We start from the raw sequence: 144,179 nt of genomic DNA, 5'->3' as shown, positions 1-144,179 counted from the left end.
ATTTTGACTACTAGAAAGAAGAAAATTGTGGTGACATTTTGATTTACTTGTTAACAAATAAAATTTGCCTGAAGATCAGAGGACAGAGCCAGCCACTAGATTAAACAGAGAGGTCCTTTCAGCTGAGGAGTTGGAGGAACTGAGTCAGAGGATTCATGGAGTTGGCAAAGTAAGAAGTGGTTGTAACTTGTTCTTTGTCTCTCTGATCTTTCAGCATTTACCCCAATATCTGCCTCTGGGTTTTTGTCATAAGACATTTAGGATTTGAGCAACATCTGGTGCCCAAAGTGGGACAGAAATTCACGATAAAGCCACTGGCACAAGCTGGAGCTATACATGGCTAGAGTCTCCACCTGATCTGGGCCGGAGTCCCTACCCTGCTGGCTAAGTTTTTGTTGCAGCCTCTCTGCAGTAAACTCCATAGGCTTTTTTTTCTTCTCACATTTACCTGTTCAGACAGCTGACTCCACAGTTACAGGCGTGAACCCAAGCTCAGGCCCAGGATCAGGCACAAGCTCAGGCTCAGGCTCAGGCTGCAAATAGACTGGAATTAGCCACTTTCAAAGTTCTCCCACGTAGACAGTTGACTTTTTAGTTTCTTCCCTCTGGCTTTCACTGGATCTCCTCCTTGGACTGCTCCCATACTAGGTAGCAGTCTCACTTCACTGTCATCTGAATCATCATTGTCAGAAGATTTGGGGAGTCAACTGGGAATTCTTAAAGGGAGGAATTAGTTAAGAGGTTTTTTTCCACATTGAAAAATAGGAAACATTATTTCAACAGAAAGGGTTAGGACTCTGTATAATTAATTACATGATGCATGGTTTGAAAATGGAACAAATAAATAAGAGGATAATTAATGTATATGGGATTTATGTAATGTCAATTATAAGTATTATTTGTTTGATCATGCTTTATCATTTAAAAAGTTGATTAAGGGGGGCTGGAGAAATGGCTCAGTGGTTAAGGGCACTGGCTGCTCTTCCAGAGGTCCTGAGTTCAATTCCCAGAAACCACACAACCATCCTTAATGAGATCTGGTACCCTTTTCTGGCCAGTAGGCAAACATGCAGGCAGAACACTGTATACATAATAAATATATAAATCATTTTAAAAAGTTGGTTAATATGAATGCCAAGGTAAAAATCTTAGAAAAACTTATTAGAACAGATCATAGACATATTCAGATCTAGACAGAGGAAATTAAAGAACCAATCTCAACATTGCATTATAAGGCTACAGAGAAACAGCCTAAGGCTTTCAAACAGCCAACTTTAATTTATCCAGTAACCCTACAGGAAATACTAAATGATAGATATCCCCAAGACTGTATAAGCTAATTGGACCCCGTGAAAATGTTAGATTTGAGAAGATTCAAAGAAGCTATAGTCTCATATGGCATCCATTCATCATTTATGAAGCAGATGTTAAACTTGTGGTCAACTTGTAATAGAATTATCCCTCAAGACTGGAGAGATTTGGTTACAGCAGTTTTGGAGGCTGGTCCCCAATTACAATGGAGGAACTGGTGGAAGGATGAGGCTAAGATCACTGAACAATGGAGTAGGGTTAGAGGTCTTGAAATATCTCAAGAACAACTTATTGGAGAAGGTGATTATACTGTTATGTGAAGATAATCTTTATATGATGGCCACAAAATAGCTTTATGCTGCATGGCAGCCGTGTATGGTTGGGACAGAACTGAAGAAGTAGGAAAGTAAATTGAGTCATTTACTAAAGTTATACAGGACCCAAAAGAAACTTTCACTGATTTCTTACAAAGATTGACTTTAGCAATGAATACAATGATACCAAATTCAGAAGCTAGACAAAAACTGAATCTCTGGTTTTTGAAAATTCCAATGCACAATGTAAAAGGGTAATTAGGCCATTAAAGACAAGATCAGCAACTTTGGAGAAATGGATCCAAGATACAATCAATATTGAATCTCATGACCAAGATAATGCGTATACAGGAGAGATGATTCCCAGAGGCTTGAAGAAAAATAGTAACGTCAAATGTTTCAATTGCAGTAAACAAGGTCACCTTCTAAAAAGGGACTGTAAACAAGGTGTTCCTAGAAACAATATTTTTTCAAGGAATAATTCCAACAGAATTGCCCTCCCTTCTTGAGTATGCAGAAGGTGTGGCAAAGGCAGACATTGGACTAACAAATGTAGATCAACAGGACAATCAAGGTAAACTTTTGCCATCACTAAAGGCCTTGAGGGGCTTTTAGCAGTTCCCCATGTCAAATTCTATTGAGATCTTTCTGGTCATCATGGAGGAAACTCCTTCCCAGAGCAATTAAAGAACCTAATACTTATTGTTAAAAAAAATATTCCTCTGTATGATGGAAGAGTTTAGGAAAATAAAACAAAAATTTCAGGAGAAACCATAAAGCAAATATGATAAAGATTAGATCTGGAACCTCCTCAAAGGTAGGGTGGGGAAGGGTTTTGTTTTTGTCTTTTCAGGAAAATAAAAACAACCATCTTGAAGAACTTAAAGATCTTTGGACAAATAATCATCCAAAGAAGGAAGAACTACCCAGAAAATATTAACAAAAAAAGGAATAATCTGATCTAATTTGACCTTTGAAGTCTCCAAAAAAGATTATGGGGCCCCACAATGATTTCACATGGACTGATAATGCCACTAAGATGAAAACACCACCTAAAGTTCAGCATTGAACTACAAACTGCTCAGGACAAATTAAGAGGTGGCTAGCTGAGATGATACTGCCTCCAAGTCCAAAGACTACTCTAGCCAGGACTTGAGACAAGCCCTGCACTTTCCCATTATGCAGAGACTAGACAAATGATACAATTACCTGTCTCAGGACTTGACAATTAACCCAAAAATTTTCTTTTCAGAATCCCCTAACGATGACTTTACATCAGACAGCAGGAAGTAAATTTAAGACCATGACGCCCACATGCCCAAGAGGTGAGGTGGGTGGTTTTTTGTCATTCAATGAGTTATGGATATTTGTCACTGTATTGGTGGTTGATTACAACTTGTTATTGGTAGTGGTCAGGAAAAAAGCTAAACAAAGAGATTAGATTGAGGGTTCTTGTTTGAAAAAAAAGAAAAAGAAAAAAAGGGACCCAGATATGATAAAAGGTAGATTAATGAATCTACTCTGAAAAAAAGGAGAGAATATGGATATGATAATATAAAAAGGTAGATTATTGAATATACTTTTAAAAAGCAACTACCAGTTTTAAATATTTTACACTGGATTGGATTTTTGTATATTGTATACAAATTTCATATGTTGATACAAAGTTTAGAGTAATTTTCTTGGAAAATACTGTACATATATTTCTAATCTTGTTCAAGGTATTGTACCCATCGAGTTCATTTAACAATGTAATGTAAATTTCTAGTCCTTGAAAATTATTATTACCAACTATTTAGGATAATAAAGAAATGCAGGTTAGTTGTTAGTCACTCATTACAATGAAACTAGTTAGGTTAGGTATGTTTTCAAGGTCAAGGAGATAAATTTTAGATAGACAGGTCATCCAGGTCATCTTCAAATACTTCAGAGATCTGCAAAATATGGCATTTAAGATGTTATAATAACATGTTCTTTTTTTTATAACAATGAGACATCTCTGCTCCTGGCAGCACCAATCTACTTCAGAGAGGATGATGAGCATTGAAGAAACTCCATATGGCATTTACTTTCTTTGTGGCAAAAGTTAGCCACTGGGCAAGAAAATGCCCTTGCCTTGACTTCTGCCAGTATGCTGTCCAAAATGGACAAGCAGGACAGAAGAAAGGATTGGCGATCTTTGTCAAGACAAGTTTGTAGCTAGAGTTTTCCTGCCTGGCCCACAGTCAGGACAAATCTCTCTCACCTGCCAGTCCCACAGCCGCTCAGACCCAATCAAGTAAACACAGAGACTTATATTGGTTACAAACTGTACGGCCATGGCAGGCTTCTTGCTAACTGTTCTTATAGCTTAAATTAATCCATTTCTATTAATCTATACCTTGCCACGTGGCTCGTGGCTTACCGGGATCTTCACATGCTGTTTGTCATGGCGGCGGCTGGCAGTGTCTCTTACTCAGCCTTCCACTTCCCAGGTTTTTTCTCCTCTTTGTCCTGCCTATATTTCCTGCCTGGCCACTGGCAGGACCTCTAGAAGAGTAGTCAGTGCTCTTAACCTCTGAGCCATCTCTCCAGTCCGGTGGCTCAGATTTTTAATCCCTGTACTCTGAAGGCAGAGGCACCCAAGTTAGAATAGTCTACCTAGTGAGTTAGAGCAAAGGGAGGGCTTCGTAAAGAGACACTGTCTGAAAAGGTAAGAAATACAGAAAAATAAAATGAACAATTTATTGCTGGGCAGAGTGGTGCACACTTTTAATCCTAGCACTCAAGAGGCAGAGGTAGGTGGGTCTCTGTTTGGTCAAGGCCTGCCTGGTCTACAACATGAGTTCCAAGACATCCAGGGCTGTGACACAGAGAAACCCTGTCTTGGAAAACCAAAAAAGGCATTTTATTTAAAATATAAAGTGCATACAACTGATGTAGAGAACATGGAGCCTTGCCCAGATTAAACTGGAGAAGGAAAGTTAAAACACACAGTTTATCACTTCAATGGAATGAGGTGGGAAGCTGCTTTTCCTGGAAAGCTAGGAATGATGTTTTACAACCCAGTGATCCTTTGCTGTCTCAAGAGACACGCTTTGCCTTATCTTGTACTGTGCTTAAATATGACTAATGCAAAATGATCTGGGCCAGACTTTAGAAGTCCTAGTCCCTCATCAATTGCAATAAAATTGAGCCGAGTTTCATTCATGTCTCTTCATGGATCATGTTTCCCTGCCTGCCCTAAAGCTTGCAGAGGAATCAGCACAGCTGGTGCCACAACATGGGACATGTGACCCTCAGAGAAGGTAATAAAAGTATTTTGTAAATCAAAATTAGTGGAAACTCGTACCCAAGGGGCTGCAAACATGAGAGTAAAAATTATATGGATTCTTTGCAGTACTTTGAGATAAAGCATTTTGTAAAATTATTAAAATATTTGTTCAGATTTAAAGAAAATATTCAAAGCAGAAAATATAACTTAATATGCATAACCCAAGAAAAGGGAGATAAAGTCCATGTTAATTATTTTACAAGCTGGAGTATGTATTGTTTTCAATTTCTCAGAAAATAAGAGGGAATTTTTCAGCCACATATCTTGACAGGTCACTTGGTGGGAGGAATCAAAGTATACTACAGCCACTCAAGCTTCCCAATGGTCACAGTGCCATGTTGGAGCTTTTACCCACATGGGTTATCTTGCAAGAACTCAAAGCCCTCCAGCCTGCAGCTTTCAGGTGCTGGGGATGTCTTTCTGTATGCTGTGAATGTGTGTTGCTCTGATTTGGTTGATAAACAAAACGCTGATTGGCCAGTAGCCAGGCAGGAAGTATAGTATAGGTGGGATAAGCAGAGAGAATTCTGGGAACAGGAAGGCTGAGTCAGGAGTCGCCAGCTAGACACAGAGGAAGTAAGATGTCAAGGCAGAACTGAGAAAAGTTACCAAGCCACATGGCTAAACATAAATAAGAATTACGGGTTAATTAAAGTGTAAGAGCTAGTCAATAGTTAGCCTGAGTTAATGGCCGAGCAGTTTTCATTAATATAAACCTCTGTGTGTTTACTTGGGTCCAAACACAGATCTGTGGGTGCCTGGCAGGACCAGGAAAACATCAGCTACGTTGAGGGCTGCCAGGCTCTGGTGGAGCAGCATGACTTGCAAGGAATGACCTATGGAACTCCAACACCACCACGAGCTAGCTTGGCTGCCTCAGAACTTTTTTTTTTTAGTTGCTTGATTTTTGTTTAAATGTTTGTTTTTTCCTCACAGTGGAAATAATTCAATGTTAAAGGTCTTTTTATGGGAAATATATTTTTGGTTTTCCCTCATAGTAGAACTCTTTATCAATGGTCCATTCAGAGGAGAAAAAATTTAAAGAAGCACAAATTATAGTACAGACACTATTGCAATCAGGGTATACAGCACTAAGCCAATGGTGTTTGAATTTCTAGAGGTATTATTCATATATTACATGGAGGATGTTATCTTTTCCTGATCATCTAATTTATGTTTAAGTGCTTAACTTCCATGGTAAGAGCAAAAATTTAAAATTTTGCGGTCATATTACTAGGAATACTCTTATCTGAGATTTGTCTCTGTTCTTTAAGTTGCTTTCTGAAAGTTCTCAGTTAAATTCTACAAAATCGTTACATCTAAAACAGAGCAGGCTATTAATTTATCAAATAATAAAGTTGCTAAAGAGGTAACTCAAAATAATCCATTACTGATAAATAGCCTATAAGAATCACTGTGCTCCTAGACAAAAGGCAGGTGAATTATTTGTTTCACACTGATAACTGATGGGTACATTAACACATTATTTGGTTTCTATATATAATTATATAAAATTTTTCCTCTTAAGATTTTTAACGATACCTCATGCTTATTGTCTAAAATTATATTTAAAAATCTTGTAGATTTAGGATTTTTAATTCTTAAAGATATTGATTTTAGTGCTTTTATAGATGACTCTTTAAAGGAGCAAGAAAACATATATTCTACATTCAAATTTTTCATGTTCTTCAAAGAATGTACCCATTCCAAGTGATATAGTACAAAATGATAAGCCATATTTTCTTGGGTTGAATATAACTTTCTTCTTGTGTTAAAAATCTGTGAAAAATTTATATAATTGCATGGTTTCATTCACTGTAACATACTCTCGTCTTAGGTTGAAAATTTATGAGTTTTCCTACTTTTAACATCAATACAATGCTTTGGAGTGAGACTGTATATTTAGGCACTTCTCAGTACTTCAAAATAATCTTCAAGCATGTTTTTGGGGATTTCTAAGCTAACATAAACATGGACACTGTGTCCAATTCAGTTATTCTAAGACTCACAGTTTCATGACATGTACAAATGGACTGACCCATGTCATTAAGCTGAAAATGAGTCCTTTGTAACTCCTAATTGAATAATGTTTCATGATGAACTTAAGGATATCTACAATATTAGCATTGTTTAAATGATATAACAAAAAGAACTGAAATTAAATATATTCCATGTGGTTTGTAGGATGGAATTTTAAGGTACAGTACAACAGAACACAATTATGTGTATTATGGTCTCATGGGGAGCCTTGTTTTGAGGGTCAAGGTTGGAATTTGGCTGAATTATTTGGAACTTCAGAGCCATGTAGGGACACAGCCCAGTATGGATGATGTCTCTCCCTGATACAGTTTGTAACTGTATTTTCATTCCTCTTGTAGTCTTCTACCTCAGTCCTCCAGAAATTCAAGGAAGAGATCATCCTTTCTTAGGCTCCCAAAGTCTCTACATTCTATTTGTGTGGAGCACTTTTGAAAAGTTAACCAAGTGCTATTATGGCTGTAAGCCTGAGGCAGTGAGCACAATCAGTCTTACCTACTTCACTGACTCAAATGTTTTCTCTCTAATATCTATTTTCTATTGTATATCAAGTTTGGAGGAACAGTTAAGCACATGATTTATGAGACAGTTTTCCTGGGGAGATGCAACATACATATGCATCTACTCACCACAACAGGGAACTAAAAGAAAGCCAAGTCAAACTTGTTGAATCAATGAGATTTATTGCAGTTACTTCGAGGAATATAGGGAAGCAGTTGCTTACTGGAGCACAGGGGACTCAAACACAGTCGTTATCATGAAGCTCCAAACGAGCATGGGATACAGCATATGAATATAGGACACCTGGAACACACTGAACACCTGCAGGCATATCTACAAGTAAAAGAGCATCATATCTTGATAGATCATTTTATCAAACCCTCTTCAAGCTGTATGATCTGTCTGAGTTTCTTGAGTTAAGCATACTGAATCCTGTCAGTTTCAGAGATTTCTTGAAGCTATTTGAAGGTGTATATTTCATGCTTTAGTCAGCTCCCTTCCAAGAGGGATCGCTTCAATCTCCAGTAAACTGCTACATAACAGTACATTCTACAGGTTTCTGTGTTTTATATTCATATTGAAGTATTGAACGTTTCACAGTTTAAAAAGAAAACATTTTCAGAATTTCCCTCAGTATAAACTCTTGATGTATTCTAAGATTTGAAAGTTATTTAAAAGCTTTCACATTTCTCATGCTCACAATTATTCTGTAGCGTGAAGCCTTAAGTATTACTAAGGCAGAATATGAATGAATATGCCACATTATTTCCTATGGAAACTTTTCTCCCCTATATGACTTTTCAGAGGTTTTCCATAGATGTGAGAGGCAGTAAAGGCTTTCCCTCATATATTACATTGTAAAGATTCTCTCTTGTATGAATTCTTTGATATGTTCTCAGGGTGATTTGTGGGCAAAGATTTCTTGCATTGACTATGTTTGTAATGTTGCTCTTCTGTATGAATACTCTAATGTCATCTAAGAGATGAGTACATTTTTAGGATTTCTCTCCCGTATGAATTCTCTGATGAGTTATAAGAGTGCTTTTCTGGTTAAAGGATTTGTCACATTCACTACATTTATAAGGTTTGTCTCCTGCATGAATTTTCTGATGTCTTCTGAGATCTGAGCAAGTGATAAAGGATTTGTCACATTCACTACATTTATAAGGTTTGTCTCCTGTATGAATTCTCTGATGTCTTCTAAGAATTGAGGAAGTGATAAAGGATTTGTCACATTTACTACACTTGAAAGGTTTCTCTCCTGTATGAATTCTCTGATGAGTTCTAAGATCTGAGCAAGTGATAAAGGTTTTGTCACATTCACTACATTTGTAAGGTTTTTCCCCTGTATGAATTCTCTGATGTCTTCTAAGAACTGAGCAGCTGATAAAAGATTTGTCGCATTCACCACATTTGAAAGGTTTGTCTCCAGTATGACGTCTCTGGTATCTTCTACGAACTGAGCAACTGATAAAGGATTTGTCACATTCACTACATTTGTAAGGTTTTTCTCGTATATGGATTCTCAGATGACTTCGGAGATGGCCTTTCTGTGTAAAGGATTTGTCACATTCACTACATTTATAAGGTTTCTCTCTGGTATGAATTCTCTGATGTCTTCTAAGATCTGAGCAAGTGATAAAGGATTTGTCACACTCACTACATTTGTAAGGTGCCTCTCCTGTATGAATTCTCTGATGTCTTCTAAGAACTGAGCAACTGATAAAAGATTTGTTGCATTCACCACATTTGAAACGTTTGTCTCCAGTATTACTTCTTTTACATCTTCTAAAAACTGAGCAATTGATAACAGACTTGTCACATTTACTACATTTGTAAGGTTTTTCTCGTCTATGAGTTCTCTGATGACTTCTGAGATGGCTTTGCTGTGTAAAGCATTTGTCACACTCACTACATTTGTACGGTTTCTCTCTGGTATGAATTCTCTGATGTCTTCTAAGATCTGAGCAACTGATAAAGGATTTGTCACATTCAATACATTTGTAAGGTGTCTCTCCTGTATGAATTCTCTGATGTCTTCTTAGAACCGAGCAAGTGATAAAGGATTTGTCACATTCACTACATTTGTAAGGTTTCTCTCCTGTATGAATTCTCTGATGAGTTCTAAGATCTGAGCAACTGATAAAGGATTTGTCACAATCACTACATTTGTAAGGTTTCACTCCTGTATGAATTCTCTGATGTCTTTTAAGAACTGAGCAATTGATAAAGGATTTGTCGCATTCACCACATTTGTAAGGATTATCTCTGCTATTTCTCTGATGAGTTCTAATATGTGAGGCAATGGTAGAGGATTTGTTAAATTCACTACAATTGTGAGGTTTCTCTCCTGTATGAAATCTCTGATGTTTTCTAAGATCTGAAGAACTGACAGAGGATTTGTCACATTCACTATATTTGGAAGTGTGCTCAACAGAATGCACCCTGGAATGTCTTTTAAATTCTGACGTATGGTAAGAGCACTTAGGACACTCTGTACATTTGTTGTTTTTTTCTCCATAATGGAACTTGCAATGAACTTTGTGTTTCTGTTTAGTATTTTCTCTATGATGACTACTAAGCCTTGAGTCTATCTTGAAGCATTTTCCATACTTCTGGCTTAGGTGTGGTTTCTTTCCACTACTGGTTCTTCCCAGGATGAGTTTATGTTTAGAGTCAGAAGATTTATCATGCTCTGTATTTTTGTTTTCTATCTTTTCTGCCTGGACACTTTGATTTTGACTAATGATGAAACACAAATTTAAACAGTTTAAACAGCCTACACCTTTGCAAGGTTCTTCTGCAGGGCTTCCATTTTTATGTCTGTTTACATTTAATGACTCAACGGAGGAATCTCCGTGGTTACCAAATATGTACTTGTTGAAGATTCCTGTGCTATCGCTAGTTTTGCCAGGCTCATTACAAGGCTTTGCTTGGGTACACACATGCTGATGAACAGTATGCTTTGATCTTTCATCCAAGACATTCTCATATTTATAACATATGCAGTGGTTTCCTGGAAAATTAGCACAATTAGGGAAAACATGAATTAATGCATGAATAAGAGATTTCATAACTGATCTGCCTTAAAATTTCTCTAACATAAAAATTAACAATTCTGAAACATAAGAGCTCTCGCCAGAGGTCTTTTCTGTCTTATTAAAAGGATACTCAGAAGAACCTCCACTCTGATCTATTATCAAACCACAAGGACCAACAGTGCCCTTCACGTTCTTATCTAAACTGTGTACCTTGCAGAAGATAGGAAAAATAGGTTAAGCAATAATTAGGAGCTCCCTGAAGCAACATACGAATACTGTTTGTTTATTTTCTTGCACAGGTTTTTGAGACTGAGTCAAACTGGGCAGCTTTGCTCAGCTAGGAACTCAAACTCATTATTTAACCCAGGTTGTAATGGAACTCAACATACCCTCTTCCTTCAGCATCCCTACTTCTAGGATTAAAATCATCCAAATAAACCAAACAAAAAACTATGCTCACTAGCCACAGCTTTTTATTTATTTATTTAAACCTTCTAAACTTGAAAAATCAGAAATAGATCAATAGTTTAATTCAACAGTAAAGTCAAAATATTCCAATTATTGTGTGTACTGCAATATATTTCCATGATCTGGATATTCAATTTTCTTTGCACTTTGAAATTTTCTTTAAAAACTAGAGAGGGGGGGCTGGAGAGATCACATAGAATATAGCATTGATTATGCTTCTAGGGAAAATAAGTGTAAGGTAAGCACCATGAAAAAGTTATATGGATAACCAGAATTTCCTTATTTCTGGGAGTGTCCAGACAGTTCAGAGAGATTATATATAAACAAAGTAGGTAAATAAAAAGGATGTATCAGGAATTCTAGAGAAGAACATTCTTACCTACAAAGACTAGATTGTTGTAATTCTCCAACATTACATCTATGTACAATGCCCTCTGAGCACAATCTAGGCATTCCCATTCTTCCTTCGAGAGGTCCACAGTCACATCCCTGAATGATAACAGAGTCTGCAAAGGGAAATTAAATATATACCATGTGCTGCTGGACAAAAATGCATTCCTAGGTAATAGAGCCTAAAGAATTAAAAGACACTCCGGTGACACAGATGAGGCATGGTATTTGTGCAAAGTTTTCTAGCAGGGCTGCAGAAATGTGTTAGATATTAATCACTGCTGCTCTTCCATAGACAATGTAGTGAATGACTTACTATATTGCTAACATTCTCAAGGTCTCTCTCCTTTATGAATTTTCTGACATTTTCTAAGATGTAAAAGATTTGCCATAATCACTGCAATTGAATATGGTTCCTGGTGTTTAGATAATGAAATGACTTTTACAGTCATTGAAAATGCATCCTTGTAGCACTATACAACAGATTTTAACCCCAATTCCATGGGAACCCATGTTTGCTTCTGAACACTACAGACAGGAGGCTTACATAGCACACAGTCATATGTTTAGGTAAGTATACCCACATACATAAAATAACACTGACATTTAATTATAATAAAAAATACTTGCTAAAATAGTCATTGTCTGTATTGTACTTTCTATCTCTATGAAAGGAAGATGACATAATAGGCTCATAGTTAGCAAACTTTTAGGGAATAAAAACCCTTGTGAGGTCTACATGCAGAAACTTACCTTTGTGAGGTATGTGTTAATATCAAGTAGGATCCCTGGGTCAACCCCAGATGGTCAAGTTTTAATGAGCAAAACTGAACTGTGCTTCCAAATTCTACAAATGTCAGACCTTGCTAAACTATGGACAATGGATTGATCCTATTTGTAGCTGGGCCACACCATACTATATTCTAACATGTTCAATTGAGATCCTGATACCTGGATGCAGTTCTTCACCCTTTCTAAAACAAAGATAAAGAGTATGGAATGCAGAGTTCATGTATGAATTAAAATCAGTGTTTTCTTTGAATAGTGAGTGGAACATCTGCACATACAGCAAAGGTACCAAACAACAGTTTCAAATGCTTTGTGCAGTTATTTTATGAAATTATTTTCACAACCATTAAGTAAATAGAAAAATCAGCAATAGACAGAATTAATATTTTGTAAATTTTTCTACAAGTTAACTCAACAGTAGAGATAATAACAATTTCATGAATACCATATGGTGTTTCACTACAGAATAGATAGAAATATATGTGAAATTAAATGGTATATGGGACAATGCATTCAGATGAAGTAGAAACATTTTCTCTGAAACAAATATATTACGATTTCTGAGAATGCACTAATTCTTCATTAATTTTGAACATATTATTATCATGAGATTGACTCAATTGAAAAAAAATCTTTTCATTTCAACTCCATTCTTTTCTTCAGTATTTGAGCTCAGACATTTAACAGGATTTTAGGTTATAGTTAAGTGTCATTTATAATTCTTCCTTCATTTCTCAAAAAAAAAAAAAATAGAAGATGCAAGGTTATATACTATCTGTGTCTCAAATATACAACAGGATTGTAAACCTTGGCATTAGAGAAATGGCTCAGAGGTAAAAGCACTTGCTCTTCCTGCAGAGAAATCTAATTTAACTTTCTCTACACATATAGCTGCTCATTACATTGTCTGACTCCAGTACCAAGGCTTTGATACCAAGCTCAGGGATCAATGTTCATAATGCATCATGCTGTGTGCATAAAATCATGCAGAAGAACACTCATATACTTTAATAAAATGTAATTGTAAAAAGAGAAAGGGAAACCTGCCCATCACCACAACTCTTCAGAATCTCTCCCTATGTAATATATAGCTTCAGGGACAGGAAAACAGGGTAGAGGGAGCCTTACACCTCCAAAATGAGAGTAAAGTGATTAATTGGGACAAAATTGATGGCTTATGCACAGCACCAATTTAATTCTCTCCAGAAAATTCTTATGAATATGTTCCACAAGATGTAATATAAATTGGAGACATTGGTGCTTATGCCCTTCTGAAAAATAAATCAAAAGAGAAAGAGAAAATAATCATTGGTTTATTGACGACTTACAACTGAGAAAAATGGTATGATCAGGAGTTCTCTGATGAATAGATTTCCATTGGCCACACTCCCATCATTACTGTGTAATATTAGATGTCACAGATACTACTATACTACAATCTGCATTTGCTCATACACATATCAGTTTTATGGCAAAAGCAAGACACTTATTCAGTCCAACATCTGTACTCTATAGAGTGCTGATATATTTACTATTGGGATTCAAGACATGAATCTCTTCTAATTTTCCTTAAATTGCTCCATGATGTCACTGAAAAAGCTTATACATTTGCATGTCCACATTCATAAGCCTGCTTCTGGAAACCCAATCATCACAAAAATACAATCTATGTGGAACATGAGAACTTCCTTCTACACTAATATAAAAGGAAACAAGTCCATCTTATGTAGATACTGGCCATCAATATGTTTCTTTGACGATCATTTGCAATAGATTCTCTTAAAGAATTGCAGGTCTTAAGTCTATGGAAATTTATGCCCTTGAAGTAAAACATGGAATGAAAATATAATTAGAAAGGCTATGCTAAGTAGGTGATGGATCTATTGACTTACTCTTGACTATCAGAGAAGAAAAAGAAGACAAATCATAGAAAATAAACACTTCAGATAATATTACCAGAGGCAGAGAATTAAAATCTTGAATAGTTTCAGAAGAAAACCAAATTTCAAAGAAATGAAAACATGACACTGACCTCGGAAGCGTCTACTAGAGAAGCATTCATTCTTCTTGTTGCTCTTCTCCGAGTTTCTATGTCTGGAATTGTTGTTGAAATTTCACATCAACGTGTAAAAACTACAAAGCTAAAATTAATACAATTCTGTTATGAGCAATACCAAACTGCATAAAAAGAACCCCAAATCAAAATGATACTAGAAAGTTTTTCAACATTCCTATAGACATGTGAGCACAGGAGGATGTATTTAGAGTTGAGAAAGAAAGTAATTATGAACCTAATCTTTGCATCCAGAAACATTGGCTCCTAAACTGCATGGAGAAGAAAAGACACATAAAGAAGTTTCTGAAATAACAAAGGTCATCCACTGAAGAAACATTGCAAATCATAATTAGAGGCAAAGTATTGAAGACTACTAGGGTCTAACCTCTAAAAGTCTTTTCCCCAGTGTTCCTGAAGCAAGGCTACCAGTGAATGGAATTAATCTGAGGGAATGAATCTAAGTACACTGAGCTCTTTAGTCCATTCATTTTATTCTTGAAAGACAAAATTCTATCTACACAGCTTCAATTCTGTTCTCATACTTAGCTCCTCTCTGTCCCTTCTCCTGTCCTCTCATAGTTCTAACTAAGTTCTTTCCACCTTATTCTCATCTTCGTTCCTTTCCTTCCTCTCTCCATCAACCATCTGCATATCCCTACAATCACCAATCCTCTGCCTCTGCCACTCTCTGGTCTGGCAGGGCAAGTGTACTTGGTTGCTAGGTTACCTGTATCATAGCTTGAATGCGCCTGATATGTAACGACCCCTTTTGTTCTTGGTATATTGTTCCAGGGGAAGTCTAGAGGTGCCACTTGGGCTGTGAGAAAAGTGAGGGTCTGAGACTAATTTGCACAACAAAGCTATGTACCTAATGTCAACCAAGCCTATGGGGTGTCTCTGTATGGATATTTACCTTAATTCTGGAGACTAGCAGGTGGTCAGGAATACTTATACTGTCTGCCATTTGTCCTTGGATGTTTGATAGGTATCTCTTATAAAGTGCTTTTGTCCAAAGCTGGCCCTGGCCTTGGATGGTTGCTAAAAGAGGTAATTGCAGAAGGCAGACATTTGATTCTAATGCTAAAAATCCAGGAAGCAGGAAGCCTTGCCCATGTGACTGTTATCCAAATACCTTAATTGTATATGCCCAAAGATTGATCACTCCACACTGTTTAGAAGTTCTTAGGAAAAAGAATCAATTGGGGAAGCTATAATAACACACATGAAATTCATACCAGAAAAGAGCTGATATATTGAAAAGCCAAAATAACACCAATACTCCGTGAGCCCATGGCTTCCTCTGGAAAAATTCTTTACTCTTGCACGTTATAACTTTGCCATAGTCAGCTGAATTCCTACTGCATTTTCTGCGGCTCATAGCAGCAAAGTATAAACAGAAAAAAACTAGAGTGAAATTGGCCAGGAAATACAGCAAATAAAGCATTTTACATAAAAAAATAAATGGATAGAGGAGAGCTGGGGAGTATTAAACTATTTCCAACCAGCAAACTACCCTTTCTAACAAGAGGGAAGAAAATTAATACTAGTAATTTTACCAACAAGAATATTAAAAAAAGAAATACACATAATGAAAGCCGTAAGAGAGAATCCCAGTAGAAACTGAAATGTCATACAACAAACTTGAACAGATTTTGTGATAAACCCCTTAAAAAAAAAGGGAAGAAATGGAACATGAATCAACACAGTAAACAGCAGGTGTGTCACACTGAGACCAAGAGTACAAGTGCAGAGAAAAGATAAACAGCATTAGCAGGAAAACCATAAGGAGAGGAAGAAGCATACATTCCCCAGTCTTATTGAATCCAGGGTCGTAAGAGTGAGCTACAGAAGTCTGAATAACAGAAACAAATTAAGGAGACTTAGACTGGATAAGTGCTTTATGTATTATTGAGAAGTGCAAAACTAACAAAAGAAAATCACTACCTTTCCTATGTACTAATAATAACAATTTGGAAATAAATTTAGAATTTTAAGCCATTCAGGTAGCTTTCAAAATATATAGGAATAATGCTATGTAATCATGAATTCACTTATATGAAGAAATTTTTAAGGCACTCAGAAAAAAAATAAGCAAAAAATAATAGTTCACAAAGAAATGGACTTTCATGCACACTGACTGATGAATGGAATGGTGTAAATGAATTTGTTGCAACTCTGTGGGTTTGGTCCCAGGATCTGGCACCAAAATGTGAGTTTTGCAACTCTGGGGAAAGATGTCCTGACTACCTTGGAGTCGGGCAACACCTTGAGCTGCTCAGAACAGCTCTGGTGGCTGGAGCTGTAAAGAGGCAGCCCAACCCTGGAGGGTGAGATATTCCGGACACCTCAAGTCGCTCAAGACAGCTCTACCCTGGAGGTATCCCACATACCTGGAGCTGCTTAGGACAGCTCTGCCAGCTGGAGCGGTGAAGAGGTAGCCCAACCCTGGAGGGGAAGTTTTTCTGACTGCCTGGGGAAGTCAGGCCTGGAACTGCTTCAGCAGGAAAGGGTATCCTGACGGTTTGGGAAAGTCAGGCCTGGAGCTGCCAGGAGCTCTGCAGGCAAGGGTATCCTAACTGTTCGGGAAAAGTCAGGCTATATACCTGGTGTGATGGGGTATGGTCTCCTCGAAGGATATAGCTATCCTGCTCCTCTACTGGAGAGCCACTACAGCTGAGCTTTGCTCAGCCCCCACTTAAGGGGGCTTCCTATCAGAGCTCTGCTTCTCCCACCTAAGAAACTGCAGAAATGTAGCAATCTCCTCTGGCTCCAGAGAAAAGTGTTACTTTTTCAGCTCTCTCTTGCTCTGTCCACTAAGGGATGTCTCAGCAAGGTTCTTCTCTGAGTCAATGAATGAAGGTCTTCACACCCAAAACTCTTCTGAGAAAGAGATTTGGGAAGGAGGAGTCCAGGAGAGTAGCTGCCTCTACCAGGGTGGAGAGAACAGCTCACAACTGACCAGGCAGAACAGTTTACAGATGATGTCTTTGGGGTGGAGTCAACCAGTGATTGGTTATTTTTTTTTTCTGCCCAGGGATTGGTCAGTTTTGTGGGCTAGGGACAGAGATGGTCCTGATTTCAGGGCCAAACTTGTTTCTGGGTTCTGGGTTTGGGGATAAAGTGTTCATTTCTCTGGCTCAAGTCCCAAACCCAGGCTGTGTTTTTTTCTCCGGTCCTGGACCCCAGGGCCAGGATTCTATTGTTCTGCTCTGTGATTGGTTGGTTTCACAAGTCAGTTGTCCAGGGGCAGAGATGGCTCTGATTTGAGCCAAACTATGTTTCTTTCACTGGCCTTATCTGAGCCATCTTTCCCTAGTTCTTGGCTCCAGGGTCAGGGTGGGTTTCTTTATCCAGCCCCTTTTCCCTACAAATGGTGCAATCAGCAGAATTGATGTAATCCCATAAGGCAAATACTGAAATTTTCTTCAAGAGTATGGAAATGGTTACAGGAAAATCACAAATATAAAAATTAACTTTAAGAAAGAATACTCTAGTGGTATCACAGGACCTGACCCCATATCATGATACAGAGGTACAAGGACAAAGACAGAATGTTCCTACCATGAAGTATGTAGAAAATTGAATAGAACAGTGATATAATATAAGCCAAATACATCAAAGACAAGCCCAGGAAAAGAGAGTCTTTTGAAAATTCTCTGCTTGGAAAAAAGATTATCTATGTGCAGACAACTGATATTAGAGCCATATCTCTCACCATACATAACAATCAACACAAACTAGTTCAAGGACCTTCCTGAAAAACTTTAAATACTAAAAGAGATAGAGGAAAACCTGATTTAAAAACTTAATGATTCAGATATATTCAAACAGTGAATGAATGATTCCAGGAATACAAAAATTAACCAGGAAAAATGAAAAAGAGATTTCATGGAGTACAAAGCTCCAAACGCCTGAAAACTACATGAAGACTGCATAGTAGCTAAGGAAGTTCAGTAAATATTTAGGTTTTCTTCACACAAGGGGCTAACACTACAAAAAGAGCTGCTTATTGTAAATATATGAAGTCCAAACCGTCTACACAGAGAACCTTGGGATAGGAACAAGAGCTCTAAATGAGTTAAGAATAGAGAAAATAATAGGTAATGGAGGATTGGCAGTGGTTGTGTCTCAGAAGGTTAGTTAAAAATACTTGCCCTTGTGAATGAGGCTTACAGGAGGAAGAGCCCCAAAACCATGATGCAACCTTAAGGGTAGAGATCATTAGAAATGAACAACTCAGAATTGTCTTAGTCATAGAAGAGTATAGTTTTTAATGACAGCATCTCAAAGCTCATAGCTCAGGAAAAAAAAAAAATGCTTCCATGGTGATACAGGGCAGGGGAAGACTGTTGGTTCTCCAGATTTTTTTTTTTTTTAAAAATCATCTCTAATATGAACTCACAGTCACAACCCCAGATCAGTCACATCCTGATAAAAGGTTTGAGGTGTTCTAAGATTTTATATCATTGCACATCAGCATTTCTATGTAGTAGAAAACACTTAAAATGTGATATGTGACCCTTTGGTCACATTTCATTTCATTCTACCTGGCAGATACAGTACATTATTTACCATATGTGTCATGTGGTCTTGGAGAACAGGTACATTTTCTATCCACCAAATATGTTTTTTTCTCAATATTATAAACTTGTCATCAGATCGAGTTATAGCCATTCCCATCAGTGTCTAAGAAGGCTTCACACTGTTTCTTTAAGTAAAATGTATCATTCCTTTCAATGTGGATATATTTTATAACTGCCTGCAAACATTTGTGTAAGAATAGTGACCACTCAGAACCCATGTGAATGCACTTATAGGTAGAATATTACAATTCAGGCCTGGAGAGATGGCTCAGTGGTTAAGAGCACTGGTAGCTCTTACAAAGCAACCAGGTTCCTAGAACCCACATATTAGCTCATAGCTGTTCTGCAACTACAATTCTAGGGGATCCAACACTCTCATACACAGAAACACGCAGGAAAACACCAATGCAATAAAAATAAATTTAAAATATAAATATTACAATTCAGGCCACATATGTCTTTATTTGGAATGCCTGTGTGCTTAAAGTTCTAGCTGATGGCTGTAAGGAAGAAAATGGGATAAAGAGAAACACTGAAGGGTATGCAATTAGAATAAATCACTCATTATGTCAGATCCTTTAAAATCCTACCTCATTTGAAGACTTCTTCCTTGGCATGCACAGAGCTGTGTCTTGATATTCTTTCAGGAAGGTCTCAAGTTCGTCATCAGTATTAACTATGACTAAGTGAGAACCCTTACAGAGATGTGGACACCTAGTGCCACACAATCAACCTGGCTGGCATGGTACATCTGTCTACCGATATAGCATGGGCCCATGTGAGCTACCTGGAAGGATTAGCAATAATCAGCACCCTTGTGGTGTTCTACTGTATCTCCTCTGTAACTATTATCTGCCCCTTTAACCTCAGGACATTAAATTATTTCTGGTATGTCTTGTTCACAAGTGAAATTTTTCTGCATATGAAATAATTCAGCAGACTTAACAAATAAACTGAAGATATCCAGTCAGAGTCGATGTCATTCTGGAATGCTGGAATGTGGGGAGAGTTTGGAAGCATGCAGGGGACAGAAGGATATAAAACACTCTGTTTAACATTATTCATGGCTCAGACTTTATAAATATATTGGTTGATCATGTGAGTGTCAGACTTGCACAATAAAGCTGTGTCCTGTATCACAGCTTGGTAGTTGCTTTCCTTGGTTTCTATGATTACTCATAGTACAGTAATAATGCCCAATAAGTACATATTAAAAATGTTCCACACAGCCGGGCACTGGTGGTGTACACCTTTAATCCCAGGACAGGAGGCAGAGGCAGATGGGCTCTGAGTTTGAGGCCAACCTGGGCTACAAAGTGAGTTCCAGGACAGCCAAGGCTACACCGAGAAACTCTGTCTTGAAAAAAACAAAACAAAAAACAACCAATGTTCCACAGTGCTAGGTATGAAAAAAAAAAAAAAAAAAAAGACAAAAAACAGTCAAACAACTACCCTGAAAGCCTGCTGCTCTACAAGAGACCATGCTGGCCATGACAACCCTGTGCATGACCAGAGGACATGCTAGCCATAAGAACTACAGGTAGGCTACCCGCCTATGGTGTGTCCCCCCTCAGCCCCCAACCTACCTACCTCCAAAAACCCTACATCTCCCCTTCACATTATCCTGGCTGCCAACTACAATGGAATGGCTGTACCAAATGCCACACTAGCCACCATGACTCCAGACCCCAACATGGGTAGAAAAATGACTGCTCCACCAGAAATTATACCAGCCATCAGAATTCCATCAGTCAACTTGAGTGGAAGACCCTCTACTCAACCACAAGACACTTCAGCCAGAACACCAGAGAGGAAACACAAAACAAAGAACACAGCACCCCTCTACCAAAGCAAACTCAGAAACCTGCACCTAGAACTATAATTACCCCAAACCCAGATATCTAAATGCCAGTAGAAGAACACAATCAACAACAGCCAAGGTAATGTGTCATCACCAGAGCCCAGCTATCCTACCACAACAAGCCCTGAATAATCCAACAGTGATGAAGCACAAGAAAATGACCTTAAAACCAACCATGTGAAGATGGTAGAGCCCCTTAAACAGAAAATGAATAAATCTCTTAAGAAAATTGAGGAAAAGATTAAAAAAAAAATGGAGGAAATGAATAAATCACTTAAAGAAAAAAGCAAATAGTTGAAGCAAAGAAAAAAAACTGTTCAAGACCTGAAAATGAAAATAGAAGCATTGAAAACAAACAAAACCCCCACAAAGTGAGAGAATTATGGAAATGAAATATCTAGTAAGTGAAAAGGAACTAGAGTCATAAGTATCAATAACAGAATATGAGATGGAAGAAAGAATCTCAGGCACTGAAGATATGATAGAAGATATAGATATATTCATCAAAGAAAATGCTGAATCTAAAACATTTCTGACACAAAACATGCAGGAATTCTGGGACACTATGAAAAGACCAACCTGAAGAATAACAGGAATTGAAGAAGAATCCAAGCACAAAAGGTCAGAAACTATTTTCAACAGAATCAAAGAATAAAGTTTTCCTAACCTAAATAAGGACATGCCTATTAAGGGACAAGAAGTGTTAAGAACACTAAATAGATTTGACCAAAAAAGAAAGGCCCGTCACCATATAATAATCAAAATACTAAGTATATGAAATGAAGAAAGACTACTAAACACTACAAGGGAAAAAGGCCAAGAAACATGTAAAGGCAGACCAATTAGAATTACACTTGACTTCTCAATGGAGACTCTAAAAGCTAGAAGGGCGGGCCTGCACAGATGTCCTGCAGACTCTAAGAGACCAGAGGTTCCAGCTCAGACTACTATACCCACTAAAACTTTCAATCACCGTCAATGAAGAACTCAAGATATTCCACAATAAAGTCAAATTTCAACAGTATCTATGCATAAATCCAGCCCCTAGGAGTTTACCTTCACCCAGAAAAACACAGGAAATAAATATCACACCAGCAACCAAAAGGACAGTACACAAACACAGAGACACACAAAAACAGATGTATGACAACCAAATAAACAACAATATCTCTCGATATCAATATACTCAATTCTCCAATAAAAAAGACAGGAATTAATAAATGTTGGTCATTAATATCCCCTTATACAAATAGACTCAATTCCCAAATAAAGAGCCACAGACTAAAAGAATGGATGCAAAAACAGAATCCCTCTTTCTACTGCATACAGGAAACACACCTCACCATCAAAGATAAATATTACCTCAGAGTAAAATGTATGAAAAAGATATTCCAAAGAAATGGACCTAAAAACAAGCTGCTGTAGCCATTCTAGTATCTTACAACATAGACTTCACTTTTTAAAAAAAAAAAAAATGAGACAGGGTTTTTCCATGTAACAGTCCTGGCTGTCATGGAACTCACTTTGTAGACCAAGCTGGCCTTGAACTCACAGAGATCTACCTGCCTCTGCCAACCGACTACTGGGATTAAGGGCTTGTGCTACCATGCCCAACTCTTTACATAATAGACTTCAAATTTCATCAAACAATACTGGGAAGGACACTTCATACTCAATAAAGAAAAAAATCCAAGATGATTTTTCCTTTTTGGTTTTTCAAGACAGGGTTTCTCTGTGTAGTTTTGGTGCCTGTTATGGATCTCACTGTGCAGACCAGGCTGGCCTCAAACTCACAGAGAGCTCCTCAGCTGAAAGGCCTTCTCAGCCAATAAGGCCTCTAGGTCCTGTCTCCTCACTCATATGCGTTTCATCGCCCAGGTATTTCATTTCCTATCTCAACCTTCCTAGTGCTGGGATTAAAGGAATGTGACTCTCAAGTACTGGGATTAAAGAAATATGCCACCCCTGCCTGCCTCTGATTCTCTTCTAGACTGAATCAATTTCTTGTAGTCCAAAGTGTCTTTGAACTCACAAAGATCCAGACAGACATCTGCCTCCTCAGTGCTAGGATTAAAGGTACATGCTACCACTGCCTGGCTTCTATGTTTAATCTACGGACTTGATCCGTCCTCTGATCCTCAGGCAAGCTTTATTTGATACACAATATATCACCACATGGGACAGTGGTCTTATGAGTGTCCTCATGTCCTTTATGCTCAGATTACCCTCCAGCTGACCTCTTAAGTCTGGCCATGGATGACTGAGGGATCCCTGGCTCCCTTGACCCAACCAGTGTTATCACCAACAGGGAGTCTCAGCTAGTCACCACAGCATCAGTGCAAATCATCTCCTTCCTTCAGGGTCAAACTTTTGGTCCTGACAGTTTCTGGGACCCACCTTTCATCTTTTCTCTATTGCTAGAAGAGGGGAATAGCCTTACCAGCAGTATATTTGGGGTATTCCCCATACCCACTGCTTTCCAGTGGTACCAACCTGCTCTATCCCCTAGCTCGGAAGGAACCACTTAACTAAAGCAGCAAACTCTATTTCTTTTCCACCCTCATCTCCTTGATCCCAGGCTTGCCAGATATCCTCCTCCTTTTCCACCAAACCAGACAACCTAACACACCTTTTCCTGTACTGGCATCCCAGGCAGATTCCTAAGAATGGGACACCCGAAAACATAACTCCCCTCTCATGCAATTACAATATCCTTTCACTCTCATCCAGAGGAAAAGGTGAAACACATCTGCCTGCCCAATTCTGGCTGTTTGGAATGTTTTGTCTATCTGTTTTCTGTATGTGGATGGGTCTATTTTCTGATGTATCTGTAAGTTTCCTTATAAACATGGGAGCCAAGATGAAAATCAGTTAGGCCCAGTTGAATGTATAACGGTGGCCACTGCATGTTTTATTTCTGACTGGTTGTCTTTGAGTTTGTGAGTGTTCTGTGTTATATTTACTGGTTTGTTTTTGTTTGTTTTCTTTGCCACTGTCAGCTGCAAGACACCACCACTAATGCTATTCAATATGGCTGCTTTGATGTCCAAAGAGCAGAATTTATCTCTGGGTTTTCAGGTCATGAGGGTCAGTTTAAAAAAGAAAGGATGAAAATGCTTGTTAAGTATAGTTTTCAAGCTACACCTTCATGTATTCAAATACAATAATATACCCCTGGCTGCAGATGAATTTCTTTAACACAAATCAAAGAAGTTAACTTTTCAGTCTCTTATTACTATCTTCCCTTCTCACTCCCTAGCTCACCCTTTAACACACAAGGGTCTCCAAACACTAGTCCCTTCCAAAGCTATCTCTCTTCAAGTAGCATTGGTAGAAGTTGCCATACTTACCTTCAGCCATGCCAAGTATCATCATTTCAAACTGATTGAGTTGCTGATTTGTCTTTCTCAGGGTGTGTACAGATCATCTGCTTCTGTTGGCTTAGACCACCTATATTTGTTTCCAAATTTTAGAGTCTGCCTCATCAGATCCCTCTTCCTTCCACCTGATCTAATCATCCATATCTCTTAAACTACTCAAGGTTCCCCCAAAGATACCAACACCGCCAAAATGCATTAAGTCATCTAAGAACAATGCCTACATTCCAAAAAGATGGGATATGAATATTTATTATCATTTAAGGAGGTTGGTTACAAGTAGTTATTAGTCATATTCAGGAAAAAAGCTAAACAAAGAAGTTAAATTAAAAAAAATCTCTTTCTAAAAGAAAAAGGTGGGATATGATATAGAAGTGCTGTGATTCAAAAAAGTAGATTATTGAATCTACTTTAACCCATTTAACAACTATTAATCTTAAAATATTTTACATTGGTAGGAATTTTAGTTTATTAATGCAAATTTAAAGATATTTCTGTTATATTGTCTGTAAGTTCCTACTTTTGTTTAGGGTATTGTGTTTATGCAGCTCATTTTTGCATTTATGCAGCTTAATTTTTCATATCTCCCACTACAGGTATTCCATATTATCCCCAGGACAAGCAACAAAGTTACACCTAAGCCTCTATGATCTTCTCACTGGTATTTAAAAAGGTTTTGATGTTTTCATGTCAGGAAGAGGATACATGACCCGCCTTTATGTATCCTGGATTGCCTGGTCACACCACATGACTAGACCGCTACAGGACAAAGGCGCTCGCTCCTAGTTAACAGTCTGACTACAGGCTGTTATTTACCTCTAGGTTCGTAATATTGAGCTTTGACTTTATGAAAAAACTGATACAATTCCAGATCTTTCTGATGAACTGTTCATCAATGATATCAAAACTTATAGAAATATGATTAGAATAATTCCATTCTAAATGTATTTTATTAATTTTTGTCAAAAGATAAATAAGACTTGAGATATATATAAATGACACATTTCAGATTTAATTCACTGGCTATCCTGATGTTTTGTTGAGACTCCAAAGATTCATAATTTTGCTCTGACAAAATTTACCACTGTTATATTGCTAACATGTCTAAGATTTTTGTCTATTAAAAAGGTTCTTATAAGCTTCAGGAGATCAAAATTTGCCAGCGCTTGCAAGCCAAGAAGAACTGGAAGGAATGCAACTTAACTACAGTTCTTATCTCCCACTTACAAAATTTCTTTTTCTTCTCTGGGTGGGGGAGGAGCCTTCCCTTTCTATGGCCTGGTATCCCTTCCTCTCATCTGCTAACCATGCATTTAATATTCCATAGGTACACCTAAGAGAAAAAGTTTCCTCTTTAAAACTCCTCATCTTTAAAACTCCTCAGTTGCATGTTCTACCATTAATACATATATTTGTTTCCAGCAGAAATTCTAACCATTTAAAGAATTACAGGTTTTCATCCTCTGGACCACAGACATGCTGTCTAGCTGCAGGTCTGCATGCATCCCACCCTCCAGCCCACACGGATGTGCTGTCCGGCTCAGCCCTGCATCATGCCCTCCAGCCCATGAGACAAAAAATTCTGCTACACCGCGTGTCTCACAGAGCCTGAAACTGCCTGCGCTTCCTGGGTTTCCACTGTATTCCAGCCTTCAAGACCCCCAGCTTCGCCCCCATATCAGCAGGAAGTAACCACAGATACAGCCCCCTTTGTCATACACCCTTTTTTTTCTGAACTGAACTCTCCAGCCCAGGGGCTGGAATGCCCTTAAAAAACGTTCTATTACCGATTGTATAATTTCTGCAATGTATGTACTATCAGATATTCTCCTCATGTACTTATGACAACTGTTCTGTATGTAAGTCTTGCTAGGTATACCTTGACACAGGTTATTACTGTTTTCTCATAGCTAATAGATTAATATTGCATTGATTACAAATTTAAATTAGGTAGCTTCAGCTGCAGCCTTGGTCCCACAGGTGCTCATGACTCAGGTAACTCTTTAACTATGCCTCCTCAAAATACAGGTTAACCAAATTAATACCACTAACCAAAGATTAATAGATACAGTTAATGTTCCAAACTAACCATTTCTTTTGATAAGTCATAATCACAGTATTCAGACACTTTTGACCATATTATGCCATACTGGCTATTGATACATTTTTTTATGTTACTCCTCTGCTCCCTTTCTAAGACAGAAATAGTCTAACTATATATAGCTATACCTATTAGATGGTTATACTAATCCTCAGCCTGCCATCTATATAGACTATTGTTTATAAATATATATAGTATTGATACAATATTGATTAAGTATCAATATTAATTAGTCATGACTTATCATTTTTTAGTCATCTGCAAATTTAAGTTTATCTACATATTCACTGTCCTAGAGAGAGAATGAACACTTTTTTTTTAACTAAACGAAAAAACGAGAACTGCTGCGGGCCGCAGGAATATATCATAAGAACTCAGCAGGTTATGGCAAAGTCACTACCTGGAGGGATCAAGGATTTCCTCCAGAGGAAGCCAAATTCCAAGGAGCTTTTGGTACTATTTGGCTTGTTATATATCAGCTGTCTTCTGTTATGAAAATCATGTGTGCCTTCATAGTTTTCCCAACTGACTTTTCCCTAAGAAGGGCTAACAGTGTGCACTTATCACTCCCTGGACTTACACATTCAAGGTATTTGGAGAACAGCCTCAGGAAAGGCTTTCTCTGGAATCAGATATCTCCCTTAGCCACTTTCAAGGACTAGCAGTAACAACAGTCCACATGAAAGTCTCCTGATTTAAGGTAAATTCCACAAGGAGACACCACCTAGGTCAGGTGGACCTTAAGTAATAGCTTTACACAACTTAGCTTGGACCCTCTTTTCTTACAGCCTTACTAACTTTATAGACCGCTAACTCCTTACCTAGGAATATTTAGATAACCTTCTGTGCTGACAGCTATGCTCAGCCAGAACCCCAGTTCAAGCCTCCCTGTAATTATCATCATTGGCAGCATTTGGCCAGGTCCATCCCTAGATGGAGGAAAGTACCTTATTAGAGATACCTCTGTACTCTCTAAGAACAGACTTAAGCATCCAGGTTACCTGTTTGAGAAGGACTGGCGGATGTGCCAATTAAGCTTTACTTCTTCCTTTCCCAAACCTTACCTCTAGTTCCAGATCTCCCTTAAACTATCACCAGAGGCATCTAGCTGTACACAGGTTGCCTAATGACTGAGCACACTTCCCCCCACCCTACAGAAAAAACGACAGATAGCTTATACAGATAAGAGCCACAGGAAAAAAGAAGACAGTTTTATTTTCTCCCATTGACCTAGAAACTTATAGATTCTTAACATTTTCTACCAATCACGTTTAAGACGTATAGTTGAGCACATAAGATCTCTCTCTTAGATATTACCCGAATTTAGCTTTTAGTTAAATTCATTTCCCCATTGGTCATGGGGTTGCAAAAAATAATTAATGGTTATTGCCCCTCTATGTGATTCTTATAACCCCTCTGTTTGACCCTGGAGGCCCAGCTTTGCGCAGCCGAAGAATTTACTGCTTGCAAGTGTATATATACTAGGACTTCCAGGGCACAAGAAGAGAAAAGAGAATGGAAGAACTAGATGGGTAAGAACTTGCAAGGAACAAACTGAGATGGGGAAGAACAAGTTTGAAGGGCTAGAAGAGAATACTAGAGGGATGAGATGGAAGATGAGGAAGAGTCAGATGGGGAAGAATGAGATGAGGAAGAACAAGATGAGAGAGAAGGAGATGGGAGAGGAGCTAATATGGGAAAAAACTAGATAGATGAGAACCTAGAAGGGGCAGAACTAGATGAAGGAATTAAGATAGAACCTAGAGGGGACAACAGATAAATGTAAAGAGAAATTGGGCAAGAAAGGAGCTAAAAATGAGAGTATAAGCTTATATAGAGAGAACTATCACAGAATAATAAAGTGTGTGGACCAAGGAGTTTCGTGTACATAGATTCATTTCTTTTCTTCAAAGATTAATTATCAGCTGGTTGAAGATTCTTCCCAGACCCTGGGAGGGAACTATCCAGGGGCTGGACCCCCATACTCCTCGATAACAAAGTAGGACAGTCCTTGAAAATTCCCTGCTTTACAAAAATATTTGTCAGACATAGTAGGCCCATAGGCCAAAGATGGATGTCCCAATGTTACAGAACTCTGGATGACTGTCCAGGCAGCCAGATGTCCCTTTCATTAGGTAACATTTCACATTTCTGGGGTCTTTGCTGGAGTTAAAGACTAAATTAGACAAAGTTTTCCTTAGGTGTGATAAAAGGTAAACTAGGCATAAAACTTTAAACTCACAAAGATAAGATAGATAATAGAGTATTTTCTCTAATTTTGCCAAATACAAATGGACTGGATGTTATAATTATAATTCTTACTTGGTGACTGTTTTGTTGTATATGATTTTACTATGTTAAAGTTAAAACCTGCTCTTTTAATTAGACAATAAGGGGGAAATGCTATGGATTAATCCCTCTGTACACTGTTAAGATGTGTTGTTCTTGGGGCTGGAGGGATGGCTCAGCAGTTAAGAGCACTGGCTGCTCTTCCAGAGGTCCTGAGTTCAGTTCCCAGCAACCACATGGTGGCTCACAACCATCCTTAATGAGATCTGGCGCCCTCTTCTGGCCTGCAGGCATGCATGTAGTCAGAACACTGTATACATAATAAATAAATAAATAAATAAATAAATCTTTAAAAAGAAATGTGTTGTTCTCATTGTCAATAAAGAGCTGATTGGCCGATAGCTAGGCAGGGTTTTCAGGGCAGAGGAATACTGGAAAGAAGGACAGAATAAGAGGAGTCTTGAACCAGACACAGAGAGAACAGGAGATGAAAATTCCATGCTAATAAAGGTACTGCCACACGGCAGAGCAAAAATATGAAATATGGGTTAATTTATAATGTAAGAGCTACTTGGTAGTAAGCCTGAGCTATTGGCCAAGAATTTATAATTAATAGTTAGACTCTCTGAGTGGTTGTTTGGGAGCTGGCAGGTGGGACAGGAAAACTCCACTTACAACAAACAAATAAGGAAATGTAAAACAAAAGAAGTAAGTGCTTGAGGCATCTGTGTTCCTGCACTGTGTTAATCCCAGCACTCAGAGGCAGGCAGATTCCCTTGAGGGAAGACACTGGTGTACATGGTAAAATCTGAGCCCAACATAGCAACAGAGTGATATCGTTATTCAAGAAAATAAAGCTAAACCCAAGCAACACCAGGCCAATTTGGTCATTTGTTATAGGAAGAGTGCTTTCCTGAAACAATGAAACAAAACACAATTGGAGTGAATTTTTCTCACACAATTGAGTGACAAGAATTATTTAACAGATGCTTTCTAAGTCTTTCCTAACCTATACTGAATCTCATAACCGTAAAAACAGTGTAGCCTGATATCCTCTCACGGTTTGCACGCATACTGTACTTTTCCACACTTTAGGCTGGAATATTGAGCACCACATATGTGAAAACACGTTTCTGAATGATGTATTTACATCCTAGCCTGCATAAGTCTCAGACGGAAAATTAACTGGAAAAAACAGTTTGTTTGGTAAATGTTAATGTTTACAACCATAGCAATAAAGCTTTCTAAAATATTCTTCATGATTCAATAAAATCTGCCGTGCCACCTTAAGTGACTAACATCTAAAAACCTCTCTGGGAATGCCTGGATGTCATGGGGAAAAGCCACTCTCTTGAACAGGCAAATGGTAAGACAGGAGAGTTAGAAAGAATGAATAAATTTAAATTGCAGTTTTGTAACCACCACAATAACAAAGAGAAACATGTTTTCAGACAGCATATAATGCAAATTCACTACCCGATCATGCTTTTATAAATATCCTAGCAATCATCAGATTAATGAAAACATCAGGGTAAGTTCACATGATCTAAAATTTACTGACAGGATTACGATAACCATAGCCAATATCATACTCCATGGTTCAATGACCAGCAGCAGAGATCTGATCACAACATTGGTCCTGTTTCTACCTATTTCCAAGCATTGGAGCCCCTCTGACCTGGGAAGGTCCAAAGTTGCCTGGAGGTCTGCTGTGGTTGCCACCACTGCCTAGCTAAATGGTGACTTTCCCCAGGCCACCCACGGATTCCCTGCTGCTGTGATATGAACTGTTTGTTCATGTCATCATGGCTCTCAGGGTTATAAGGAAATTACAACACAGACACAGTTGATCTGGTTCCCATATCTGTCACATGAATGTCATTGCAGAACTGATTCCATGGAAGTTGTGCCTGGATGCAAAAAACCTGCATAAGATTAAACAAAGCTCAAATCCCAGCAGGGGTGAAAGGGATCATCACATCAGTACCTGAGATATTACAGGCAACACTTGGCCTTGGAAGAGGTCGAGTCAGTTGTCTTCAGAGATGTGGCTCATGCTCATACAGCCAAGACTGCCAGGACTCAGTACTTTTTTAAAAAATATGAATATGGAGATGTGAGGAAACATTATGGGAATTGGCAATTAGAGCTGAGCGATAGGGAGTTAATTTGATCAATGAAACTTCCAAAACATTTCAAACAACACGTATTACTGACTTGACATCATTTCTTTAGTCTGACCATCTGAAATCACATATCCAGGCTATATACTTACTCTCACATTAGCAATGTCACCTCCATGTTCTTTCCCATCCTGTTATCTTGAATCTTTTTGTAATAAATCTAGATCATCTATTGTTTCTCTTTAAGATTTATTTTAATTTTATGTACATGAGTATTTTTCTGGGGGTGGGTCTGTTCACCTCGTGCATGAAGTGCCTGCAGTGGCCGTAAGAGGCCAATAGATCATTTGGAAACTGATTTAAGTCAACATGCACACACATGGTACTGAATCTGGAAACTACAAGAGCAACAAGTGCTCTTAACTGCTGAACCACCTATCTAGCACTTAGTTTATGGTTCCTTAATTAGTTACTGTGGAGACTTAAATCAATGAACAGTGAGACAGAATTAATGGACAACTAACGACTTTCTTAAGAGTGTCAGGCTGACTATTTGCTCATGAAAAACAGTGACAGAGAAGTGGAATAACAAAGACACACTGAAAAGTTTTAGCAGCAATAGGTGCTGGTTGTAAAAGACATTTTCCCAAAATTATGTGGCTGAGAACTTACAGGCATAAGAACAAGTCAATCTAAAACAGTATATAGAAATATATTGGAAAGGTTGTATAGAAATTCATAGAGACCAGACAACAATATGAGTCGAGGAAAGAGACTCGTTCCTTTGAATTGACAAATGCACTGATGAAGCATTTTTCACCTAAATCAAACTAAAAGAATGAATTCCCAAGTAATAGAACTAGAAACAATAAAAGGATTTTCTAGTGTATCCCAATGACATCAGAGTTACTTATAGAAGACTGTGGATGATCATATACCAAGAAATTGGAAAAAACAATTGAACAATTGTTTTTAGGAACATTTAGGAGAATGTTAGTAGTTGATTCCCTCCTAGAGTCTGTGATCTTCCTAAAAACAAGTGAACAATTCAATCTTCTCAGTTCTAAAACTAGAAAAGGCATTAAGCAGTGTTGAGACTGAAGCAGTCAGAATTTCCGCTAAGTTTCTGGAGACTAGATGGATTCAGCACATAGCTCTTTTCCTTCAGAAAAACCTTATAATAATATCACAAGAAGAACTTTGCATAAAACACAAAGGAAAGGAATGCTAGAAAGTCATCATGTATGATGACTTTACCTCAACACTCAAAGCAGGTGATACCATATACCCAAAGCAGATGAGCCAAAACAAATATATGCAAAAAAAAAAAAAAATCACAGAATCAACATAGACACACAAATTGTTTCTAAATTATATGAAAATGGAATGCAGGCTGATTTAATGTCAGGAATGCACGAATGTTTCAACACCTATGAATTGATCAATGTAAATCATCAAATATGTAGACTCAATGAGAAAAGACAGATGATCATGTCAACATATCCAAGGAAGGACTGTGACAAAACATTACATTTGCTCAGTATAAAAGGTCTGAAGGATGTAAGAACAATAGGAATATACTTCAGCATATTTAAGACAATGAGATACAATCTTAAACGTACAAAAGGACAGGGGAATCATTTTGCCCTAATCAGAACAGAGAAGGATATCTACTACACTCAAAACATTACATCAGTGGGTACACAGTTCAAGGACACAGAAAATTTTAAAGGACAGTAATTTTATAGGACAGTAGATAAGAAAGAGGACCTCTTGCATAAGAAACAGAATTGTGAAATTTAAAAGTGGAAATACTCATGAGAAAGTTAAGACCTCTTCATAAGCTGCATAATCCACATACATTACTTTTTTTTAACATATCAACAAGAAGATATTAAGAAGTCAGCAGTCTATGCAGAGTGTCTAAAAATATCTTGGACTCTATGTTAAATATCTTTGACACTCATAGTGTCAAAAAGTGATATGCAGGCTGGGGTGTGTGTGTGTGTGTGTGTGTGTGTGTGTGTGTGTGTGTGTGTGTCAGAGATACCAATGGCCATACCCAGATTTAGATCCTGTGTGCTATACTCCCAATCAGCCAGGTAAAAAAAATGCCCATTTTGTGGGTAACAGAGGCCTTCTGGTTTCATCTGAAGCCAGCTCCACAGAAGGAAATAAATGCATGGCACAGGTAATCTGGCCAAAATCCAGTGACAGTGAAGATCACAGACTCTAGGAGGGAATCGACTACTAACATTCTCCTACATGCACAAATATTCAAACTGCCTTTTACTGTTTCTAATCACATCACAGGCAGGTGTTACTTTCAGCCTGGGTCTAAGAAACTTTGTTTTCCATGGACAACAGTTATTTCAGAAATTCATAACTCATCAAATACTAAGAACAACTGCTTACTGCAGAGGATGTTTATGTTCTAGAAAGATTCTAAGTAATTTGTACCAAGATACTACAGGGATTCATATATATGTATAAAATCTTCCTAAAATCTATAAAACTGAAAAATCACTGACTTCAAAAATTATGAGAGAGCCGGGCGGTGGTGGTGCACGCCTTTAATCCTAGCACTCCGGAGGCAGAGTCAGGCAGATCTCTGAGAGTTTGAGGTCAGGCTGGTCTACAGAGCGAGATCCAGGACAGGTACCAAAGTTACACAGAGAAACCGTCTCGAAAAACCAATTAAAAAAAAAAAAGAATTATGAGAGAAAGATCAAACACAGAGGCAATTTCAAAATCTATAAAAATTGTAGTGACGCAAGCTTTGGAGTGTTGAAGACAAGACAACAGGGGGTACGAAAGAGAAGACAACATAGATGGAGTATAATACTTAGCAGAGATTTTAGGCAAATCAAATCAAAATCCTATAGGTATTATTTTAGGAAATAGAGAAAGTAACCCTAAAAAACACAGAACTTGAAGAAACTACAGGATGTACAGGACAAACCAAGAGGATTCTATGATTCTAACTGAATACTATATTAAAATTATAGTAATGAAACCACGTAATATTGGTTTAAAACCACAATCAGTGATGCGAATGAAAGACAGGCAGCATCACTCCCATGCAAAGTCAAAAAAATTATATTTGCCTCTGAGTATTAATAATTATTAATAATTCAAACACTTACAATAGGATAATCCTGAGATTTTTTTTTTCTCAGCAGAATTCTCTAGAATCACTTATAATGAAATAGAATGTGGCAAAACCAATTTCTTGTCCTGTTTCTACTGTCACTTCAGCCCTTCCCCATGTCTTCAACCCCTCCTGAGACCCTCTATCATACCTGGATCCTTTGCTACTGTCTCCGCGCTCTTTACCATCCAGGGCTCTTTGTTCTGATGCACAGGTGAGCAGGACTGACTGAGCAATGTGGGCCCTGCACAAGAGAAAGAGATTCTTCAGAAGTTACCTAAAACTTTTCATGGAACAAAAATAAAAGATGCTAACACCTGTCAATAAGATAAACATGACAGAGAAAGAACATATCAAGAAAAGTGTCTCTCTTTCTCTGAGGATTTCACTTTCCTCTCTGAGATGTGAGACTAATTCACACACAGCTCACATTCATGCAGAGTAGTTTTCTCAGGAACCTGAGGAGATCAAGAGCGACTGTAAGAAAACTATTCTCACCCTCAGAATCCAGAGTGCTGTACTTCTCCAACAGATCTCTACCAAAGTCCCTGTGAGCAGGGTCTAGGCATTCCCATTCCTCCCACAAGAAGTACACAGTCACAGCACTGAATGTCAACAAATTTGGGAATAAAAAAGGACAGTTTGGCCATGTGTGCATGGGTAGAGTGCTTTTCTTCAACCAATGAGGCATTTTTCTGATACAGGTGAGTACTCACAATTATTCAAATGATTCGTTCTAAAATTTTGATTCAATCTATAATGAGTGTGCTAATTATAAATTACTGTATCCTGATATAATCTCACAGCACTCATACTGAGCTTCCCTGGACAGAAGATGTAACATGAGAACACGGCATATGAAGACACATTGCTGAATGCTGTATTTAAACCCTAGACTGCACATATCTTAGAAGAAAAATTAATAGGAAGTAAAAGGCTTGCTAAATGTTTACAATCATATCTGTGGCACTCGATTAAACATATTTTATTTAATCATATCTGCACTGGTTCCTCATGTCATTATTATATACAGAGCTCTTTGAGGATGCCTAGACTCAGGGGCAAAGGCCTTATGTCTTGAATAGGCAAGTGGTAAAACAGGGGAATTAGAAAGCATGGATGAATTTAAATTCTATAAGCCTTGGCACTACCATAATAGTAAAGAGAACCGTATTTGCAAACAAGACAATGCAAATGCTCTACTAGGTTATTTTAAGCATTATTTTATGACAGAATAGTCTGGCAACCCTAATATAAGTGAAAAACATTATGGTAAGACTCACCTGATCTCAAACTTCCCGACAATGGAAAAAAATCAACAACATAATACTGAAGTCTGTGACTGTAAGGATAAAGCGGCTGAAAACCGTGTACCTCTGGCGGCAGGCCAGGGTGGGCTGCTAAGAGAACACGCCACATGCAACAGGCCTAGTGCCAGAGGGGAGAGCGAAAGTCGGTCTCCGCCTGAGGACATGAGAGAAGCAGACAGACAGACAACACTTAAGAGAGCAAGCGAGGAGCAAGGGAGAGAACTGTGACGGACAAACACTTGAAAGCGGTTCGCGGTCCACAGGGAAGCATGCAGCTTATAGTGCATGGAAACCGCCGCAGCAGGCCGCAGGGGATGACGTAAGTGGCCGGCGGAGGCGCCGCCACCACCAAGGGCAAGCCAGCGGGGGCTGACAGTGTCCTTCTGAGCAGCCTCGGTGCACACCCCGGTCCCTCCCGTCTCGTGTCCCAGCCCCGCAGCTCCTCTGACCTGGGAGGTTCCAGGGCCGCCGGGCTGCGGTTCCCGCCACTGCGCTGCTGACTGGTGACTTTCCCAGGCCCCCGCGCGGAGACTGCGGCTCCGGGGAGGTTTCAGGCCCCCGAATCCCGCCAAATACCCGCCGGGTCCTCCGCACCCAGGTGCAGACCACGCAGCTCGGGGAGTCCAACTGGGAACGGGTGGCAAACCCTGTCCCTTCAGCCTGGATCCTCGGAGCGGGTGCTCCCGGCCCCGCCCAATGACCTGCTTCCGGTTACGTACTTCCTCCAACCCGCCCACCACGGTCCCTTTTTTTCATGATTACGTTCATCAGGCACAGACATACATGCAGCTGGAGCATCCACACACATCAAATCAAATTAAACCAAACCCCCAAACCTAGTGGAGCATGGTCGCTGGCACCACTTTAATCTCACCCCTTCGCCTGCGGAGGAATGCTTAACTCTGTTACTAGCCTCTAATCTTGTCTGCCTAGGAAGTTTCTGATGCGCATCAGCTATATAATGAGCCCACCATTTCAAAAATGAGAAACAAAGAAACAACAAAAAAATCAAACAAAAATGAAATGGCCACAAATGCTTTTGAAGAAAGGGCACGAGGAGGCGTTATTCTAACTCCTGAAGGGAATATGAACTAGTGCAAATAAGAGAAATTAAATTGGAGGTTGCAGAAAACACAAGTGTGAATGATCATATATATTTACCCCCAAAGATGAGGTATACAAGACTGTTTCATATGTACAGATATATCCACGTAAGACAGCAAATTTTATGTTTTGAGAGAAGGAAAATGATTATGTTAATACATTCATAAAAGCCATGAAGGGAATTTACATATTTGCTAATTATCAAAGATTTGAAAATTCAGGGAATAGGAAGAACATAGCTTAGCATAATGGGCTATAGAAGCTGCAATCCTAAATCTAACACTTTACTAAACGTGAAAAAAATGGAAGGAGTCCAGACACCTCAGAACAGAGATATGTGTATCCTTTTCAAAAATAACTCAACATAGTGTCAACCGTTACTCAGAAAAGAGAAAAATCTCCATTTAAAGGCATTAATAGAGGTAAGACAGGAACTTATTCCAAATTGTAAGTAACATAAAACTGAGCATCAATAATTATATTCTATGAGAAAGCTCAGATCTGATTATCTTTGAAATAAGCCATAAAACCCATGCTCTACATCAGGTGGTGATTTACATATCAAAAAGATAACGGTGAGAAGACAGCAGACCACTGGAACGGCATAGTGTCTAAGAAATATCTTAGATGCCCTGATGATAGCATTCAAAGTACCAAAAGGTACTGTGTACATTTGTGGGGGAGAAGAGTTATCAATGACCTCCCCCAGATGTGGACCCTCTGCCACACTACCAACCTGACAGGCACAGAAAGTCCTGACACTGATAGACCACAGGACCTTGAAAGCTGCCAGGAAAAACCAGCAACAGGGTGGTCAGCAGCCTTGTGGTGTCCAACTATGTCTTCTCTTTATCCAATATCCTCTCATTGACCCTCAGAAGTATAAATGACTTCTGTTTTCTGTTGTTCTTTACAGAAAAGTTTCTGCATATGAGAAAATTCACAAACTCTATTGAACTAATGTAAAAGAGCCAGTCAGAACCTGTGTCTTTCTGTGTTGTTGGCATGTGTGGAAGGTTTGGAGGCACACAGAGAAATAGATGGATATAGAACACTCTGTTTAACTGAACTCAGAGCTGAGAATATAGATGTCCATCAGGTGACTCTGTGAGGGTCCCCACTAGACACTAAAGCTGTTTAATGAGTCACAGCTTGGTAGTTGCTTACCTTGGTATCCTAAAGCGGTGTCATAGTGGGAAGACAGTTTTCTGTTTGAATTTTTGGCCAGGTGCAGAGAAGGACATATTTGCAATACATTGGAAACCTGGCCAAGAGCCTGTGACTGGGAGGCTGACAGGCAATAGGGGAGAATACACTCATAATATCATGCTGCTGGTATAAACTCACAAATTGTCTTTTCCTGACTATTTTCACACCATAATCTGGTCCTGATTTCAGCCTCTGTCCAAGTAACTTTGTATGCAATATGCAACAGATATTTCAGGGATTCATACCTAGTCACATACAGAGATTGTGTGACAGATGACTACACAGCCATGAAGAAGAAATCCATAGACCTGGTTCAAATCCCACGGAACATAACAGAAGAGGGGACAAAGTATGCAAGCAACACAATAAGGTTAGCTATGTAAAGCAATATACTGAATATGATTCACAAGAATCATCAGGAGAAAACTAAGGCAGCACAAAGAATCATAGAATACAGAATAATCCCAGGGAATATCTTGAATTGTCCCAGCTGTGATTCCAGACGACAGTGCAGGGCCACAGAAGATCAGAACATGAAAATGTCAGAAGAGTAGAGACTCAGACAAATGCAATAGAACAGCATTTCCAGAACCAGAAAAATAGCAATGACCATGTGATGTCACCAAGATAACTCACACAAAAACACACACATATGTGTTGCATACTAGGCAGCCTCATTAACCAGTGGTAACGGGAAAAGTTTCTACACAGACCAAAATTATGATACTGGGTCTGATTTTCTCCCACTATATAATAAATAACAGATCTTCATTACAAGCTGGAGCAATGAAACTGACAAAGGATGCATGCAATAAAAAACACGCGTGGAAAATGTAAAAATGAAGAAACTGCCTATACACAGATTAGTTTATTACCAAGCTTTTCATATTATGGGAGATTGATCACAGATTATATCATATAATAAATAAAAAAATCAAAGCAAATAAATAAAAAATCATTTAAATGAAGAAGGAAATAATTTGAATAGATCATGCTAAAAAGCAATTAAGTACACATTTAAAATGCTGAACACTATTAGTAATGAAGAAAAGTTCACCTAATAGGCACCGAGATCTCTTCTCAGCCTAGTTACTGTCCATACTCAAGATTTCAACAAAACGAATGATGCAGAAAATGCAACAGAAAGAAGTTAGAGACACAGTGTCAGAGAGCATACAAGTTAACTACAGTCACCATGTAGATCAGTGAGAACCTTCTTCAACAACCAAATAAGCAAAAATTTCACAAAAGAATCAACTACATAATATATGGAGTTTTATGTTCTTGAAAAATGAATTATGCATGGACCAACATACATGTAAACAGCAGCAGGTGGAAAAGACAAGAATACATACATGGTATGTGAACACTGACACATGGCTTTCATGTTCTCATTCAGACCTGGGAAGATAGCAAACAGGGAGGGGGAGATTTCTGTGATGTAAGGATGCAAAGCAATTTATTTCAGTAGGAATGGGGAATTCCTACAAAATAGAAACAGTAATCCTGAAGTGATATGAAATTTTAAGAAAGCACAGAGCTGAGAAACCTTCAGAAGATCAAAACAAGATTTCAAAGTCTCTTAAAATTAATGAAATGAAAACCATTGAGAAGTGTTGTGAAGATAGATAACAGGATATATCAATGGGAAGACAACATAGACAGAGTTTAATTCTCTGCAAAGAAACAAAGCAATTCTTAATGAAGTCCTGCTTAGTAAATTAAGATATGGGAAATTTGACCATAAAAGGAATAGAATCTAAAGGAATTACTGAAACTTTCAAAGTTAGATTAAGAAACAAATCTAAAGGCATGAACTTTCTAATATTATAAGACAATAAAATTAAAGTAATGAAAATCATATATTATTGAAATGAAGACAAAACTGACATATGAGTAGTATTGGGAAATCATGGCTGATATGCACAGTCAAATAAATTACATTTTTTCTAGCATTAATTATTACATAGAAAGTCAGTTACATATAAAAATAAGATAATCTTAAGATTATTTACAATAGAGTATTATAGAATCATTTCTAGTGAAACAATGTAAAACTAATCTCCTATATAATTTTCATTTTCTTTGTACTTAAAATTTCCCCTAAGAGTTTTTATTTTAACTGATGAATGTACCTGACAGTTTCTCCAGAAATGCCCAGCCCTGCAGTCAGGACAAATCTCTCTAACCCAAGGTCCTGCATATGCTTATAAAATAATCACTCAGAGGCTTATATTAATTACAAACTGTATGGCCTATGGCATCAACTTCTTGCTAGCCATCTCTTTCATCTTAAATTAACCCATTCCTATTAATCTATATGTTGCCACATGGCGGTGTTGTGACGGGTCTACTGGCATCTTGTTGCTCCTTCGGTGGTGGCTGGCTTGCATCTCTTCCAACTCCACCCTTGTTCATCTTCTCTTCAGTTTGAATGTACTGCCTAACCCTATCCTGCCCTGCCATAAGCCAATGCAACTTTATTTATCAACCAAATAGAGAAACACATATCCACAGAGTACAGAAAGATATCCTTTAGCACTTCCCCTTTTCTGTCTAATTAAAAAGGAAGGTTTTAACTTTAGCACAGTAAAATTACATATAATAGAACAGTTATCAAGCAAGAATTATAGTTACAATACCTAGTCAATTTGTATTTGGCAAAATTAAAGAAAATATTTTATCACCCATCCTATATTTGTGAGTATAAAGTTTCATATCTAATTTATCTTTTGTTATAACCAAGGAAAATTACAGTTAGTGGAGGAATGGATCTGAGATACAGTCAACATTGAATCTTATGACCATGATGATGCTTGGATAGGAGAGGTGATTTCCAGTGGTTTGAAGAAAAATAGTAATGTCAAAAGTTTCAATTGTGGTAAACAAGATCACCTAAAAAGGGACTGTAAACAGAGCATTCCTAGAAATAATGTTTATTCAAGGAATAATTCCAACAAAACACCCCTCCCTTCTGGATTATGCAGAAAGTGTGGCAAAGGCAAACACTGGACTAACAAATTTAGGTTTGCCTTTGCTGCCGGGGAAACAGCATGGGGGCCTCTTGCTGGCCCCCTTGTCAAATGCAGTTCATTCATTTCCTTTCATCGTGGAAGAAACTCCTTCCCAGAGCAATTAAGGAACCTAATGCCTATTGTAAAAATCATACTGCTCTGGATAATAGAATAATTATAAAAGAGAGAATAAAAAATTCAGGAGATCCATAAATCAAAATGACAAAGATCAGATTTGTTCCCAAAGTTAGGGTTGGGGAAAGGTTTTGTTTTTTGTCTTTTCAGGAAAATAAAAACCATCTTGAGGAATTTAAAGACCTTTGGACAAATAAGAAGAACAGAGAACCCTGAAAAAACTACCAAGAAAAGAAAGAATCTGACCTAATGCAATCTCTGAATTCTCCAAAAAGATGATGGGATTCCACAACGATGATTCCATATGGATGATGATAATGCCATTAAACTGACAAACAATACACAAATATTGGCTATGGGCTACAAACTGCTCAAGACAATTTCAAGATGTATAGCTGAGATGATCCAGCCTCAGAGACTACTCTAGCCAGGACTTTAGACAAGCACTGCGTTTTGTCATTATGTAGAAACTGGACAACAAATGATACAGTTAACTCTCCCAGGACTTGACAATTAACCCCACATTTTTCTTTTCAGGATCCCTTAAAGATGCCTTTGCATCCAGAGAGCAGGAAGTAATTTTAAGAACACAATGCCCACATTCCCAAGAGGTGGGGTGGGTGGTTTTTGGCCTTTCAATAGGTTATGGATAACTGTCATTGTTTAGGGTGGTTGGTTACAAGCTGTACTGGTAATGGTCAGGAAAAAAGCTGAACAAAGGAGATTACATTGAGAGTTCTTGTTTGAAAAAACAGAAAAAAGAAAAAGAAGATATAGATATAAGATAAGATAAAAGGTAGATTATTGAATCTACTCTGAAAAAAAGATATAGAAATGATAGGATAAAAGGGTAGATTATTGAATCTACTCTGAAAAAAGGGAGAATATGGATATGATAAAATAAAAAGTAGATTATTGAATCTACTTTTAAAAAGCAACCACTTGTTTTTTTTATTTTACATTGGATTGGATTTTTGTATATTGTATACAAATTGTGTGTATTGATACAAAGTTCACATTATTTTTGCTAGAACATAGTATACAAACATTTTTAATTTTGTTCAAGGTATTGTACCTATACAACTCATTTAACAATATAATACAAATTGCTACTCCTTGCAAGTTATTACTACCAACTAATTAGGATATAAAGAAATGAAAGTTAGTAGTTAGGTATGTTTTCATGGTCAAACAGACATATATTTTAGATAGTCTTCAAACACTTCAGAGATCTGCAGAATATGGCATTTAAGATGTTTTAGGAATATAGGGTTTTTTTGTTTGTTTGTTTGTTTGTTTTCTTTTGTTTTTTTATGACTGTGAGACATGGCTGCTCGTGGCCGCACCAATCTACTTCAGAGAAGATGATGGGCACTGATGAAACTCCTTATGGAGTTTACTTTCTTTGTGGCAAAAGTTAGCCACTAGGCAAAAAAGTGTCCTTGCCTCAACTGCTGACAGTATGCTGTCCAAATGGACAAACAGGACACAAAAGAAAGGACTGCTGATCCTTGCCAAGACAAAATAAGAGAGTCCTTCAGTAAATCCTGCTTCACAGAAAAGTCTGTTAGATATGTGAGGTCTGTAGGTTGAAGATGGATGCCCCAATTTTACAGAGGAACCTCCGGTGACTGCCCAGGCAGCCAGCTGTTTCTGTCATTTCTCACATTTTTGGAAGTTGCTTGCTAGCACTTCCTATTTACTTAGGTAATATTATTTCCTTCTCGGGTCTCTGATGGAGTTGAAAACTAGATAGTTATAATATTGCTTGTTAATAAACTCACTAAAGAGGTGTAAAATGTGTAAGTTTGAAATACATCAAAAGATAATTTTGGGTTGGTAACATAAGTTAGGTTAGAAAGTGAATTAGGTACAACATTTTGCACTCACCAAAATAGGATAGATAATGGAGTATTTTCTCTGAATTTGCCAAAAGTTCATGGACTGTACTTAACTGTATATATTGTATATAGTTATTGTACTTATTGTATATAGCTTTTCTTACATTCGTTATAACCTTCTTTTATTATTTTTGACAAAAAGGGAAAATATGATGATATATTGTGTATTTAATAAAGGTTGCCTAAGGATCAGAGGACAGAGCCAACCACTAGATTAAACATAAAGGCCAGGCAGTGGTGGCACACACCTTTAATCCTAGCATTCAGGAGGCAGAGATCCATCTAGATCTCTGGAAGACCAAAGCCACCCTGGACTACATGAGATTGATTCAGTCTAGGAGAGAAACAGAGCCAGGCAGTGGTAGTATACACCTATAACCCCAGTACTTGAGAATCACACACCTTTAATCCCAGCACTTGAGATCTCATGCCTTTGCTACCAGTATTTGGGAAGCACACACACCACTAATCCCAGCACTAGAAAGGAAGTGAAATGGCTGGGCGGAGAAAGGATATAAGGCATGAGGAGACAGGAACTAGAGCCTTTCTGCTGAGGACTCAAAGGCATTCAATCAGAGGATTCATGGAAATGGGATCTAGCCTTCCATTCAGCCTGAGGACTCGATAGTGGTGAGAAGTTTCTCTAGCGGCTTGTTCCTTTGTCTGTCTGATCTTTCAGCATTTATCCCAATATCTGGCTCTAGGTTTTTATATTAGGATCATTTCTAAATATCCTGTTACCTAATAAAAATCTTAAACTCAAATTAAAATTGCTCTAAAATTTGAAGATCTCAAATCTTATAGCCTTAAGTTTAAAATCTTTAAAAAAAATTAATGACCAATGTTAATTAAATACTTTGTTTTTTTAATTTTATACTTATCCTCAGTCTGATAAATAATCAGACACTGACAAGGTAATTTTAAAAAAAAATTAAGAAAGTATTGGTCTGAAGCATCCAATTAAGACATCTAGAGACCACTAGACAAATGAAACATCTAAAGGTAAATGACAAATCCATCAAAAGAAGAAGCCCTGAGAAAAAGTGTAAATTGATGACTTGAAAAACATCAAGCTGCGTCTTTGGGAAAAGAAGGACACTATGTGATTGACCAAAAAATCATGATGTTATGTTTACTGACTATATTGCATATTAATTCTCAGCATGCCAATGCAAAATTCAAATACCTTGTTAGAGGGAATGAAAGGCACAAATGTGATAGGACATAGCATAATATTGTTTTGTCATGCCAGGGATTGTTTTCACCCAATAGGACCAATTGTCTGGATAAAAAATGTTGTAAAAATATTTAATCATATGAATGTGAGATTTTTTTTGACTAATCTAAATGCAAAAATACAGATTTAGCATAATTAATACTCTTCAGAAAGCTCTGACAATGGGAAGTATAATTGTAGAAAGACTAAAAAGGGAACGCCTGATATAGTGCTTATCAAAGTAGATATTATTGTAACCTATAATAATGCTATCTATTGACAATGGTCTAGAAAAAAAACCTGTGGCTTCATTTGTCACGTGGAAGTCAACGAGAACAAACTTTTTGTATCCAAGGAAATCCATCTCTTCCTGGACTTTTGAAAAGAAACTTGTATGGCATAGGAGTCACTCATAAGCATTATTCACAATTAATACGGGATAATAGTGAATCCACTGGCGCCCATATTCACAAGGCCACACCTGATAACACTGTCAATGGTGTTTTTCTAACACATTGCTTATGCTTTGAATGTGTTTATATCCCTCCTTATTGTAATTCTGCTTCCAACCAGGTTCTCTGGTTTCCCTCTGGTAAACAACTGCCTTTGTGATGGACTTTTTTTTTTTTTTTAGTGAAAATACTACTTATACTGCCTTTCCTATGGGATATAAAGGCTAATATGGAATAGGATTCATTGCACACATTTTACTCAGTAAATACCTAAAATCCATCCATGGAACTAGGAAAACACTCCCTAAACATTGTGGTGATTCTTTGCATCTATTACATCTTGTAATCGTTGCAGTCATTTCAGCTCTTTTATTGCCTATTCTTGAATCAGTTACTGGAACACAAAGAGAAGTATCTAAAATGGCCTGTATGATTAGTCAAACTGCTAATATAACTCCAAAAATACTAGTAAAAAATCAACCAAGAGACGGGTGAACTGAGGACCACAGTATTACAATATAGATCTATAGATTATTTGTTGCTCAAGCATAATCTTGGTTATCAACAATTACTTGGTATGTGTTGCTTTAATGTGTCAGATTTTCTCATACTACTGATGATCAAATTAATACTTTGCACAAGGAGATAGATAAAAATTTCTCAAGTGACTTTTATAAGCCCCTCATGGCTAAGAACCCTTTCTCCTTTCCTTGGTCCTCTGTTAGCTATTCTTATAATTCTCTTATGCTTGCCTATATTAATTAGACTAGACATAGAGGCAATGTATTCAACCATGGCCTCTATTACAAGTGCTATTTTTTTTTCTTTAAAACTTAGAGATGGGGAGATGTAGAGAGCATAGAGCCTTGTGCACACAGATAAGCACTGCAGAAGCCAGGAAGGTTAAACACACAGCTTACCTGTTCAATGGAATAAGGTGCAAAGCTGCTCTTCCTACAATGCTAGGAATGTTGTTTTGCAACCTGATGACCCTTTGCTATTTGATGAGACAGGCTCTACCTTATCTCTCAGAATTTGTTTTTATTTATCCAAGACCCTTCCCCTTAATCTTAAGTTGCTTTTAGACTATAAAACACACTCTTACGAGTGAGTTCACTTGTGCTTTACAACAGCCTAAGTGACTTGTATATTATCTTAGGGGCAGACCAATCCTAACAACCAGAGGCATTATGTTTACCTCAGTCAAACCCCCTAAGCACTATCTCAAGAGTCAACCTTATCCATTCTTATAAAAGAGGCCAGACGTACTTTGTAAGGAATGTCAATGAAAATACGTCTTAAATTGTTGTGCACTTGGGACTGAGTTAACTTGTAATTGTTATCTGAAAATATTTTCAAAACCTGTGCTGTGCTTAAATATGACTAAAGCAAAATGATCTGGGTCAGACTCTAGAAGTCCTGGACCAGCACCAGTTACAGGAAAATTGGGCTGAGCCGAGTTTCATTCTTGTCTCCTCAGGAATAATTTTTTTCCCTGCCTGCTGTAAAGCCTGCAGGGGAAACAACACAAACTGAGATGGATAATTATTGGTAGTATTTTACATAGTAAATTTTAATGATTATCGCCATACCTGTGGAGCTTGAAAAAATACATTTAGTGACTGATTCAGATGACATCTTCAGTCGACTTTTAAGTGATTAATAACCAACAAGCTATTTAGGATAAGTACTCACAGAATATAATGCCACTATTTAAAAAAACTTAGTGGTAGAACATGGAAGTTGGAAAGGATGAGCTGATACTTAAAAATTTTTGTTGTATCTGAAATAGAAAACAGAATACTATTTAAAACATGAACACATAAATTTAATGTTGCTAGATTATGCTTAAGAGAATATTCTGACAAACAGAAGATGAATGAAAAAAAAATCAAGAAAAGCCCCAGTTCCTAAGATCAGAACCTTAACAACAATGGTGACATATCCACAGCAAACTGTGAGAGTAGAGCATCAGGCCAGGAGGTAAGAAGCTGCTACACCACCACCACTGCCACACATTGGACCCTGTAACCACAAGACCCACTGCACGGCCCAAACCTATGGAACCCATCCTTGTCCCCCTGGTCAACCATCCCCCATAACATCAGCAGCCCCTAGAGGCACAAGCACCACCTGTACCAACTAGAAGTAGTTTTCTTCTGAATACAGTATTTACATTCTAGATCACATATACTCCAGATGGAAAATTAATGTGAAGTAAAGATTTGCTCAGTAAATAGTAATATTTTCAAACATTATTATGGGACTTAGTAAATTACACTTTCGGATTCAATCAAGTCTGCACTGGTTCCTCGTGGTACTAATCTCTAATCAGCTCTCAATTGATGCCTAATCTCCAGGGACAAAGGCCACTTGTTCATATAGGCTAGTGATACAACAGGGGAGGTAGAAAGCATTGACTATTTTAAATTCAAGAATTTTGTAATTGACATAATAGCATGAGAACCATGTTTGCAAAAAAGACATAACGGAAATCTCTTTTATTCTTCTACAAGTATTCTGGCAAACATAATACAAATAAAAGAATCCCAGTAAGTCCCAGGTCACATGATCTACAATTTACTAACATGCTTGGGTACCCACTGTTAGTTTTTATGTGGCGCCGTGTTATTCATTCAGTGTTGCTGTTTACCATGTGAGGAAAGACCCAAGGCACTACAAAACCCACTATCAGAGTTTATTAGGGGAAGGAGACAGAAGAGAATGTGCTCTTAGGTCTATGAAAACGGTTGTGCACGGGAAGAGAGGAAAGAGAAGGGGAAGAAGGGGAAGGAGTCTGTGACCTGCCTTTTATGGATTCCCCCACACATGTGCATATGGGCTTATGTAGCTACACCATGCACGCACATAGACTGTGTGATCATGCTGTGTACAAATTACACGACCATGCAGTACATGGATTACATAGGACATAGGCCCTGGAATGACTAGACATCAGGACAGCACATGTGCAGTCTACAGCTGGGGGAGTGGCCAGGAATTCCAACATTCCAGACCCTTTGCTTATTATTAAAAAAAGGTGCTACAGGAGTGGGGGTGCTATGTCGACCAAAACTGCTTCCAGCTAACTTGGTGGGTGTCGGTTAACTCATGGCAGGTAGGGAAGGGGCTTCTGAGGTAGCCAGACATCCTGAGGTAGTGGATTATGCTCTGCTGCTTTGGGACTCATCCACCACCTTCCACTGTTTAGGGATCCATGGCTGCTTGGGTCTGACAAGGTGCTATCCAGGTGGATTCAAACTGGCTCTAGAACTTGGAAGAATTTTTAAACATATTAGGAAGCAGCTATGGGGAATTTAAAATCTTGAGCTCATAGTCACGATATAATAATGTTTAGTACTCTGCTATATTGGTTAGAGTTAGTCGACGTTGGGGGGGGGATATTTGGAACATGCTTTTAATTTTTACCTGAGATAAGCTTTATCTGAGACAGATTTTAAGGCACCTATTTCCTTTATTAGTTTAGCATCCAGGAGACACAGGTGATCAATTGCTGAGGGCATTTAACAGTAATAGATTTTATATTAAAGTCTGGTTTTTGCAGAGCCCAGACCGTTTTGGGTCTGATGGTGTAAATACCTTTGGACAGTTACTATTACTTGCTGCCTGGGTAAACTTGATGGTCCTTGGCCTCTGGCTCTAAGGTGGTCCTGTAACAATTAGCTGAGTAGTTAATTAGGAGAGGGAAACAGGAAGAGAAAAGCTTGTGGGGTGAGACCTCATTCTTCTGGAATTGGTGACAAGGCAGTGGATCCTGGTGTCCTCTGGAACTTGAGAGAGAGCGGGGCCCTGTCTATGTCAGTGTGCATGAGGAGGAGAAGAGGCACTGCTGATGGGTCTGGAGTGAGGAACATGGAGGGAGCAAATGAAATAAAGCTCCTACCTTAGCTAGAAAATCTCTTCCCATTAGGTACCCTTGGAAGTACAGTTAAGTGGTGGGGTCTGGTGAGGTGGGTAAGGCTGTCTCCCTACCCCAACGAGAGGGAAACTAAAGGGAAATGTGGGACCCCAAAACTCCCTCAGGATTGAGTGGCTTGGTTTCCAAAAGGAAGGAAATGGATCACCCCGATATTGCAATGGCTATCCTGGGTTCCCTGTGAGTCCGTGGTCAAGCCTAGGGGATAGCTGGAGGGTGGTATTGGTTTAATGCCCTCATGCCATGAGGTGCACAAGGGCAGTCAGCTGACCAGTGTCCCTCTTGGTGGCAGTTCAGACAAGGCCCAATTTGGCCCTCATGGGACAGGGCACACACAAGCCCAGTGGCCTTCTCTACCACACTTAAAACAGGGACCTGGAAGCCTTCAGGTGGCCGCTTGCATAGCCTGTGCCAGAATTTGGCAGTTCTGTTTATGGGCTTTCTCATCTCTCCCATGGTACGCCTTAAATACCACAGCTGATACTTCTGCCCGTGGGAGGGGCCCCCCTCTCCAGATGCTTAAGTTTAGCACTGATATCGGGGAAGCTCTGGGAGACATGAGACAGATTTTATTCCTTATCCTGAATTATGTTTTTTAGCTTTTCATAGTTTACTGGTTTGGGGGAAGCCTTAGGAAGACCTGCCAGGAGACAGGATGTAAAATGATCTCTGGCTAGAGAGCCATCCTGGTTATTGTAGTCCCAATGTGTGTGGGTTCTGATCGTGAACTGCCTTGGCCCCAGGTGGGCAGCACTGGTTTGATAAAACTCATATGCATGCACTGTAGATAACAGGATAATAATGTGTCTGTAGATAACAGCAGAAATAAACATTTAGGAAGACTTATGAAATTTTATATATGATATACCAATAGGCCAATTACTCTTTTTCTTGGGACTTTTTTTTTTTTCTGGATTATTTGTCCTTTTTCTTGAGATGTCTCATTTGCCTGGTGTTCTTCAGATTACTTTGCCTTTATTCTCCTGAAAGACAAAAACAAACCCTCCCTCAACCCTAACTTTAGGGAGGTTCTCTTTTGGCAAGTTATATCTGATCAAATAAAAAGCATTTGTTAGTGGTATAAAGTAATTAAAATTGAATAGTCACACTGGTTAATGAACTATCACCTCTTCCAATTAAGAGTTCTCTCTTGTTCGAATTGAAACTTTATCAATTTTGATGGTATCTATAGCTTTTTGTCTCCTGTAAAAACAAAAGCAAAACCTCATCCCCAATGTAACACATATCCTGGTTTGCATTTCTGAGGTCAGCACATCTTTAAAGTATACAGGTAGATTTAATTGTATGGTTTTTTACTATTACCCAATGTCTCTCTGAAGCTGTTTTTCCTTTCTCATTAGTATTGAGAAAATTCTAAGTTAATATGTAATCTATTTCTGGGGGAGGGGTTGTTACCCCTTTCTGATTATTTAGCATATCCTTTAGAGTTTGATTTGATCTTTCTATGACTGCTTGGCCTGGGGATTGTGTGGTATACCTGTAATATACTTTATATTGTACTAAGCAAAAAAAAAAAAGTTTCATTTTACCAGAGACATATGCTAGAGCATTGTCAGTTTTAATTTGTGCAGGTATACCCATGATGGCCATAACATCTAGCAAATGCATGATTACACAATCAGTCTTCTTGGAACTCAGAGCAGTTGTCCATTGAAATCCTGAGTAGGTATCAATGGTGTGGTGTACATATTTCAATTTTCTAAATTCTACAAAATGAAACACATCCATCTGCCAGATTTCAATCCTCTGAGTATCCTTTGTGTTACATCTTGCTGGTAGTGGAACATGATTATATAAAGAACAAGTAGGACATTACCTTATAATTTCCTTGACTAGTTGCCAGATTATGGAAAAATCCCTTTTTAAACCCTTACTATTGACATGATGTTTTTTATGAAATTCTGAGGCCTCCAGCACATTTTCTATCAATGGTTTATCAATCTCATCATTGTTAGTTTTAATGAGGGGGTGCTGTGTTATTCATTAAGGGGCGCTATTGTCGTGTGAGAAAGGCTATGAGGCATGACAAAACCTACTATCTGAGCTTTATTAGGGGAAGAGAGGGACAGAAGAGACCATGACCAGACCAGTGGAATACACATGCTGAAAGAGAAGGCAGGGAACAGAAACAGAAGAAGGGGGAAGTGTCTGTGTCTTGCTTCTTATGGATTCCCCTGTACATGGCCTTATGGAGCTACACCACACATGCACATAGATTGCATGATCATGCTGCATGCAATTTATGCAATCATGCAGTACACAGATTACATAGGATGCAAGGCCCCTTGTTTGGCTACTGAACCGCACATGTGCAGTCATGTAGCTGGGGGAGTGGCCAGGAATTCCAATATTCCAGACTCTTTGCTTATTAAAAAACAGGCAAGTGAACAGGAATAGGGGTGCTGTGTCTCCTGAGAACTGCTTTTAGCTGACTTAGTGGGCATCAGTTAGCTCTTTGGGGGTAGGGAAGGGGGCTTCTGAGGTAGCCAGGTGTCCTGGGATGTGGGCTGTTGTCTGCTGCCTTGAAGCTGTCCATTATCCCTCTACGCCTGGGACTCTGGACGCCTGTGTCTGAGAGGGTGCTGGTGAGACAGAGAAAAGCTTAGAAAAAAGAATTATATATTTTTTCCTTTGGGTGGTCCCAGGGTGAGGGAGGGGGTCCCGGGACCAGGAAAGTTTGGCTTACACTTATCTGAAGCAGATCCAACCTGGCCAGGTGGATTCAAGCTAGTTTCTGGAGTTTGAAAGGATTTTTTAACATATTAAGAAGCAGCCATGGGAAATTTAAAGTCTTGGACTGGTGACCATGATATTGTAGTCTTTTAGTACTCTGTTGTATTGGTTAATGTGTGTGTGTGTGTGTGTGTGTGTGTGTGTGTGTGTGTGTGTGTGAGAGAGAGAGAGAGAGAGAGAGAGAGAGAGAGAGAGAGAGAGAGAGAGATTTGGAACATGCTTTTAATTTTTACCTGAGAGAGAGAGAGACAGAGAGAGAGAGAGAGAGAGAGAGAGATTTGGAACATGCTTTTAATTTTTACCTGAGATAAGCTTTATCTGAGACAGATTATTTTAAGGCACCTGTTTGCTTTAGTAGTTTAGCATCCAGGAGACACAGGTGATCAATTGCTGAGGGCATTTAACAGTAATAGATTTTATATTAAAGTCTGGTTTTTGCAGAGCCCAGACCGTTTTGGGTCTGGGGCTATAAACACCACTGGACTGTCACTGTTCCTCACTGCCTGGGTATACTTCATGGTTCTTGGACTCCAGCTCTATGGTGGTCCTGTAACAATGAGCTGAGTAGTTAATTAGGAGAGGAAATCAGGAAGAGAAAAGCTTGTGGGGTGAGATCTCATTTTTCTGGAATTGGTGACAAGGTAGTGGATCCTGGTGTCCTCTGGAACTTAAGAGAGAGCAGGGTGTAGTTGAATTTCTAAACAGTCTTATTAAATAAGAAACATAGAGCCAAATACAGAGGTAATAGCTAAAGAGATCAGAGAACTAGCAAAGAGCCACGACTGCCTTATCTTACCACCTGCCGCTGTTGCTTCCACAGAGAGAGCTTCTTCCTGTCTTACTTTTTTTTTATTGCCTTTCTGTTCTGCCTTCTCATTGGCTCTAGGCCCAGCCACATGACTTCCTTGTCACTGCCTGTCTATACAGACCTCCAGGTTTCTATGGTTGGTACTGGGATTAAAGGCTCGTGTCACCACGCTTGGTGGTGTCCTTGAATACACAGAGACTCTGCCTGCCATGTGATTGGATTAAGGGGCATGTGCTACCACCGCTTAACTTATGTTTAAGGCTCGCTATGTGACTTCTGGTCCCCAGGCAATCTTTACTTATTAACATACAAATAAAATCACGGGCTGGAGAGATGGCTCACAGGCTGGAGAGATGGCTCAGAGGTTAAGAGCACCGATTGCTCTTCCAGAGGTCCTGAGTTCAATTCCCAGCAACCACATGGTGGCTCACAACCATCTGTAATGAGATCTGGCGCCCTCTTCTGTATACATAATAAATAAATAAATCTTAAAACAAACAAACAAACAAACAAATAAAATCACATTTCAGTACAAATAAAATATCACCACAGCAGGGCCTTGTCTATGTCACTGTGTAGGAGAAGAAGAAGTACTGCTGATGGGCCTGGAGTGAGGCACATGGAGGGAGCTAATGAAATGAAAGCTCCTACTTTAGCTGGAAAACCTCTTCCCATTAGGAACCCCTGAAAGTACAATTAAGTGGTGGGGTCTGGTGAGGTGGGTAAGGCTGTCCCCTTACCCTGACAATAAGGAAACTAGGAGAGGTGTGATCCCAAAACTCCCTCAGGACTGAGGAAGTGGCTTGGTTTCCAAAAGGAAGGAAATGGATTGCCCCATGCTGCATCCTGGGTTCCCTGTAAACCCATGGCCAAGCCTAGGAGGTCTGATGGAAGTCTTTGTTTGATGTCCCCATGTCACGAGGGGCACAAGGCCAGTCAGCTGACCATTATCCTTCTCGGTGGCAATTCAAACAAGCCTCAGCTGATGGCCAGAGTGGAGCAGGACATGCACTAGCCCACGTGTCATTTTTTACCACACATTTGAAACAGGGACCTCTGTGCAGCCACTTGGATAGCATGTGCCAGCATTTGCCAATTCTGATGACGGGCTTTCTCAGCTCTCCCCTGGTACCTTAAATGCCACAGCTGAGACTCCTGCCTGTGGGATCAGGCACCCTCTCTCCAGATGCTTAAGTTAGGCCTGATGCTGGGAAGCTCTGGGAGACATGAGATGGATTTTATTCCATATCTTGAATTACATTTTTAGGTTTTATAGTTTACTGGTTTTAGGGCAGCCTTACAGAGGCCCACCAGGAAGCAGGTTATAAACTGATATCTGACCAGGTTATTATAATTCCAATGTGGGTCCTGATCGTAAACTCATTTGCATGCGTAGCCTGCTTCCGAACCTGTCTGTGTTTCCGAAGTCAGTGTAAGGAGTGAGGAGAGTGAGGGTGGGAGCCAGAGTTGGGCAGTAGTGGCCTGCCTGGTACCAGAGAGCAGAACCGAGGTCAGACAGGCAGAGGTTCTTTGGAATCTCTGGTTCAGATTTCATGTGAGCAGGAAAGAAAGAACCAGAAAGGAAGGGTTCAGAGCTTAGGTAAAAAGCTTGGGGATAAGGTAACTCTTTTCATTTGCCTGTTCACTGGCAGTAGTTAGATAATTCCCGTGAAATACCAGGGTCCAAGGAGCCATCATTATGCATTCATATTTACTGGTACCTAGGGATATTTAAGGCATTTCTCAGAGTGGAGTGGGACCAAGAGAAGGAAGCCTTTATGTCCCATGGCGGCAGCTGAGAGAAGAGAAAAAAAAATTCAAATAACTAACAGGATACAAGACTCCCATCTCTGGCATCCCCAAGAATAGGGAAAGATCTGTGGCCCTGTACAAGTTACCCAACCCTTTGTCAAGAGAGGGGCAAGGGCTGGAGGTGGGAGGGGGGAGTGGGGGAGGGCGTGTGTACATGGAGGACCACCCAAGGGTCTGACAGCATTCAATGCTTCATCAAGAGAGAATGAGTCATGGCAAGTGCAACCTGAGTACCACTCAAGGGTCTGACGTAAGAAATATAAATCAAGCTACAGTCATGGGAAATGGTGAGGGATTGGAAAAGGAAAACTCACCAATCTGGGCAGCTGGTGTGCTGTGTGGAGCAGTCCAGAGGCTGGGAAAATGAAAAAAGTGGGCAGTCGTAGGTTGAAGAAACCTCGGTACAGGGTTCCGGACGAAGATCACTGGAGAGCCCGGTTTGTATAGCACCAAATTTTTTTTAAATCCAGCGCTTTTATTCTGAAAGGAAAGGTCATGAGGCATGACAAAATCCACTATAAGAGCTTTATTAGGAGAAGAGAGGGACAGAAGGAGCATGACCAGGCCTGTGGAGGACACGTGCACAAAGAGAAGGCAAGGAGAAGAAGGGGGAGGAGTCTGTGTCCCATTTCTTATGGATTTCCCTGCACATGCGCATATGGGCTTACAGAGCTATGCCATGCATGTGTGTATATTGCGTGATCATGTTGATCATGCACACAAATTACTCCATCACGCAGTGCACGGATTATATAGGACATGAGGCCCCTTGCTTGACTACTGAACTGTGCATGAGCAGTCATGTAGCTGGGGGAGTGGCCAGGAATTCCAATAATCATTATCTTGTGTTAGAGGGCTTGGAAGACTCATATAGGATTGAATGTGAGTTATATATAAGGGATGATTCCTATTGCTGGTTATTTCTTATAACTGAATAAATAATGAAGTTAATTCTACACATCAGGCATAAATTCAGCAGTTTCAATATGTAAGACCACTCTTTCACATACTAAGAGTCAGTAACTATGTTGAAAGTTTCCAAATAACCCATTAATGGAATCAGAATGGCATATAAATCCAATTTTTGGACAGAAATATAAGGACTTTGAACCATGTCACTTAAATTTTCTGATCTGTAACCTGCCTTTCCTTTTTGGTTTGTATCTGTATAAAATGTAGAGGCTCCACATTATGGACTCTTAATGACTTTCAAGGATTATTAGGAGACATTTTCAATTTACAGACCACTATTGGGGTAAAAAATGATGAACTGAGTATTGGAGTCTCACATACAATGTGAGGCAGGATGCAGTAAGTTCTCTTTATAAGTTTAATTCCATCATTTTTGGGATATTTGTTAATCTTTCACAAAAAAAAATTACTGTAAGCTCTTTGCCAAGGTTCACTTTCTGCCCATAATTTGTCAATTTCATCATTAGTTAAAGATACTATAATATGTTCTGGGTTTATTCCTACTAATTGATGAAGTCTCAATTTTCCTTTTAAAATCAAGTCAGATCATTTCAACATAAGTTTTTAATTTTGTACTCAGTTTATTTGGTAGAAATATCCATTCCTATACACTATCTTCCGTCTGCATTAAAATTCCTGTAGGAGAATGTTTAATGGTTAAAATAACCAAAATGCAATCAAGCTTTGGATCAAAACAATCCATATGTGCATCCTGTATTTTCTTTCCCACCAAAGCCACAAGGACAGAGAGGAAAATTAATCCCGTATGTGGCTAATATAGCTATAAACTTATGGGGATATGATTTATTACAACAATGGAATACTTAGATTTACATTCCTCCAATAGCAGAAAAATAATAAACTAACATGTTTCTGATAAAAGTATTAGAAGGTATTATAAAGAACAGTCACTGACCATCTAGATTGTAAAAGAACAGGGCACGACAACTGCTGATCAGCATACTGAAGAATCAACCAGCCCTTGCAATGCTCCTGTACTTGTTATTAAAAAGAAATCTGGTAAAAGGAGAATGGCAATAGACCTAAGAGCAATTAACAAAGTAATTCAGCCAATGGGCTCTCTACAATCCAGAATTCCTTTGTCTACTTTATTACCTAAGAGATGGCCTCTTATAGTTATCGATTTAAAAGACTGTTTCTTCTCAATACTCTCACAAGAAAAAGACAGAGAAAGATTTGCCTTCATGGTGCCTACTTATAATAATTCTCAGCCAGTTAGGAGATATCAATGGAGAGTCCTCCCACAGGGAATGTTAAATAACCCTGTGACAATATTTTGTATAATGGCCATTGGAAGTAATACATAAACAATTTCCTAAGTCTATAATTTATCATTACATGGATGATATTTTACTAGCTGATTCAAATGCAGATAACTTAGAAAGAATGTTTGAAGAAGTAAAGAAAATTTTGTCTTGTTTGGGATTATAAATTGCTCCTGAAAAGATACAAAGAGGAGATTCTATTAATTATTTAGGATATAAAATAGGTCTACAAAAAAATTAGATGCCAAAAGGTGCAAATTAGGAGTGATTGATTACAGACTCTTAATGACTTTCAAAGATTATTTAGAGACATCTCCCATTTACAGACTGTTGTTGGGGTAAAAAATGATGAACTAAGTAATTTGGTCAAAACCTTAGAAGGTGACAAGGACTTAAATAATTCAAGAGAATTAGCAGCTGAAGTTGAGAGAGAATTGGCCTTGGTGGAAAAGAAAGTACAGGAAGGACATGTGGATCATATGGATACAAAGCTTGATGATTACATTTTAGTTATTTTACCCTAAAATTCTCCTACAGGAATTTTAATGCAGAGGAAAAATATTATATTAGAATGGATATTTCTACAAATGATCTTATGTAGTTCAATTAAAAAATAAAGCTGGCTTTGGAATTGGAGAATGGCTCTCTCCTTCTCTAAACCTAAGCATGCTTGTGAAAAGAAAATACAAAATCTCTGTATCATGTCAGAAGCGCCATCTGATATGGGAAGGAGAAAACCAAAATTAAGGGAATATTCTTTTGCCACTTATCTCAATTCTTTGGTTCTATTTTGATTCTTTAAACCTTTTTAAGGTATGAATTTTATATCAAAATTTATAAGATTAATATGTGTATTTTAAATTTTTTCATGATATTAATGATCATATAGTGTACTAACTAATTCTAAAAAAAAAAAAAAAAAAAAAAAGCTTGATTTAGCGGCCTATACATGGTTTTGTGTTGGAGACTCTATCAGTTTTCTGCAAGGAATCATGACCAGACCTAACAGTGAATTTGAAGTCTCCAGAAAGATGATGGGGCCCCATAACGATGACTCCACATGGACAATAATAATACCACTACACTGACAAACATCACCCAAAGATCAGCTTTGGACTACAAACTGCTCAGGACAATTTCAAGATGGCTAGCTGAGATGATCCAGCTTCAGACTATTCGAGCAAGGACTTCAGATAAACCCTTCACTTTCACATTACGCAAAGACTAGACAACAAATGATATAGTGACCTCTCCTAGAACTTGACAATTAACCCAAAATTTTTCTTTTCAGGATTCCCTCAAGATGCCTTTGCCCAAGCCGGGCGGTGGTGGCGCACGCCTTTAATCCCAGCACACGGGAGGCAGAGGCAGGCGGATCTCTGTGAGTTCGAGGCCAGCCTGGTCTCCAAAGCGAGTTCCAGGAAAAGGCGCAAAGCTACACAGAGAAACTCTGTCTCGAAAAACCAAAAAAAAAAAAAAAAAAAAAAAAAAAAGATGCCTTTGCCCACAAACAACAGGAAGCAATTTTAAAAAACATGATGCCCATATTCCCAAGAGATGGGGCGGGTGGTTTTTGGTTTTTCTATGGATTTTGTGTTTGGATAATTGTAATTGTTTAGGATGGTTGGTTACAAGTTGTTATTGTTAATAGTCAGGAAAGAGGTTAAACAAAGGAGATTAGATTTAAGGTTCTTGTTTGAAAAGAAAGAAAAAGAAAAAAAGAGTATATAAATAAGAGGTAGACTATTGAATCTACTCTGAAAAAAAGATATAGAAATGATAGAGTAAAGGGTAGATTATTGAATCTACTCTGAAAAGAAAAAAGAGAGGATATAGATATAGATTACTGAATCTACTTGTAAAAGGCAACTACTAGTTTAAAGTATTTTACATTGGATTAGATTTTTGTATATTGTATACAAATTATTAGCCGGGCGGTGGTGGTGCACACCTTTAATCCCAGCACTCGGGAGGCAGAGGCAGGCAGATCTTTGTGAGTTCGAGGCCAGCCTGGTCTCCAAAGCAAGTTCCAGGAAAGGTGCAAAGCTATACAGAGAAACCCTGTCTCGAAAATATAGATAGATAGATAGATAGATAGATAGATAGATAGATAGATAGATAGATACAAATTTGAGATTAATTTTGTTACTAAATACTATACATATATTTCTAATCTTGTTCAGGATATTGTACCTATACAGTTCATTTAACAATGAAATGCAATTGGCTAATCCTTGAAAGTTATTATTAGCAACTACTTAGGATATAAAGAAATGAAAGTTAGTAGTTATACATTACAATCGAACTTGTAGTCATATTAGTTATGTTTCCAAGGTCATGCAGATATATTTTAGATAGACAGGTCATCTTCAAATCTTTCAGAGACCTACAGAATATGGCATTTAAAATGTTTTAATAACACAGATTTCTTTCTTTCTTTTTTTAATTTTTATTTATTTATTTTTTTTTATGAGACATGTCTGCTCCTGGCAGCACCAATCTACTTCAGATAAGATATGAGCATTTAAGAACCTCCACATGGAGTTAACTTTCACTGTGGCAAAAATTAGCCACTGGGCAAGAAAGTGCCCTCGCATTGACTGCTGACAGTATGCTGTCCAAAATGGACAAGCAGGACAAAAAAAAAAAAAAAAAAAAAAAAAAAAATGCCGATCCTTGCCAAGAAAAGTGAGGTTGCAGCTTTGGCAACAGATGTCCTCTGAGGCCAGGACAATATGACACCATCGATGAAGTGTAATACGGAAAAGGTACAATGCCCTTTCCTTTAAAGGCAGCTGAACAAGCAGTGGGCTGATGGCTCCTGGTGTGCAGTGAAACAGTAGCTGGAACAGTTATTCTTGCAGGAACAACTAGGCTGACGGAGTCTGGACTCTCAATGGTAGACTGGCATTTAATAAAGGAGATGGAGCCACCCACAAGCCAAGAAGAATGGACAGCTAAATTCCAAAAACACCAGCAATTTCCAGAATGTGAAATTCTGAGTCATGGCAGGACACTGGTGGAATTCAAGTTTTCTGGTAAATGGAATACCTGCACCTAATGTGAGGTTGAGCTGTAGGCCTTGCCGTACATCATGCTTCACAAATGAGTCTGTCAGATATGCTAAGTCTGTAGGCCGATGATGCCCCAACATTGTAGAGAAACCTCAGGTGACTGTCCAGGAACCTGGCTGTTTCTGTCATAACTCACATTTTTTGGAAGTCACTTGTATGTACTTTCTGTTTTACTAGGTAATATTATTTCCTTCTCAGGTTTCTGAGGGAGTTGAAGATTAGATAGTCGTAGTTACAGTTTTCCTTGTTAAGAAATTCAGATAAGAAACTCACTAAGAGGTGTTGAGTGTATAAGTTTGAAAAACATCATAAGATAGTTTTCTGTTGGTGATACAAAATAAGATAGAAAGTGAATTAGGTACATTTTGGACTCACCAAAATAGGATAGATAATGGAATATTTTCTCTGAATTTGTCAAATGCAAATGGATTAGACATTGTTGACGTATTTATTGCATGTATATATTATATATTTATTGTACTTATTGTATATATTTTTCTTATATTACTTATAACTTTTTTAAATATTTTTTATTTTTTAGTAGACAAAAAGGGGAAATGTGGTGATATGTTATTTGTGCTGAAATGTCGTGATATTTTATTTGTGCTTTAATAAATAAAGCTTGCCTGGAAATCAGAGGAAAAAGCCAACCACAACACAGAAGTCACAGCAATGTTAGTAGATGCCTTTAATTCTATCACTTGGCAGGAAACATGTCTGTATGTTCAAGGCCACACTGGAAACAGAGCCAGGTGTGGTGGCACATACCTTAAATTCCAAAACTAGTTAACTATGGAAGTCTGGAGGTCTGTATAGATAGACAGGAAGTGACAGAGTTGTTGAGAAAGAGGAAGTGATGTAGCTGAACTGAAAGAGCAAATCAGAGGCAGAACAGCAAGGTATATAGACATGGGTAGACAAGAAGTAACACATTTGGAAACAGCAGAGTTGGTGAGGTAAGGTTGGCTGGTGGCTTTCCCTATTTCCCTGATCTCTGTAAGGCTTTCACCCCTCTATTTGGCTCTGTGTTTTTTATTTTATAAGACCATTTAGAAATTTGTCTACAGCAAACTTGGTAATCTGAGTGGCTTCAGAAACTCCAGAAGCTGCCAACAATCGCAGATGCCAGAACCAGGCATTGACAGTTGAGACCCACAGGACATCAGCGCAGCACAGGTGGCAACGCCTGAGACAGCATGAGCATAGAAGGTCTGCAAGCTTTCAGCTCAGAGGAAGCCACTGTGAGGAGCAGAGTAGAGATGCTATGCTGTGACAGAGGCGAAAGGCAGGCAATGACTTGGAGAGCCCACCAGAGATGCTGCTCCGTGGGAAAAGTGAATAGCTAGCAGTGGTGAGCAGTAGAGACTGTGGAGATCAGACTGCTGCCAGGGGCAGAGAGGCAGTGTTAGCGTCTGATGAGTAGCTGAGACACACTAGAGCCCAGGGAGCTATGGAGGTGAAAGCCGTGCTCCAGGCTGAAGAGCCAGATCGGGGCTCTGTGGGAACTGCTGAGACTAACACAGCCTGAGCAACCAGGAGCAGGGTGTGGCTGGAACGATGGAATGGCCCTGGGGCAGGACAGCATACAGAGTTTCTTGGAACCAGGGTGCTGAGCTTGAGGCCGCCAGTGAAGCAGGTAATGGGACTCAAGGAAGTCGTAGTTCATAATGGCTGGGTTTCCTCCTGGGGCCAGGGTTGCTCTAGGAAAGCCACGGCACAGTTTGTAGCAGCTGGAGGAACCTTGAGCCCGTGTGGCATGAGACAATTGAGAACCCTCTAGCCTCAGGAGACAGGGGTCCTGGTTATGGGAGGCACAGACAGACCAGGACTGTGAAAGCTGTGAAAGCCAGGAGCTTTGCATTTTCTGTTTGCTGGTTGTATGAAAGTCTCTTTTGAGAGGACTCTGTACCAACCAGCTCTTGTGGAGCTAATAGTTTCTTTCCTGAGGCAAGGTTCCTCAGGACAGACTGTCCTAAAATGCTGAAGCGAGTGAAGTTTCAGCAATGCTTGTTTGAACTAGAGTGTTAACTGCAAAAATATTTTGGCTGTGAGAAATATTTATTCATATTTGGAAGGCTGGTACCAAAATTTTTTTTGAACTTTTTTGACTTAAGAAATGGGATGGACAGGAGTGATTTCATTGCAATGGGACAATTTTGAATCTACTTATGCATGCAAATTCTATCAATGATGATGACTTATGAACTGTTTTATGGAACTGTTGTGTTAAAAATGGAAATGGTTAACTGGAGAAATTTGTTTTTTTTTCTACCTAGGCTCAAGATGCACTTTTGTCTGTGCATGTATGCTTTATTAACTGTGGTGATTTATTGGCCATTTTGTGTTAAAAATGGAAATGTTTAAGTTTATTGGAAATGGAAATGTTTGAGTTTATTTCTAACTCCACTAAAGATTTAGTTTAAAAAATTATAAAGAAATGGAAGAGTTAATATTCCTCTATCTATTTAATTTAGAAAATATTTTCTTGTTACTTGAGTGCATTAATGTTATGTTTTGTATAGTTCTATTAAGAAATTGCTTTTAGCCAGGTGGTGGTGGTGTATGCCTTTAATCCCAGCACTCAGGAGGGAGAGCCAGGTGGATCTCTGGGAGTTTGAGACCAGCCTGGTCTACAGAGTGAGTTCCAGGACAGGCACCAAAGCTACAGAGAAGAACCCGATCTCGACAAAAAAGAGAAAGAAAGAGAGAGAGAGAGAGAGAGAGAGAGAGAGAGAGAGAGAGAGAGAGAGAGAAAAAGAAAAGAAAGAAAGAAATTACTTTTGGGTTCTTGGTAAAGTTTTTAAAGTGGATTTTGACTAAAGTTTTTTTTTTTCCCAAGTACAGATGGTGATTTATTGTGCATACAACTTCCACAGAATGCCTTCGTTTGAACATTGATGTATATACAATTACTCACCAGAATGCTGCAGTTTTACAATTCAGCCAGGAATCTGTGGAGAGAGATCATGTTCACCAAGAAATCCACAAATATAGTTTCTACCCTTTCAGCATTTCTAAAAACACTCAGTTGTTTTCTATATAAAGAAAAGATATTTCAAAAACCACTTCTTCAATTTTACCATATTTGTCATTATTCTTGGGCTTCCACAATTATCATTTGCTAATAAATTCAGACGTATTAAGCCATATTCCTCTCCCAACATGTAAGTAGAAGGAGTTGCTGGAGGCAAAGTATTTACTGTGGCTTTTGTGAAACCTAAATGTGCAATGGTGATCCATGCATACCAGAGGCTTGCTCAGTGGAAAAATCATTTTATGCATTGTTTCTACGATAGGAAAACAACCAGTTGAATGGTAAACAGTTTAAATCAACCAAATACTTTACATTGCATAGACAGAAAAAATAGTGAGGAGACTTCTAAATTCCTTTCTTATTGAAAATTCTTTGATCATTTTGTCCTTATAATTTGAATGGCAATTGAAATGATGAGGAAACTTCCACCTTTAGCAGAATAACTTTAAAAAGTATACTATTTATCTCTTGCCACATATCACTTGATTGCCATGCTATTACGGGAATGACAGCATGACCAGGAATATATAGGTTTATATTTTAGTTCTATTTTCTGTTATTGATAATGTGTTGTTCTGCTTTTTTTTTTATTTTATAATTTGATTTAATTTTACATATCAGCCACGGATTCCCCTGTCCACCCTCCTCTCCAGGGGATTCAGCTCAACCTGGTAGATTCAGTCCAGGCAAGTCCAGTCCCCTCCTTCCAGGCTGAGCAAAGTGTCCCTGCATAGGCCCCAGGTTTCAAACAGCCAGCTCATGCACTAAGGACAGGTCCTGGTCCCACTGCCTGGATGCCTCCTATACAGTTAAAGTTAATCAACTGTCTCACTTATCCAGAGGGGCGGGGGGGCTCCTCAGCTTTTGGTTCCATTTTCTGACATCTTCTTCAATTTCTTTTTTCAGGGACTTAAAGTTCTTGTCATATAGGTCCTTCACTTGCTTAGTTAGAGTTATCCCAAGGTATTTTATATCATTTGTGGCTATTGTAAAGGCTATTGATGTATCTCTGATTTCCTTCTCAGCCTGTTTGTCAATTGTATATAGGAGGACTACTGATTTTTTTTTTAGTTGATCTTGTATCCTGCTGTGTTGCTGAAGGTGTTTATAAGCTATATCAGTTCCTTGGTCGACAACAGAAGGAACATTACCAAACTCCTTCTATGAGGCTACAATTACCCTGATTCCGAAACCAAACAAAGATGCAACAAAGAAAGAGAACTTGACTAAAGTTTTTAAGGTATTAATGGTTATATTGAGAGTATTGCTTTTTAACCTATTGATATCGATGCACCATGGTTTGGTGAAGTTAAGGGAGTAATTCACTTTGATGTGAATACATCAGAAGTTATCGTATGTTTTGTTAGCAAGATACTCAAGTGCTCCTATTAAGCGATTGCTTTAAAGTGTAGTTTTGCTAAAGTTATTAAAATGTTAATGGTTCTATTACGAGATTGCTTTTGGATGTAAGTTTGAGAAAATTGTAATTATGTATAGCAATATTTATGGTAGAATTATGTTAACCTGTTGATTTTAATAATGAAGCTAAGGGAGTCTTTAAGTTTCATGCAGTTGCATCTGGAGCTTGACTTTTTTGGTGTGGTTACTGTTAGGATTTGGTCCTTATTTACGTCCTTTAATTACGTCATCAGCCTTCGCCGGCTTCCCAGCCTAAAAAAGCGGTTGAGCCCTCTGTGGGCTCTCTCTCTCTCTGTTCCCTCTCCTTTCCGCTCCTTCCCCCCGTCGGTCCCCCTCTCTCCCTCTTCCCCCCGTCGGTCCCCCTCTCTCCCTCTCCCCCCATGTCTCTCTCTCTCTCTCTCTCTCTCTCTGTCTTTCTGTCTCCCCCCCCAATAAAGCTCTGAAAAGGTAACCATGGCTATGATTCTTTTAATTAGCACGCTCCTCCGCCGGCATGGCCGCCGCGGGCGGTGACCAGCCACGAGGGGCAGCGCCGCCGGCATAACCAACATTGGTGCCGTGACTCGGATACACCACCGAATACCGAGGACCTGCTGACTGCTGCTGCTTGCCGCCTCTTCCCCCATCCAGCGAGACCGCGAGACCGCGAGCGCGCGCGCGTCCCTCGCCGCCTCCGCTGGACCCCCACACCGCTACCGCCATGATTCTTCACCACAGTAAGTCCGCGGTTCTCGCGGTGTAGTCCGAGCTATATTCTTTGCGACGGACACCCTGGGGGTCGTCCTCGAGTTGCACCAACAACGGCACATTTTCGTTTCTGACGAGAAAGTAAATGGTGTCTTGGTCTACCGGGTGGATCAAGTTGGTGCAACGGCAGCCCTTCGCATCCCTTGACGAAGAGGATGGCGAACTTGAGCTGATTCATGGATCTCTCTCCACTCTTTGGGGACGCCCAAGATTGTAGTCTGATCCCGGTTTGTTATTTTAATTTTTTATTTTTTCTCTCGGCTACAGCCATGGGACAAAAGGGCGGATACATTGGCGGATAGGGGCGGCACCGGTAAACCTGGCCTCATAACAATGTAAACCTGGCCACATAACAGAGTCGCGGGAACTTCTGCCAAAAAAAACGGGCAAATAAGAGTTACTTTATCTCCAAGCTTTCTGCTAAAGCTCTAAACCCTTCTCCTTCCCCACTTCTGCATCTGCCACGTGTAACCTTTTCTGTCTGACTTCCGCCGGCAGTGGGCGGGCTCAAGTGGGCGGGCTTAGGCGGCTTCTACGACTCGCCCTAACTCACCTTAACTCCACCCACTCATTCTCAAACTGCCTTGAGAAGCACAGACAGGTCTGGAAGCGGCTAAGATTCGTACAAAATAGTTTACAGTAGTCAGGATGGCTCAGCCAAAAATATTCAGCTTATAGCCTCAGACAAGTCTTCCGGAAAGTATCGGTTTATAGTCTGCCTCCTGGCAGATCTTCCAAAAGCTGTCCTTAAGCCATCAATCAGCAGGAAAAAAAAAAAAAAAAAATTTCAGGACATAGAGTAAAATCCGTCTCTTGTTCCCCAGACCTCCCCGACTAAAACTTAAACATCTGGAGAGCAAGGCTCCTGACCCCACAGGCAAAAGAGTCATCTGTGGCATTTAAGGTGTGCCAGGGAAAAGATAAAGTCCGAAAACAAAATTGCCAAGTGCTGGCACTCGCTGACTTCCAAAAGCTGTTGGGTCCCTGTTTTAAGTGAGGAAAAGGCCACGGGCTAGCGAATGCCCTGCCAGGCCATTGACAGCCTTGTTAAAAATGCCACCTAGAAAGACAAAGAGTCAGCTGACTGCCCCCAGGCACCAAGATGCATGGGTACATCAAGCTAAGACCTCCAGCAGACCTAGGCTTGGCTACAGACATGGCAGGGAACCCAGAACGCGGCAGGGAAGCGATCCGATTCTTTCCTTCTGGACACCAGAGCCACTGACTCAGTCCTGGGAGTTTTGGGATGTCACCTCTCCTTTATTGTCGGGTACAGAGGACAGCCTTACCACCTCACCAGATTTAATTACACTTTCAAAGTTACTTAATGAAAAAAGATTTCCACCTAAAATAAGAGCTCATTGCTTCACTCCAGATCCACTGCCTGTGTTTCTCATGTGCATACAGACAGGGCCCTGATCTTTGCCTTGTCCCTAATTCCAAAGGGGGAAAAAATTTCTCATGTACCACAAGCTTTTCTCTTCCCAGTTCCCTGTTCTAACTCACTGTTCAGCTAATGGTACAGGACCACCACAGAACCAGAGTCCAGAGATCATCAAATAAGACTGTAACAGCTAAAAGGTATTTACACCCCCAGACCCAAAAGCGTCTGGGCGCTACAAAGACTTTAATGTAAACATCTATTACTATGAGATGCTTTTAACAATTGATCACCTGTCTCCTAGATGCTGAACCAGTAAAGGAAACAGATGCTTTAAAATAATCTGTCTCTGATAAAGCTTAACATGTTTCAAAATCCATAGGGACAGGCCAGATCTACCTCAGATAAATGCCAACATAAAATAATAATGATTCTTTTTATCTCTCTAAGTTTTTTCTGTGTCACCAGCATCTTGTCAAACAGAAAGTTCCCAGCTACAGCCAAGAGGGATACATGTCTCCAGAGCAAATGGATGACAGACAGCATTCCACAACGCCTGTCGACCTCGGAAGACTCCCCTTCTCCATTCCCCCCAGAGCCAACCAACGTCCAAAAGTCAGCTGGAAGCAGTTTTTGAGAGGAACAACGCCCCAGTCCCATCTACCTGCTTTTTTTTTATAAGGGAAAGTCTGGGATGTTAGGATTTGGTCCTTATTTACGTCCTTTAATTACGTCATCAGCCTTCGCCGGCTTCCCAGCCTAAAAAAGCGGTTGAGCCCTCTGTGGGCTCTCTCTCTCTCTGTTCCCTCTCCTTTCCGCTCCTTCCCCCCGTCGGTCCCCCTCTCTCCCTCTTCCCCCCGTCGGTCCCCCTCTCTCCCTCTTCCCCCATGTCTCTCTCTCTCTCTCTCTCTCTCTCTCTCTCTCTGTCTTTCTGTCTCCCCCCCCCCCCAATAAAGCTCTGAAAAGGTAACCATGGCTATGATTCTTTTAATTAGCACGCTCCTCCGCCGGCATGGCCGCCGCGGGCGGTGACCAGCCACGAGGGGCAGCGCCGCCGGCATAACCAACAGTTACATCAAGAGTTTATTGATTTAAATAAAGGCTTTGTGCAGCTAAGACTTCTATAGACATCTGAGACCCATTCAAAAAGGAAATTTCCATCTTTATTATCCTCTACTCCTTTACTAGGAGGTCTGACAGCTATGGAGATTGCTGTGAGCTCTTAATGGGGAGCCCTTTAAAACATTAAGAAGGGGAACCTGTTGGAGCCCACCAAGGTTTCATAGTAGCTTATCCCAGCAGGACTGCATGAGAGGATGATTGGACCATGAGCTTTGATACCAGGTGTTTGAAATGGTATACACTTGATTGTATCTAGCAGGGGACAGTCTTTTTGCCTCACCCCTTGACATTGTTATAAAAAGCCCTTTTGAATAAAGTTCTGGGCTGGAGGATTTTGACCCAGGCCCTCCTCAGACTGTCCTGTTTATGTCTTTCCTCTCATCATCTAGGTATCTCTTTCCGTCTAAATATTTCCAGTTCTCCCTGCTCAAGAGTAACCTGGTCATAAAAGGGGGCTGGTCCCCCACAGGTAGTAAATGCTAATGTTTTTAACCACTATTGTGGGGGTCTATAAATTAAACTTTCTGCCTCAATCAAATATGCACTGGTTCCTTATGGGACTAATTTCTAAACAGCTCCCAGTGTATGGCAAATCTCCAGTAGCAAAGGCCACTTGCTTGAATAGGCAAGTGGTAAAACAATACAGTTAGAAAGCATTGATTATTTTAAATTCCAAGATCTTTATAAGTGTCCCAATAGTATGACAACCGATTTTGCATACAAGGGATAATGCAAATTCTCTTTTCAATTACTTTTCTGTAAATATTCTGGCAACTGTAAGACTCATGAAAAGTACCCCATTAAGCCCCAGATTATCTAAAATTCACTTATAGGGGGCATGGTATCCCCAAAACAATTCTGAGAGACTGTGTCATCCTGTTTAGCAGGATGACATAAAAGCTTATCACACCTCTGGTACACTCCAATATGCCTGTTTCACAATCCTGCTTTCCCTTCTATTGTGTTTCCAGTCCCCTATAGCACAATGTACTCACAATTTACCCACATTGTCTTATAGGGTGTCCTGCAGCTGAAGGGAGTGTTCCTGGCCTAGCAAGATCCTGTCTGAGGCCAATTTTGTTCTTAAAAATATAGCCCCTGGAATGCCCACCAGGTTCTTGAAATCTGACTCTTACGATGCTCTTCCACAAATGCTGTTGAATTCAAATCCCACAGAGCCTCTGCTTCATTTGCCATTACCCCTCTGATTTGGTGATTGTTACCACCTCACTGACATGCATATGACCCTCTATGTCCATGCTGTCTTCCACACAGGTCCAGCTTCTAGGCTACCTGGACCCATTTTATACAGGCTCACCACATGCTGGCTACTACCTTAGACTAGAACTATGTGTACAAATAGTTACAGAATGAAGAAAACAATAGTGTGAAAGGTACAATGTGAGATGTCTTTTCATTGTGGACAAGTTTAAAAATGTACCATGATACAAGATATCTGTACTGATTTAGGATAATGATTTCAAGATCCCCAAAAAGAGGGGTCCCTATCCCTTGAACACCTGAAATTTGAATCCCCAGAGTTTGTCAGCTGGTTGCAATTTCCAGATTGTTAAGGGCCAATACAGAAACCTAACATCTCCTGTCTCAGGTTCAACATCCCTGATGTAGCAGCAACTGGCAGAAATTATCTATGATCCTTTTAATTCAACAGCCTGAATTTATCCAAAGTTTTACTAACAATGAGCTCCTGTTTAAATAAACACCAATACTGAGAACACCAAAATGTTCTCAAACAATATTTTCTCATGGATTGAATATATTTTCGTGTTAAAATCTGTGGAAAAAATATATAATGATATGGATTTGTTAAGTGTAATACACTGAGTTTTCTAAGGTACAAAATTTTAGTCTTCCTGGTTTTATTATCAATAATCTATTATAATGCTTTAGCGTCAACTAGATACCTTTTCATACCTTCTCAGTATGTCAAACTGACTTCCCAGCACACTTTTGGGGATTTCTAAAACTATAAATAAGCATATGTACACTGCATCTTGTTCATAGATTATCTCATTAAAGTTTCATAGTTACATGATATTTCTATGGAAGGACCAACACATGAAATGAAGCCGAAGATAAATCCTTAGCAAATCCCTTTATTAAGCTTTGTTTCATGTGAATATTCTGGGATTTCTACAATAGTAGTATTATGCAAATGCCTTTAAAAATGAACTGAAATTCAGCTAATTTCTTGGGGCTTATAGAGTGTCACGGACCTCAAGAATATGAAATAGGGAGTCCAGCTGTATATAATAAGCTATAACTTGACCAACCAAGGTGTCCTTCAAGAGGGAAGCCATTTATCAAGGATTATTGGATGTTATTAAGCTTAATAGTCAGCTGTTTCTTGTTATGAATTTCTTGTGCTCATATTTCCCTTAGGATGGTGTGTGTGAGCCTCCTCCTCTGGTTAGTACTTGGATAAGGTCAAGTAGGCAGGGTCTTCTGCCTCTGAGCTCCCTGCTCCCTTTTTAGCATTTGAATTGGCTATCTGTCTTTTGCAAATATCCCCATTAGCTACATCCAAAGATAGGGCTCTTCCAAACAAAGCATTGAAGGATAATCAAGGAACAGAATAGCTGACCAGACTGCCTGCTATGTGCCTGAAGCCCCTGAAAGTCCTTTCAAAGACAACCTGGCTCCTAGGCCAAGTACCTGGCTCCTAGGTGCATAGCTTTGCTTTTTGTGCAAATCAAGTTCAGATCTCCCCACTTCTTAGAACAAAGGGTTTTCTTTTCACCAGGTTTTTCAAGCTGCAATGCAGATTGACTGGCTATCAGTACTCCTCTCCTGCCCTGTCAGAAAACTGTCAGCATAGAAAAATAGCAGCAGTTTTATTTTTAGTGACTTATAGATGTCTTTACCCTATCACCTGTGAGTTTGTAGTTTGACTACATTTAGGATAGACTTGTAATGTCTTCACCTAACCACATATTTCCCTTAATAACATCCAATAATCCTTGAATATATGAGGATATATTTCTAGCACATGAATTTCTTTTCTGATTTATTCCTATCTAACTCCACCTTTACTCACTCCCCATTTGGGTTGCAAATGAATTTAACCAGGAAGCTTCTGGTGAGGACCTTGCAATTCTTGTGTGGTATTGTAAACACAGAGTTTGTTGCTGTTTTTGCAGAGATATAGACCGGTCCCTGAGAGGACTGGGGAGAATTATGGTGGCAGACAAATAAACAAATTGGACAAAAGAGCTCTGCGTATCTAGATTCAGTTCCCAGCCATTGGTAGCATCTCTCCTGGACCCCTGGGAAGGAAATTAAGAGGCTGGACCTCAAATTTTCTGTTAATAGAGCAGGGTGATAAGGTGTAGAATGACACAAGGACACCACGATAGTCTATAGTATATGCCCATGGATAGCATTGTTCTCAAGGTCAATGGAATTTGGCTGAGTCACGCAGTATCAGCATGAGTTCAAAGCTTTTCAGGAACACAGTCCAGTTTGGATGATGTCTGTCACCAACAGTTTTGTAGCTGTATTTTCAATTGTCATTTTGTAGACCTTTCTCTCCTCCTTTAATGCAAGGAAGAAAGCAGCCTTCTATCTGAGCCTCCCAAAGCACTTAAATTCTATGAGTGGAGCCTTTATAACTTAAGCAAGTACCACTGTGAATGTAAACCTGGAACATTTCAGTAAAAACAATCTTCCTTTTTTGTAGACTCAAATGCCTTTTCTCTAATACAGTGGCTCCAAATTTCCTAATGCTGTAAGCCTTTAATTGAGTCTCCCAAGCACTCCTGTGGGGGCCCAAATTACTCAAGGTCAGAGAATCTGAACTTGCTTTACCCCAGCAGGGCTGCATAATGGGATGATTTGACCACGGGCATGGCTACCAGGTGTTTTGAAGGGTCTACTCTTGCCTGTATGTTGTGCTTTGATCTTGAAAGGGGGAGGTCTTTTGCTTCCCCCCTTGGCATTGTACAAAAAGCCCTTTGGAATACATCTTGAGGTGACTGGGTATTGGCCCAGAGTCCTACGGTAGTTATCCTGTGTCTCTGTCTTTCTTATCATCTTTTTCTATCTTTCTGTCTAATACATCCTCATTCCTCTCCTGTCCCTCCAAGAACCCTTCAAAGAGTGGGAGCTGGACTTCCACACACTCTTATGTGGGTGTATCTTCATGTGGGGAGACCCAGCTAGAGACAACATAGGCATGGTATCTCAGTTCCTAAAACCATTGAATATATATTTTCCTGTACCTTAGGCAACCCATGTGAAAGGGTCTTTTAATCCCAAATGAGTCATGGTCCACAGGTTGACAAATGCTACTCTATTATCAACTTCCTGTTTAGAACAAGTTTGGAGGAACAATTAATGGGTACAGCACCTATTTTATGAGACATCTTCCCTAGGAAGATGCAACATACATAAGCATCTACTCACCCCAGTGGGAAACTGAAAACAGAATCAAATCCAACTTTTTGAATCAATGAGTTTTACTGGAATTTTTTGTAAGATTATGGGTAAGCAGTTGCTTATTGGAGCATAAGGAACTCAAACAGTTGTTATCATGAAACTCAAAAGACAGCATGTGTTAAAGCTCATGAATAATGCACAAGGCAGACCTGTAAGTATATCTACAAGTTAAAGAGCATCCTATCTTTATGGCTAAATCCTCTTCTAAGGGGCATGACTTCTGAGTTTCTTCATTTGAGTTATGAACACTGAACGCTGTCAGTTTCAGGGGTTTCTTGAAGCTGAAGCCTGAAGCTCTTGAATGGCATATTTCCTGCCTTAAGCAGCTTCCATTCAAAATGGATCATTCCAGTCTCCAGGAAACTGTTACACAACAGCATATACTTCAGTTTTCTCCATTCTGTATTCATTATTAAGTATTTGAGCTTGAACATGTAAAAAAAATTAATGTAAAGTGTCCTATATTTTCACAATTTCCGTCTGCATTAAACACTTGATGTTCTGAAAGATTTGAACATAACTTAAAGGCTTTCACAAGTTTTCATGTTCATAATGATTCTCTAGTGTGGATTCTCAAGTGTAGCTAAGAACAGAGTTTGGTTAAATCACATGCTAAATTATATCCTATGAAAATTTGTCTCACCAGTATGAATTTTCAGATGTTTTCTTAGACCTAGGAGGCAAGTAAAGACTTTTCCTCATATGTTACATTTGTAACTTTTCTCTCCTGTATGAATACTTTGATATGTTCTCAGGGTGATTTTGTAGATAAAATGTTTCTTATATTGACTACTATGGTGGTTTAAATAAGTATGGCACCTATGTACTCATGTGATTGAATGCTTTGCCCATAGGGAGTGGAACTATTAGGTGTGGCCTTGTTGGAAGAATTGTTTCACCATTGAGGCAGGCACTGAGGTCTCATATATGCTCAAGCCACACCTAATACATAGCTCACTTCCTGCTGCCAGAGGATAAAGATGTGGAATTCTCAGCTCCTTCTCAAGCACCATATCTGCCTCCATGTCACTATGCTTACTGATATGAATCTAATAGACAAAAACTTTGAAACTATAAACCAGCCCCAATTAAAAGTTTTCCTTTAAGAGTTGCCATGGCGATAGTGTCTCTTCTGAGTAGTTAAATCCAAACTAAAATAACTACACTTGTAAGGTTTCTCTCCTGAATGAATTCTCTAATGTATTCTTAGAAATGTGCAAACAGTAAAGGATTTCTCACATTTGCTACATTTGTAAGGTTTCACTTTTGTATGTATACTCTGATGTGTTCATCTTGTTCTTCTGTTGGCTAAGTGGTGGCACCTGCCTGTAACCCTATGACACTGCATTCAACACCCTGTTGCTCAGGCAATGGCCTGGTGGGATTTCTGGTTCTGCTGGCACAGACTCTGCCACAGCCACCACATGTAGTTTTTAACTAAGTCTCCATTGTGGTGGTATTGTGTTTCCCGAAATATTGTGCACCCTAATAAACTTATCTGGGGTCAGAGACAGAACAGCCACAATATTAAACATAGAGGATAGGCAGTGGTAGCACAAGCCTTTAATTCCAGCACTTGGGAGGCAGAGCTAGGCAGAAATCCATGTGTTCAAGGATACAGCAAAGCATGGTGACTCACGCATTTAATCCCAGAAAGCAAGCCTTTAAACCCAGAGAGTGATGGTAGAAGGCAGAAAGATATATAAGGCATGAGGACCAGGAACAAGAAGCATTTGGCTGGTTAAGCTTTCAGGCTTTCCAGCAGCACAGTTCAGCTGAGAACCGTTCGGATATGGGGACACAGAGGCTTCCAGTCTGAGGAAACAAGTTCAGCTGAGGAATTGGCAAGGTGAGGAAGCTTTTTTTGCTTCTCTGATTTTCCAGCGTTCACCCCAATAACTGGCCTCAGGTTTGATTTTATTAATAAGAACTTTTAAGATTCCTTCTACACTCCATTGTTGTATTTCCCAATAAAGATTCAGGAATAAGATGTTAGGGTGAAAACTTGCTAGTTAAGAGAGGGCAGGAAGCAACCAGCTGACCTTCCTTTTTGGCCAGAGACCCAGCAAGAGAGAGTTCTCCAACCATTTCAAACCAAAAACACCAAGAAATTCCAAGTCGTTCCCTGCTCTTCCCATGTGTCTATTTTCCACACTCCTCCATACTCTTGGTGGCAATTTCATGTCAACTAATTCCAGGCCCCAGCCCCATACACAGCTGATTTTAATACATTGATTTCAGAGGGAGATCAAATATCCCACAACATATTCTGAGATGAGCAATTACTAAAGGATTTCTCATGTTCACTACATTTCTAAAGTTTCTTAAATGTATATATTCTCTAATGAGTTCCAAGCTTCTCTTTCAATGTAACGGATTTCTAGCATTCACTACATTATGTAATGTTTCTCAGCTGTATGAGTTTTCAGATGTTTTCTATGATCTGAGCCCTGTATAAAGAATTTGTCACATTCACTACATTTGTAAGGTTTCTCTCCTGTATGAATTCTCTGATGAGTTATAAAATACCATTTCTGAGTAAAGGATTTTGTGCATTGATTACATTTGTAAGGTTTTTCTCCTGAATGAATTCTCTGATGGATTTTAAGACTGCCTCTCTGGGTAAAGGATTTGTCACATTCACTACATTTGTAAGGTTTCTCTCCTGTGTGGATTTTCTGATGAGTTCTGAGATGACCTTCTGTGTGAAGGATTTGTCACATTCACTACATTTGTAAGTCTCCCCTCTGTGGATTCTCTGATGTATTCTAAGAGAGGAGCCACATGTAAAGGATTTGCAACATACACTACATTTGTAAGGATCCTCTTCTGTGTGGTTTCTCTGATGAGTTCTAAGATAGCCTTTTGTGGTAAAGCATTTGTCACATTCACTACATTTGTAAGGTTTCTCTCCTATGTGGATCCTGTAATGTCTTCCCAAGTGTGATGTATGAAAAAAGCAATTACCACCTTTTGTACATTTGTAGGGTTTTTCTCTAAAATGGATTATGTAATGTACTTTGAATTGTGAAAAATACAGAAAGCGTTTACTACATTTTATACATCTATAGGGTTTCTCTCTAGGATGGGCTCTCTGATGTCTAATGAGGCTTGAGTGAGTCTTGAAGCAGTTTCCACATTTCCTGCATTGGTGTGGTTTCTTCCCACTATCAGTTTGTTTCAGTGTGATTTCTGTATTAGAGTCAAAAGATGCATCGTACTCCATATTTTTGTGTTCTTCCTTTCCTGTATGATTTCTTTGATTTTGGCTAATGATGGAACACAAATTTAAACAGTTTACACAGTCTGTATACTTGCAAGGTTCTTCTCTAGCATTCCCACTTTTGTGTCTGTTGAGGTTTAAGGCTTCAACAGAGGCATCTCTGTGGTTACCAACTCTATACTTGTTATTTTCTGTAGTATCACTTGTGTCCCAAGGTCTACATTGGCTGGATTCATGAATCACTTTGCCAAGCTCATTACATTTACAAGACTTCTCTTTGATGTTTTCATGATCATGGATCAAATGCTTTGTGTCTTGATGCCAGACCTTCTCATACTTACCACATATGCAATGGTTCTCTGAAAAATTAGTATAATTAGGGATAATAGCAATTAATGCATGAGTAACAGATTCAATGCCTGATGTTTTCTTAGTTTTCTATGACAGATAAGCAGTTAACTTTCAGGTACATAGCTCTTAACAGAGGACTTTTCTGTTTCACAGTCATTGAATGGATGCTCATAATAATCTCCAATCTGATCTATAAGCACAGGAACAATAATAGCCTACTCATTCTTTTTTCCTTTTTATTGAATTTTTTTCATTTATTTGACATCTCAACTGCAGTTTCCCTTCCCTCCTCTTCTCATGTTTCCTCTCCCCACCTCCCTCGCTCTCTTTATCAACTCCCCCTCTGTTTCTGTTCTGAAAGGGACAGGACTCCCATGGGTGTCAACAAGGTGTCAACAAAGCATGGCATATTAAGTTGAGGTAGGACTAAGCTCCTCCCTTTGTCTTCAGGCTGGGTGAAGCAGCCCACTATGAGGAATAGTTTCCCAATATGAAGCCAAAGCGTTAGGGAAAGGCCCTGATTGCACTGCCAGGATTCCCACAAACAGACCAAACTAAACAATGCCATACATATATAGAGGACCTAGGTTAGTGCCATGCATAGCCTTCTCATTCTTATCTAAACACTGTACCTCATAGCTGGTAAGACAAATAGATGTTTGAGTAGTAAAGAACTTTGAGAAAGAAGCTCTGTGAAGGATCATAGGAATAACACTTCCCTATTTCTTATGTTACTGAGACAGAGTACACAGTACAGCTTTGGTCAGCAAGGAACTCATAATATAACCTATGTTGGCAGAGCACTCAACATGTCCTCCCACTTCAGCCTCCACATTAAAATCATGCTGTGCCAGTATCAGACATGGCAACTACATCTCAAAAATAAATACACAAAAACAGCATTCTCAAAACCAACATATTTTTCTCTAAAACTTTTCTATTATTTATAATCAGATATAGGTGAAGAGTTTAAAATAGTAGTAAAATTAATATATTCTAATTACTATAAGTACTGTTATATATTTCCTTGCTCTGAATATTTAATATTCTTTGAACTTTGAAATTTTCTTTATATATTAGATAAGAGGGGTAAAGAGATCATGGAGAATTTCACATTGGTTACTCTTCTATAGAACACAGAAAATGTAAAGGAAGCATCATCAAAAATTTCTATTGGTAACAAGAATTTTCCTCATTTCTGGGATTCTCTAGGTACAGAGAGTTTACGTATACATGAAGTAAGTAACTAAAAAGGATGAATCAGAAATTCTACAAGAACAGAATTCTTACCCACAAAGAGTAGGTTGTTGTAATTCTCCAGCATCACATCCATGTACAAAGTCCTCTGAGCACAGTCTAGACATTCCCATTCCTCCTGGGAGATGTCCATAGCCACATCCCTGAATGACAACAGACTCTGCCATGGAAAATTACCTATTTACCATGTGATGCTTGACAAATGATTTCTTAGGTGAAAGGGACCTAAAGAATTAGAGACATGTTTGTGATATACATGAGGCATGACAATGTTTAAAGGACAAGAGTTTTCTAGAAGTGCTGCACTGCTACTCTTTCAGAAACAATGTATAGAAGGAATTACTACATTGTTTCCATACATTAGGTCACTCTCTTCCATGAATTTTCTGATGTTTTCTAATACCCGAGTAGCAGATAAAAGATTTGCCACAATCACTATATTTGAAAAATTTGTCTCCAATTTACAGTCTGTCATGGCTTAAAGTCCTTGAAAATGTAGTTAGGTTCCCAGCACACTCATGGCATTACAAAACAGAATTTAATCTCAGATCCATGAGATTCAATGCTCACTGATGAAACTTATAGGCAGGAGTCATATATAGTACACGCACATACTTTCAGGCAAATATATGGATATTTATAAAATAAAATTGTACTTTAATTTTAATAAAAGATACTTTCTAAAACATTCAGTCTTTATTTTATTTTCTACCTCTGTGAAAACAGGATGGCATAATATTCTTGCAATCAGCAAACTTTTAGGGAATATACCATACACATTTGAGGTCAAGATGCAGAAATGTACCTTTATGAAATGTGTGTTGATAGCAAACAGAATCCCAGTGTCAAATCTCAGATAGTAAAGTTATAATACTTCAAAATTATACAACTGTTGTTATTGCTTCAATATGGACACTAGATCAACCCTGTCTGAAGCTGGATTCATCTGACTCTACTCTAAAATGCTCAGTTGAGATCCTGAGGCCTAAGTAAAATGCTGTACCCCTTCTAGAACAAAAGGGTATAATATGGAATGTAGAATTCATAGATGAATTAAAGTCAGTTTTTTCTTGAGAGTAAGGAGTGTAAAACTTTTGAATATATCCAATGTTCCAAATAACACACAGAATCAAATTCTTTATGAAGACATTTTTTGAGAAATATTTACAACCATGAAGTAAAGAGAAAAATCAGAATTAGACAACATTAATGTCATTTAAATTTTTCTAAAAATTGAAACAAACAATACTGATAATAACAATTTCATGAATTCCATAAAGTGTTTCACTACAGAATAATTTGATATATATGTGTAAACAAATGCCATCTGCGACAGTGCATTCAGATGAAGTAGAAACACTTTCTGTTATAAAAACAAATGTATTAAGTACAATGAGAAATATTCTAACTTCACTAATTGTGAATTGAATCAACTGAAAATTGAAATCTCTTCATTTCAACTTTTATTTTTTTCTTCAGTATTTGAGCTCATTCATCTAACTGGGTTCTAGCATAGATAAGTATCATTTGTGATTATTCCTTAATTTTTCAAAACTAGAATACACAGGGTTATATATTGTCACAAGTATGTACCAGAAATGTAAATCTAGAGCCTAAACACATAGCTCAGAGATAAAAGGCACTTGTACCTACAGAGAAACTTAATTTAATTCTCTCTACACACATGACAACTAACTATAGTTTCTGACTTCAGCACCAAGGGTTTGGTGCTGACATTATGGATCTAAGGGCATAATGCATCATGCAGTATACGTAAAATATGCAGATAGACCCTCATATACTCAAATAAAGTATTATTGTAAAGATACAGAAACAATGACACAACTCTTCAGAACTTGTCCCTGTGTAATACAAACCTTCAGGGAGAGGAAAAACTTAGGCTGAAGAGAGCCTTCTTTCTCCAAAAGAAAAGAAAAGAGTAATCAAGAGGGACATTCATTTATGCTTGAAAATTGAGGGCTTATGTCCAGCACCAAGTAAATACTCTCTAGGAAATTCTCACTAATATATTCCACCTGATGCCATACAAAGGCGGAGACAGCAGGGATAACCACGGAACTTTAAACGGAATCTCTACTGAAACAATTACATCTCAGGTGTCAACACACCCATCATCAATGTGTGACATAACATGGCAAAAACAGAAACTAGAATACTGCAACCTTCATCTGTGCATAGGCACATCAATTTTCTGGCAAGAGCCACATATTACTTCTGTCATCTGTGCTTTCTAGAATGCTGAAATACTATTAGGGTTCAAGGCAAGCAGTCGCTTCAAATTCTACTTTTCTAAAAATTTCTCAGTGATGTCAGTGAAAAGGTCCATGTATTGGAATGTCCACATTCACAAGCCATTTCTGCAAAACTGACCATTCCAGAATGCCAGCTATGTGGCACATGAGACCTCCCTTCCTCACTAATATAAAAGAACACATGTTCATCCCATGTAGAAAGTGGGCATCAATATAATTCTTTGAGTGTCATTTACAATAGCATCTCTTTTAGAAATTCAAGTCTTCAATCCATGGAAATTCATGGCCTCACAGTATACAATCAAGTGAAAATATAATTGGACAAGTCTCTGCTATATAGGTGAAAGATTTAAAGACTTAAGCTTGAATATAAAAAAAGAAAAACAGGTAAATAAGTCAAAATAAACACTTTCAAAAACATTGCCAGTGGTAGAGGATTAAAATCTTGAATGGTTTCTATAATAAAAGCAGTTTTCAGAGAAATGTGAATAAGACACTGACCTGGAGAGCATTAACCACAGAAGCATTCATTCTTCTTGTTGCTCTTCTTTGAGTTTCTGTCTCAGAAACAGAGAGTGGAATTTTGTTGAAATTTCACATCAAGGTGTCAAAAAACAAAGCTAAAATTAATACAACTCTATTATGGTCAATGCAAAACCACATAAGATCCAAAAACTGAAATGATATCAGAAACCTTGTCAAAGACAGGAGAACATGGAAGGGTATATTTAGAGTGGTGAAATAAAATCACTATGAACCTTATCATTGCACCCCAAAACATGAGCTCTTAAAATTCATGAAGGAAAGTCATATGAAGTGGGTTATAAAATGACAATGGTCATCCACTCAAGCTGCACTGCAGATCTTAGAGGAAAAGTTTACATAGAAAAATTACAGAGAAATTAGTCATGACAACCCAGAAAATAAGGCATTTTATAAAAGGAGTAGATGATTAGGAGAGCTGGGGTGTACCAGATTATTTCCAACACACAAAACCAGCAAACTACCATTTCCAACTAGAAGGAAGTAAATTACTACCCTAATATTACCCACAATAATATTAAAAAACAAATCATGAATAAAAGCTCCATGCTATGAAAATACCAGTAGAAACAGATATGATGTAAGACAAACTTCAGGAGATTTTAGGATAAACTCCTAAGTGAAACAGGAAGAAATGGAACACAGCTGAGCACAGTAAGGGAAGTTGTGTTACACTGAAGCTAATAGTCCAGTGCAGAGGGAAAAAATGAGCAGCATTAGCAGGAAAACTAACAGGAAAATAAAACAACATGTGCTCTCCAGTCTTATTTCATCTAGTGGCATAAGAGTGTGCCAGGAAAAAAAAAAATTGAGTAAGAAATGAGTTAAGAAGAAGAAAGGCACCAAATTCCATTTTAATGATGATGTGATCACACAAAAAACTTTCCATAGTCACCACAGGAAAATGTTAGATTTGCTAACTGCTTCACATATTATAGAAAAGTACAAAACTAACACAGAAAGTAATTACTTTATTAATAATAACAATTTGAAAAGTAATTTATAAATTTAAGCCATTCAGGTTGTTTCCAAAAGATCTAGGAATAACATTAAGTAATGACGAATTCACTTCTATGAAGAAAATTTTAAGGCACTCAAGCTAAAACATGAAAAGTAATAATACACAAAGAAATAGACTTCTGTAAACACTGACTGATGAATGAAATGCTGTATATGGTTTGTCTTAGCAAGGGTTTCTATTGCTGCAATGAAACATCATGATCAAAAAGCAAGTCAAGGAGAAAAGAGTTTATTTGGCCCACACTTCCATATTGCTGTTCATCATTGAAGGAATTCAGGACAGGAACATATAAACAAGCCAGACCTGGAGGCAAGGGCTGATGCAGAAGCCATGGAGTAGTATTGCTTACTGGCTTGCTTCCCATAGCTTGCTAAGCCTGCTTTCCCATACAAGTAAGCAGCGCCAGCCCACCATCCCCAACAGAATGGGTCCTTCCCCATCAATCCCTAATTAAGAATTATGTCAGACCTTATGAAGGCATTTTCTCAATTGAGATTCCTTCCTCTCTGATAACTTGTATCAAGCTGACATAAAACTATCCTGTACATGATTACATTATTAAGAGTAGATTGGTAGCCGGGCGGTGGTGGTGCACATCTTTAATCCCAGCACTTGGGAGGTAGAGCCAGGCGGATCTCTGTGAGTTCGAGGCCAGCCTAGTCTACAGAGTGAGATCCAGGAAAGGCGCAAAGCTACACAGAGAAACCCTGTCTCGAAAAACCAAAAAAAAAAAAAAAAGAGTAGATTGGTGTAATCCAATAAGCAAATACTGACATTTTCCACAAAAGTAGATATAGAAATAGTCATATGGACACAGAAAAATCACAAATATTAAAATTATCCTTAAAAACAGTATTACTTGGGGTATCACAAGACCTGATCATATATTATGATTCAGAGGCACAATAACAAAGACAGTATGGTACTACATTAAAAAAAAAAAACACCTCACAGATTATTGAACAGAACAGAGATCCCAAAAGAAAACACAAGAAGAAAGATAAAGTGAGCCAAATACATAAAAAATGAACCGAAGAAGTGTGAGAGCTGCTGTGGGATGGTCTGTATGTCAAGTGTGTTGCTGATTGGTTGGTAAATAAAACACTGATTGGCCAGTAGTCAGGCACAAGGAAGTATAGGCGGGACAAGGAGGAGAATAAAGCTGGGAAGTGGAAGGCTAAGTCAAAGACAATGCCAGCCGCCACAATGACAAACAGCATGTGAAGATGCTGGTAAGCCACGAGCCACATGGCAAGATATAGATTTATAGAAATGGATTAATTTAAGCTGTAAGAACAGTTAACAAGAAGCCTGCCACGGCCATACAGTTTGTAACCAATATAAGTCTCTGTGTTTACTTGGTCGGGTCTGAGCGGCTGTGGGACTGGCAGGTGAGAGAGATTTGTCCTGACCATGGGCCAGGCAGGAAAACTCAAGCAACAGAAAGCCCTTTGAACATTCAATGCTGAGGAAATGATTACCCATGTGTAGAAAAGTGACATTAGATCCATATCTCTAACTCTATCCAAAAATCAACACTAACTAGATCAAGGAACTTCTTGGAAAATTTGAAGTGCTGAAAAAGTGCTAGAGAAAAACATGATTATAAATTCTAAATTATTTTGAAATAAGCAAACACACCCTGAAAGAGATTGCAGGAGCACAGAAATTAACCAGGAAAAATGACAAAGGGATTTCGTGGAGTACAAAGCTGTGCAGATCTGAAAAGTACACAAAGAATGAATGGTAGCTAAGAAAGTGAAATAAATACTTAGGCTTTCTTCACAAAGGGCCTAATATACACACTACACAAAGAGCTGCCTAAAGTAAACATATGATGTTCAAACTATCTATACAAAAGAAATTGGTATGGGAACAATAGCTTTCAATGGAGTTAAGAATAGAGACCATGCTGAGTATTGGAAGATTGGCAGTGGTAATATTATTTCTTTCTTGGGTCTCTGAAGGAGTTGAAGATTAGTTAGTTACAGTTAAATATTAGTTAGTTATAGTTGAAGATTAGTTAATTATAGTTGAAGATTAGTTAGGATAGAAAGTGAATTAGGTACATTTTGGACTTACCAAAATAGGATAGATAATGGAATTATTTTCTCTGAATTTGTCAAATACAAATGGACTAGACATTTTTTTAGGTATTTATTATTTGTATATATGGTATATAGTTATTGTACTTTTGTATATAGTTTTTCTTATGTTAGCTATAACCTTTTTCTTTTTTTTCTTTTTATTAAAATAGAAAAGGGGAATTATGGTGATATTTTAATTGTACTGAAATGTGATTTTATTTGTATGTTAATAAATAAAGTTGCCTGGGGGTCAGAGCTAATAGCAAGCCATAGCAGAAACTGGGCGTTGGCGGTGCACACCTTTAATCCCAGCTCTTGGGAGGCAGAGCTAGGCAGATCTCTGTGTGTTCAAGGATACAGCCAGCATGGAGACACACGCCTTTAATCTCAATACCAACCATAGAAGACCTGGAGGTCTGTATAGACAGGCAGTGACGAGGAGGTCACGGGGTTGGGTTTACAACCAATGAGAAGGCAGAATAGAAAGTCTATAAAAAAGACAAACAGACAGGAAGTAGGTCTCTTGCTGAAGAGGACAACAGCAGCAGTGAAGGGTAAGGTTTTTAGCTCTGACCTCTTGGGCTTTCATCTCTGCATTGGCTCTGTGTTTCTTATTTAACAAGACCATTCATCTGCATTTGGCAGGTGTAATAAAAGGCAGGTGACAATAGTTACCCTCATGAAATGAAGTTCAGAAGAAAAGCCTCAAAACCATGATGCAGCCTTCTTGAGATAGAAATGCATCATGAATGAATACTTCCATACTGTGTGCTTCATATGGCATCATGAGGTAAGAGTGAAGTTTTTTTTTTTTTTTTTTTTTTTTTTTTTTTTTTAAAGATTTATTTATTTATTATGTATACAGCATGTATGACCGCAGGCCAGAAGAGGGCACCAGATCCCATTACAGATGGTTGTGAGCCACCATGTGGTTGCTGGGAATTGAACTCAGGACCTCTGGAAGAGCAGTCAGTGCTCTTAACCCCTGAGCCATCTCTCCAGCCCCCAAGAGTGAAGTTTTAAATGATAGCCTCACAAGCTCACAGCTCAGGAAAAGTACGGCTTTCATACTGAATAGAAGAAGGCAGAGGAAGATGTTAATTTCTCCAAATAAATAGAAAATTATTTCCAATATAAACACACAGTCACATTCCCTGATTAGTCCCTTCTTGAGGAAAGGTTTGAGGGGCTCTAAAGTCTTCCACCAGTGCACATTGCTATCAGCAGTTGTAGGTTAGTAGAAAATACCTAGGGTTATTGAGTTTGTGATCTCTGGCAAAAGACCACAGCCTCAATCAAATTATACTTAAAAGATTTATTGATTAGATGCTAGCAAGATGAACAATCTCTAAGCCAAATTTGAGACTGCTATGCAGGAAGAGTATGAGGATGGTGTAGTTGGGACGTTCATTGGACCACCAGCTCCCAAATAATGACATGGAGACTAATTACTAATTATGAAAGCTTGGCCTTAGCTTAGGCTTGTTCCCAGCTAGCTCTTATAACTTTAATTAACTTGTTGTAGAATGTTTTGATCACACTGTGACACTCCAAGACTGCCAATAAAGTTGTCCTTGAATCAGGGTACAGAGTTACCAATTGGCTGAGCAGAATTAACCATAGAGGTTTTGGTGGACCCAGATTAGGATAAAGAGACACAGGAAGGAATACAGAGGGCTTGGAAAGATTCATGTTCTTTTCCATATGGATAAGCATAGAGAGGCAGGTTCAGCTGATCATTTCTCCGTTGCTCTGTAGATCTATCAGTCTTTTTTTCCCAATATCTGATTCCCGAGTTTTATTGAATAAAACAATAAATGCAATCCCTTAACCCATTTATATTAATCTACATTCTGTCATGTGGTTCGTTATTTCTCCTCCATACTGAGTTCCTGCTTCCTCTGTGACTTGCTGATGAATTCTGTGTGCTTCAGATTCCTCCCAGAGTTCCTCTCTCTACCTGGAAATCCCACCTCTCCTGCCTAGCTATTTATTAAACCAATCAAAGCAACACATCTTCACATAGGGTACATATAAATAGCAACAGGAAGGTTTTTGCAGACATAATTCACCAGCTTCACTGACCCTACATAGCAGAAACCAGAGGACACAGGAATGGAGAATTCATTGTTTTAAAACTGACAGAAGGAGAAGGACCTGGTAAGCAGCAATAGAATCAGAACGTGTCCGTTCTGAAGGTGTTTCCATGAATGGAATTCACAGCAGCAACATGGAATTCAAGAGCAGTGAGGAGATTAAGGTGAAATGCGCATGAGCAAATGCTGCCAGTGAACAGCACTACATGCAGTCAAGTCTCCTCAGAGAAGAATATGCGTGTCCTTCAGGGACCTTATAGGTCCAACCGCAATCTGCTGTAATCAATGTTTCTCATTAAACTTCAAATGTGAATCACATATAAGAGTTTGTTCAGTGTTACTTAGGGGAAAATTAACTGGCACCCCTTCATTCGACTTCAAATCCTGTTGGGCTATTAGTACTCATTTAGAGAAGAAATCTGACCCTTCTGATTAGTGTGGAGGTTTTGGAGAGTTAGGTACCCAGGGTAGAAATTAATGATAAAGAGACTCAAAGAAGGATACAAGGGGTCAACGCACAGACTTCTTGCAGTAAAAAGACACAAATAGTGACAAATCGTTCTTCACTAATCCAAATAAGACAGTAATCTTCCAAAGTCATAGAATTAAATCTGAAAAGAGGTGTAGCATGAATTGTTAGAAGGTCTTATTAATAAAAACAAACCCAGGGCCTAGTATTCTTGGGAATATGGATGTAATTGGATGCCAGATGTAGCAGGAATCTTAACAGGTCTTATTAATAAAAACAAACTCAGAAGCCAGGTATTGGGGTGAATGCTGGAAGATCAGAGAAGCAGAACAAGCCACAGCCACCTCACCTCGCCAATTCCTCAGCTGATCCTGTTTCCTCAGACTAGATGCCTCTGAGTCCTTAGTCAAATCGATCTCAGCTGAGCTGTTGCTCAAAAGCCTGAAAGCTTAACCAGGCCCTAGTTCCTGGTTTTCACGCCTTATATACCTTTCTGCTTTCTGACATCACTTCCTGGGATTAAAGGCTCGTGTTGCCATGCCTGGCTGTTTCCAGTGTGGCTTTAAACTCACAGAGATCCAAGTGGATCTCTGCCTCTGGAATGCTAGGATTAAAGGCGTGTGTGCCACCATTTTCTGGCCTCTATATCTAGTGGCTGTTCTGTTCTCTGACCCCAGATAAGTTTATTAGGGTGCACAATTTTGGGGGGAACACAATATCACCACAAAAGGGACACTGCAATATATGTCAATGACCTCAATGTTACCTTATGGAGTACCTTGGAAAGTGATACAAAATGAATGAGAATTCAAGAAGAAAAGGATGATTTCCTAGAAACAAGTGAACAATTCAAACTCCTATGTCACAAAACCAGGCCAAGCAATAAGCAAGTGCTGAGACTGATACGGTCAGAGTTTCCTCTAACAGTGCCTGAGGACTGGACAGACTCAGCACTGAATTATTTGAAAGGCCACTAGAAAAGGACACCATTTGGAACATGTGGCTATGGTGGGCCTTGCCCTTTTCTCCCATTCCTTCTGCCTTGCTAAAAACCATTAGATTACATCCCCAAAGCTAGCCACCAAGGTCTACTCCTTTATTTGGCCACTTCATCCTCCTGAGGTTTTCTTCCAAGGTCCAGGTATGGAAGCATTGAATCAACAATCAGAAGCCCCCTTTGGTTCACCTAATAAACACGCCCAATTAATATTAAACATCGCATTTCATCATGGGGTTTCCTCTCTTTACCTTTATAAACTGCCATTTGCCTATGTGCCACCTCTACATCCCATTTATCCAGAGGCAGTCCTATGTCCCTCCAGGACAAATATCCCTGTCCTTTACCCGTGACCCCTTCCCCTTCTCCCTCATCTCTATCTTTTTACCACTGCATCCTAGCCCATTCTAACACAGAGTTCTCCTTTTTCTCTTTTGAAGAATTCCACCTGCAAAGTCATTTGCTGCCCTTTTCTGCATGAGTCAAAAAGCAGTCATTTTAATTTTTCTTTCCTGCTTAATAAAAGATTTGTGGAAAAAAAAGTTTTTGGGGGTGGTGTGTGCCTAATGTGGGCCCAGTAGGGAGTCCCTGCTGTGCAGGGGTCCCCTTCTTTATCTAATTCCTTTACAAATGCCTATACTAATTCTCCATAGAAATATATTGCCAAAAATTGAAAAAAAGAAATGACAGACCGTCATCACTAAAAGCTGGCTTTACACTTATACAAATGGCAGATGAGAATGAAAAACATTTGCAAAGGAAAAATCACAGGCAAGAATGCTTCAACGCCCACAAACCAATCAATTCAAGACACAAAATATATAGAGTCAGTGAGAGATGACACACAACCATGTCAGCATATCCATGAAAGGCCTGTGGAAAGGTATCACATTTGCTCACCATGTAAGCACTGAAGAACATGAGAACAGAAGGAACATATCTCACCCTAATGAAGATAACAGCCAGAAAAACCCTGAATCTAGTGTCACACAAAACAAAGAAAGCTGCCAACATTCTATTCTAATCAGAAGAGACAAGGGTGTCCACTACCTCCACACTAACTCAACACAGAGCATCAGTGCTTACAAAGAGCAAGAGACAGAAAATTTCCAATGTGTCAAATAAGAAAATTCAGAAGGCACAATTTCCCATATTACAAGGAACACAATTCTTTACTTCAAAAACTAAAAATATTCCCAGAGAAAGCTCAGGTCTGATATCCCTCTTAATGAGCTACATGAAAACCCAAGAAAATATCACTTGTGTTTCTACACTCCAACAGAATATTAGGAGAAGTCAGCAGACTACTCAATGTCTAAAACTGTCATAGACACCCTTTTGTAGCATTAAAACTGCCAAAAGTGCTCTGCAGGCTGCTGGGTGAGAAGAATCATCAGTGTCTGTCCCCAGATGCTGATCCCTTCTGCTGCAATACCAACCTGCCAGGCAAGGTATGCCCATCAGGGTAATAGCGCCAAGACTATTTAGTAGTTAACAGAGGCTTTGGGGTTCAAACTGAAGTCAGCCTACAAACACACAGATGGCACTGGAAACTGGCAAATGGGCAATGACCGGAAAGATCACAGGCCCTGGGAGGGAATCTACTCCTGACATACTGCTACATGTAAAAATGCTGGAACTGCCTTTAAAAGATTCTGCTCACACCAGAGCCTGGTGCTGCTTTCAACCTGTCAGATAACTTGGTTTGCAACAGGAACATGTTACTTCAGAGACTGCTGAGTGCACAGCCTGGGAGTGAAAAATTCATATTTCCATATCCAAGTCTCAAGACTATAATAGCTGGAGAAAGGGGAGTGACTTATAGAGAAAACATACTGTCACAAATCATTCCATTCACTGATCCTGTGTGTGTCAGCCTTGCACACACACACACACACACACACACACACACACACACACACACAAGAAAATATGTTTCCTGGATCACAGCTGGGTGCCTGCTTCCCTTGGTTTCCTAAAACAGTGCCATAAAGTGAAGATAGTTTTCTGTGTAATCAAATACTATCTGATTAAATTTTTGGCTAGTTCCAGAGAAGGAAATATGTGAAATACACTGGAACCATGGCCAAGAGCCTACAACTAAAAGGATGACATGGGAGGGAATCCACTCATGACATAACATTTTGCTACATGGACAAATACTCAAACTGACTTTACCTGGTTCTGTTGACAATACAGCTTGTTACTGCTTTCAGCCTATATCAGAGAACCTTTGTCTATAAGGGGCAACGTTTATTTCAGGGACTCCTAACTGGACACATACAGAGAATGTATGACTTCTGACTGCACAGCCATAGAGGAAATCCATATGACCTGGTTCAAATCCCAGGGAACACAACAGAAGAGAGCACAGATTGTGTTAGCAGAATAGGGAGGTTATCTATGAAACACAAGATACATTGAATATACTTTACAAAAAAGTAGTCAAGAGAAAACTAGTTTCCATGGAAGCACAAAAAGTCTGAGTATACAGAGCAGCCCCAGGGGCATAAAGCAGAGTTTGAGTTATTCGAACTGTGATTCCAGATGATACTGCAGAGCCACACGGCCACTAGAACATGGAAGTGTCAGAAGAGCAGATATACAGCCCTATGCAAGAGAGCAGCAGATCCAGAAAGAGCACAACAGCCGTGACCATGTGATTGTCATCCCAATGACACAAAGGTGTTGCATAATAGGCATCCTTGTCAACCAAAGGTGTTGGGAAAAGGATCTATCCAGACAAAAGATAGGAATCTGGGTTGATTCTCCCCACTACCCACTGAATCACTGACCTTCATCTATGCTGGAAGAGTAAATAGATAGGTGTAATTAAAACATACACAGAAAACATAAAAATCAAAAGTATGAAGAAATAGCCTACAGAACAGATAAAATGTATTAGGTAGCTTTTCATGGTATGATAGGTTAATAACCAGAATATATCATAAATGAAAGAAAAAACAACAAAGAAATAATAATCACTTCATTGAGGAAGCAAAATATTTCAGTAGATTGTGCTAAAAAGCAGTTATAATGGCCAATAAAAACACACATAAAATGCTCCACACTCATAGCCATGAAAAAATACTCACCTAATATGCACTAAATCCCCCCTCTGTCAAGTCAGTAGCCACACTGAAGGACTTCTATAACAACAAATCCTGCAGAAAACACAAATAAAGAAATCAGACACATGATATTAGTAGAAATCCAACTTATTGCAGCCACCAGGCAAGTCAATGTAGAGCTCCTTCAACAACCATACAAGCAAAAAAAAAAAAAAATCATGTAATGTAAGATTCAACTATATCACACATGTGGTCCTGTATGAAATGACTAAATATAGTACATTCTTGCAAAAACAAATTACTCACTGACCAATATGTATGTGAATAGAAAAATCAGATGGAAAACAGAAAATACATATATGATGAGAACACTGACACATAGATTTTATGTTCTTATCCAAATATAGGAACCCAATTGAAAAGGGACTTTCTCCTAGGCAAGAATTCTAAGCAATTCATTTCAACAGGAATGGGGAACTTCTGCAAAATAGAAAAAATTATGTTCATTTCATATGAAATTTTGAGAAAGCAGAGTTCAAAAACCTTCAGAAGGGCAAAACAAGATTTCAAAATCTATTAAAATTATACCAATAAGAACACTGAGTTTCAGTTTTCAGAATGATGACAGGTGACATCAATGTAAAGACAATTAAGACAGATATAAAACAATGCAGAGATACTAAGCAATTCTTATCAAAGTTTCTAAAGCATCATGTTAGGAAATGGGAAATGAGAGTATTAAAGGAATACAATCTACAGACACTAACAAAATGTCAAAAGCAGGAGACCAGGAAACAAACCTAGAGGCACCAATTTTCCTAATTTTAATTAAAATGAAAGTAATGAAAATCATTTATATTGGTATGAAGACACAAAAGAAATATGAATAGTACAGAGATGTCATTACTCTCATTCACAGTCAAATAAATTATATTTTTTCATAGGATTGATTCTTACACACAAAGCCAGTAACATATACAATAAAATAATCTAGAGATTATTTATAGTAGAATACTCTAGAGCAGGAGTTCTCAACCTGTGCATCCTGAGCCCTTGTAGGGTAGAGGTTCAAAAGACCCTTTCACAGGGTTGGCTAAGACCAGAGGAAAACACATTATCTCCAATGGTCTTAGGAACTGAAGCACAGCTCCTCTATCCATCTCCATGTGAGTCTGACTACATACGGATATGCCCACATACAAGCACTTGGAACTAAATATAAATGTTGCAGCATTAAGAAGGTTGAGAACCACTGCTCTAGAATCATTTCTAGAGAAACAGAATGTGACAAAAGTAATCTCATGTCTCATTCGCATGTTCATTATTTTAATTTTTTAAATAAAAAATTTAATATAAATAATAATAATAAAAAGATTCTGTGTTTCTGCTTATAATTATCAGTGTTTTGTAGCATATATGTTAGTGCTCTGTGTTTGTGCCTGGTGTGAATTAAGGTAAGAAAAAGACATCAAATCTCTGATACTAAAGTTATGGATGGCTGTCAACCTCTCCGTGTGTACAGGAAACTGGACTCATGTCCTTTTCTAGACAAGCAGGGACATTAACTGCTGACCTCCAATCCATTTCCATTGTCATTAGAACCTCTCAACACACCTATCTTAATATCTCCAAAATATCTGGTATATTTGGTACTGTTTCATTTCTGTTCGCCTTGCAGGTATCCAGGCAATGCATAAGCAGTCTGGTTTATCAGTGAAACTGTACCCAAGAAAGAGATTCCTCAGAAAGCTCCTGGATTTCAGTCACAGTATTGTGTTCAATAGAAAAAGAGAAAGCAATGTCAAGGATTCTACAAATGAGTCCCCAGATCTTACGCAGCGTCAGAATACTGAAAACACTTAGGGACCATTTTCAGTTGCCATAACTTGAGTCCCACCATTTCTAATCACAGCTCAAACAAAACACAAGGGTAGAAATGGAACTGAATGTATAGTACTGACACAGTACTATACATCACTGTGTTTCTGAATTTGTCATTGAACAAAAATGGAAGACTAACACCTCCCAAAAAGACAAACATGAAGAACATATGATGCAAATCATTTTTGGAATGCCCTTGATGCTGAGGAGTAACCAGGTCCCATGCTTGAGGAGCTGCAACAACCAGGCTCCACCCTGAGAACATCCTAACTGCCCTAAATGCCAGACACAGCCCCTCCAGATAATGGCAGCCAAGCTTTGCCCTACAGAGGAAAAAGCCCTAGTTCAGGACTTAAAAACCCACCAATTCTCTACCATGGAAAACTCCACTATGGATCTCTCCACCCCCAAGAAGCATTATGTAACTCTTGTCTTCTGCTCAGTTCTCTACTACTTCTTGCCCAAACAGAGGCAGATGTCCTCTTGAGTTTCTCCCTTGGGGAAAAAAATCTTTTATGTGAGGTTTGTTGTGTGGTATGACTGTGGTATTCCTTGATTCCCAACTACCATGATACCTTTCCCTTCAGAGCTGTGACATTTGCATTGGGTAAAACTTCCCCATGGGAACAGAGCTGTAACACTTCCACTGGGGAAACCATTCTCCCTCAGAACTGTTAGATTTCCCCAGGGGAAGCCTTTCCACTCAGAGCTATAAGATTTATACTTCTCTCCTCTGAAGATTTCACTTCCCTCTGTGAGATGTGAGATTCATTCACACAAAGCTCACACACTTTTCCCTGGAATCCAAAGGAGGAGCAATGGAGACTAGGAGAAAACTATTCTCATACACAGCAATTCCAGCACATCTAATCTCTGCACAAAGTCAGCTGAGCAGATTCAAGCATTGAGTCCTGAGAGCAGTCTACAGTCCCAGCCCTGACTGTAAACAAATCATGAAATTAAAATTAAAAGGAGGGAGTGTTTGAGCCATCTGTGTTCCTGCCCTGCTTTAATCACAGCATGCAGAAGGCAGAGGCAGGCAGATCCCTTGGGGGACCAGGTTGGTGTACATGGTGAGATCTGAGCCAGACATGGCAAAAGAACGATATACTTATTCAACAAAATAAAGCCAAAACCAAAAAGCACCAGGCCAATTTGGTCATGTGATATGGGAAGAGTGCTTATCATAGAATGTGGAATAATTGGAGTCAATTTTTCTCACACAGTTGAATAATAAGAATTATTTAACAGATGATCTCTAATTTTGTCCTAAACTATAGTGCATCTTATAACTGTAAAAACAGTATGGCCTGTGCTCTCACAGGATGTATATATATTGTACTTTTCCAGACTATGGTATAATATTAAGCATTAAGCATATTAAAACACATTTCTAAATGTTGTGTTTACGTGTAAGCATGCATAAGTCCTAGATGGAAAATTAACTGGAGAAAAAAAGTGTGCTTAGTAGATGTTAATGTTTACAATCATAGCTTTAAAGCTTGCTGAAATATACTTCCCGGTTCACTAAAACCTGCAATGGCTCCTCAGGTGACTAATATCTAAGAAGGTCTCTGGGATTGCCCAATCTTTTTGAAGAAAGGACACTTTTGAATAGGCAAGTGGTAAAACAGGGGAGTTGGAATAAATGAATGAGTTTAAATGCCAGGAGCTTTGGAATTGCCACAACAGCAAAAAGAATCATGTGTGCAAAAAATAGAAAATGAAAAATCTCTACCCGATCATGCTTCTATAAATATGCTGGGAATCACAAGATGAAGGCAAAGGTCAGGGGAAGCCACAATTCACATCATATAAAATTTACTGACACGATTAAGATATTCACAGCATAATGTATTTTTATGAGTAATAGCAGAGACACAACCACACCCTTGTTCCTGTTCCTGCCTGTTTCCCAGGACTGAAGCTCCTGTGACTTGGGAAGTTCCTGGGCTGCTGAGATGACAGCTGTAGTCGCCACCCTGCCCAGCTGAATGGTCACTTTCCCAGGCCACCCCATGGATCTCTGCTGCTATGATAGGAGTTGTTTGTTCATGTCACTGTAGCACTCAGGGTTGTGATGTAATTACAGCACAGACACAGCTGATCTGGTTTCCACATGTGTCACATGGATGTCACTGCAGAACTGATTCCATGGAAGCTGGGACTGCACGCAAAAAACCTGCACACGATTAACCCAGCTCAAACCCCAGCAGGGGTGAAAGGGATCATCACACCACTACCTGAGATATGATAGGTAACTCTTGGCCTTTGAAAAGGCAGAGTCAGTCTTCTTCAGAGATGTGGCTCATGTATATACAGCTAGCCTACCATGAACTCAGTACTTTTAAAAAAGTGTGAATTTGAAGATGTGAAGAAGCATTATGGGAGTGGGTAATTACAGCTGAGGGATAGGAGGTAAATTTGATCAAACACATGATATATACATGAATAAAATTTGCAAAACAATAAAAAAATCAATACATATCACTGACTTGACATTTATTTCTTCAGCTTGGCCATTTGAAGTCACATATCCAGGCTCCACATTTACTCTCACACTAGCAGTGACACCTCCATAGTCTTTCCTGGAGAACTAAGGACACTTACTTTCTTAGAGTGTCAGCTCATCAAAAACAGTGACATAGAAGTGGAGTGACAAAGATACACTGGAAGTCCTGGCAGCAGTAGGTGCTGGTTGTAAAATCATTTGTCCACAGTTATCTAGCTGAGAGCTAACAAGCATAAGAACAAGTCAGTCTGAAATAGTATGTAAAAAGATATCAGAAAAGTTGTGTAGAAATTAATGAGATAGAGACTCAAAGGCAATACAATGAGTTAAGCAACAGATTTCTTTCTGTGAAGACACAAAAGTACAAATGAAGTATTTTTCACCTAACCCAAACTGAAAAAAAATGAATCCCCAAGTAATAGAACTAGTTGAAAATAGGACACTGCACTGTATGCCAAGGACATCAGAGTCACCTTATAGAGCGCTGTGGATGGTCACATGCAAAGATACTGGAACTGAAGAAGAAAAGGATGACCTCATAGAAACAAGTGAACAATTCACCCTTCTAAGTTATAAAACTAGAAAAGGCATTAAGCAGAGATGAGACTGAAGCACGAAAAATTCCTCTTAACAGTGTCTGAGGACTGGAAAGATTCAGTATGGAAATCTCCTTTCCTTTAGACAAAATTTACACTAATACCAGAAGGAGAATACTAAATTAAAAAAGGAAGAAAATGAACTCTAGAAATTTATTATACAATGCTAGCTTTCCCTCCCCACCCAAATCAGGTGAGACCAAAACAAATAAATGCAAAGAAAAATCACAGACAAATTGCCAGGATGAACATGGACACAGAGGTTGTTCTCTAAATTACACAGAAACAGAATGCAAGCTGATTTAATGCCAAGAATGCAAGACTGTTTCAACCCCTATGAACTGATCAATGTAAGTTACCAAATATAGAGCATCAGTAAGAGAAGAATCATAACCATGTCAATAGATCCATGAAAGGCCCATGGCAAAATATCACATTTGTTCCTTATAAAATCTCTGAAGAATGTAAGAACAAAAGGAATATACCTCAGTAAAATAAAGACAATGAGACAAAAATCCTAAACCTACAAAAGAACAGCTGGAATCATTTTGCTCTAATCAAGACAAAGAAGGATGCCCTTCACAGTCCACACATTGCATCAGTGGATGTACAGCTGAAGAACACCGAAAGTTTTAAACCTGATAATATAGGACAGTAAGAAAGAAAGAGGACCTCTTAGATAAGAAATAGAATTCTGCACTTTCAAGGTAGAAATTTATTGGAATGACTCACAGGCTGCAGTCCAACAATGGCTAGTTTTGGGTGGAAAGTCCAAGAATCTACTAGCTGCTCAGTCCCAGGAGACTGAGTGTCTCAGCTGGTCTGCTGGGATCTTGAAGAAGGAATGCATGTATTGACAGAGGTGAGAGCAAGCAGGCAAAGAACACCCCTTCCTTCTTCCATTGTCCTTAAATAGGCTTCCAACAGAAGGTGAAGCCCAGATTAAAGTTGTGCCCACCAGCCTCAAGGTCTGGATTAAAGGCATGTGTCATCCAGCCTCAAAGTCTAGATCACAAGTGTGTCCTCCATTTCTGGATTATAGTTCATTTCACATATAGTCAAGTTGACGACCAAGAATAGCCATCACAGTGCCAAAAACTGAAATGCAGCCTGTGGCAAAGGGCAGTTATCAATGGCCATATCTAGATTTGGATCCTGTATGCTAATAATACCAACCTGCAAGGCAAGGCATGTCCATTGGCATCACAGTGGCAAGACTATTTTGTGGATAATAGAAGGCCTTCTATTTGATTTGAGGCCATCTCCAAAGAAGGACATACATGCATGTCACAGAAAATCTGGCCAAAAGTCAGGGATGGTGAAGGTCACAGGCCCTAGGCAGAATCCACTACTGACATTTTGTTACATGTACAAATATTCAAACTGCCTTTTGCTGGTTCTGTTCACACCATAACCTGGGGTTGCTTTCAGCCCTGGTGTAAGAAACATTGTTTTCAATGGGCAATGGTTACTTCAGAGACTCATAAATCATTAAATACTGAGAACAATTGACTGTTTCCTGCACAAACTATAATAGGAATTCCATATTCCCACATCTAAACTGCAGAGAACATTACAGAAGAAGAGGTAAAAGATTTTAAGCGCTAGAGGATGGGGAAGTGACATGTGAAAAACACTCTAGTCATAAGACATGCCCCTTGGAATTATGGACATATTGCGGCCTGGCCACCTGGCCTAAACCTGACTAGTTGGTGTCCACATTAAAGGTCCTAAATAATAACAAATGCTGGAGACAATGCAGGAGGAAGAACACGGAGACAGTGTTAGTGGGAATCCAGCTCACTGAAGCCACCAGAAAAGACAGTGTGCAGCTTCTTGAACAAACAATAAGAAAGAAAACCTAGAGAAGATAGTAGTCAAGAATATAAAGGAATGAAATATACTGCAAAGTATCAATGAAATAGAAAAGAACTTAGAAAGAGAAGAAACGTAACAGACAAAAAAAAAATAACAAAAAGGTATATGTCTATATTTTCCTCCAGTGATTTCTTGAAATGTATATGGATAATATTCTGTAAAACAAATATAAAAATACTATATAGCTTCAAAAAAAACCTAATACATATATATATGAGAAAAAGCCAAATCTATCAATATAACAAAACAAAGAATATTAAGAAACGATCAAATAGTCCATTTCCATTCTAAAATTTAGAACTGTCTATAAGATGCTGCATTTCTTAATAACCCTGCAGGCATAAGATACAGCCTGTGCAGGGCTCTTGAGCCCATCTTTTCTTTCTTTTCTTTTCTTTTTTTTTTCTGACCCATGGACCTTCAGCCTCAGAAGCCTGTAACTGAAAAACAACTTTCAGGTCCAGGTCAAAGGAACAATCTGGAAGACAGAGTAGAAAATGGAAGAGCCAGAGGATGAAGGACATGCAGTAAAAAAAGTTCTGGACCCAAGTATGCCTCTGTGTTCATCCGCAAGATGTCTCATGAGACTGAGTCCATCAACATTTCATCAAGGCTAAGAGAGAAGCACTCGACATTGGGACCTTAACTGCATGTCCATAGGTAGTTTGTAGCAGTCAATAGGGATGTCTCTTTCAGAAGTGGAGCCATTTAGGGGTTGCCCAGGATCCACTAAGTAACCACCCACCCATGCTCAGATAAATTTAGTTAAACTCAGAGGGTTGTTGCAGGCCGCAGGAATATACCATAAGAACTCAGCTGGCTATGGCAAAGTCACTACCTGGAGGAATCAGGGAATTCCTCCAGAGGAAGCCAAATCCCAAGGAGTTTTCAGTGTTACTTGGCTTGTTATATATCACCTGTATTCTGTTATGAAAATCATGTGTGCCTTCATATTTTTCCAAATTGACTTTTCCCTAAGAAGGGCTAACAGTGTGGACTGATCACTCTCTAGACACACACATTCTAGGTATATGGAGAACAGCCTCGGGAAAGGCTTTCTCTGGAATCAGATACCTTCCTTAGCCACTTTCAAGGACTACAGGAAACACCATCCAAGTGGGAGCCCAACTTCCGAGGATAACAATGATAACAGCCCACGTGCAAGTCTCCTAACAAATTCCACAAGGAGACACCGCCTAGGAGAGGTGGACGTTAAGTAATAGCTTTACACAATTTAGCTCGGACCCTCCCTTTATATACCAGGACTTCCAGGGCACAAGGGGGAGAAGAGAAAAGAGAATGGAAGAACTAGATGGGTAAGAATTTGAGAGGAACAAACTGAGATGGGGAAGAACTAGATTGAAGGGCTAGAAAAGAGGACTCGAGGAACGAGATGGAAGATGAGGAAGAGCCAGATGAGAGAGAAGGAGATGGGAGAGGAGCTGATAGGGGAAAGAACTAGATAGATGAGAACCTAGAAGGGACAGAACTAGATGAAGGAATTAAGATAGAACCTAGAGGGGACAGTAGATAAATATAGAGAGAAATCAGGCAAGAAAGGAGCTAGACATGAGAGCAGAATAGAAGCTGTGTAGAGAGAGAACTATCACAGAATAATAAAGTGTATGAACTAAGGAGTTTCGTGCACATAGATTCATTTCTTTTCATCAAAGATTAATTATCAGCTGGTTGTAGATTCTTCCTGGACCCTGGGAGGGGACTATCGAGGGGCTGGACCCTCATAGTCACTGATAGAGGGTCCCACTAAGAAAAAAAAAAAGACATGAAAGGAACAGAACTGATGATTTCATTTCTGCAACTGTCTTCTGCATTATCTACATAAAAACTATTAATGGAGTCAGGGTCAGGTCCACCATTTCTGCCCTCTCTAGACCAGGCTCTGTAGAGTTCACACCCCAAACATTCACCCTTCCAATCACAGATGCGAAATTCTTTCACCTGTTTAATGCATTGGTCTGCACTTTTGCTCAAAACCACCTGATTGCCTTTACAAGAAACATAATGAAATGAGAGATGCTGACACACTATTCCTGACACTCAGGGCACCTGTTACAGCTGGTCAGTGAGTAGCACTCATCATAGTGGGCACACATCTCATCCTGACACCAATCTCCTGTCTGGAACCTCCACGTTACACATTGTTAGTCATGGACAAAACTCTCAAATAATGTGTAGTAATGTCTCCTTTCTATCTGCTTAGTGTCCACACTCAAGGTCCTCTTGTGACTAATCTTTCAGATAAAGCAGCAGAAAGACCTGAGAGACACAGTGTCAGTGGGATTCCAACTTCCTGCAGTCACCAGGCAAATCAGTGTGCAGAGTCTTTTTTTTTGTTTGTTTGTTTGTTTTTGGTTTTTTATTTTGGTTTGGTTTGGTTTTTCAAGACAGAGTTTCTCCATGTAGTTTTGGTTCATGTCCTGGATCTCGCTCTGTAGCCCAGGCTGGCCTCCAACTCACAGAGATCTGCCTAGCTCTGCCTCCGGAGTGCTGGGATTAAAGGTGTGTGCCACTGCTGCCCAGTAAGTGTGCAGCTTCTTTAACAATCAAACAAGCAAAGAATTCACATAAGTTTCAACCATCTCACACATGTGGTTCTGTATGAAATTACTTATTATCGTACATTCGTGAATTGATGAATAAATACTCACTGATCAACATATATATAACAGCAACAGCAAATCAAAGCAAATTACATACATGACATATAAACAGTGAGTGACACTATGGGAGCATGCTCTCATTCAAATACAGGAATGAAATCATTAAGAAGGCTTCCATTTTCCAAAGGTACTAAGCAATTTGTTTATGAACAAAGTAATCCAAAATATATATGAAATTGAGAAAACACAGAGCATTCAAACCCTTTAAAAGATTAAACCAAGATTTTAAAATCAATTAAAATTACTGCAGTAGAAATCATGGAGAAATAACAGGAAAAAAAATCAATGAGAAGACAATATAGACAAGTTTAATATTTTATAGAGATACCAATCAATTCTTATCAGAGTCCTGCTAGCATTTTATCAGGAAATTAAAAAACAGACCACAAAATAAATAGAATATGAAGGACCTACTCAAACCATCACAGTTTGAAATCAGGAAACAAACTTTGAGGCAAAAATTGTCCTAATTTCACAGTATGTGTAAATGAAAGTAATGAAATGTATATAATATTGATAAGAACACAAAAATGTGACACAGATGAAATAAGGACATCATCATATGCAGTCAGATACATTGTATTTTCTCCTATTAGTTATAACATAGAAAGTCGGTAATGTGTACAATAGGACAATCACGAGATGTTGTATGTTAGAATATTCCAGAACTATTTCTACAGAAACAGAATGTGGCAAAATGCAGTTTGGTTCCTAGCACCCTCATGGCACAACACAACAGATTTTAACTCTGGTTCCATGAGATCCAATGCTCAATTCTGAATTCTACAGGCTAGAGGCACACATATCATATATGCATACAGTCAAGCAAATATAGTCACATAAAATAAATATGAAATGTAATTTTAATGAAAGATATTTTTGGGTGGACAGTGGTGGCACATGCTTTTAATCTCAGCACTTGGGAGGTTGTAGCTAGAGTTTTCCTGCCTGGCCCACAGTCAGGACAAATCTCTCTCACCTGCCAGTCCCACAGCCGCTCAAACCCAACCAAGTAAACACAGAGACTTATATTGGTTACAAACTGTATGGCCGTGGCAAGCTTCTTGCTAACTGTTCTTACAGCTTAAATTAATCCATTTCTATAAATCTATACCTTGCCACGTGGCTCGTGGCTTACCGGCATCTTCACATGCTGTTTGTCATTGTGGCGGCTGGCAGTGTCTCTCTGACTCACCCTTTCACTTCCTAGCTTTATTCTCCTCCTTGTCCCGCCTATACTTCCTGCCTAGCCACTGGCCAATCAGTGATTTATTTATTAACCAATCAGCAACACACTTGACATACAGACCATCCCACAGCACGAGGTATAACACAAATCTTAAAAGCTCTTATTAAATAAAAACTAGGAGCCAGATATAGGGGTAAAAACCTGGGAGATCAGAAGAATAGGAGAAGCCATAAGCTAACCTCACCTCACTGACACCTCAGTCTCCAAAGAGGCCTACTTCCTGTATACCCACACCTATATGCCTTTCTGTTCTGCTATCTCATTTGCTCTCTGTCCAGCTACATCACTTCCTCTTCCTGCCCATCTCTGTCACTTCCTGTCTGTCTGTACAGACCTACAGACCTCTATGGTTAGTGCTGTGATTTAAGGCATGTGCCACCATGCCTGGCTCTGTTCCCAGTGTGGCCTTGAACTCACAGAGATGCAGACAGATCACTGCCTCCCAAATAATAGGATTAAAGGCATGTGCTACCATAGCCTGACTTCTATGTCTAATATAGTGGCTGGCTTTTTCCTCTGATCCTCAGGTAAACTTTATTGGGAGACACAGATAAAATATCACCATAGGGAGGCAGAGGCAAGCAGATCTCTGAGGGAACGACGCCAGCCTGGTCTACATAAAGAGTTCTAGGACAGCCAAGGCTATACAGAGAAACCCTGTCTCAAAAAAACAAAAACAAAAACAAAACAATAAAAGATGCTTTCTAAAATAGTCACAGTCTGTATTGAATTTTCTATTTCTATAAATCGAAATGACAATAGTCTCAGAGTCAACAAACGTTTGGGGAATATAAGTTTTGTATCTGAGGTCTAGATGTAGCTTAAGAACTCTGTGTTGATATCAAATAGCACCCCAGTATCATATCTCAGATGATGATGTTATGATGAGCAAAACTTTGCTTCCAAATTCTACAACTGTCAGACTTGCTGCAATACTGACACTGGATCAATCCTGTCTGCAGCCGCATCTCACTTGATTCTATTCTAACATTCTCAAAAAATAGAATTTGCAGTGTTACATACTGACTCTATCATGAAAGTGCACCAGAAATGTAAACCTGGGACTTGGAAAGATGTCTCAGGGGTTAAGGACACTTGTTGTTCCTAAAGAGAAAGGGTCTAATTCTCTCTACACATTAGGCAACCTACAATTTTACCTAACTCCTGTGCCATGGATTTGGTGACTATCTCAGGGCTCCATGGCCATCACACACATGCTGTTCACATAAAAACATGCAAATGAACACTCCTATACTTAATTAGTTTTTTAAAGAAATAAACAGAGGTCTGTCCATCAAAACTTCTCTTCAGAATCTTTATCTACAAAAAAACAGGGACAGGAAAAACATGAGGTAGGGGAGTCTTCCTCTTCCAAAGGAAAAAAAAAGAGAACAGTCATTAAATGGGACATTAGTTAATGCTTAAAAATTAATGACTTATGCACAAGAACAGGTCAGTATCTCCTGAAAACTCTTACTGCTATAATCCACATGGTACAATATAGAGGTGGGGATAGGACTGCTTACACCTTGTCTGAAAATGCTGTCAGCATTTCTCGCTGATAAAAAATACTTAGAATACAGGACTGGAGAGATGGCTCAGTGGTTAAGAGTACTGACTGCTCTTTCAGAGGACCCAGGTTCAAATCCCAACACCCACATAACGGCTCACGAGTATCTGTAACTACAGTTCCAGGGAACCCAAAACCCTTACAAAGGCATAGACACAGGCAAACACCAATGCACATAAAAATAAAAATAAGTAAACAATCTAAAGGAAAAAAGAAACTTAGGGTACATTTCAGTTCATTCTACCTGGCAGATACAGTACATGTATTTATCATGTGTATCCTGCTGTCTTGGAGAAAAGACACATCATGTTTTTCTCTCAATACAGTAAACTTATTATCAGATCCAGTTTTAATCATTCTCATCATTGTCTACTATAAAATGGTCACTGAGGAAAAGATTATCATTCCAAATTAGTTCTTCTTAGAGATGGACATGTTTCTACTTTAGTAGCTTGCACAAATTTGTGTAAGAATATTGATCCCTTGAAACCCACCTGAACCTATTTAAAAGGTAGAATATTACAATTCAGGTCATAAAATCTGTTTAAAATCTAATGTGAGTGCTAAATTGCTGTAGGAAACATTAATACAGACCCATCAAATTGGAGGCATGGCCGAACCCAGTTGGTGGGTGCCAGGGAGAAGAGAATGTTCAAGAAGGTAGAGGGATAAGGTATATCTTTTCAAGCTTGCCCCTGTGAATTATATCCTCTCTACGATCTGTCTTCTTCCTGCTTTTTCTACTAGCTTCCAACAACCCAATCTCATTATGAGCTAATGTGAGGATTATTCATTGATTATTCACTGATCAGGCCAAAACCTTCAAAGCCCTATCCTCTGTGGAAAGACCTTCCCAGACATACACAGACATGTACCTTATTATTCTTCCAGGCAGTTTTTAGACAATTTTTAAATTAGATTTATTCATTTTACTTATTTTATTTGGGAATGTTTTGCCTGCATGTATGTATATGCACTACTTGCGTGCATGGTATCCATGGATGTGAGAAGAGGGGATCAGATCTCCAAGAACCGGAGTTATGGGTGGCTATGGACCACGATGTGGATGCTAAGATGGAACCCTGGTCCTCTGCAAGAGCAATAAGTACTTTTAACCTCTGAGCCATCTCTCCAGCCTCAAGATAGTTCTTAATACATTCAAGTTGACAATAAATATTCACTATGACAACTCTGAGGTCTTTCAGTCCCTGGCTGCTACCATTTTCCTCTATGGAAATTAACTTTATACTTTCATGAGAAAGTATACTTTCATGTGTTTAGTCTCTTGGCTTATATAACTATATGTTATATCTTACGTTAAATCTGGGTCACAAAAGAAGCATTCATTCTGCATGTGTGGATAACAGATTTTATGTTTACATAATTATAAAACCACAGTATATGTACATAAATATATGTCACAGTTATATTTTGTATCATCTCATATCTTGACAAGTACTGGGAATATCAACATATCCAGGACTACGCAGAGAAACCCTGTCTCGAAAAATCAAGGAAAAAAAAAGGAGACTAGTAAATAAAACACAAAGAAAATGAATGCTAGAAAGTCATCATAAAGAGCTGGCTTTACCTTGACACTCAAAGAAGATGAACCCAAACTAATATGTACAAAGGAAAATCACAGACTACTTGCTGGGAAGGAAACAGACACAGACAATCTCTCTAAATTATAAGGAAATGGAAGGAAAGCTGAGTTCACACCAAGAGTGCAAGATCTACAAACTAATCAATGTAAGACATCAAATAAGTGGGCTCAGTGAAAGAAAAAAAAAGACTATGTCAGATACATAAAATATGACATTTGCTTAGTATAAAGCTCTCCAGAATGTGAGAACAGGAGAAACATACCTCAGCATAATGAACATGAAGAGACACAAAGCTAAACCAAACAGTACAAAAGCAGAACAATTTGAATTATTCCACTTGAATCAGGACTAATTCAACACAGTGCATCAGTGTGTACACAATCAAAAAAGACAGAGAAATTTAAAGAGGACAACAAAGGAGAGTCAGAGGCAATTGGACCATCTTGGGAAAGTTCACATCAGACCACTCACACTGTCTACAGATATCTGGGACTCCCTGGTCATAGCATTCATATTGTCAAAAACAGGTATGCAGGCTGGGTAAGGAGGTGGAGTTATCAATGGCCATATCCAGATTTGGATCCTATGTACAATAATCCCAATCTGTAAGGCAAGGCATGCCCATGGGTGTCATAGGAGGAAGACTCTTCTATGAGTACCAGGTTTTCTGGTTCACTATGAGGCCAGCTCCACAGAAGGAAATACATGGATGGACGGGGAACCTCGCCAAAAGCAATGATAACAAAGGTCACAGGCCCTAGGCAGGGAGCCACTACTGATATTTGCTACATGTACAATACTCAACCTGCCTTTAAATAGCTCAGTTCACTCTCATATCTGGGGTGCTGCTTTCAGCCTGGGTCAAAGAAACTTTGGTTTCAATGAACAACAGGTATTTCAGAGACTCATAACTCATCAAATACTGAGAACAATTGACTGCTCTCTACACAGCCAACGATGGCAAATTCAGTATCACATCTAAGATTATCTCAGTGAAATTTTCCATAATCATTAATGAAACAGAATCTACCAAAACCAACTTCCTGTCTCAACTATCACTTGACACCTACCCCACCCCTTCCTCATTCCTTGTAACACACCTGGATCCTTTGCTACTGTCTCCTCTCTCTTCACCATGCAGGGTTCTTTGTTCTGCTCCACAGGTGAGCAGGACTCACTGAGCAATGTGAGACTTGCATATGGGGAAGGGAATCTTCAGAAAGCACCTGGAACTTTCCACGGAACAAAAACAAAAGAAGAAAACACCTGCCAAAGGATAAACATGAAGGAGAGAAAATATCACGAAAAACATCTCTTTATCTCTGAGGATCTCACTTTATGGGATGTGAAACCTCATTCACACACAGCTCACACACATGCAGAGTGGTCTGTCCAAGAACCCTGAGGGGGAGCAAGATAGACTGCAAGAAAATTATTCTGACCCTCAGAACCAGACTGCTGCACTTCTCCAAGAAGAGATCTCTGAAAAAAAAGCCCTGAGAGCAGGGTCCAGGCATTCCCACTCCTCCTACAAGAAGTCCACAGTCACAGCACTGAATGTCAACAAACCATCACATAAAAAACAACAGTTTGTCACATGTGCATGGGCAGACTGCATTTCTAGAACAAGGAGACATTTTTCTGATGTAGGTGTCCAATCATAAATATTCAAAAGCGTTTTCTAGTTTTGTGTGGCCTGATGACGTCTTTTCACAGCACGTATATGGGGCTTGCCTGAACCTTATCAGAGGGCAAAATACTCCTGTCAAAAGGCTAACTGAAGTACCCATTAACATATCAAGTGGACATTTTTGCCAGGTGCTCTTTTGGCCACTAGGCTCCAGGTTCCTCTCTTGGCCTCCACCTCTCTCCTGTCTTCTCTTCATTTCTCTCTCTCCTCTTCTCTCCCCTCTCATGGACCAGTTCATTCTGGACCCTTCCAGATGCCTCTGGCTATTTTCTCCCTCATACCTACAATAAACCTTCTCCTCAACCACATTTAAAGTAGTCGTGTCCTCATTTATCATCAGACCTAAGGAGTAACATCAACAACTAAGCATATGAAGACATATTTCGGAATTCTGTGTTTACAACAGACTGCATACATCTCAGGTGGAAAATGAATGGGGAGTAAAACTTTGCTCAGTAAATGTTAATATTTACAACTATAACTGTGGTGCTTTGTAACGTACATTTTCTGATTCAATCAAATCTACAAAGGTTTCTCATATGACTAATATCTACAAAGCTCTCTAGGGAAGCCAGTTCCTCAGGCCACAAGCCACTCTATTGTAGAGGCAAGTAGTGCAGCAGGGGCGTTAAGAAACTATGGATGAATTACAATTCTAGGAGCGTTGTAACTGGTACAGTATCAAAGAAACCCCGTTTGCAAACTACAGACACTGAAGATGCTCTACGAGATTATATGGAGAAAACATTCTGGCAACCATAAAAGAAAAAAAATCACGATACACCCCACTTCATAGGATCTCGACCTTACTGACAACGGTATGATATCCACAACAGAATTTTGGAAGCTGTGTCCTTCTGAGCAGCCTCGGCGAGCACACCCCGGTCCCTCCCCTCCCGTGTCCCAGCCCCGCAGCTCCTCTGACCTGGGAGGTTCCAGGGCCGCCGGGCTGCGGTTCCCGCCACTGCGCTGCTGACTGGTGACTTTCCCAGGCCGCCCCGCGGAGACTGCGGCTCCGGGGAGGTTTCGGGTCCCCGCGACACCCCGCCGTGTCCTTCTCATGCAGTTCGGGACAAAGCGGCTACACGAGTCTAACAAAGAACGGTGGAAATCGCTGTCCCTTCAGCATGGTTCCCTGAAGCGGCTCTGCCGGGCGCCGCCCAATGCATGGCTGCTTCCGGTTACATTCTTCCTCCAGCAAGCCAACATCCGGCTCTTAGTCTTCCTTCCTTTCTCCCCCCCTCCCCCTTTTTAAAAATTTATTTATTTTTATTTTAGATGCATTGGCGTTTTGCCTGCATGTATGGCTGTGTGAGGGTGTCAGATCTTGGAGTCAGAGACAGCTGTGAGCTGCCTTGTGCTTGCTGGAATTTGAACCTGGGTCCTCTGGGAGAGCAGCCAGTGCTCTTAACCACTGAGCAATCTTCTTGTTTTGTTATCAAAGTACACCCCGCTGTTTATTTTCTCCTAAAGGCCAATGATCGGGCAGGTGTCGCGCCCCATCGGGGACCGTCCCTCCCACTCGGTCTCAGGCTGCCTTCCACACAGCTCCAGCTGTCAGGCTGTCCTGGACCCGCTCTGCACAGCCTCCCCACATGCTTGCTGCCAGCCTGGACCAGAACTGGATCTAGGAGGATGCTGAACCCCGACCTCTAACCCTGTGCTCTGACCCCATCAGATACAAGTTATCCCGCCTAAGTTCTCATCTTGGAATACAAGCCTCCTGGGTTAAAACACACAGAAAAAGAAAACCAACACCCTAAATTCTGTTACTAAAGCCCCATCCCCAAAACAAATTAAAACTAAGATAAAACACTCTTGGCTCAAAACACAAACCATATCTGTATCCCCTAAGGAAAGAAAGTTAAATGATATCCAATATACAGAACTCAAAAACCAGAGTCATGTCCAAAATGCTCAAAACATGTAAAGCATGTGAATCAACTCAAAGAAGATTGGAACAAAATGATCCGTGGACAAGAAAACACTAGCAAATGCCTGAAGGATGCAAAGACATTGTAGGGTATGAATATTAAATTCAATAAGTACTTAAGAAACACCGAAAAAAATCCAAACTGAAATGAAACAGGAAATGAAAAATGCAATAACCCTAATAATAACTCAAAGAGATCAAGCAGGTAGGAGACAGAATATCAGCCTTGAAGACAAGGTAGAGGAGCTGGATGGCTCAAAGAAAATAATGAATTAAAATAAAAATGTTCTATGCAAGTAGCACTAGTTAAAGGTAAAAGAGAAGTTCCATCTGTATATTCTACACTTATTTGAAATATTCTAAATTTTTGAAACAGTAACTCATTCTGGAGAGCTTTCCCAGGAAGCTGGATAATCATTACCATCACTATACAAATGAAGTGACACTAAAAAGTCATCTTTACTCTTCCCTCACAGAACTCCACTACTGCCACTCAAATACCCAGAATTACACCATTAGCAATGTTGACTGGGGGAAGACAGTTCAGTAACTCAGGGTTTAGAAAGGAAATAGGTATCTCAGGAAGTCAGTGGTCAGTCAGACCTTTAACAGCCCAGGGCTGAAGTCATGCTGTGCTGTGAGATGGGGATGTTGTGCTTGTGCTAACACAGGAACAAGTTGGTCTTCTGGGAAGGATTCTGAAGGTGCTTTTATGGAAAACACAGAAAATTCCTTTTGAAAACTCAGGGGTGAATATAGAAGCTTGTGGCTGTTCAAGATGCATAAAATAAGCCATTGAAATGGCACAGCCTTAAACAGCTCAGTTACACTATCCCATCAATGCTCTGGGAATATTGAGGAATGGGACAGTGGGAAGGAAATAAGAAAACAAACATGGGCCGGGCCAGGACATGTCATGCTCTAGACTCCACACAGCTGTTGTAATCAGTAACCCAGAGCAACTGTACTCACCTGCACTGGGCTCAGTCAAGGCCAGCCCTGGACACAGTCAGTCTAGGAAGGGGAGAGGCTCACAGGACCCCTCCCTTTAGCTCTCAACTGTGGCTATGGAGAGATTTTAGGAGAAGGGGAATCACTATCTTTACTTGTGTCTCTTCTGCTAAGCCCAACAAGCTCCAAAACAGCTCCAAACCCACATTCTCACAGATGGCCCTGGTTAATCTTGGTGGGTCAAAAGCAAAATAAGAAGAAATGAACATGAGAGAGAGTTATGGAATGAGGGAGAGAGAGAGATGGGGATAGAGAGGGAGGGAGACAGAGAGAAGGATGTGTATGGGATAGAACTGCAGGGAGTAAGGGATCAGAGTGTGCACTAAGCAAGGTACATCATGTGAAATGACAAAAAGATAAAAATAAAAGTTAAAGTTTTTCAATTTTCCTCTTTATCTGGTTTGGTATCAGGTAATATTAAATTCATAAAGAATCTGAAAGTCTTGACTCCATTTTACATCAGGGAATACTTTAAGTGGATTCAGGATCAATTATCCTCTGAAATTCTGACATAATTCTTGGATGAATTAATCTGCTTCTTGGGTTTTCTTTTTAATAAGGTGCATTTATTTCTTCTTCATTGTTGTTGCTGCTTATAAACCTGTCGAATCACTTCATGTTGGTGTAATTTGGTGTGTGATATGAATCAGAATATTTGATCATTTCTTTTGGCTTTTTCTAATTTAGTTCCATGAAAGCTTTAAGGTCCGTAGGTATGTTTGTACACTCATGTCTCCTGATTAGGCTGTGAAGTTAGCTTGGGTACTCCTCAAGTCATGTTGACAAAGAGTTCTGTATACTTAGGTATCAGGTATATGCAGACTAAATCTCCTTAAAGATTCCATTTCACCCTGTTAGAATGACCATTGCCAGGATAAATAACAATTCTAAGGTGAATGTTGGAAAATGACACTGTTATACACTGCTTGTTGATGCATAAACTAGAGCAGCCACTTTAGAAAGCATTCTATATTATTCCCAAAACCCTAGAAATAGAACTATCATACATGCTATATTGATTAGCCCGTTATCCATTGATGCACTTCTGATTGTTGCCTACAATTCTCTGTATGAACCCATGTCCATCTGCATAGGCTGAGGAAAAGAGACTGCAGAATTACTCCAGTCCCTTTAGAAATTCTCACTAAGAAATACATTTGTCGTGATTATGAGGATCAGGTTTCTCTGGTGTGTTCTGAGGTTTAAGCTGCGCTGTCATGATCATGAAAAGTAAATAAGCATCCTAGCTCTGCCTGGAGGTGTGCACACAGGAAAACCAATGCAAAGATAGGGGTCTGTCCTTAAAGCACAGGGTTTGGAGCCCATGGGCACTCTTCAGATGACAAGACTGCTTGCTTCACTTTGTGATAAGTTCTATTGTTTCTCTCCATATGGAAAAACAATGATGTCACTAGCTAATAGATTCTGCATATGTGCATGGACTAAACACATTAGTGATTAACTCCACATCACAAATAATCCTAGCTGAGTCAAGAGAAAAAATGAGAGCATTTTCCCTTGCACCCATTAAATAAGAACAAGTCCAGATGTGAATTCTCTACTTGAAGTTCCCTGTCTCTTCCATTCCCTGGTTCACTGTTCCATGAGTTTGAGTCTGTGTCTGCCTGAAAGTTGTCTTGTGAATCTACCCTGTGTGTCTGTTTGCTCTCTCTCTCTCTCTCTCTCTCTCTCTCTCTCTCTCTCTCTCTCTCTCTCTCTCTGTATTCTGTATGTGTCTGTCCATAAAAAAGTGTTTTTCTCTGTCTTTATTAAACAACATAAAAAGCATCACATGTGGTAGCGATGAAAAATCCTAACAGATGTTAAATCCCTTGGATCTGGAATATGGATGGTTACAAGCCAACACATGAGTTAATGAACTGACTTCCAATCCTCTGCAAGAGCATAAAGTGTGCTTTGTTACTGGGCCACCTCTCCAAGCACCAGGTAACATTTTCAAAACGGAGTTTTAAAGGTTTGCATATTCTCAATATATGACATTCCCAGAAAAAAAAAAATAGACATTACACTGATCTTGAATGTATTTCCTGGAGGAGCAGCCATTTCTCACTGGTGTTCTGCTCTGAGATTGTGTCTTCTTGCCTTTTCGAATCAAAGTGTCCAAAATGCTCATATAAACTACATTGATATTAACAAGAAATACTAGAGACAAAACAAAAGCAATAACATACACCCACAGTATTAGTAGAAGTCCAACTTACTGCACCCACAATGCAACTCAGCATGAAGCTCCTTGAAAAATAAAACAAATTAAAAATGAGGCTGGGTGTGAGAGACAGGACCAGGTGGAGCTCTGTGTGTTGGAGCCCATCCTGGTGTACATGAAGAGATGTGGGCCAGCCAGGGCTAAAAAGTGAAAATGAAATTGAAGCATATATTTCCCACAAAACATTCATTCAAATATGACACAACACACTGAGAGTGAAGGATTTTAAATGACAGAAAGATTTGCTCTGTAAATTTACTTCAGAGGGACACTACCTTTAATAGTAAACTTTTCACACTTCAGCACTGGGACTGTCACTGAGTCAAAGCACCAGGGACAGCTGCGTGACCACGCAGAGTCTCGGTGAGGAAGACGATGAGTAAGGCAACCATCAAACAGGTGACCCCCGTGGCCTCAGACAGGGGAAAGCCCAGGACAGAACAGGAGAAGGGTGGATCCTTGGGAGATGGTTTCCTGGCATAGCCAATAACCAAGCTGCCAACACCACATCAATGCCAGCCCCTGATCCCTGATGCAGCCGTACCAACTGTGGCAGCCCAAGTACCAATACACTGTGCTGTGGTGTGAGTTTCCCAGGAGGACACACTGGCCTGGAAATCCCGTCTGACTTGCTGGAGAAGGGAAACACTGCAAGGAGTTGTTGAGGTGGGACCTCTGGTCAGCAAAGAAGCCAGGGAGACAACAGGCTGATTAGGCGGCTGGTAAAGGAGAGGATCAGAACTGGAGAAATAAGCACTATCCAGCTGGTCTGCATTACTTCAATCTAGCCCTTATCAATTTAGCCCTTATCACTCTGGATCTTAAGGACACCAAATGTTCAGTGTGAAAGGAGGTTTTAAAAGAAACATCATGAATGTGGATAGCAATAAATAAGATGGGCAGCCACAATTTTGGAAGGTAACAGACAATCCAACACAAAACTCTCAAAACACACAAAGAAAGAATACTGACCAAGGACAAAATGTAGCGTTTACTAGAAGGCTATATTATCAGCATGGGTTCATTTTACTCAACGTTTCCAAACACATGACACAATCATTAGTAGAATGGTAGGGAGAAAATAGACAGAAATGCTGGGAAAGTTCAATGTCTAACACTTAGTGACAGATAATGAAATCCAACAGAATACTAGTGAGAAAGAAAACCATGAACAGCACAGAAAATGAATAATGCCCCGCAGTCTAGAGAATCATCCACACAACAGCAGAAGATGCCCAGTCTTCCCTAACTCCAAGGAGCATTCTCCAGTGTGAAAAAAGACTGAGAAAGAGAACAAGTTTTCAAACCTATCAAAGATAAATGCTGGAATATTTTATTTTCTTATATAACTCGACTGCAAATATCAACAACAGAAAGAAAGTAAAATACATAAATGACCAGTGAAAACTGGTACATTACTAGCATGTTTATATTCACACATGAGACAATATAGAAGGTAAGTATACCATTACACTCAGGCAAAGGACGACATTTCTACAGAAGTAGAAAATTAAGCTCCTCTAATGTTAGGAATGGGTCTGAGCATCTCAAAATAATGGCAAGGTAAAAAAATCTTACTTCTGTGGGAGCAAGTATAGCTGTGCCAAGTCTAGCATGAAAACAGATTCAGCAAGGGTCAGACAGGACTTTGTTCCTACCTGGAAAGGGGCCAGTGTTTGACTGGTCAGACCTCACCTCACATACTTTTGACAGTGGCTAAGATAAAACAACGCAGTTGACAACCTGGACACAGTTTTGTTCACCAAATGAAACCATTATTTAACATTTTGACCTCAAAAGTGTTGTTGACCCTTGAGAAATTTGAAATAATCCCAAGAAGCTTATTTACATTTTTGAAATGGAATTGTGTCTTATTTCAGCGTTTGACAGAAAAGATGACAAATTCTGTTTACATTTCTCACACTTATTTGTACATTTCAAAGTGTCTGGTGAAATCCACGAATGGTGGTGCAAGTCTTTAATCCCAGCACTCTGGAGGCAGAGGCAGATGGCTCTGTCAGTCAAGACCAGCCTGGTCTACATAGTGAATTCCAGGCCAGCCAGGGATACTCAGTGAGATCCTACCTCAGAAAAGTATGTATGAGGGCTGGAGAGGTGGCTCAATGGTTAAAATGCTGGCTGCTCTTTCAGAGGACACAGGTTCTATTCCCAGCACCCACATGGCAGCTCACAACCATCTGCAAATCCAGTCCAGGGGAAACATTGACCTTTTCTGGTTTCCGTGAGTATTTCATGCAGAGGGCCCAAAGACATCCATGCAGATAAACATCCAACACATAAAATAAAAATAAATAAATAATTTTATGAAAAGCCCATCTGGGGTGAGGTTATCACTCTCTGATTCACATCTAGGAAGAGAAAAAGAAGTATATTTTATTTATCTGGGTTTAGCAGAGGAACCTGAGCTCAATACAGCCTTGGTTTTACAGTGAGTAATCTAACACACTGCTGCCTGCTACGTTGATCTTTAATGTTACTAATTGTTTGTTCTGTTGTTTTGGTGGTCAAACCCAGGGACCCACAAAACTAGGTCAGTCCTTTATGACCCATTTACCTCACTAGTCCTGTTAGCAATTGTGAAGTCTTTGCTCACAAATACCATCTGCCTGCCTCCTGTATCTACAATGGAAGCACCAGTCTATATATCCCTGTAATAAGGAGAAAGTAGAGCACAGAGAAGGCAGACAACCATCCCTGTATAATCCCCATATAATGAGGCAACAGAGTGGAAATGGGAAAGCTTCCAGGAGGATGGAGCTGATATTGGAACAGGCAAACTCCTGTTCTGCAAGAATGGAATGGGGCCAGGCTGGAGAGATTGCTGAGAGGTTAAGAGCACTTGAGGCTCTTACCCAAGCACCTAGATTCAATTCACAGCACCCACATGGTGACTCATAGCTGCTTGTGACTCGAGATGTAGGGATCCAATGCCTTCTTCTGACCTCCAGATATATCAGGCATGAATGTGGTTCACAAACATAGAGACATTAAAAAGATGCACTTAAAAATTTAAAAATGAAGGGAATAGGAAGAATTATTGAGGTAAGTGAAGTAAGAGAAGGGACAAGGAACTCAGGAGAGAAATTCTGCTTATTTTCAGCTCTCTCTCTTTCTTTTCCTTCCAGGCTGGCCTCTCACTCCTTACAGAAATCAGAAAGCCACGTCTGACGAGACAGTACCATGCTTAAGGAGTTTACGTAGATCTGGAATAAGGAACCAAGAATGCTTGTTAGCACAGCAGGCTGTCTATAATCCAGAGAAAGAGGATGCCAGAGCAAACTGAATTGCAAGACTACCTGTGTCAGCAAGCTCTGAGTTTGATTTAGGACCCACCCTCTGCTGGTTTGAATGAGAACGCTGCTCCCCCTACTTTTCTCTTCTGGGCACATTTAATAAACTTGTATTTTGAGGGAGTGGTTAAAGAAAATAAGACGAAATCAGAATAGATTTTCTGACTTAATTAGGGGTGCACTGTACTGTACAATACTCCTTGTCTTTTAGATGAACTCCTTTCTGAAGAAGACCCACTCAATAATCCTGTTGGAGAAGGAGTGAATATGACCAGAAAGAAATACTGCAGGCAGATTATGACATTTTTCACATTTGGAATTTCCCACATGGTCCTGGACTTAAGGTGAAAATAGGAAAGTTTAACCAATATCTTCTACATGGTGAACAGCTCTATTTATCTGAAGACATGATATCATGAGTGGGTCACAGAAGTAGACAGGTGGGTCTGACCTAACAGTACTGATTTACACTACCCAGCTGTAACCACCGTAAGTGGGGCCATTTGTGCTTCTTAACTCACTGAACTGAAACAGATTATCAAGTAATAATTTCTGCTCTCCTAGAACTATCGTAGTAGAAATCATAGCTGTAAAATGCATTTGGGGTCCCCAACATTTCATTTGCAGATCTCTGGAAAATGGGTTCCTTTTTCATTTCCTCTTTTTTAGTAGGCAATTTTTATTTATTATTTGAGAATTCTAAATGTGTATACAGCAATATTCTCTTTGTACCATTCTGATTACTGCACAGTGGTTTTCTTCTCTACTGCTGAATCTCTCATTCAGATGTTAAAAAGATTGAGAGTAATTGTAAGTAAGGTGTTGAAGAAGAGAAAAAGCATGCAGGTCACTAAGTGATATTACAAAATGTTGTTCAAGCATTTTTACCAAGAAGTCATAAATTGCTAAGGTCTCTAAACATACATTAACGTTTTCATGGCCCACCTTAGATACTTTATGAATTATAATCTTGGGTTTACTTAAACTTAGCCATTTTATCATTTATGTGCATGAATGATTTGCCTGCGTAAGTATGGATGCACCACATGACTTCCTCACACCTGTGAATATCAGAAGAGGGATTCTTCAACCCCTGGAAATGGAGACAGCTTTGACCTCTTTCTGTAGATGCTGTGTATGAAACCTGCATCCTCTTCAAGAACATCAAATGCTACTGACCACTGAGCCATCACTCCAGCCCCCAACCCTAACCCATAGAGAAATTGGTCAGCAGATGACTCTTCCTTTATCCTCTTCCATCTTGCACAGCTTCTTTAAACAAACAAGGAGTTGTTAAGCTTCTTTATATGAGTGAAAAAGTATAGCTTGTAATATACATTTGCCTTTCAGGAGTGCCACAAATGAAATACTGTGTTTGTGTTTCTCTGGGAATGTTAAGGTGTGTTTCTAATGTGTCTGGTTTTATAGTTTTCTTTCAATATCGCCTGGCTTCAAACTTGTGTGTTGAAGTTTAAAGTCTTTAGCTTCAGGAAAACCTGCAGTTTAATCTGAAATGATGACTCAGGTTGCTCAGATAGAAGGAAATCAATCATGACTATCATATTCTCAGAGTGATAGGGAGAATCATTTTCAGAAGACAGGACTCAATGGGCTGAAATTTAGATCAAGCCTGCCCAAACAGGCCCCATTTCAACATTACCAAACCATCCACTGGAAGGAAATGGAGGTCTGAAGAAACCCCGTGTGTGCTCCACTCACAGTACATGCCTACCCCAATGCAGAAACAAAGAGGCACAGGAGGATATCAATGTGACATGACTCAAAATGCCGTAGTCATGTACTTAGGTGAGAGTAAACTCAATCATACTAAACAAAGAATTTAAAGAACGCTTATTAGAATGTACCATAAAATCAAAGGGCACCAGTCACTTCCTGAGGGAATTCAGTGAAATCTCAACCACTTCCACATAATAAGGAATGTATTTATGATGTGAAAGAAACTCAATGAAGATAACAAATAACGTAAAATGAAGTGATGACACATCCCTTTAATACTGGCTTCTGGGTCTGTCGCTGATTTGTTTTGATTTCCATCTTTGAGTTTTTGTAATTTTTTGGTTTTGTTTTTGTTTCTTTTTTTCAAAGAGAAAGAAAAACATAATGTTTAGTACATGGGGAGTTGTAGACTGTTTGGAGTGCTTGGGAGGATATGAAATTACTCAAAATACATGGTATGAAAAATATTCAATAAAAGGTAGTAAAAGAAAATAAATTCAAGTTATTAAAGAAAGAAATTGAAGATTTTAGAAGATGGAAATATGTCTCATGCTCATGGATTTGTGGGAATAATATAGGAAAAATAACCATCTTAATGAGAATAAACAATAGATTAAAATCCCCATCAAAATCCTAACATAATTCTTCATACACACACACACACACACACACACACACACACACACGCACACATATATTTGCTTCTGGTGTTTTGAGATAGGTTTTTCTCTTTGTTGTCCTGGCTATCCTGGAACTCACTTTGTGGACCAGGCCAGTCGTGAACCCAGAGACCTGCCTGCCTCTGTTTCCAGAGTGCTGGAATTAGAGGCATGCACCCCTTCTGCCAGACATCTTTACAGATCCTAAAGGAACAATTTTTAGCTTCATATGATAACACAAAAAAAACCAGGATGGCCCAAACAAACCTGAATAACAGAAGAACTGTGGGATGTTATACTACAAAGCTATAGCAATAAAAACCAGCATAGTATTGGGGGGAAAAACCAGACAAATTAATCAATGGCATAGTTAGTAGGCTAAAAATCAGCTAAAGAATGAAATATTGTTGGGCTCCCTGCTCCAGGGTTTTAGCCCCAAATCCGATGGTTTCTTTGATATGGCATAGGGGGAGACAGAATGAAGTGCTTTGGAGCTTGCAGAAGACAGAAAGAAAGTGTGCTACAAAATTCTGTAAATGACACACATCCCCCAAACTGTGCTGTGTCAGTGAATGACATTGAACTCATGGTTAGATCCTTATGATTCATTGTCTGGGAAACATGTATGTATTTATTTATTTACTTATTTATTTACTTTTTATTTATTTATTTTTGTGTGTGCTGCTTCTTTTTTTTTAAGATTTATTTTATTATGTATACAGTGTTCTGCCTGCACATATGCCTGCAGGTCAGAAGAGGGCGCCAGATCTCATTACAGATGGCTGTGAGCCACCATGTGGTTGCTGGGAATTGAACTCAGGACCTCTGGAAAAACAACTAGTGTTCTTAACCGCTGAGCCATCTCTCCAGCCCCAACATTTATTCTCTACACAAAAATGTAGTGATTTATTAGAAAAAAAGTCACAAATGACCATACACTGCATGGAATGCCTTTTCCAAAATCCCACATTGTATGCTGTAGCTTTAATCAGGGAAGGCTGGTGTTCTAATCCAATCATGACCCAGAATTCCCATATTTCAACTGCTTAGTCTCTCCTTATGCAAATTGTGTGGGTTTGGCTCCCATTTTTCACACAAGAAAACCAGTACATGACTGGAATTCCAGGTCTGAAATAGGGTGTCCACAATCAGCTCATGGATGTTCAGGAATGGTCTCATGCAATTGAGCCTTGCTTAGGAATAATTTTGGACACACAAATCAGTCTATAGAGAACTTATTCATGTAAACACTGTTTAGAACATAAAAATGTTTATTTCCGAATAAGTTGATAAAAACTCCCCTTTGTATTTTCATGTTAATGGGCCATCATGAATTTCATTAATTTTTAAAATATAGCATTTTCTATTTTCTCCTTTTATTAAAAATAGATACTTTTCTCATTGAATAAATCCTGATAAAAGTTTCTCCTCCCTCTACTCCCCCCAGTTCCTCTCCACCTCGCCTCCCATCCAGATCAACTCCTGTTAGAAAACAATAGGCTTCTAAAAGGCAACAGCAAAACATAATGAAACAGATTATAATAAGCTAAAATAAAACCACCACTTCAAAGCTGGACACTGAAAATAAACCACAACAATAGAGCTCCAAGAGAAGGCACAGGAATTAGAGAGCCACTGGTTCACAATGTTAGGAATCCCATAAAAACACTAAACTGAAAGATACAATACAGCAGCTGACCTGGTGAACACCCACCTTGGCCCTGTGCTTGGGCCTTCATTCTCTGTGAGTTCATATGATCTTTGCTCAGTTTATTTGGAGATCTTGTTTTTCCTGGTGTCGTCCATCCCCTCTGTCTCTTACGGTCCTATTCTGTGGGTTACCTGGTCTCTGATGTGGGATTTGCGGGAGACAATCCATTTAGAGCTGTGTGTTCCAAGATCTCTCTCTGCTTAATGTCTGGCTATGAGTCTCTGTATTTGTTCCCACATGCTGCAGGAGGAAGCGTCTCTGATGGTGACTGAATAAGGGACAGATTTATGAGTATAGCAATATACCATTAGGAGTCACTGTGTTGTTGTTGTTGTTTAGACCAGTAGTATTTTGGTTTTACCGTAGTCTCTGGATATCTAGTCTCTGGTTCTTGGTCACCTGAGCAGTGTCAGGTATGGATTCAGGAAATTTAAAAGAAATGATCACTTCTCCTGATTCATACCACACACCAAAATTATACCAACACGAACTAATTTGAGAAGTTTATAAGTAGCAACAACAATGAAGGAGAAATAAACGCACCCTGATTAAAAATAAAACCCTAGAAGCACATTGAATCCCCACAGAATTATGTCAGAATTTCAGAGGATAACTGATACTGAAGCTACTTTAAAGCATTCCTTGATGTAAAATGAAGGCAAGGATTCCAGATTCAGTATGAAGTTAAAATTACCTGATATCAAACCAGATAAAGTGCAAAAATGAAAATTTTTAACTTTTATTGTTAACTTTTTGTCATTTCACATGATATACCTTGCTTAGGGCACACTCTGATCCCTTATTACCTACAGTCCTGGCCCATACACATCATTCTCTCTGTCTCCTTCCCTCTCTATCCCCATCTCTCTCTCTCCCTCATTCCATAACTCTCTCTCATGTTCATTTCTACTCATTTTGCTATTAACCAGGGCCATCTGTGAGAATGTGGGTTTGGAGCTATGTTTTGGAGCCTGTTGGGCTTAGAAGAGACACAAGTAAAGATAGTGATTCCCCTTCTCCTAAAATCTCTCCATAGCCACAGTTGAGAACTATAAGGAAGGGGCCCTGTGAGCCTCTCCCCTTCCTAGACTGACTGTGTCCAGGGCTGGCCTTGACTGAGCCCAGTGCAGGTGAGTACAGGTGCTCTGGGTTACTGATTACAACAGCTGTGTGGAGTCTAGAGCATGACATGTCCTGGCCGGGCCCATGTTTTCTTATTTCCTTCCCACTGCCCCTTCCTCAGTATGCCCAGAGTCATTGATGGAATAGTGTAACTGAGCTGTTTAAGGCTGTGCCCATTTCAATGGCTTATTTTATGCATCTTGAACAGTCATAAGCTTCTACATTCACCCCTGAGTTTTCAAAAGGAATTTTCTGTGTTTTCCATAAAAGCACCTTCAGTATCCTTCCCAGAAGACAAACTTGTTTCTGTATTAGCACAAGCACAACATCCCCATCTCACAGCACAGCATGACTTCAGCCCTGGGCTGTTAAAGGTCTGACTGACCACTGACTTCCTGAGATACCTATTTCCTTTCTAAACCCTGAGTTACTGAATTGTCTTCTGCCAAGTCAATGTTGCTAATAGTGTAATTCTGGATATTTGACCAGCAGTAGTGGAGTTCTGTGAGGGAAGAGTAAAGATGACTTTTTAGTGTCACTTCATTTGTATAGTGATGGAAATGATTTTCCAGATTCCCAAGAAAGCTCTCCAGAATGAGTTACTGTTTCAAAAATTTAGAATATTTCAAATAAGTGTAGAATATACAGATGGAACTTCACTTTTAACTTTAACTAGTGCTACTTGCATAGAACATTTTTATTTTAATTCATTATTTTCTTTGAGCCATCCAGCTCCTCTACCTTGTCTTCAAGGCTGATATTCTGTCTCCTACCTGCTTGATCTCTTTGAGTTATTATTAGGGTTATTGCATTTTTCATTTCCTGTTTCATTTCAGTTTGGATTTTTTTCGGTGTTTCTTAAGTACTTATTGAATTTAATATTCATACCCTACAATGTCTTTGCATCCTTCAGGCATTTGCTAGTGTTTTCTTGTCCACGGATCATTTTGTTCCAATCTTCTTTGAGTTGATTCACATGCTTTACATGTTTTGAGCATTTTGGACATGACTCTGGTTTTTGAGTTCTGTATATTGGACATCATTTAACTTATTTATTATTTATTATTATTTATTATTATTTAACTTTATTATTATTATTTAACTTTCTTTCCTTAGGGGATACAGATATGGTTTGTGTTTTGAGCCAAGAGTGTTTTATCTTAGTTTTAATTTGTTTTGGGGATGGGGCTTTAGTAACAGAATTTAGGGTGTTGGTTTTCTCTTTGCTGTGTGTTTTAACCCAGGAGGCTTGTATTCCAAGATGAGAACTTAGGCGGGATAACTTGTATCTGATGGGGTAAGAGCACAGGGTTAGAGGTCGGGGTTCAGCATCCTCCTAGATCCAGGTCTGGTCCAGGCTGGCAGCAAGCATGTGGGGAGGCTGTGCAGAGCGGGTCCAGGGCAGCCTGACAGCTGGAGCTGTGTGGAAGGCAGCCTGAGACCCAGTGGGAGGGACGGGTCCCCGATGGGCGGGGACACCTGCCTGATCATTGGCCTTTAGGAGAAAAGAAGCAGCGAGGTGCACTTCGATAACAAAGTAAGAAAAAGACCGGGAGGTTGGCATGTTGGAGGAAGTACGTAAGCGGAAGTAGGGTGTATTGGGCGGGGCTAGGGACAGGAAATTTCACCGTTCCCTGATGGACTCCTGGAACTGAGTTTTCCGGAATTATGTGAGGAAGACCCGGCGGGTATTCGGGGGCCTGAAACCTCCCCGGAGCCGCAGTCCCCGCGCGGGGCGGCCTGGGAAAGTCACCAGTCAGCAGCGCAGTGGCGGGAACCGCAGCCCGGCGGCCCTGGAACCTCCCAGGTCAGAGGAGCTGCGGGGCTGGGACACGGGAGGGGAGAAGGGACCGGGGTGTGCTCGCCGAGGCTGCTCAGAAGGACACAGCTTTCAAAATTCTGTTGTGGATATCATACCATTGTCAGTAAGGTCGAGATCCTATGAAGTGGGGTGTATCGTGATTTTTTTTCTTTTATGGTTGCCAGAATGTTTTCTCCATATAATCTCGTAGAGCATCTGCAGTGTCTGTAGTTTGCAAACGGGTTTTCTTGATACTGTACCAGTTACAAAGCTCCTAGAATTGAAATTCACCTGTGCTTTTCTAACTCCCCTGTGTTGTGATTTTACACGTGCTTATTACACGTGTTGGCGGGTGGTTCTGACGGATAAATCCAAGCTGCCCCAAGGCTGGTGAAAGACAGAGAGGCCATGCAGACAGTGCTCAGTGACGAGGTTTTTTTTGTTTGTTTTGTTTTGTTTTTTTGGTGAGGAGGGAGAGAAGGAGGGAAAGACAGAGATGGGGGGTAGGGTCACGGGGTTGGAGAGGTGCGCACCTCCAGTGAGGAAAGCAGAGGAGAAGAGACGGAAATGGGCAGAGTTCTGCCTTAAGAATAGGCTTTTACGTCAGAGCATAGGGTGTAGCCAAAGTGCGGGATCAGAATATTCACACCCTGGTGCAGTACTTGCGTGTTAGAGTAGCTTTTGGCCCGAGGAATAGGCTTCATCAGAGAACTTTGTAGATATTAGTCATATGAGGAACCTTTGTGGATTTGATTGAATCAGAAAATATACGTTATAAAGCACCACAGTTATGACTGTAAATATTAACAATTACTGAGCAAAGTTTTACTCGCCATTAATTTTGCTGAGATGTATGCTCTCTGTTGTAAACACAGAATTCAGAAATGGTGTCTTCAAGTGTTTAGTTGTTGATATTACACCTTAGGTCTGAATGATAAATGAGGACAGACTGCTCCAAGATGTAGTTGAGAAAAGGTTTATTATAGGTATGAGGGAGAAAATAGCCAGAGGCATCTGGAAGGGCCCATAATGAACTGGTCCATGAGAGGGGAGAGAGAAATGAAGAGAAGACAGGAGAGAGGTGGAGGCCAAGGAACCTGGAACCTAGAGGCCAAAAGAGCACCTACCAAAAAAAAAATGTCCACTTTGATATCTTAGCCACTTGTCATGAGTTTTTTGCCCTCTGATAAGGTCCAGGCAAGCCCCGTATACATTCTGTGAGAAGACCACACTATTTTTATAGATAGAAAATTCATTAAGATTAACACAAAATTAGAAGATGCCTTTTGAATAATTATGTTGGGACACCTACATCAGAAAAATTGTCTCCTTGATTGAAGAAAAGCACTCTGCCTATGCACATGTGACAAACTGTTGTTTTTTATGTGATGGTCTGTTGACATTCAGTGCTGTGACTGTGGACTTCTTGTAGGAGGAGTGGGAATGTCTAGACCCTGCTCTCAGGGTTTTTTTTCAGAGATCTCATCTTGGAGAAGTGCAGCAGTCTGGTTCTGAAGGTCAGATTAATTTTCTTACAGTCTCCCTTGCTCGCCCTCAGGGTTCTTGGACAGACCACTCTGCATGTGTGTGAGGTGTGTGTGAATGAAGTTTCACATCCCATAAAGTGAGATCCTCCGAGATAAAGAGATGTTTTTCGTGATATTTTCTCTCTTCCTGTTTATCCTTTGGCAGGTGTTTTCTTCTTTCGTTTTTGTTCCGTGGAAAATTCCAGGTGCTTTCTGAAGAATGTCTTCCCCATATGCAAGTCTCACATTGCTCAGTGAGTCCTGCTCACCTGTGCATCAGAACAAAGAGCCCTGGATGGAGAAGAGAGAGGAGACAGTAGCAAAGGATCCAGGTATGGTAGAAGGATTGAGGAAGGGGTGGGGTAGATGTCAAATGATAGTAGGAACAGGATGTGAAATTGGGTTTTGGCAGATTCTATTTCGTTAATGATTTTGGAAAATTTCACTGAAAAAAGAAATACTAGATGTTGTAATGTGGATTTCTCATTATTGGCTATGTAGTAAGCGGTCGATTGTTCTCTGTGTTCCATGAGTTCTGTCTCACTGTTCATTGGTTTAAGCTTCCACAGTAGCTGATTAAGGAAAAATAAACCGAGTGCTAGAGAGGTGGCTCAGCTGTTAAGGACACTTGTTGCTTTTGCAGTTTCCAGGTTCAGTTCTATGTATCTTCCCTTCAATTTACTTCCCTTCTGGAACTCAGAAGGTGTCCTTTGGCCCTCTTCTGGCTGCTACAGGTTCTGCAACATGAGGTGCAAGGACCTACATGCAGACAAAGACACCCATGCAAATAACATAAATAAACCTTAAAAAAAGAAAGTAAATTGATCAGAGGTATTACAAAAGGACTTAAAATAACAGTCTAGGGAAGAACTTGAAGGTGTCACTATTTGTGAGAGTAAATGTGGAGCCTGGATACGTGCAGGGATTGCTGACACCTCAAATCAAGTCAGGAATGATCCCTGTGTAGGATAAATAAATAAAGTTGTTTGTGTTTACAGACAGATTTTATCATATTGGTTATGTAGTTAGTAGCAGTAACTTTGGAAAGGATCTGCTATTATTGTGGAAGAATTTATAACATCGGAAAATGCTGTCACCCAGCACTCCATCAACAGAGAAGTCTGTGATGGAAGGAAAGTGAATTGTATCAGTTTTCTTATTCTAAGATGTCAGCACAGGCCCCAGATCTCTGTTCTAACTGATCAGTTTGTTGTGATGTAGAAAAGTCATATTCCCACTCCAAATAGTTCATGATCACAAAAAAGACTCTGCATTTGCATTAGTGAAATAAGTTGGATTAAGACTGTGTATTGTCACACGCAACAAATTCTTCCATGTTCCTATGTGAAGTGCACTGAAACCAAACACATTGAGTAACATTGTCACTGAGACACTCCAGTGCTGTGGTTTGCATTTGATCTTCTAAGGTCCTGAAGGTCGTGCATGTTGCTCTCTGAGGTGAGTTGGCCGCACGTGGTGCTCTTCATTGGAGCGGTTGATGTTGCTGCATTTCACTTTCATCTCCACACAGCCATCAAATTCTGTGTTGCCGCTGAGAATTTCTCTGACCTTCTCTTGGAACCACCTTCAGAGAGGGCATATCCCCATTCTGTTGCTGCTTATCAGGTCGTCCCCCATTTGTTATTTAAAGGTAATGAATTCTCCATGTGTCCTCTGGTTTCTCCAAGGTAGGAATAGTGGAGATGTTGAGTGATGTCCCTTTCCTTCCTCAAAGCTGAGGATTTCTCTCCTGTTTCCTTGTATTGTAGCTTTCAGAGCTCTATTTTGTTGTCTTTGTATTGCTTTTTTTTTAAAGGCTATTTTATTTTGGTTTTTCAAGATAGGGTTTTTTGTGTAGTCTTGGCTGTCTTGGGACTCACCCTGTAGACTGGGCTGGCTTTGAACTCACAGGGATCTGCCTGCCTCTGCCTCCCGAGTGCTGGGATTAAGGGTGTGCACCACTAGAGTCAGACTGTCTTTGTATTGCTTTAATGTTCCTTTTATACTGTGAATTTCCTCACTTCATTTACTTGTTATTCTTCCTTAGCTCATTGAGTATCTTCTAAATTTCTCAAGGAATTTATAAATACCTATATTTGATTTCTGGAGTTTTTTTAGTTCTTTTTATTTATCTTTGTTTTTGAAAAGTCTGTTGACTTTTGTTTATATTTGTGCTCGATGCCTATGGAGCCCTGAGGTAGTCACCAAATCCATGGCACATGAGTTAGGCAAAATCATATGTTACCCGTAGGTTCACATTTCTGGTGTGCTTTCATGATGGAGCCAGTATATAACACTGCAAATTCTATTTTTTTAATGTTAGAATAGAATCAAGTGAGATGTAGCTGCAGACAGGATTAATCCAGTGTCAGTATTGCAGCAAGTCTGACAGTTGTAGAATTTAGAAGCAAAGTTTTGCTCATCATAACTTCACCATCTGAGATATGACACTGGGGTGCTATTTGATAACACAGAGTTCTTAAACTACATCTAGACTTCATATGTACATCTGAATATTCCCTAAACGTTTGTTGACTCTGAGGCTATTGTCATTTCGATTTTGTTTTGTTTTGAAACAGGGTTTCTCTTAGAACTCTTTCTGTAGGCCAGGCTGGCCTTGTACTCACAGAGATCTGCCTGCCTATGCCTCTCGAGTGCTGGGAATAAAAGCATGCCTCACCACCGTCCAGCAGATAAAAATATTTTTTTAAATAATATTTATAAAAATAAAATTATATTTTACATTTATTTTATGTGAGTATATTTGCATATGTGATATGTATGCCTCCTGCCTGTAGAGTTTAGAATTGAGCATTGGATTCCATAGAACTAGCGTTAAAATCTGTTACGTAGTTTCATGAGGGTGCAAGGAACCAAACTGAGTTTTGCCACATTCTGTTTCTATAGGAATGGTTCTGGAATATTGTACTGTAAATCATCTCATGGTTATCCTATTGTACACATTACCGACTTTCTATGTTATAACTAATAGGAGAAAATACAATGTATCTGACTGCATATGATGATGATGTCCTTATTTCATCTGTGTCACGTTTTTGTGTTCATATCAATATTATACAAATTTCATTACTTTCATTTAAGCATACTGTGAAATTAGGACAATTATTGCCTCAAAGCTTGTTTCCTGATTTCCTAACTGTGATGGTTTCAGTAGGTCCTTCATACTCTGTTCATTTTGTGGTCTGTTTACTCATTTCCTGATAAAATGCTAACAGGACTCTGATAAGAATTTCTTAGTACCTCTGCAGAGTATTAAACTGTCAGTATTTTCTTCTAATTGATTTTTCCTGTTGTTTCTCAATGTTTTCCAAAGCAGCAGAAATTTAGTTTATTTGTTTGACCTATGGATTTTTTTTTTTTTTTTTGATTGAGTGAGCCAGCTCCTTAGCCTTGTACTGAATGAAACTCTAATGCTTGTCTTATACTTGCTGTATCCTGGTGGACAGGCTCTTCATTGAGTTTTATTAGGCTTACAGAGTTGTTCATTTCTTGTTTAGGAGTTCCTTAGATTTCTATCTGTAGATTGCTGTGTTCACGTCCTGCCTCATCCTTATTATTTCTTGTGCCATTTGCTGGAGTTCCTTTGCTCTTCGGTCTGCTTGTTCCTGTCCTCATTGAGTTCAGGTTCTTATTTCATCTTTATGTCCCTTGACTTTGTGGAAATGACTTTGAATTGTATTTTGAGTTTTGTATCTTGAATTTCATTCAAACTGCATTCCTTAGGGAGCACTGGTATTGCATTGGTGAACTACTGGTCAAGGATTTCTCACATTCACCCATGTGTAAAGCTTCTCTCATGTATGCATTGGTCTGATGTATCCTAAGATGTTGATTCTGGATAAATTCTCTGCAACATTTACTACATTTGTAAGTGTTCTCTCCTGTATGAATATTCTGATGCTTTCTAATACCTGAGCATCAAATGAAGGACTTGCTATAATCAGTAAATTTGTGAGTTTCTCTCTAGCTTGGATTCTGTAATGTCTTTTCAGGTCTGATGAATGGTAACAGTACTTTCCACATTCTGTACATTTGTCAGGATTTTTCAATAATGCATCTTGTTATGTACTTTGAATTGTGACAGATGTGAAAAAGACTTACTATATTCTGTACATTTATAACGTTTAGAACTCCTCTGTATGAGTTCCTTTCTGTGTACTGAAATTTGAGTATATTTTGGAACATTTCCACATTTCTGGCATTGCTGTGGTTTCTTTCCTCTGTGGTTTCGTTTCAGTGTGTGTTTCTTTTTAGAGTCAAAATATTGATCATTCTCTGTACTTTTGTGTTCTTCCTTTCTTGTGTAGATTCATAGGATTTGACTAAGGCTAGAACACAAATTTAAACATTTTACACAGTCTTTATATTTGAAAAGTTCTCTAATGTTTCCACTTATGTCATGGCTGTTTAGGTTTGATTTTCAGAGATAGAAGCATATCTGTGGTTTCCAAATCCATACTTGCTGGAGTTTTCTGCAATGTCACTTGTGTTGTAAAGTGTACACTGGGAGGATTCATGAATCATTTTGCCAAGTTCATTACAGTTGTAAGACTTCTCTCAGATATTCACATGCTGATGCACAATATGCTTTGAGCTGTGATCCAGGTCCTTCTTCTATTTAACACACATGTGATTGTTTTCTGGAAAATTAGCGCAGTTAAGGATCATAGGGATTGATGCATAAGTAACAGATTTAGTAACTGCTGTTTCCTTAAGAAAAGTTAGTTAGCCATTCTTAGGGATAGAGTTCTCATCAGAGGCCCTTTGTGTTTCATTCTCCTTAAATGTAAGCTCAGAAGAACCTCCGCTCAACCCTAAAGGAACGGTGATAAACTTCTCATTCTTAGCTAAACTGCACATCTTGCAGAAAGTCAGTTAAGTAACTGAGCAATAATGAATTCTGAGAAAGGAGCTCTCTGAAGGATCATATGAAAGAAAATTTCTCTGTTTTCTTGTTGTGTATGCTTTTGAGACACAGTCATTATATATAGCATTGGTCAACAAAGAACTGTGTAACTAGCCTAGGTTGTCATGGAACTCACCAAATCCTCTTGGTTCAGCCTCTTTAGTGCTATGATTAAAACCATGCTGTCCCAGGACTAAATACAGAGACCATATCTCAAAAAATAACTAAACAAAACAATAATGTACTCACAAGCAAAAGTTCTTCACTAATCTAAAAGCTCTCCATTTTTAAAATTAAAAATAGAATAATCCAATAGTAAAAAAGAACATTCCAATTACTATGTATACTGCAATGCACTTTCTTGCTCTGAATATTTAATTTTCTTTGAAGTTCTCATTAAAATCTAGATAAGAAGGCTGGAGAGATCAGGCAGTATACAGCATTGGTTATTCTTCCAGAGAACACAGAAAATGTAAAGGAAGAGCCATGGAAAGGTCGTGTTTCAGTGAAGCAGGAAATTTGAAGAACTGTCCTGCCTTGTATTGGCAAAGTTCATCAGTTGCTTTTTCCTCTGTGTCCTTCAGAATATGGAGCAGACTCTTCTGTGAAGCAGGAATTTTGAAGGATGATCCTGCCTTGTTTTAGCAAAGTTCAACAGTATTTTTCCTGTGTGTTTTGTATGTCTAGTCTACACAGCACATTGCCAGCAGTCAAAGGCAAGAACAGTTTATTTGTCCAGTGGCTAACCTTGCAACCATGAAAGCAAACTCAACAAGGAGTTTCTTAGATGCCTATCATCTCTGAAGTAAATTGGTACTGCCAGGAGCACATGTATTTTATTGTCATGAAAAACCTTAGGTTAACAAAACATTTTAAATGCCATGTTCTGTAGGTCTTTGAAGTGTTTGAAGATTATGTATTTATCAAAAATATAAACTATGAAAAAAATATAATTTATTAGACTGTGCATGTCTATAGTGACATCCACATCCAGTACTCATCTCATTTGTGTTTTCATATAAACATAAATGGTTTTCTTCACTTAAGTTTTAGCATGTTATAAAGTTAGGAAAATAGGTACCACTAGGTTTATATCCAGATCTTCTACCTTTGATATTTTTGGTAGATTCTTCAGATTCTATTCCTTTAATGGTCACTTTTCCCATTTCCTAAAGATGCCATCAGGATTTCGATAAGAATTGCTTAGAGTTTTAAATTGTGTAGTGTTTTCCACAGAGTTTTAAATTTGTCTTACTTATCATCCTATTGATGTCACCTGATGTCATTCTTTAAACAATACAGTTGTTTTTTTTTGCATTTATTTTAATAGCTTTTGAAACGTTGTTTTGCTCTTTTGAAAGTTTTTGAACTCTGTGCTATCTCAAAATTTCATATTAACTTAGCATTATTTTTCCTATTTTGCAAAAATTCCCCATTCCTGTTTAAATGAATTGCTTAAAATTCTTATCTAACATAAAGTCCCTTTTCAATTTAGTTTCCATATTTTAGTGAGAACATGAAAGCTATGTGCCATTGTTCACATGTAATATGTGTATTTTGCTTTTTTATTCACATGCATGTTTGTCAGTGAGTAGTTCAATTTTGCAAGAATGTACTATAGTTATTTCTTATAGAACCACATGTTTAGTGTAGTTAAATCTTATGAGAATTTTTGCTTATGTGATTGTTGAAGAAGCTGTATGCTGACCTGTGTGGTGGCTGCAGTAAGTTGGATTCCTACAGACACAGTGCCTCTGAGTTCTTTTTTGTGCATTTTCTACAGAATTTGTCATTATAGAGTAATTTGAATGTGAACATTGACTTGGCAGAGAAGGGATGTAGTGCATATTAAGTGTACATATTTTTAAAAGATTGATTTTCTTATTTCATTTATTTTTTTATTTTTTTCCTCATATATTACAACCTTACCATAGTTTCCCCTTCCTCCAGTTTTCCCAGTCCCACACCACCTGCCCTTTCCCCCAGATTTACTTTTCCATTTCCTTAAAAAAAAAAAGAAAAAGAAGAAGAAGAAGAAGAAGAAGAAGAAGAAGAAGAAGAAGAAGAAGAAGAAGAAAACAGGCCTCCAAGGGATATCAACCAAATGTAGCTTATCAAGGTAAAATAAGACTAGGCATAAACTCTCCTATCAAAGCTGCAGAATGCATACCAGTAGGAGGAAATGTGTCCCAAGAGAAGGCAAAAGAGTTAGAGATACCCCCTCAAGTTATATCCCACAAGAACAACCAAACTGCACAACCGTAACATATGCATAAGACCTAGCTCAGTTCTTAAAAACAATGACATCATGACATTTGCAGGTAAATAGTTGGAACTAGAAAAATTCAGCCCAAGATAGAGATATCCCACAAGAACACCAAACTTCACAACTATAACATGTGCATAGGACCTAGCTCAGACCCATACAGGGTCAGTGACTTTTGCTTCAGTCTCTGTGATCCCCTATGAGCTGTGCTTAGTTGATTCTATGGGCTTTGTTCTACTGTGTCCTTGACACCCCCTCCACCCCTGGGCTCCTAAAATCTTTCCTTCCTCTTTTGCAGAGGTTCCCTGCCTCCACCTAATGTTTGGCTGTGGGTCTGTCAGTTTCCAGCAGTTGCTGTATGCCATCTGTCTAGTGACAGGCTAGGCACCAATCAATGAGTAAAGCAGAATGTGATCAATGAGTAAAGCCGAATGTCATTGGGAACCATGTCATGAACTAACTTATTTGTTTGTTTGTTTGCTTGCTTGTTCATTCATTTATTTATTTATGCCAGTTGTATTTGGTTCAATTTGAGGTCTCTGGGCTATCCTGCCTCTGGTTCCCAGCCATTCAGGCAGTGTCAGATATGGGCCCCCTCTCATGACGTTGGCCTCCAGTTGGACCAGTCATTGGTTGGACTCCCACAAGTTTTGTACCACCATTGCCCTAGCACATTTTGCCGGCAGGATAAATTGTAGGTTGGTGGTTTCTCGATTACTAGGAGTCTTCGATAGGATCACTCTTGTAGGTTCCAGGGAGTTTCCACTGTACTAGGTTTTCACATTGCCCACAAATCTCCCCCCCCCCCCCTTATTCCAGTCATCTCTCACAGTACTTATTTTCCCCCACCCCCACCTGATCCTTCTTGTTCACCTCCCTACCTGTCCCTAGTTCTCCTGAAAAATCTATTTTCCCTTTCCTGGGAGATCCATGTGTTCCCCCTTTGATCCCCCTTTGAGGCCTCTCTGGGTCTGTGGATTGTAGAATGATTATCCTTTACTTAACAGCCAGTGCCTACTAATAAGTGAATACATACCATGTTTGTCTTTCTGGGTCTGGGTTACCTCACTCAGGATGATTTTTTTTCTAGTTCCAATTATTTACCTGCAAATTTCATGATGTCATTGTTTTTAAGAACTGAGCAATTGCCGGGTGGTTGTGTTGCATGCTTTTAATCCCAGCACTCGGAAGGCAGAGGCAGGCAGATCTTTGAGTTAGAGGCCAGCCTGATCTACAGAGTAAGTTCCAGGACAGGCCTCAAAGCTACACAGAGAAACCCTGTCTTGAAAAACAAAAACAAAACAAAACAAACAAACAAACAAACAAAAAAACCAAGGAGAGAGAGAGAGAAAAGAACAGAACCACATTCAGTAGCTTGCTGCACTGATGCAGTAAGCCAGATCAAGCTGATTTGAAAAATAAGTTAACAGGTTTATTTGAGCAAAGTGACTCCCAGGCAGGTTCTCTCGTCCCAGAGATGGAGGTCAGAGAAGCCGTGCCCACAAACAAAAGCAGGGAAACTTTAGGTTGTAGACAAGGGGTGATGATGTGTCCACCACAAGCTGAGTTTCACCCAAGTATGCTTGAGAGGTGAGCCCATTAGGCAGGGACTTTGCTGGCTATCAGCCTCGGGAGTAAGCTGTAGTAGCAGCCAAGAATTCAGAACTGGGCTTTTTGGCACCTTTCCTTTGTTCAGAGACTCTGAGTGGGTATGGTTTGGAGAGAAAGAGACAGGAATGGGGCTTTCTTGATCATTCAGGGGTAAGCTGAAAGTTCCAACTGAACACTCTATGCTTATTAACTGAACTCTTGCCCTTAATGGCCTCAGGCTCTGGATATGTATTGTATGCCTTTCATCCTTGGGGTCAGGTGTACCCAGATGGTAAATTCCTGTGTGCAGGCAGAATCATCATGCTATATGGTTTCATGGTGGTAGATAATTTTTCAAAGAATTATTTTGTTTATAGAGATTGCTGTAGCATACCTTTTTTTGTCCTTCTCCAAGCCCACACAAATTTTCATAAAGGAAGAGGCATAAGGAAACTCCCAAAACACGTTGTTGAGAATCATCAAAAATGAAAGTAAAAAAGTGCTGGAGAATTAGGGTCACATTGTTTTAATGGAGCAACTTTGTCAAGCAGCAGTGATTGCCATGCCATCTATGCCATACTATCATAACATATGAAATAATACCTTGACTTCTTTCTTTTCAAGTTGTTTCTCCATGATCTATTTCAGTTGTTTTATCGCTACACCTAGAACATCAAGTCCTATTTTGAACTGATATGGAGGGAATGGACAGCTTTGTCTTATTCCTGATTTTAGTGTAATTGCTTTGAGTTTCTCTCCATCTAATTGCCTTTATGTTTAGGTAGGTCTCTTGTATCTCTAATTCTCCAATACTTTTGTCATGAAGGGGCATTGGATTTTGTCAAAGGATTTTTAAGTATCTAATAATATTGTCATGTGTTTTTGTTTTTGTTTTTCCCTTTCAGTTAGTTTATCTGGTGGGTTGATTACATTGACAGAGTTTCATATGTTGAACCATCCCTGCATCTCTGCATTGGAGCCAACTTGATCATGGTGGATGATCTTTTTAATGTGTTCTTAGATTTGGTTTGCAAGTATTTTTTGTATCTATATTCCTGTGGAAAATTGGTTTGTAATTTTCTTTCATTGTTGACTCTTTGTGTGGTTTCAGTTTAATGGCAACTGTGGTCTCATAAAATGAATTTGGCTCTGTTCTGTTTCTATTTTGTGGAGCAATGAGAGGATTATTTGTATTAGCACTTCTTTGAGTGTCTGGGAGAGTTCAGTGCTAAAACCATATGACCCTGGGCTTTTTGGTTGGGAGACTTTTAATGATTGCATCTATTTCCTTTGGGGTTATAGGTTTATTTAAATTGTAGGTCCAGATTTAACTTTAGTAAGTGGTATCTATTGAGAAAACCACCCATTTCTTTTAGTTTCTAATTATTGGACTACACGTTTTTAAACAATGACTCAATGATTCTTTGGATTTCCTTTGTCCTGTTGATATGTCCCCCTTCTCGTTTTTGATTTTGTTAATTTGGACATAATTTCTACATCTTTTAGTTAGTGTGCTTAGGGGTTTGTCTATCTTTTTGATTTTCCTACAGAACCAATGTTAGCATTCTGAATATCCCCTTGGGGCTGCCCAGTGTCCTGATGTCATTTTACATAAAAGACTCCTTTAAGAAAAAACCCTCCCTTCCTGTCTTCCTCTCTTCCTCCTCCCTTTCTCGACATGATATAGTGCACACCTCTGCTTTCCATTTTCCCTCTCTTTCTCTCTCACTCCATCTCTCGATTCCCTTTTCCCTCCTCCTCTAATAATAAAACTCTCCACATGGATGCCATGTGTGCATCGTGTGAGTAGCATGCCACTGCCGCCTGCATGGCCTGTTTCCCTCACCCCTGGGGTACCCTGGCCCAACCTGCGAAGATCTCTCCTGCAACGTATCATTAACAGCCAACTCTTTGTTTCATTGACTCTTTGTAATGTTTTCCTTGTTTTTATTTTATTGATTTCAGTCTTCACTTTGTTTTCTGCTATCTACTCCTTTTGTGTGAACTTGCTTCCTTTTGTTCTAGAGCTTTTAGGTGTGCTGTCAAGTTGCTGGTATGAGATTTCTCCAATTTCTTTTTTTTTTTTTTTTTTTTGGTTTTTCAAGACAGGGTTTCCCTGTGTAGCTTTGCGCCTTTCCTGGAACTCACTTGGTAGTCCAGGCTGGCCTCGGCCTGGCTCTGCCTCCCGAGTGCTGGGATTAAAGGCGTGCACCACCACCGCCCTGCCAATTTCTTTATATAGTCACTTAGTGCTATGAACTTTCTTCTTAGCACCACTTTCATTGTGTCCTATAACTTTTGGTATAAAGTATGCCATGGAGTCCAGCTCCAAGACTATACACACAGGGTTCATAGAATAAACCATAGTGTACTAAAGACTAATTTGGGACATTTTTTTTTTAATCTGAGGGGTAATAATAGAATAAATTCACTCACGAACTGTAGCCAGATGGTTTCTCTGGTCCTGCCTGGGCTGCAGCTGCTCAGACCCAAGGTAACACACAGAGGCTTATATTATTTTCCAACTATGGCCATAGCAGGCTTCTTGTTACCTAGCTCTTATATCTTAAATTAATCCATTTCTATTAATCTATGTTTTGCTACGTGTTCCATGGCTTTACCGGTCTGCTGGTATCTCTCTCCACCTTCTTCCTGTCTCTCTTCCTGTTTATCCCTTGGATTTCCGCCTGCTTCTAAGCTGCCTTGCCATAGAGCAATGAAGTTTTATTTACAACCAATGTTTTATTTATCAACACATATTCACAGCATACAGAAAGGCATTCCACAGCAATGAACTGTTTGGGTCATGCTCTTTTATTTTCGTCAGCTTTTTCTTCACAGTTTATATACACATTTAACAGAAAGTTTAGTCAGTAAAAATGGTTACTGAAAACTCTTCTCAGGGTCACAAAGCATTCCTTGTATAAGTGGTAAGAGACACAGGCAGCATAAGCTTGCCCGCTATTGACAGTGGGTGGCTGCAGCTGTGGGTATAAAGGGGGTGGTTTCTGCCTCTACACTGTCTTCCTAAGGAGATGAGCCTAAGGAATTACAAGGGGAGAAGGCCAAACTATTGAGAGAAGTAAAGAAATCGTGTACTACTCTACATTTCTTAAGTGTATTTAACATTATAGGCTAACATTATGTGGCAAAACTGTCAGTTTCTCCCTTCACAGCTTCCAGCAGGAGAGAACAGCTAGGAGCCATATGCAAATAACCGATGGACAGAGTGGTGTCTATGGGTAACCATGGCGACCTGTGTAAATCAGAAGGGGAAATGAGTAGCATTGATTCGCATCAGTGCTTTTGCCAAAGGCTGGCTGGCAGACAAAAAACATGTCAGATTTAAAAATACATTTTCTATCCTGCAGCCAGAGCAGGGAGGAAACCTTGTAACTTTTTTCTTCAATGCTATGAAGCCAGGCCATCTCCCTGTAATTCCAGCCATCTATGTAGCTTTTCTCACGGTAACTAGGCATAAAGCTATTTTTCTCTGGACATGGTTAGTTGGTTAACAGCTTTTTCCTGTTAATCATGTAAATATCAGCACTTAAACATAGACAGTTGGTTAACTGAGCCTAATATCTTGTATCATACAAAGTGTCAATTGCTAAAGGGTCAGAACAGATGAACACTGTGAGTCTTGTTATCAGCTGCCATTGTTGGAAGCACAGGGCAATTCAGTATCTGATGGACCTTGATTTAACAAAGCCAGACACTTTATAATTTTGTCCTTACATCTAACTTTGAAAATCCTGTTTGTGATCTATCCACAGAGACTTGGTCTGGCCAAATTGCCCTGTCAGTAAGCTAATTATAGAGAACAGGTTTCTAAGTTTCTTACCGTTATGTGTAACAAACATTGGACTACGAGAGCTTGTTTTATTTACTAGAAATACACAGGGTAGGGAGAAGTGTGTATGATCACATCATCATTAAAAAGGACCTTTGTGCCTTTCTTTCCTACCTATTCCTCCTTAATTAGTTTTTGGTTTTTTTATTTTCATTTAAAAAAATATTTATTTGCATGAGTGTTTTGTGTGCACATAAGTCTGTGCACTAGGTGCTGGAAGAGGGTGACAGGTCCCCTGGAACTAGAGTTACAGATAGTTGTGAGCTCTCATGTGGGTGCTGGGGAGCCAACTGAGGTCCTATGGAAGAGCAATAACAAGTACTGTTGTTTGTTTGTTTTCCAGACAGGGTCTCTCTATGTAGCCCTGGCTATCCTGGAACTCTCTGTGTAGACCAGGCTAGCCTGGAACTCACAGAGATCTGCCTACTTCTGCTCCCAAGTACAGGGATTAAGGATGTGTGCCACCATGCCTAGCTAACAAGAGCTTAACTGTGAGCTATCTCTCCAGCCCCAGGATTCATATTTTAATTGCTTTTTTATTTTAAAACTAAATTACAATCTAAATCGGTTTTTAAAGAGTGCCTTACATTTTTACAATGATAATGATGTTTTTTTTTGTTGTTGTTGTTGTTGTTATTCACATTTCTCTACCTCACTCTCATGGTACTTGAATCAATAAGACTGGGGAGACTGCATCTTCTTCTCCTTATAGTTTTCCTGCAAATACTGTTCTTCTTTTCTCTTTACTCTTGATCTTGTTGTGACAGACCTGCCCATTACTATATTGAGCTGTGTTCCATTTCTTCCTGTTTCCTTTAGAAGTTTATCATAAAAATCTGTTGAAGTTTGTCTAATGACATTTCAGTTTTTACTGGAATTTTCTTATCAGAGGAATTTGGTATTATGTAAATTCATTCATTCCTTTATTCTTTCTTTCTTTCTAGTATTCTTGGTGGTAAGATTGCTAGTATTAATTTATCTCCTTCTAGATAGAAATTATAGTTTACTGGTTTTCTGTGTTGGATATAGTCTAGTTCTTCACAGCTCTCTATTTGTTGATTTCTCATGTAAGATGCTTTAATTGCTGTATCATCATGGCTAATTTCACTCTAATTTTTCTATGTATACATTGCCTCTAATCGTGATCTACAGTGCTGCTTAGATGCATGACCTTTGTTATTTCATAAACTTCCTTCATGTGCCCTTGCTTCTCCATTAATTTTAGGAGCTGATATTTTTGGGTGCAATGATAAGGTTCATAGCCATTTTCTTTCTCCACGCTTAATTATATCCTTCTGTACTCTCCTGTCTATAGAAATGTTGAAAAGATTTCTGGTATCATTTTGATTTTGGGGTCTTTTTATGTGGTTTTGCATTGTTCATAAAACAGTTGTATTAATTTTAGCTTTGTATTTTTGATACCTTGATGTGAAATTTCAGCAAGAATTCCAGATTTTGTTCCAGAGATAGAAACTCAGAGAAGAGCAACAAGAAGAATGAATACTTCTCTGATAAATGCTCCTGAGGTCAGTGTCATCTTTACATCTTTTGAATTTTTTTTTTTAATTATTGAAACCATTTAAGACTTTAATTCTCTACCTCTGGTAATGTTATCTAAAGTGTTTGTTTTCTATGATTTATCTTCTTTTTCTTCTCTGGTAATCAAGAGTAAGTCTGTAGATCTTTCACATACATAGCACAGTCCTTTTTCCTTATATTTTCACTCCACATTTTACTTTGAGGATATAAATTTTCATAGACTGAAGACCTGCCATTATGAAAGAGAATATATTGCAAATGATACTCAAAGACTATATTGATGGCCAGTGTCTACATAGGATGGACTGTGTCCTTTTCTATCAACATGGACATGCAAATACATGGACTTTTTTGATGACATCACTGAGCAATTTATGGAAAAGTAGAATTAGAAGAGATTCACTGTCTTGAATCCCAGTAGTAAATATATCAGCAACCTAGAGAGTATGGATAATGGAAGGAATAAGTGCCTTGCTTCTTCCATAAAATTGATGTGTCTGTGATCACATGCAAAATGTAGTATCCTAGTTTCCACCTTTATATCTTGGTTTTAGAAAGGGTACCACATTGTAACTATGCCTCACGATCTCAATTGACCATGTTAGAATATAGTATGATGTGGCCCAGCTACAGATAGGATCAATACAGTGTCTGTAGTTGTAGAATTTGGAAGCACAGTTCAGTTTTGCTCATCATAAGTTAATCATCTGAGATTTACCCTGGGAATCCTATTTGATCTTAATACATACTTCATAAAGGTAAATTCCTGCATATAGACCTCACATGTATGTTATATTCCCTAAAATTTTGCTGATTGTGATACTATTAATGTCATCTTCTTTTCACAGAGATAGAAAATACAGTATTGACTATGACCATTTTACTCTTATACTATAATTAAACTTCAGTTTTATTTTATGTATGTGGGTATAATTGAACATATGAGTGTGTGCTATGTATGTATAGTTCAGAAGTGAGTATGGGATCCCATGGAATTGTGGTTAAAATCTGCTGTGTAGTGCCACCAGGGTGATAGGAAGCAAACTACATTTTAAAGGACTAAAAGTCATTACAGAATATGAAAGCAGAGACTATTTTCAGACATAGTGATCGGCACATCCTTTATCTGCTGCTTAGATCTTAGGAAACATCACCAAATTCATGAAGGATAGAGACCTAAAGAATGGAAACCATGCTGGGTGGTAGTGGCGCACACCTTTAATCCCAGCACTTGGGAGGCAGAGGCAGGCGGATCTCTGTGAGTTTGAGGCCAGCCTGGGCTACAGAGTGAGTTCCAGGACAGGCGCCAAAGCTACACAGAGAAACCCTGTCTTGAAAAACCAAAAAGAATGGAAACCATGTAATAAGTCTTTCATTACATTGTCTATGGAAGAGAAGCAGGGAATAACCTCTAACACATTTCTGTAGCCATGCTAGAAAACTTTGTCTTTGAACAACTGCCATGCCTCATCTATGTCACAGAAGTGTCTCTAATTCTTTAAGCTCTTTTACCTAAGAATACATGTTGTACAGCAGCAATGGTATATAGGTATTTTTCTATTGCAGAGTCTGTTAACATTCAGGGATGTGGCTGTGGATCTCTCGAAGGAGGAATGGGAATGTCTAGATTGTGCTCAGAGGGCATTGTACATGGATGTAATGTTGGAGAATTACAACAATCTAGTCTTTGTAGGTAAGAATGCTCTTCTCTAGAATTCCTGATTTAATATTTATTTACAGACTTTGTTTATATGTAATCTCTCTGACCTTTCTAGACACTCCCAGAAATAAGGAAAACTCTGGTTATCAACATAGCTTTTTCATGGTGCCTCCTTTACATTTTTCTCTGTTCTATAGATGCATAAACAATGCTATATTCTGTGTGATCTCTCCATTCCTCCTGCCTAGTTTTTAAAGAAAACTTCAAAGTTCAAAGACAATTGAATATTCAGAACATGGAAATATATTACAGTACACACAATAATTGGAATATTGTGATTGTACTATTAGATTTAACTATTCATCAATTTCTGATATTTATAGTTAAGGAGCTTTTAAGTAAAAATTGACCTGTTAAGCCGGGCGGTGGTGGCACACTCCTTTAATCCCAGCACTTGGGAGGCAGAGCCAGGTGGATCTCTGTGAGTTCCAGGCCAGCCTGGGCTACCAAGTGAGTTCCAGGAAAGGCGCAAAGCTACACAGAGAAACCCTGTCTCAAAAAAACAAACAAACAAACAGAATTGACCTCTTTATAGTTTCCATGGGTTTTTGTTTGTTTTGTTCATTCAGTTTTTGAGATGTGTTCTCTATGTTTAGCCCCGAGAAAGCATGATTTGAATCCTAGCTGTATGGATTCAGAAGCAAAAAAGATACGTTGTGCTCTATCCCTACCCAGATTACATAATGCGTTCCTAGCTGACCAAAGCTATCCAGTGTGGCTGTGTCTCAAAAACATATACAGGAAAATAGATAAACATTATTCATTTGATCCTTCAGGGTACTCCTCTAGTTATTGCTTGATCACAGTTTAGATAAGAAGGAGAAAGCCACAGTTGGTCCTTTTGGTTTGATCTGGGTCAGACAGGTGTTCTGAGCATCTATTTAATGATATGAGACAGAATAGACCTCTGGTGAGAGCTCTATCCCTGAGAATTGGAAGTTTATATGTGATAGAAAACTTAAGGTTATCAGTCCTTAAATCTTTTACTCATGCTTTAATTCCTGTTTTCCCTCATTGTGGCAATTTTCCAGGTCAAAATCAAAGAGTCCACACAGGAAAGAAAGAACACAAAAACACAGAGTTTGATAAATCTTTTGAGTCTCAACATAAACTCACACTGAAACGAACCAATAGTGGTAAGAAACCATACCGAAGCCGGAAATGTGGAAACTGCTTCAAGACAGACTCAAGCCTTAGTAGACATCAGAGAGCTCATACTAGAGAGAAACCCTATAAATGTGCAAAATGTAGTAAATCCTTTACACGTTTATCACAACTCGAAGTACATTGCAAATTCCATTGTGGTGAAAAATCCTACAAACGTACAGACTGTCCTAAGTGTTTTTACCAGAAATCAGAATTTAAAAGACATTTGCATCAGAAAATTTGTACTGGAAAGAAACCTTGTGGATCTGGTGAATATGATAAATCCTTTACCCAGAAAATGAATCTTAGAACTCATCAGAGAAATCGTACCAGACGGAAGCCTTATAAATGCAATGAATGTGACAAATCTTTTATCAGGATATTCAGTCTTAGAATTCATCAGAGAAGTCATACAGGAGACAACCCTTACAAATGTAGTGAATGTGAGAAATCCTTTACTCGGAAAGACAATCTTAGAACTCATCAAAGAGTGCATACAGGAGAAACACCTTACAAATGCAGTGAATGTGATAAATCCTTTACCCAAAGAGGCAATTTTAGTACTCATCAGAGACTGCATACAAGAGAGAAACTTTACAAATGTATCGAATGTGACAAATTTTTTACTGCTGCCTCGCATCTTAGAACTCATCAGAGAATTCATACAGGAGAGAAACCTTACAAATGCAGTGAATGTGACAAATCCTTTACCCAAAGAGGCAGTCTTAATACTCATCAGCGAATGCATACAGGAGAGAAACCTTACAAATGTATTGAATGTGATAAATCCTTCACCCATAGAGGCAGTCTATGTACTCATCAGAGATTGCATACAAGAGAGAAACTTTACAAATGTATTGAATGTGACAAATTTTTTACCACTGCCTCATCTCTTAGAACTCATCAGAGAATTCATACAGGAGAGAAACCTTACAAATGCAGTGAATGTGATAAATCCTTTACCCAAAGAGGCAGTCTTAGTAATCATCAGAGAATGCATACAGGAGAGAAACCTTACAAATGTATTGAATGTGATAAATCCTTTAACCATAGAGGCAGTCTATGTACTCATCAGAGACTGCATACAGGAGAGAAACCTTACAAATGTATTGAATGTGACAAATCCTTTACTACTGCCTCATCTCTTAGAACTCATCAGAGGATTCATACTGGAGAGAAACCTTACAAATGCAGTGAATGTGATAAATCCTTTACCCAAAGAGGCAGTCTTAGTAATCATCAGAGAATTCATACAGGAGAGAAACCTTACAAATGTATTGAATGTGGTAAATCTTTTACCCATAGAGTCAGTCTTAGCACTCATCAGAGACTGCATACAGGAGAGAAACCTTACAAATGTATTGAATGTGATAAATCCTTTACCCAAAGAGGCAGTCTTAGTACTCATCAGAGACTGCATACAGGAGAGAAACCTTACAAATGCATTGAATATGATAAATCCTTTACCCATAGAGGCAGTCTTAGTACTCAAAGACTGAATACAAGAGAGAATTTACAAATGTATTGAATGTGATAAATCCTTTACCCAAAGAGGTAGTCTTAGTACTCATCAGAGAATGCATACAGGAGAGAAACCTTACAAATGTATTGAACGTGACAAATCCTTTACCGATGCCTCGAATCTTAGAACTCATCAGAGAATTCATACAGGAGAGAAACCTTACAAATGCAGTGAATGTGATAAATCCTTTACCCAAAGAGGCAGTCTTAGTACTCATCAGAGAGTGCATACAGGAGAGAACCTTAAAAATGCAGTAATTGTGAAATCTTTTATTCATAGAGGCATTCATAGTACTCATCAAAGAATGCATATAGGAGAGAAACCTTAAAAATGCAGTGAATGTGACAAACCCTTTATCAATAAAGGCTATCTTAGAAATCATCAGAGAATTCATGTAAGTGAGAAACCTTACAAATGCAGTGAATGTGACAAATCCTTATCCAAAAGGGTCATCTTAGAGTTCATTAGAGAATTCATACAGGAAAGAATCCTTATAAGTCTAATGAATGTTACAAATCCTTTAGCAAGAAAGGCTATCTTAGACCTCAGCAGAGAATCTATACAGGAGAGAAACCTTACCAATGTAGTGAATGTGACAGACCCTTTATCAGTTGCTCAGACATAGAAAACATCAGAGAATCCATAAAAGAGAGAAACCCTACATATATATTGGATGTGAAAAATTTTTTACATGTGTCCCCATCTCTTAGAAGAAATTAGAGTGTTTATACACAAAGAAACCTTACAATTTATTATATGTAAGAAATCTTTGCCACATAATCATCCTGAGAACATATCTAAGTATTTATATAAGAGAGAAAGTTTACTATGTACTATATGAAGAAAAGCCTTTACTGTCTCTCAAGTCTAATTATGAACCTAAGAAAGTTATGAAAGCTTTTTAGTAACGTTCAAATCTTAGAATACATCCAGAATTTATACTGAGGAAAATTCTGAAGATGTTTTGTTTAAATGTAGGAAAATTTTCATTACAACTTTTTGTAGTTATGCAACCTTACATGCTTCATAATGAAGATAAAACACAGAAACCTGGAGAATATGCTGTTATGTAGCAGTTTCTTTGAGACTGAAGGCATGTGTCTTTTATAGGAACTAAGTCAAAATGTACACCTCAAAAAATCTTCAAGAAATCCCTGAAACTGACAGGATTCAGAATGCTTAAATCAAATAAAGAAACTCAGATCCTAGTCCTTGAATAGGATTTGTCAAAATGATCCACCAAGATAGGATGCTTTTTAAGTAGTACATATGCTTACAGATGTGCAGTGTGCTCCTGTTATTCTGTATGTATATGCTGTATCCCATGCTGGGTTAGAACTTAACGATAACAACTGTTTTTTGAGTCCCTGTGCTCCAGTAAGCAACTACTTCCCGATACTCGTTGTATTAACCCTAATAAAGCTCGTTGATTCAACAGGGTTGACGTGGTTCTCTTTTCAGTTCCCTGTTGAGTGAGTACTTGCACATGTATGTTGCATCTCCCCAGTAAAAGTGTCTCACTAAACATGTGCTTAAGCAATTGTTTCCCCAAACTTGCTGTACAACAGAAAATAGATATCAGAAAACATTTGAGTTACTAAAGTAGGTTAGATTGTATTTGCTCACTGCTCTAGATTCAGTACCATAATAGTACTTTGTTGCCGGGCAGTGGTGGCGCATGCCTTTAATCCCAGCACTTGGGAGGCAGAGCCAGGAGGATCTCTGTGAGTTCGAGGCCAGCCTGGGCTACCAAGCGAGTTTCAGGAAAGGCGCAAAGCTACACAGAGAAACCCTGTCTCGAAAAAACAAAACAAAAAAACCAAAACAATAGTACTTTGTTAAGTTAAAAGTATTTCACACAGATAGAATATAAAGCCTTGGGGTGTTGTATGACATGTTTGTGTGTTCTGACAAACAAAGCTTACCTGGAGATCAGTGGAGCTAGCCACTAGTTACCCATAAGAGCCTGGCAGTGGAGGCTTATGCCTTTAATCCTAGCACTTGGGATCATTACTTTAATCTCAGCTCTAGGGAGGTAGAGACAGGAATGTAAAGTAAGTGGAAGCAGGATCCCTCCTCCCCTTCTAAGTCAGAAGATTTGGAGAGGTAAGAAGTGAATGTGGATGCTTTGATTCTTTGATTTTTCAGCTTTCGTCCTAATATCTGTCTCTGGGTTTTTATTATTAAGACTAATTAGTTTCACAGCTACATGGAGAGCCTAAGAGAAAAGGCTGTTGTCTTCCTTGAATTCAAGGAGGATTGAGATATAGGACTGTAAAAGAACAAATAAAATACAGCTACAAACTGAATAAATAAAAATCATCCAAACTGGGCTCTTTCCTTACATGACTCTGAACTTCCAACATGATTCAACCAAACTCCCTTCACCCTCAAAATAAGGCTACCAGTGGCCTAATACTAAACAACATTGTGGTGTTCTCCTGTCCTACTGTACCTTAAAATTCCATTCTACATGCCCCAAGGAATAAATTGAATTTCAATTCTTTTTGTTAAATCATTTAATCAATGCTAATATTATATATATCCCTGAAAATTAATCATGAAACGTAAGTCACTAGGAAAGCATTACAAAGGACTCATTTTTCAGCTTAATGTCAGGGATCAGTCAGTCTGTATAAATCATGGAACTATGAAGATTTTAAGAGAAAAACCTATGAACTAGACACAATATCCATGCTTGCGTTACCTTACATATTCCCCAAAAATAATGCTGAAAGATTATGTAAACATACTGAAAAGTGTATAAAAATATTTATTCTTACTCCAAAGCATTGTATGCATACTAAAAATAGGAAGGCTCAGAGATTTTAGACCTTAGACAAGCAGGATATTACAGTGTACAAAACCATACCATTACCTAATTTTTTCACAGATTTTAATACAAGAAGCAAGTCTCATTCAACTCATGAGAAAGTATTGTTTGGAAACATTTTGCCTTTCAGTATTGGAATTTGTGGACACATGAGCTCATGGTTAGTACAATCTTGGTTAAACTTGGGCTGTTGGTTTCAAATGGTCATAGACAGTTTGTATCAAAGCTGCTGCAACAGGGGTGTTGAACCTGAGAAAGGAGACAGTGGAAAGTTAGACTTCTGTACTGGCCCTTAGCAATATTAACAGTGCAATCAGGTGGATCGACTTTGGGGATTTCAGTTCAGGTGGTCAATGGATCGAGGCCCCTCTGATGACCTTGAGATCATTACTCTAATTCAGCATAGATTTTTATGGTGTTGTGGCAAATTTGTAAGATTGTGTGCAATGAAAAGACGGGTCACCTTTTAATCATTACAATACTTTCTTCATTTTTGACAGTTTATGCACTCCATTCTTACATATTATGGCAGGAAGCATGTGACAGATAGGTATACATTAAGTCCTGAGTACTCTGAATGCTTGATCTGTGTGGAAAAGAGCATGGACAGGATGGAACAGATGAATATTAGTGGGACAAGGTCAGTTACATTATCAGAGGAGTGATGGGAATTGAAACCGTCTCTATTGGATGGGGAAATCCATACTCATTTCTGGAAGCCCCTAGACATATCCAGATTACAGGAGCCTGAATGCAGTTCCCAGAGGGACGACTGTGGGCTACATTTTTGGGAACCATACAGGACTCAGACAGGATCTTGCAGAAATAGGAAACCTCTCTTCAACTGCAGGACACCCTGTGGGACAACCTGGAGAAGTCATGAGTCAACTGTGCCTTGAGGGGAACAGAAGCTGCAGCGCTGGGAAATATGCAGGTTGGACTGAAACAGGAGTGCAGTCTGTCCCTGTTGTTGAGTAGGAGGACACTCCCTTTTGACATTCTGTTGTGGGTACCAAGACATGCCAGTAATCTGTAGATCATATGACCTGGGACTTACTGGGATTACTTTATTTATATTATGGGTACCAGAATATTTACAGAAGGATAATCTGTAAAAGGATTTCCATTATGTCTTGTTTGCAAACATGGTTCTCATGGTATTATAGCAATTACAAAACTGGAATTTAAACTGAATGCTTTCTACCTCCCCTGTTGTATCACTAGCCTATTTGAACAAGTGGCCTTTGTCCCTGGATTAGGCATCCACTGTGAGTTTACTAGAGATTAGTACCACGAGGAACCAGTGAAGACTAGTTGAATCTGACAGTGTAATTTGCTAAGTCCCATAATAATGAAAATATTACTATTTGTTGAGCAAATATTTACTCCATATTAATTTTCCATCTGGACTGTATGTGATCTAGAATATAAATGCTGCATTCCAAAATGTGTCTTCATTTTCTAAATTCTTAATATGATACCTTAGAATGTGGAAAAGCAAGGCAAACTATATTTACAGTTAACACACGTACTATAGATTAGGACAGAATTGGAAATCATTTTAAAAATAATTCTGTTCACTCAACTATATAATGAAATTTGACTAATTTTCTGTTCTCTCTTTGGTCCACAAAAGTGCTCTTTCCTTGGATGAATGGCTAAATTGTCTTGGTGTTGTTTGGTTTAAGCTTTGTTTTGTTGAGTAAATATTTCAGTCTATTGCCCCGACTGTCTGAGAACTCACTGTGTAGATCAAAGCCTAGCCTTACATGGGATTTACATGCCTCAGACTCCTTAATGCTAGGATTAAATACTGCACCAACACCTCTGGCCCAGACAGCCT

At 39.1% G+C, this 144,179-nt stretch overlaps 3 protein-coding genes across 3 annotated transcripts; 1 reads left to right on the top strand and 2 right to left on the bottom strand.

The window, feature by feature from the left end:
• Positions 1 to 7,638: 7,638 nt before the first annotated feature.
• On the bottom strand, positions 7,639 to 35,570 carry LOC131894124 (zinc finger protein 345-like). The gene is made up of 6 exons (XM_059244301.1): positions 35,465 to 35,570; positions 33,857 to 33,949; positions 30,419 to 30,519; positions 14,197 to 14,305; positions 11,365 to 11,491; positions 7,639 to 10,492 (listed from the first exon to the last, which is right to left on the bottom strand). Exons 4-6 carry the CDS (start codon positions 14,224 to 14,226, stop codon positions 8,472 to 8,474), a joined length of 2,178 nt encoding a protein of 725 aa, XP_059100284.1. The 5' UTR covers positions 14,227 to 14,305; positions 30,419 to 30,519; positions 33,857 to 33,949; positions 35,465 to 35,570; the 3' UTR covers positions 7,639 to 8,471.
• A 28,280-nt stretch (positions 35,571 to 63,850) lies between these two features.
• LOC131903411 (zinc finger protein 660-like) lies at positions 63,851 to 103,475 on the bottom strand. The gene is given in 9 exon segments (XM_059253970.1): positions 63,851 to 64,031; positions 68,328 to 68,379; positions 72,015 to 72,134; positions 73,270 to 73,551; positions 73,554 to 74,432; positions 75,715 to 75,841; positions 78,456 to 78,511; positions 88,263 to 88,331; positions 103,313 to 103,475. Coding segments are annotated over 7 exon segments (1,671 nt in total). The 5' UTR covers positions 78,486 to 78,511; positions 88,263 to 88,331; positions 103,313 to 103,475.
• Positions 103,476 to 121,109: 17,634 nt separating this feature from the next.
• On the top strand, positions 121,110 to 139,623 carry LOC131894132 (zinc finger protein 883-like). The gene is made up of 4 exons (XM_059244314.1): positions 121,110 to 121,272; positions 135,017 to 135,102; positions 136,682 to 136,808; positions 137,867 to 139,623. The coding sequence occupies exons 1-4, from the start codon at positions 121,161 to 121,163 to the stop codon at positions 139,507 to 139,509; spliced, it is 1,968 nt and encodes a 655-aa protein (XP_059100297.1). The 5' UTR covers positions 121,110 to 121,160; the 3' UTR covers positions 139,510 to 139,623.
• The last annotated feature ends 4,556 nt before the right edge of the window (positions 139,624 to 144,179 follow it).

Source organism: Peromyscus eremicus, chromosome 1, assembly GCF_949786415.1.
Source record: "Peromyscus eremicus chromosome 1, PerEre_H2_v1, whole genome shotgun sequence".
In the NCBI taxonomy this organism is placed as follows: Eukaryota; Metazoa; Chordata; class Mammalia; order Rodentia; family Cricetidae; genus Peromyscus; species Peromyscus eremicus.
The sequence above is the reverse complement of the archived record's forward strand: the minus strand, read 5'-3'. Positions and strand labels throughout refer to the sequence as shown.

Coding starts and splice junctions, on each gene's coding strand:
- LOC131894124 (XM_059244301.1), bottom strand. CDS start 14,226: ATGAATGCTTCTCTAGTAGACGCTTCCGAG. Junction 11,492..14,196: donor CTCTAGTAGACGCTTCCGAG/GTCAGTGTCATG, acceptor TTCCCTTTGCAG/ACTCTGTTATCATTCAGGGA. Junction 10,493..11,364: donor CAACAATCTAGTCTTTGTAG/GTAAGAATGTTC, acceptor CTAATTTTCCAG/GAAACCACTGCATATGTTAT.
- LOC131894132 (XM_059244314.1), top strand. CDS start 121,161: ATGTCTTCCCCATATGCAAGTCTCACATTGCTCAGTGAGTCCTGCTCA. Junction 135,103..136,681: donor CTCTGATAAATGCTCCTGAG/GTCAGTGTCATC, acceptor TTTCTATTGCAG/AGTCTGTTAACATTCAGGGA. Junction 136,809..137,866: donor CAACAATCTAGTCTTTGTAG/GTAAGAATGCTC, acceptor GCAATTTTCCAG/GTCAAAATCAAAGAGTCCAC.